The following is a 144,179-nucleotide window of genomic DNA, read 5'->3' as shown; positions in this document are numbered from 1 at the left end:
GCTATGGTGTTGTCTCCACCTGGTGACTCCACAGGACCATCCTGTGCTAGGATTTGTATGTTTCTGGGGGCTGTATCACCTTCAAAACTGAGTCACTGGCTCTCCAAAAGAGTGCTACCAAAATTATTTTCTACATTTCTTTTCTGCTTAAATTAGCCAGAGTTTGCAACTTCACTGCTTACAACTAAAAAAAAAAATTATGTACCCTTTATATGTAAAGCTACAAATTTAAAGGAAATTTAAAAATGAATGAGATCTTGTCCTCAAGAAGCTAATTTAGCACAGTGGAGAGGGAAAAAGTAAATGATCACAATATACAGTAGACTCTGAGAGAATAGAATAGTGTTGTAGGTAAGAGCAAGCCCTTTGGTGTTCATATTCTGGCCCCACCATTATTAACTTTGCTTCCTTGGACAAGTTATTTAATTTCTCTGTGCCTCAGTGTTTTTATCTGTAAAATGGGGATAATAATATGACTATCCTATAGGGTTTTATGCCACAGAGTCTTGATTTTCTCCCCACATCCATTCTCTCCTTTCTGGGTATATGGCTGACCAACAAAAGATTGTATTTCAATCACCCTTAACTAACTCAATGTAACTATATGACTAAGTGCTAACCAGAGTACTGAGAACAGAAGCAATGTGCACAATGCTGGATTTACTTGGCTAAAAGGAAATTCTTTAACCTAGACTTATATACTCTTTCATCTCTTTCCTCCCAGCTGTTTCAAAATGGTGATTATGGGTGACGAATGGTGATGGTAAAGCTGAACGTTGAGGATGGCCAAGCCATCCTGCTAGCCTGGATTCATGGATAACTCTGTGGAGCAGAACAACCCATCTAACATCATTGCATTGTTGTAGGAGAAATCAATGTCTGCATTAGTCAAGGCCCAGATTAAGCACTTGACCCATGGCAACACTCAAAGTGCCAGAATTAGGTCCGTGTGCCAAGAGTTTCAAAATACATCTTTTTATTATTAAAATTAGTTTTACATTTATATAAAAATAATTGGGCCTTACTCAATATTTTCATCCCTGATAATTTACATTTATTAGATTCCCTTGAAGGTCTGGAGGGACCTTTTCTACTCTGGGTGGCATTGTCTCTGAAGCTGGGGCCCAGGGAGGTGATCATGTAAGAACGAGTCTAAACCTCACTAAAAAGGCTGCCTGTGAGGTCCATCTGCGTAGGAAGAAAGTGAGAGCAAAAGGACCAAAGGGCTTTGAACCCAGGGACTGGCTGTCTGTCCCCCTTGGGGTATAAAGAACAGGTGAGGCACAGTGAAAACTGGCAAGATAGAAGGATGAGAAGTAGCAGTCACAACAAGGAATTGCAGACCTTGCACAAAGACTATTTTACCCTTTACCTCAATGGTATGTACATATTTACTTTTTCCTTCCATTCTGATAGCCAATGAGATCTCCATATCACCTCCTTGGGGGAGGTAAATTATTTTATGTTAACGGCTCATATCATTTCACTATATTCTGCAAAGGATTTAGTCATTTATTTAATGGTTCAGTTGCTCAGACTGACTATTTAATATCTCTACAGGTAGGTTCTGCAGGCTTGATGGCATATGGTATAAGGTGGCTTGATTGACAGCTCTGCTCTACACATTAGCAGGGGAGCTCTAGGATTGCATGGGAAGGGAAGGGGAACTAAGGTTTACTGAGCATACATTTGACATTTTAAGCATATAATTTTTTTACTTCTGCTAACTCATGACATTTTATCATCCCAGTTTTTAGAGACGAGAAACCTGAAGTTTAAAGAGGTTACATAATTTATCCAAGATTATAAATTTAGCAAGTGGAGGAATGGGTGTTCAACCTCAACCCCCTCAGATGCCAAAGTCTATGCCCTTGCCACTGCACTCTGTGCACACCCCCATGAGGATGCCCCCATTCAGACAGAACTGACTTTCTTCTACAACATGGGAGATAAAGGTCCTGACCTCATGTAACTGGATAAAATGAAGTAGTGTATACACCTAGTACAGTGCTTGGCAATAGCAGATATTGAATGTTCTTAAAAACACATACACATGTTTTGTGTGTGACCATGGAATGAACAGTGTTAGTGGCATTTCATTTTGCATTGAAGCCAGAAACCTATGGAACTGATTTGTCAGCTTGGTCAGCCTCCCTGAGCTGTGAGTGGACAATCAGGGTAATTGCTTCGTTTTGGTAGTAAGTGAAAAATTATCATATTAAGACCAAAAAAATAATATGGCAATGGACTTTTCTTGGTTGTTCCAGAAGTTAAATGAAAGCAAGTGACAGAGAGGCAGACTCCAACAATATTTAAAGAGAACAGTCCAATTGTCAGATGTCCCCTAAAGAAGTACAGATCACTGACCGTGTCCAGGCTGACTGGGGGCCCACCTACCAAGGGTGATATATGACAGCATCCTGTAGTGGGCAAGACACTGAACTACAATGTCCTGATCCAGTCTCTCGGCCAAATTTCTATGGCTTTTTTGTAGGTTGGAGAGAAGAGTTCTATTTCCTTCCTGGGTAACTTCAGGACATCCCGGTCTTGAAATGTATATGAATTATGCTTGATTGAAGACTGTTTTCTTTTGCAAAAGCCACTTTCCCATTTGTCATTCCCTGCACCTTTGGAGGGAGGAACCATGTTGAGCATCTGCTCCCGGATCTCTGTCCTGTCCTCCAGCTATGAAGAACACCCCCGTTCCTGTGGGGGTGGGAGGCTTGGCTCTCTTTTTAGAAATTCCCTTCTGTGCTGCGCTAATCACACCCTCGGTACATTTTACATCTTATTTTTAGGAGCAAAGTATAAAGAGTCCTAGCACCGACATCAGTTTCTGTGGCAACTTGCATCGCCCCCTTTCTTGTCCAGCTGTGCAGAATTAAATTCTAAGAGAGGCCATTTTACATCACATAAAGAAGATTCACAGTGAAGGTGCTTTTTAAATGATGAGTTTCTGCTCAGTTAAGTGGGAAGTAGCTGGGAATTAGGTTGGGGTTGGTGAATAAAGGAAACAGAACCTTTACTTAGAACTAGAACTATTATAAAGTCCCAGGTGTTCATAGGCATGCCCTAGTTGCCCTGATTTTTCTCCCACAGGGTGTGATTTTAGACACAAAAATAGCATTTAGACCAATGAAAACTAGGTTTTAATATTTATATCAGAGGAGTTTGTTGATAAATTTCTCTTCTACTCCTCCCCTCATAGGCTCTTCCTGCATAACCTTCCAAGCTAGACTAGATTATAAATTGACATGCTTTTTACATTCATCTTGAATAACTTTCTTAAGGCAACTGGAACTATTCTAGCTCCCCAGAGGGTTTCACCAGATTCTCTCTTCCTGACACAGTCAATAGAGGCAGAGTCTCCTTGGCCAGGCCAAAGGGTGGCCTTGCAAAGGCAGCACACTGGGAGTGTGATTTGGGGGACACTGAAAGACCACTAGTCCAGAATAACTCTTCCAAGGCCACGTGAAGTCCCAGATGATCATAACCACTGCCTTGTAAGTCACTTGCTTCCATAGGCTCCTGGAAGGAATGACATTTTATTTATTTATTTATTTATTTATTTTTTATCCTCACCCGAGGACATTTTTCCAATTTTTGTACAAATAGAGTGGGAGGAAGAGAGAGAGAGAGAAATATCGACGTGAAAGGGACACATCGAGTGGCTGCCACCCGCACTACCAACCAGGGTCGGGGACAAACTGCAACCGAAGTACGTGCCCTTAGCAGGAACCGAACCCGGGTCTCTTCGGACCGCAGGCCGACGCTCTAACCGCTGAGCCAAACCGGCCAGGGCAGGAATGACATTTTATAATCAAATTTATATTTCATATTCTGCTAACTTCTAGGAAAATATGAGGTGGCCCATAATAAAAAATACATTTCTCCTAAGACCCTTAGTATAGAGGCCACAGAAAAGAAACAATAAATATTCCCCAAACCTAAACTGTGCTTACACATTAACTGAGCTCCAAGTTTCCTGAAGCCAGTCAAATGCAATTTTTATTATGATTCATTATATGTTTATCACCTGTTTAAAGAAAAGACACCAGTTTTTCAGGTGAGAGACATTTCCCTGATACTAAATTCTTTTTTTTTTTTTTTTTAATCCTCACCCGAGGACATTTTTCCATTTTTTGTTCAGGTAGAGTGGGAGGGAGAGAGAGGAACAGAGAGAGAGAGAAACATCGACGTGAAAAGGACACATCGAGTGGCTGCCACCCGCACGACCTACCAGGGCCGGGGACAAACTGCAACCGAGGTATGCGCCCTTAGTGGGAACCAAACCCGGGTCTCTCAGGACCACAGGCCAACGGTCTAACCGCTGAGCCAAACCGGCCAGGTCCCTGATACTAAATTCTTAAAAGTGACCCTTGTATGTAGGACACAGAAAAATGAATTTTTTTCCCAACAGTAATTTAGGAAAAGGTACAAAATCATTCTCCACATAGCCATTTATTATATTAACCTTTGATAAAGTCTGAGGTTTATAGTCTCAAAATAAAACTCAGTGAAACCACCAACACAATGCTTTAAAACATTTAACAGGCACAAATGCATTAACTCAATCTATGTAAGTAGATTAGCTCCAGGAATGCCTGGAGAAGAAGGGGCTCTACGGGAATATGACATAAAGAGCTAGAGTTTGATAGGAACTTGTGGCAATGAAGGCCAACCTGTGGGGTCAGCTGAGATATAGTGGGGTTGATGTTGGCAGTCGGACATGGGAAACTGATCATATTAAAGAAGAGAGAAGGGTAATTAGAAAAAGGGAAGGAGGAAGAAAAAAGGAAGTGAGAAGGTCAAAGAAACTATACTTCCTTGGTAACTTTGCCCATAGCCACCCTTAGAATAGGCAACACATTGATGACAGCATTTGACAGTTGACAGTAGAGGGTCAACCATCCTAATTCAAATGACTTTCATTTAGTTCTATTATGCATAAACATTTTTGGTGTGGGTAAAACATGACTCTGAAAGTGGTAAATGAAAACTGTTGTCTTCAGACTACTGAGACAGGAAAATTGTCCCAAAGCTTCCCGATTAACCCTTCTTTCTTTCATTGGAAGTATGAAAGTAGAGTTTTAGAGGTTTTTGTTTGTTTGTTTCAGAGATCATTCAAAATCCAGAAACAAACTAAAACTATCCAAAACGTTTGAAAAGTGAGCTTAGGTCCCTCCCATACTGCAATGTTGCGATTTTTCATTAGTATATTACTCAAGCAATGTTTGTTGGGGGCCCAAAAATATTAGAACTGGTTTCAAAAAATAGCATAAATTAAATACTGACTTCAAGGGACATGGAATTGATTTTTTCTAACTCAGAGTAAATTTTCCCTCTGCCCCTAAGTTTTGATAATGCTAAAATGTCAGTGAAACAGGTTTAGTTTGTACAGATTTAGCATAGACCCTTATTTTCTGTCCCCTTGCTCTCAAAGACAGCTGATTCCAGGAGCAGACAAGGACCCGTGGTTTTCAGGGTCCACTCCAACCTAAGTATTGTAATAACTGTAGAACTAAATTTTATGACCAACAGTTGATACACTGTTATTTGTGCATTAAAGTAAAATGGAAGGGGGGGGGGAATGGAGGGAGCTTTATCCTTTAATGTTTGTCTCTCTATTAGATGTAAATTAATCAATATCAAGGGACACATTTAATCCACCTTGGCATCCTCATTACTTAACACAATACCTTACAGGTGACATTTAAAACATATTTATTGAATGAATTCAAAATAAGACAAGTTTTTTTCAAAGTATAACCTCTAATACCCAGTAATTATTCACCCTGATACTGGATTTAAAGTGTTACTCTATCACAACTTTGGAAGACTCATAGTTCTAAGGAGGTACAAGAGGGGAGTCAAGGTTTTATCTCTGCATCTTCATCCCCTTTGCCATGCTGCCCCAGCAGCTGCTAATCTCATGTCAGCAGCTTCTTATTTGGCTCTGCAGATGATTAGGGAGTCTGTGTAATCTTATCTGGTAGAAATGATTGAGGCTGGGGAGATGACGTCATAACAGGTGCTGGCATTAGAAGGAAGTCTAGTCAAGTGCACAGGAAAGAAGGCATGACCAAGACAAGAGTGAGTGGCAAGGATGTTGGCATGCTCCTTTAGGTAGCACAGGAACAGAATAACCCCAGAAAAGCTCAAAGAATGAAGGCTTCCTCAATTTATAGATTCGATGCACTTACTATTAAAAAACCAACAGCATACTTCACAGATCTAGAACAAATACTCCAAAAGTTTATGTGGAACCAAAAAGGACCTTGAATAGCTGCAACAATCTTGAAAAAGAAGAACAAAATTGGAGGAATCACAATACCAGATATCAAATTATACTACAAAGCCATTGTAATCCAAACAGCCGGGTATTGGCATAAGAACAGGCATATAGATCAATGGAACACAGCAGAGAATCTAGAAATTGACCCAAGCCACTACACTTGATTAATATTTGACAGAGGAGTCAGGAGCATACAATAGAGTAAAGACAGTCTCTTCAATAAATAGTATTGGGAAAACTAGACAGGTACATGCAAAAAATATTAAATTAGATCACCAACTTACACCATACACAAGAATAAACTCAAAATGGATAAAAGACTTAAGTGTAAGTCATGAAACCATAAAAATCCTAGAATAAAATGTAGGCAGCAAAATCTCAGCTACCTTATGCAGCAGAAATTTCACAGATACATTGCCTAGGGCAAGAGAAACAAAGGAAAAAAATAAACAAATGGAACATCAACATAAAAAGCTTCGCACAGCAAAAGAAACCAGTATCAAAATGAAAAGGGAACCCACTGTATGGGAGAACACATTTGCCAATGATATATTTGATAAGGGGTTAATTTCCAAAATATATATGAAGTACTGATACAACTCAACAAAAGAAAAACAAACAATCCAATTAAAAAATGGGCAGGGGCCCTGGCCAGTTTGGCTCAGCAGTTAGAGCATCGACCCACGGACCTACGAGTCACGAGTTTGTTTCTGGTCAAGGGCATGTACCTTGGTTGCAGTTCATTCCTGGCCCTGGTCAGGTCATGTGGAAGGCAGCCGGTTGATGTGTCTCTCTCATGTCACTGTTTCTCTCTCCCTCCCTCTCTCTTCCTCCCTTCCACTCTATCTGATGATAAATAGAAAAATATCCTCAGGTGAGGATTAAAAAAAACTAAACAGGCAGGGGACTTGAATAGACACTTCTCCAAAGAGGACGTATAGATGGCCAACAGATATATGAAAAATGCTCAATGTCACTAATCATTAGAGAGATGAAAATTAAAATGACTATGAGGTATCACCTCACACTTGCCATCAACAAATCAACAAACAACAAGTCCTAGCAAGGATATAGAGAAAAGGGAACCCTAGTACACTGCTGGTAGAAATGCAAACTGGTGTAGCCACCATGAAAAACAGTATGGAGTTTCCTCTAAAAATTAAAAATGAAACTGCCATTTGACTCAGTGATCCCAATTCTAGGAATATATCCTGAGAAGCCTGAAACACCAATCAGAAAGAATATATGCACCCCTATGTTCATAGCAGCACTATTTACAATAGCTAAGATCTGGAAACAGCCCAAGTGTTCATCAGTAGATGAGAGGATAAAATAGCTATGGTACATTTACACAATGAAATACTATGCAGCTATAAAAAAGAAGGCTCTCTTACTCTTTGAAACAGCATGGATGGACCTGGAGAGTATTATGCTAAGCATCATAAGCCAGTCAGAGAAATACAAGTATCACATGATCTCACTTATATATGGAATCTAACGAACAAAATAGAGCCAGAGACTTGGAAGCAGGGAACAGACTGATGAACCTAGGGGGGAGAGGGGCAGGGGGTGGGGTTGGGGTGGGGTGGGGTGGGAAGAGATTAACCAAAGAATGTATATGCACATATGCATAGCCAATGGACACAGACAATAGTGCAGTGAAGGCACGGAGGGGGTGGAGGAGGTCAATGAGGAAAAAAAGGGGGACATCTGTAATACTTCCAACAATAAAAATAAATTTAGAAAATAATAATAAAATAAAATAAAAAAGAATCAAGGCTTCCTCACAATTTCTGCCCTTGGGTAATCCCAAAGGATGCAAGTTTCTTCTTTACTTATCACTGGAATCATGGTTTCTTCTCTATATTTCTCTAGTCGTAAAAGCTCCATAAGATACTTAAGCACACAATTTTAATAAAAATTAAATACATTTCATATATATAAATAAAAATTAAAATATAAGAGAATGGTAAACAGTTTTTACTAATTAAATGATTCCAAACACTTGATCCCACTTAACTGAACTTGGCCTGTGCTTTTGGTAGAACTCACTTATACATCACTGCTACCTTTCCCATAGCCACCCTGCTCTGAGAATATTTCACCGAGGGCTCTGTGGCTCACTGCGGAAATGAGACTGCCTTCCTCTCTTCCTTTGCAGCTGAAACAATTACTGATTCTCTTAGCTTACTAATAACTACTTGGAATTTTGCACACAGAATTTTTGGGGAAATTCTACCCATACCAATGCCTTCTCCTGTGGTTCCTCTGAAATTCTCCTATTCTTTATCTGAATGCCCCAAATTTCCTAAGAACTCCAGACTTAACTCATCTTACCTGACGAATGTTAACATATTTAGTGGAGGACTTTAGCCCACTCACATCTATTTTAACCACTAGTATATTTAGTCACATTTCTGGCTTTTTATTTTAAATTCTGTTTTTCATGATTTCCTATTTGCTCTTGTTTCTCCTTCATTCTGACTTGTACTGGAGGACCAAGTTTTTTTTTCTTCCCTCCACAGCAGGGGCACATTTTCTGTTATGGGCCATTTAATAAATATTTTAGCCCCTGTAGCCATGCAGTTTCTGTTACAACTCCTTGATGCTGATAATAATAGTGTGGAAGCAGCCAGAGACAATACATAAATGAATGAACATGGCTATGTTTCAATAAAACTTTGTTTATAAAAAAAGGAGCAGACCAGATTTGACCTGTGGCCACAATTTACCAATCCTTATTGTAGAGGATTAGAAGTTTTACATCCTTCTTTTATTTTTAAAATTTTTGTATTTATTGATTTTTGAGAGAAAGAGAGAGGAAAAAAATCCATCAATTTGTTGTTCCACTTATTCATGCATTCATTGGTTGACGGGGTCAAACCCGCAACTTGGCGATACTCTAACAACTGAGCTACCTGTCCAGGGCACATCTTTCCTTGTTAACAAACATGCTTTTCATTAATAGAATGTACATTCAATTTTTATGACAGAAAATCTGAACAATATGACTTAAACAAAACAATTCATTTTTCTGATTATATATGAGTAGTCAGCGGCTGCTTTGACACCACCACAGTATCAGGACCCAGAATTCTATCTAATTGGTTCTCATCACTAAGCTGTCATCTGTACCTACCTCCTCATCCACATTTCAGCCCGTGGAGAGGGGGAAGGAGACCTGGACAGGATGGACATAGCCTGGAAGATGCAGTCATCACTTTTCCCATGTCCCTTTTATCAGAAGTTCATCAGAAGTTACACCTGGCTTATAAAGGAGCCTGGAATATGTCGACAAACTGGGAAGCCATGTACCCAACTACAAATCTATGACTAAGAAGATGGTGCAGATAGATACTGGGAAGCATCTGGCAGTCTCCGAGACAATTAAAACTTTGATTTCCTGATTTGTTTCAAAGATTCATTAAAAGCTATAACCCCTCATCCAATCAAAACAAAATCTTTAAAATATATTTATTTACGTAGCACATTTCAAACCCAGTTATGTCTTTATTGCTGTCATCTCCCTACAGTCATGTTCTTCTAACTCCCATTTGAGTTTATGGTGCTCACACCCCCTTATTTAATCGATGTGACTGTTTCACCAATGATCAGTTTCTAAGACCTGACCTCCAAACTTTCAGGACAATTATTCTACATCTTTTTCTCCTTTTTTTCATTGAGAAAGAACAAGCAGCACATGGGAAAGTCTCGATATTTTTACTTAGAAAGACCTGAGTTTTAATTACTGCCATATACACAAGAGTTTTTGTTTAGTGTGGACAACATTAAATAAGATATCTGCTCATGTGACATGACACTAAGTGAAGGAACAGCCCTCCACAGACAACATGCCAGTGAAATACTTCCCTGCTATTATAACTGTTCAGAGGACCTTAGTCATCATCCCCCCTTATGAATAATTTTCCATTGGTATGCATGGGTGTCTGACAGTTTGTTTACACTCACATTGGAAGAAAAGCCAAAGTTATTTGGCTTGCAGTAAAAAACTGCCTCTATTTTTGCTTTGCAGTGCTCTCACTCAATGCATTTTAATGAGTTTTTAACAATGCATGAATTTGAGTCAGAGGACCTAGAGGAAAAGCTGGGATGACACACACTTATTACAGGATATAAAGGGATGAGACGTCATCTATTGTTTGCCATGCCAACAACCCTTAAATTAATGCCCTTTCTCCTTTGGAACGGAATTGTTCTCGTTACAGTGGCTGGGCATAAGCAACTTGGCATAATTTGGTGTTTTCCTTTAAGTTTTAAATCTGAAGTCATGCTTGAGTTAATCTCCAAGTTCTATCTCACCCAGATTTTATCAACTTTCCTTAGGGTTCTGGCTTTGGAAGGCTTCTTCCCTACATGGCAAGTAGATGTTTGCAATTCACTGCTTGGAGGTAAATCTTGACCCAAGTAAAGGCAGACAGGAATGAAATACTGCTTTCTTTAGAGGCTAAAATCATCTCTTTTTCTGCACACTATCCTCTTGCTCTTTGGCTGATGATATTGAATCAACAATGAAACAAACTAAAATTTAAAAGCATTGAAATAATTAATTTTTTCATTAGTGAAAAAATAATCTGGACTCTCTTATGTAAGTATTGTTGAGTAGCCCCTATATCAGGGACAAATCAGTATATTTAAGTTACCTGCAGTTTCTTTCTGTTGCTGGAGGTAGAGTCTGAATTTTAAGTTGCCGAAACTGAAAAACTGCCATCTGGGAGTCCATAACTAATTTCTGCATGTTGAAATGAAAATTGGAATCTATTCTGTGGACAAGCCCTTTTCATTACTAGTAGATGTAAAGCAAAAACTCTATATTAATTTTAGGAAATCCCTGAGCCACTGAATTAACACATGTGTAGACACCTCAGACAGAGATGTTTTTATTCAGTTTAGAAATAGGAACTGGATATGTCTTTAGAAGACTGTGTCCTTGCAGAAAAAAAAAAAAAAGTCTTTTTCCTAAATATGTATTTGAACTGTACTGAATGTGTCCCAAAATGGTAGTTATTAAGGACTGAACAACCCAGACTTTGGTTAATATGTTGCCCATTAATTACTGGGATTACCTTGTAGTAGAAGGTGTGGGGTATCAGACCACATTTAGTTTTCCACCTGTGTGTCAGACTGGAATGGGAAAGAGAGAGGTGGGCTTTGGACTGAGAAAGGACAACTCTCTCTCTCTGAATGACTGAAAGAGGTGGAAAACTAGCTCCTGGGAGAAAGAACATGGTATGTGCTATTTGTGAGCGTAGGCAGGTGTCTGCATATAGTGACAGATCAGGAGGAATGACCTGTATGGGATCTCTGTGAAGGGGCATGGTCCATCGGCTATACTTAACTATTTTAGCCCAGAATTTCCCAAACTTATTCAAATATGTCATATAACACTTTATAATATGCCATAGGATACTTATCTGAAGAATACACTAGAAGAAATGGTATCGGCCAGACTTCTGCCTAGGATGTATTGGAATCACCCAGATGGCTTGTTGGAACACAAACTGCTGTCCCCATTCCCAAAGTTTCAGCTTCAGTAGGTCTGGGGTGGCTCTGGAAGATTTGCAATTCTAACAAGTTCCCGGATGCATGCTGGTCCAGGAATCACATTTACAGAATGAATCACAGACTAAAATAGTCTGTTTTATTCTTTCTCTTTCTGGAGTAACACAAATAAAATCAAGTAGTCATTGAAATAAAAGCCAAATGTGAAAAGCCCAAAGCTAACATCATACTTGGTGGTAAAAAACTGAAAGCTCTTCCTTTAAGGTCAGGAATAAGGCAAAGATTCCCATTCTTGACATTTCTTTTCAACGTAGTACTGGAAGTCCCAGCCCGAGCAATTAAGCAAGTAAAAGAAAAGACATTCAAATCAGAAGGGAAGAAGTAAAATTGTCCTTGTTTGCAGATGACCTGATCTTATTATAGATAACCCTAAAGACTCCACAGGAAAACTGTTACAACTAATTAACTAATTCAGTAAAGTTGCAGGATACAAAATACAGCTGTATTTTTATATACTAACAACAAAAATCTGAAAAGGAAATTTTTAAAAATCACATTTACAATAGTACCAAAAAGAATAAAACATCTATAAATAAATTTAACCAAGGAGGTAACAAACTTGTATACTGAAACGACAGAACATGGATGAAAGAAGTGAAAGACACAACTGAGACATCCTGTATTCGTGAATTAGAAGATTTAATATTATTAGAACGCCCAGGCTATTCAAAGAAATTTACAGATTCATTGCAATCCCTATTGAAAATCCACTGACATTTTTCACAGAAATAGGAAAAAACAATTCTATAAATTATATGGAACCACAAAAAGCCATAAATAGCCAAATAAATCTTGAGGAAGAACAAAACCAGAGCCATCTAACTTCCTGATTTCAAAATGTAAATTCAAACCTACCATATTCAAAACAAAATACTAGCACCCTGGCCAGTTGGGCTCAGTGGTTAGAGCGTCGGCCTGCGGTCCACAGAGAGACCCAGATTCAGTTCCCACGAAGGGCACGTACCTCAGTTGCAGTTTGTCCCCGGCCCTGGTTAGGTCGTGTGGGAGGCAGCCACTTGATGTGTCCCTTTCACATCGATGTTTTTCTCTCTCTCTTCCTCTCTCTCCCTCTCACTCTATCTGAACAAAAAATGGAAAAATGTCCTCAGGTGAGGATTAAAAAAAACAACAACAATATACTAGCATAAAGGCAGACATATAGACCAATGGAACAGAATAGAGAGCCTAGAAATAAATCTAAACATATATGGTCAGTTTAACTTCTACAAGAGTACCAAGAGTACACAGTGGAGAAAGAGTAGTCTCTTCAACAAATGGCTTCAGGAAAACTGGATATCCACATCCAGAAGAATGAAATTGGACCCTTATTTTAACCACACAAAAATTAACTCACATGGGATAAAGATTAAATGTAAGATCTGAAACTGTAAAACTTCTAGAAGAAAACATGGGGGAAACTTCATGACATTGGTCTATGCAATCATTTCATGGATATGACACCAAAAGCACAGGCAACAAAAACAGAAATAAACCAGTGGGATTACATCAAACTGAAACTCTTCTGCACAGCAAAGGAAACAATCAACAGAGTGAAAAAGGCAATGTATGAAATGGGAGAAAATACGTATAAACCATATATTTGATGAAGGGTTCATCTCCAAAGTATATAAGAAACTCCTATAACTCAATAGCAAAAAAATCCAAAAATAAAAATTCCAAATACCCCAATTTTAAAAATGGGCTAAAGATTTGAATAGACATTTCTCCATAGATGACATATAAATGGCCAACAAGTATATAAAAATTGTATTAAGAGGGTAGACTGCCCTGGCCAGTTTGGCTCAGCGGTTAGAGCGTCGGCCTACAGTCTGGAGAAACCCGGGTTCGGTTCCCGCTAAGGGCACGCACTTCGGTTGCAGTTTGTCCCCGGCCCTGGTTGGTTGTGTGGGTGGCAGCCACTCGATGTGTCCCTTCACATCGATGTTTCTATCTCTCTCTCCCTTCCTCTCTCTCCCTCCCACTCTATCTGTACAAAAAATGGAAAAATATCCTCGGGTGAGGATAAAAAAAAAAAAAAAGAGGGTAGACTTATGCCCTGGCTGGTTTGGCTCAGCCGTTAGAGCATCAGCCGGCAGTCCAGAGAGACCAGGGTTTGGTTCCCGCTAAGGGTACTACCTCGGTTGCAGTTTGTCCCCGGCCCTGGTTGGGTCGTGCGGGAGGCAGCCACTTGATGTGTCTCTCTCACATCAATGTTTCTCTCTGTCTCTCTCTTCCTCTCTCTCCCTCCCACTCTATCTGAACAAAATATGGAAAAATGTCCTTGGGTGAGGATAAAAAAAAAAAAAAGAGGGTAGATTTATGTTAAATGTTCTTACCTCAATAACATAAAACTAAGAGAAAATATATAGTCATTGAATTCATACCATGAGTAGGGTATGAAACTCCCAGGCACACTGACGAAGAAGCTCCTAGAGACAAAGATTTAAACTAGTCACACCTCAGTTATGGCAAGGTCATTTTAAAAATCAGCAAGCACTTATTATGTTATAGCTTCCTGGCTATTTTGACCCTTTTACAACTTAATTGTGTTTTTGTTTTAAGTATAAAATAATTGAAAGGAATTTTACTCATTAATATTAGCTATAGTAAAGTCTCTGCAGTCTTGCCACCTCAAAAGCCATTTGGGCATGCCGGTTTATGTTATCACAGCAGTTCGACATCTAGTCAATTAAATCTGAAGAAACCCACTTAGTCATTAGGCGATTTGGAATGTAGAACAATAAACAACTGGTTCTGTTGATTGCTTTGGCTGAATTGATTAAATGCCTCAGAGAAATAGAACAAACACTTCAGTATGACAGCTTTACATTTCTGCTTTCCAATAATTATAGTCTCTGTTGAGCCAATACAGTACTTCCAAAGGAAAAACTGAAATTTCTAAATTGGCGTCTCATTTGCAATATATTATTATCTTCATTATATTTACCTGAAATAGAGAATTAGCAAAAACAAAACCAAAGTGGAGCAGAATAGATGAGCTGACTCTCCCCAGCCAGAGTTCATCTAGAGAAGTTAAATATGCACACAATGGCTATTTCTATCTCTGTGATGCAATTAGAAAGTGATATGCATTATCAGCCCGTAGACTCAAATGTGCTTCACTCCAAGTTGCTTTAGGCATTGCCTCTTGGCACATCTGCCTGCTGTGATGAACTTTAAGAAAATGTCAAGGTCACTCATTCTGTGTTTCAAAGACTTAGGGAACCATTCATCTATCCACCTTCTTATAATGTGCATCTTAATGACTTTGGCAGCCATGAACTTGTGCTGCTCAGGCATGCGCTGTGATGACAATAACCAAGGTCATGGTAGCTGCCCCTCTGAATGGATCACCGCATTTACACCAACGTTAAAACTCCCACAGGTTTCTCCCAGTCAATGACTGAGCATGATTTAAGTACACATGTGACCCTATTCCTGGGCAGCATGACTCTTTCAATGGGAAACTTGGCTCGAAATGAGGACTCCCCATTGCCTTGGCTGAACCTCTCTTGGAACTGCACTGTAGTCTGAGACTATTATTACCCAATCTTCCTTCCCTCTCTGCTTTGAAGGGGTCAGACCTTTGTTTTTCTCTGAGGGCTCTTTCTGCCTACTCGTGCTCTCTCCCCCTTTATCCACCATAGCTGTTACTCTCTCTTGCACATCTAACTCCATCTTGACATCTGCTCCTTGGAGGACCGAAAACTCATAATGACCGTTATTTTGTACTATCTCATAAAGCAAAATCAAGGTAACCTGTGGTGAATGAATTTTAAAAATGGGAAAAATAATGCTGGACCTAGAGTAAAGAATTAAAATCAGGGTCACAAATGAGCTATAATCTGGTTTCTCTTGATATGCACCCTCTATTATTCAAAGACTGATGCAGAGATATTGAAAACTATCATTTATATGAAATTTAAAGCATTTGATTAACTAATATATTTTATATCATCTTACTTATTTCTGCTTAGAAGTTTTCCCTATTGAAAAATCATTATGAAAAGTATAGAATATTAAAATATAAAATAAAAAGCACCACTTAGTTCCAACACCAAAGATACTATGATAATCATAGTTACCATTTTACTATGCTTTTGTCTGTATTTTTTCTATGTAAACAGTCTGAGCCGGTGGGAGATCACATCCACAACACAAGGCCAATGTAGAGCAAAAGGGCTTTATTGCATGCGCCTGGGTGCAGGTGGGCTGAGCCAAAAAGGGTTCAGCCTCCAATCAGGGTTGGGGTGTCAGTTATATACTCCACTTTTAGCTTCCTGCAGTTCCTGCTGATGTACTCTGTCTGGCCCATTGTCCACTTTGCAGTAGGACTGATTGGTATCTCATCCAGCATCTGTTGGGTGATTCATTGCCTTTTGGATAATCCAGATAATCCTTATCCGTACTCAACAGAAAGCTGAGCAAAGGTTATACAAGCAACACATTTTTCACAGTTTCTGCCTTTTGCAAGCTTTTACCTTTACCCTTTAAAATGTTACTAGCCTTTTCACTATGTATATATTTTTATGTCTACACAGGTGAAATAATAATATATACATAAATTTAGTACCCTGCTTTTCCCCATGGTATTAATTTTTTTATAGAATACTTTTTTTATTGATTGGGTATTTGTTTTGTTTTGTTTTGTTTTGTTTTGTTTTGTTTTGTTTAAGAGAGAAAGGAAGTGAAAGGGAGAGATAGAAGCATCGATGTAAGGGAGAAACATCAATTGGCTGCCTCCTGTATGCCCCTACTGGGGATCAAGTCCACAACCCAGGCATGTGCTCTGACCAGGAATCTAACCGGGGACATCTCAGTCCATGGGATGACGCTCGATCCACTGAGCCACACCAACCAGGCTAGAATACTTTTAATGGCTGCACAATATTTCATTGTGCATTATCCTATCATTCCATTATTCTCTTATTTACTTAACTATTCCCTTATTCTTGGAATTCAAATTTCTAATTTCCTGACTATTAAAATCAGCCTATAATGAATACCCTTATTCAAAAAACGTTAGTCTGCATTTTGGGATTTTTTCCTTTATATAGATTCTTAGAAGTCCATCCTAGCTTCCTGATAAGACTGCAGCTTGAGAAGAATCAACAGGCTTACTCCCCGCATCCACACAGCATGTGAGAAGGACACGAGACTAGCTGTCAGAAGACGCACTATCCACTAACTAGCTGAGTGTCCTATACAAACAAGTCTCTTTATCTCAGAGTCCATGAGTATAAATCAGAGCTGAATTAAATTATCCTTACCATCCCACTCATGTTTAACATTCCTTAAACATTGTTTAGTGAACCTAGTTCCTATCCAGTGACATAATTTTTTTTATACCTTTAGGGCTGTGTAGACACAAAGGAACACCACTGGTAATGGATCCTAGGATATTACTGTATTATTCTCTCTACACCACAGAGAATACTCAACATTACATAGGAATATGGTTGGTCCTTTGAGTCTCTTCTCTTTAACTCATATAACTTATTGTCTATGTATTTTTAAATTACTCTTGGCTTCTAAGTATTAAAAGTATATTATAGCTACGCAAACCTGCTCACTGAGCCTTCTAATATTAACTCAAGGCAAAATATTGTTTACTTGTGAGATATTAAAATATCTCATTTAGAATTTTTTATTTGTGTTTCCTGAATTTACATCTGGCTCAGACTTCTCTGGGCATGACCTTGTGCTAGGGTCTGGATTACAAAGGCTTCATTTTTATGTTGTGGAATTTCTCACTGGAAAACCACAACACTGAGGACAAAGGAGCATCTAAACAACCAGTCTGATTCTCAGTGCCTGCCAGGGGCTGAGGGTCTCTCAATAGGGGTCAGGAAAGGACTATGAGGAATTCTGGGTTTGGAGAGGCTGGAACCTGTACAATACTGGGCTCCCCCTAGAAAAGATATGTGAAGGAAACAGGATTCCAGAAGCTTTTCAAATGAAGTGGCAAGGCTTAGGGTCTGCCAGAGAAAGAATAATTCAAGATCTGGGATGTAAATTGGGAAAGATAAAGGTAGAAACAGAACCATTTAACGTTTTACAGATTAAAAATAAGATGCAGGAATGATAATAACTTAAGAAAGGCAAGTCTTGGCAAGTGGCAGTGCAAACAAGCGATGGGAGTCAGTGCAGAGACCAGCAGCTAATCAGTTACTCACTTGGTAGGAGTCTGTGATGCGCAGGAATTGAAATTTGCAGAGAATGAAGCAAATGGCCAAGCATGCTGAGAAGGTGGTAGCCTCTGAAAGCTATCTACAAATGGTTGGAAATCCTGCCAGGAGAAATTCTTGAGGGAGAAAAAGAGGACATGAGGTCAGCCACCTACAAGAGCCTGTCATAGTTTGAAGCACAGGCTCAGAAACATAAGTATGTTTGAGTCTCAAGAGTGGGAATAACTCCAGAGGACTATGCTCGAGATTCTAGTGATTCTGCTTAGGGATGAGCCACACCCTCTGAGAACCTTGAACCTACTTCTGTCACTCTCCTTCAGCCCTTAACCTGATGGGTCTGTCCCCACCTCCAATTCTATCCTCTTCTATCCTCAATTCTATCACTTCTCTCCTCAAGCCTTGGAGTTCCTCCTCCTCCTTCTGGCATCCATCACTAGCATCTCATGACTCCTCCTATACCTCTTCATTCAACTGTACTGCCTCCTGGGCCATTTCACCTGCCCTTCATTTCAATCCAGCTGACTTTTCCCCACCAAATGCTACAGTGGGGCCTCCACCAGATATTTACATGAAGGCCTTTGGACCCTCTAACCATCATGGCAGCCAAGATTTGGGCATTCCACCCTCTATGGGAGTACAGCTGAATTTGAAGAGACCATAAAGTGAGACAGAGCAATTTCCAGCAATTCATTTCCAAAGCCATATCTGGAGCCAGTGCAGTGGATGACAGGGACTCAATTGAGATGCTGCTCCCAGCCATTCCTGTTATCCAGTAGTCTCAGGCTGTCAATGAGGAGTGTTACTGTGGCCTCATGTCCTCTTTTAAAAGCTGTCTTTATGGCACTGAAGCCAAGTCCTACGTATGGCTGCCAGCAAGAGCACTTCCAAAAAAAAAGGCATCTGTCCCAAGAGAGGTCACCCAGCTGGTGTTCTAGCCAGGAGAGCAGCAGGATGCACCGGGACCTGTTTCATCATGAAGATCAGCATGATCGTTATTTCCAAGAAAGGAACCAAGAGCATGACAGATACCAGAATAGAGAATGGGACCTGCAACTACTGAGAAAGGAGTCTGGTTGGAAGCAAATGTTTTTAATGGACTTGCATCACTCACCTTCATCAGGACTAGAGGACACAGGTTGTTCCTCCCCTTCTCCTTCCTCCAAACCCATAACTCCCTTTAGACACCCTGGGAATACCTTCTACCCCAAAGGATTGAAAATTTCCTGGCATCCCTCCCAATCTCACACATCCTATTTGCCAGTGGAAAGAACCTATCAAACAGAATGTAAGACAAAAAAAGGATGATTAGGTTAAAACTAAAAATTTTTTTTTTTTAAGTCGGTAAAACTAATATATTATAACCAGGGACATCTTATCACAATTGGGCAATAAAGCTATTTGCAAAGCAGCAATTACTATAAAAGTAACTGGGTAAGAAAGTGTTCATCATGGGAAGGCCTCTGAAATGGAAGGCAAAGCTTTATTATTTGACCTGGATACTAGTTACATTTACAAAAATTCATGTTGTACATTGTTTTGTGTAATTTTCTATATCGTTATATATATTCCAATACAATTGTTTTAAAAGAGAGAATGATACCTAGAAGATACAAGAACTAAATATAATATGTGGACCTTGCTTTGGTCCTGATTTGAGCAAACCAATTAGAGAATATTTTTGAAGTAATGAGAAAAAATTAGAATGATGATTAGATCTTTAATGATATTTAGGAATTATTAACTTTATTTTTTTTTGTTGTTGTTCTTTATTTATTTATTTTTTTATTTCATTTTATTTTTTTTAATTTTTTTTACTTTTCCACATCTTTATTGTTGGATGTAAAATGTATTACAGATGTTCCACATTTTTCCCCCATTGACCCCCTCCTCCCCACTCCCGCCCCCCTCCCACCTTTTCCCAAACTATTGTCCGTGTCCATTGGTTATGCATATAAGTTCTTTGGTTTATTTCTTCCCACCCCCCCAACCCCTTTCCCTTTGAGGTTTGTCAGTCTAGCAGTGAATTTGTGCTTCTTAATCCCTTCACCTTTTTCATCCATTCCCCCAACCCCTTTCCCAACTGGCAACCAACAAAATGTTCTCTGTATCTATGAGAATGTTCCTGTTCTTCCTGTTCATTTTGTTTGTAGATTCCATTGTTGATAGATATGTATTCATTGCCATTTTGTTTGTTCATACATTTTATCTTTTTCTTTAAAAAGACCCTTCATCATTTCATATAATAACGGTTTGGTAGTGATGAACTCCTTTAACTTTTTCTTGTCTGGGAAAGTTTTTATATGTCCATCGATTCTAAATGACAGCTTTGCAGGATAGAGTAATTTTGGTTGTAGGTTCTTGGTTTTCATCACTCTGAATATTTCTTGCCACTCCCTTCTGGCCTGCAAAGTTTCTTTTGAGAAATCAGCTGACAGCCTAATGGGAACTCCCTTGTAGGTAACTAGCTGCCTTTCTCTTGCTGCTTTTAGGATTCTCTCTTTGTCTTGAACCTTTTGCATTTTGATGATGATGTGTCTTGGTGTGGGCCTCTTGGGGTTCATCTTGTTTGGGACTCTCTGTGCTTCCTGGACTTGTATGTCTGTTTCCTTCACCAAGTTAGGAAAGTTTTCTGCCATTATTGTTTCAAACAGGTTTTCGATTTCTTGTTCTCTCTCTTCTCCTTCCGGCACCCCCAAGATGCGAATGTTGGCGCGCTTGAAGTTGTCCCAGAGGCTCCTTACACTATCCTCATTTTTTTGGATTCTTTTTTCTTTTTGCTGTTCTGGTTGGGCGTTTTTTGCTTCCTTATATTCCAAATCGATGGGTTGCTCCTTGGATTTACGTACTCTATTATTGAAGCTATGTAAATTATTCTTTATTTCAGTTAAAGCCTCCTTCGTTTCTAACTGTGCAGCGATCATTTCTGACTGGTACTTTTTTATGCTCTTGAGGCCCTCACTGAGTTCATTGAGCATCCTTATAAGCAGTATTTTGAACTCAGCATCTGTTAGGTTGCTTATCTCCATTTCGCTTAGTTCTTTTCTTGGGGTTTTGTTCTGTTCTTTCATTTGGGACCTGTTTCTTTGTATCCTCATTTTGGCTGCCTCCCTGTGTTTGTTTCTGTGTATTACTTAATGAGAGGTATGGGGCTCGCTGAGACCCGATGCTGCTCGTTTGAAAGAATTTAGGAAAAACCTGAAGCAGGATCCAAGACAGGCCAATCCTATGGTTAAGCAAGTAGCAACAGCTTGGGTGGGCTTGAAAGTTGTGTGGGGCGGGGCGGGGCGGGGCCTCAGGGAGTCAGCAGGGCGGGGCTACCAGTGTGAGCCAGGTTGCTGGAGTCCCAGATATGGCGACTGTCTGCCGCCCCAGGGAAGGGCTCACCAAAGGAACAAAGGCCTCTTACAGCACGTTTGTCCCCGAGAAAGCCCCCTCTCCAGCCCTCGCTCCAGTGCCAAACAGCTCAGTTCTTCCCTGTATTTCTCTGGTGCCCCTCGAGCTGCCTCCCCTCCGAGCTTAGAGGGAGAGAGTCCGACCAGTCCGTGCGCCGGCCCTTTAGGGAGCTGCCTGTGGCTCCAGCCAGGTCAGCTTCCCTGAGCCTCAGTTTCTGCTGGTTTTTCCAGCCAGAAGTTATGGGGACTTCTCTTCCTGGCACTGGAAACCTGAGCGGGGCACCTGGTGTGGGACGGGGACCCCTCAGTCCTCAGGAAGGACCTTCCCAGCCACGGGAGCCTCCTGATTTTTATCTGCCACACTTGGGTGTGGGACCCGCCCGTCGCGCCGCCGTGCCGCTGCCGCCACCCCTCGCGCCGCCGCCCCTCCTACCGGTCTGGATGTAGCTGCTTTTTTTTTTTTTAATTGCGTAGTTGTAGGACTTCCATTCAGCTTGATTTCAGGCAGTTTTGGATGATGGTTGTTCTGTAGTTTTGTTGTAACTTGGATGTGGTTGTGGGAGAACGCGATACTACGTTTCCCTACGCTGCCATCTTGATCGAAAGTCAGGAATTATTAACTTTAGATATGACAATGCTACTGTGTGTTTTAGAAAAAGAGTCATTATTTAAAGATACACACTGAAATAATTTTTGATATTGTTTGAGATTATTTTTTTTTTATTAATTAATTTTTGTTACAGATGTTTCTCCTTTTTCCCCCACTGATTTGAGATTATTTTAAAATAATTCATGTAGGGTAGAAATGGCAGTTAGGGGTATAAATAAAACATGTTGATAATTGGTGAAATTATTGATTATTGATCATTGGTGAGACTGGTTGCAGAATACATGGAGGTTTATTATATATTCCCTCTACTTTTGTGCATGTTTGAAAATTTTCATAGTGAAAAATTTATTTTATTAGCATGATTGAGAAGAGCGGTCCATAAGCAAAAGAAAGATGGATGCATAAGTTCTGTACACAGATTGCTCAAGCAGCTTCATTTCTCTCCAATTAACTCTCTGAAATTTCTGCCTTCATGGGACAATCGTTTAAGTAAACCAAAACTTTAGGGCCAGGTGTTCAGATAAAATGTCCCTGAATACCATGTACCCCAAGGCTTCTTTCAGATCAGACCAGGAAAATAAAACACATTTTAACTTCTCTCAGGAGTGCTGGAGACCAGGAAGCACAGGCTAACTTGCAGGGAGTATACTGTTTAGGAGCTGGAGCCGAGCTTGGCACACCTTGTAGGACAGAACCTTCCATCCGATTCCGTAGAGTTTCAGGTCCAGACCTAAAACCTGTCTCTGAAATGCCTCCCACACTTGTTGAACAGCTGCTCAACCTCAAGTTAGCACCCAAGTAAAATGTAATAATATGGGTTGTTTTTTAAGGCCTTGCTGCCTCAGTTTGTCATGCTGGCATCAGCACCATATGCCTACTGGGGTGGCAAACTGAGAAGAAAATGTTTCCATGACTGTGTTGCTGATTTAAAAAATAAGATATCTAATGAGTCAGCTGTGATTAGACAAAAAAGAAAATTAATAATCATTTCTGCAGTTTATTTTATCCTAAACAGTTCTCAAACATTATCCTTTCAAAAATGTAATACAGATATCATACAGATGGCCCATTTGATAGGATCTGTCTTAAACAAACCACCCGGGAGATCACTATTTTTACCAAATGGTAGGACAAATAATTTACCCCAGGTCAAATGGGAAGAAACTAAAATAAATTATTATTTTAATAAATGACATACATTTGATAAGATAGTGTTGCCAGTTCATGGAGATACAGTGATTTGTGCCCCCCTGGAACTTGAAAATAAGGGAAAAAATAAGGGAAATAAAGATTAACTTGAGCATTAAACCATGCAATGAATATATAGTGACCAGAGCTGAGAATGCAAATCTGCCTAGAGACCAAGCAGTTGTCAGATTAGCAAGATTGAGCTATGAAAGAATGAACATATTATGATACATAAAGAATGTATTCATCAAAGGTGTGTAGGAGAGGGTGATGTTGGCTCATCATAGAAATATAGAAAAACGAGTGTCACTAAGGCAAGTGTTGGCTGTGCATGTTTAAACATTACTCAGGTGACAGGGAACCTTACCAATAGTTTTGAGGAGTCAAGTCTCATAGCAAGACCACCCCTTCTTGAGCCAGATGCATCATCAGGCTATGGAAAGTCAAGAAGAGGTCGCAAATTGGAGTGCCGGACATCTAACCAGGCTCACAGCTTGATTTGTCTGGCTCCTATAGGTTTTCAGTTTAATATTCAAATTAACCGGAAACATTTTCTTAAAAGATTTTATGTAGGATTCTCCATTTATTAATTTCCTTGAAAAAGCCCACATTCTCACATGGCAACAATTCACTAGAACTGTATAAGAGCTGTCTCTTACAAACAGCTGCCCAGCTGTCCATGGCACCCAACAGGCATCTTACTCAGCTCTCATGCTTGCCCAGCCCCTGGAGGCATCTGCGTTGGCCACCCCCAGATTGATCCCTTCGGCTAATCAGTTGGTCTCACTTCCAGTGTTCTGAGTCCATGCTCATCAAACACCCTTCTGGTGCCAACTTGACTTCCGTTAGTCTTCTACAGAGAGGAAGTGAGCTGGTCATGTCAATGTGAGAACTCCTACCTATGTGACATCTTTATGTTTCACGGTACGATAATAATAAACTGGCATTTTGATTTTACACATCAGTCTCTAGTAAGTTAGCCCTGGAGAGACAGATTCACTCTTGCTGTAACAACAAAACTGAGGGTCCGTCTTCAAGGCTGAGGATCAAAACCCCCTTGCTGCCAAACTCAGTGCCATGCTCCCTGGTACAGTGACTTAGGACTGAACTACTCAATGTCACCATATGGAATCCTCCACAAAGAGAAGGTTTTCCAGTTTTTATTTTATATTTGGAAGGTACTTCATGTTCTAATTTTATTTTATAAATCACATTTTTTTATATACTTGCATAGTTGGGTGTGTATGGAGTGTGGGGTGTGTGTGTGTGTGTGTGTGTGTGTGTGTGTGTGTGTAAAATCCAAAAATAGGGGATTAGGTTCATGGAAGAGCATATAAAATGAAAGTTTTGGTTCAAAAATAAAATTATCTTTGCCTTTTTAGCAGTTCTTCCTGCAGATTGCTGAGTGTATGCTTTCGGTTGCTTTATTCTTACTATTAGTATCACGTTTCATGGCTCTTTATTAATTGTACAAGAATGATTGCTTTTTCTAACTCTCAAACCTTATCTTCTCTACTTTGTTAATGTCATTGCCTCCACAGTCACCCACTAGCCTCCTATATTTTATAATTTAGAAAATGTCCACCTACATATTGCACCTCACTTGTGTCATCAGCCACAAAGTAAGATGATTGGGAAAGAAAATTTTAGAAACACTTCCTACACGTTCACACACTGCAAAGGCTTTCCACCACGGGCACTTGGGAGTCCCACTGTATCTCGGAGAACTTCAGAACGATTCATACCGGAAACAACTTGGGAAAAGACGAACTCTCGAACATGCTCTTTAGCATGGGTGTTGTAATGCTGACTCATATAGAAACTCTAAAATATTTAAGATCCTCCAACTCTTTCTCTATTTCAGCAATAAACATAGACATCTCATTCACGCATTCATTCATTTAAAAAATGGTTTTGCAGGTGATCGAAGGTACATCTGAGAGCCAACAGAAAGCAGTGTTCTTAAACTTAGTATGAATGACCATAATAATGATGGTGACAAAAATAAAACAGACAAAAACATTTTTTGCCTTGCAACCACATATCTGATTTCAATTGTTTTGTTTTCTGCACTACAGGATAAAACTATTATGCAGCTTCGAAGAGTTTCCAAAATGTGTCATGTAGATCTATACTTATGATTTGTGTTTTCCTCCCATAAAGAGGAACTCCTTAGGGAATATTTCTTGGTACTGCTTCCAAATAATTTTAAAAACACATTAGACAGTCAGAAACTCATTTTCTGTCTCTGTCTCCACCTATAGCATTCCTATATCAGCATCATTTATAGTTGAAACATCTTGAAATGACAAGTGAACATGTGGCATATTGAGAAATTATAAATAGATGTCTTAATATGATGTTTTTGAAATCACATATGCATTTGATTAATAAATCAGGCACACATGAATGGATCTTAATTGAGCCCCTTCTCAGACTTTTGATTTCTACAAAATGGAATACTTCAAAAGCTGACATTTCAGTAACTAAAATACATCTTCGATGACAGAGAGGTGTTTGGGTCAACTTTCAGTCTATTTTAGATCTTGCTTTCTAAGAATCAAAGAGAAAGACAAAACAACAACAACAACAGAAAAGTGACCACATTTTCGAAGGACTAAATATTGATGTTTTAACTGCAGAATTGATGGTACAGCTCCCACAACTCAAATAAGGGGCCTGGCATCAACATAGGCATAGGTTGTATCCCATAAAGATGTTATTTTCTTGCCTTGAACGAGTGTATTTAGAATTCAGATAAAAATAAGAACATCGAGATATAATTTTAATGTAAACTTATTGTAAGTAGGATCTATTCTTTTTCCTAAAATAGATGTGCTTGACTAAACACTTGTTCCTTCTCTTGCCTGTAAACTCTGTCAGCAACAAGCCCGGGAACCTAAACCTGACAAATAGTGTTAGAGAAGCTATGTGAGATTATGTGTTGTCAAAACTGTTAACTTTTAAATAACAACTGTATTATTTTATAGTGACACAATAATGACTCTGTGAGTGCCATGTGGGAATCCTGCAATCCTCAGGTAAGCTTAGAGATCTTATAGCCAGTGAGGACATTTGATGGCCTCTCAGGGGTGGGTGTAATGTGATATTCTATAATAGAAGGGGACGTCAAGCTGAATGCCAAGTAGCATGCAATCCGTAAGTAACCACAGAATGACCTACCAGGAAGCAGCATACATATTTACCTGTCCCACTCAAAGCCATTACCAAGCTGTTCTAAACTTGAGGGACAGAAGGCAGCTGACACCCCTGCCTAGCATTTACTTTGCAAAGCAAGGACTACACTGAGTTTATTCCACTCCCAGATCCTACAGCTTCAAAACAAGGCACTAGGAATCTTAGTGACCTTGGCCCATTTCCATAACCTGACTCTAAAATTTTTATCCATAAAATTAATAAATGTCACCTATAAAATAGAATAGATATACCTATCCACAAGAATGTTAAGTCCATTGTAAGGGTCCAATGAGATGAAAGGCTTAGTAATGTGTATTGTGGATAATAAGTGTTCAATAAACGAGAGGATTTTATATCATCCTCCCCATGGCTGGAAGCAAAGAACAGAGCTGCTCCTGCTTTGCTTTGTTTTACCTCCCAGATGTGGTCGCCACAGCTGAATTGATTGATACAGCTTCTGGTTTCTTTCTAGAGCAGTGGTTCTCAACCTTCCTAATGCTGCGACTCTTTAATACAGTTCCTCATGTTGTGGTGACCCCCAACCATAAAATTATTTTTGTTGCTACTTCATAACTGTAATTGTGCTACTGTTATGAATCGCCACTGAAAATATGTGTTTTCTGAAGGTCTTAGGCGACCCCTGTGAAAGGGTCGTTCACGACCTACAGGTTCGGAACCGCTGTTCTAGAGGAAGAAAGCTATATATTAGCAACCTAATGTGTATAAGTCTCCCTTACTGACGTTGTGAGATGCCAAGAAAAAAAGAGGGTTTTCTGAAGAGGGATGACTTAGGGGGAATATATGTATCCTCTTCTGTGTGGCAGTGTATGCCTGCTGCACCAGTATAATTTAGAACGCCACTCAGCCACATAGGAAACACAGGCGGAAACCATTTTTCTCATGAATGGGATTGAACTCCCTCCCCTGCCCCATGGATATTTTCCAACTCAAGTCATTACTTAAATATCTTAAATATCACCTTTTCAATGAGGTGTCCTCGGACCACCATGTTGAAGTTACAACACACCTCCCTGCACTGAATCTACTTCCTTAATACTTTTTTCTTCCTTTGTTCCACTAACCTAATGGCAAATACTGTTTTCAAATGTATTACATCTATTGCTTATCATCTGTCTCTTCCAGCTAAAATATAATCTTCTGGGGGACAGGAGTCTTTGTTTTGTGCCTGGAACACTTGATAACTTGTTGAATGAATGAAGACACATATTTATTCATATTTGCTCTTATATGCACAGTGAAACTCTGGAAAGCTTGCTGAGAAAATAACAGTTGACACTTGGACAGGGAAAGTGAGAGAAAAAGGTGATCTCTATGAATTGAGGACAGAGCTGAGAGGGAGATGTCATTGTTTTATTTTTGTTTAAAAATGTGAGTGATTTTATACATATCCAGCATCACTGTTTCTAAACTTACTTGACATCTCCGACTTCCTTCTCTTTACTTTCCCTAAAGCGACCTCTCTCCTTTCCCTTTTACCTACACTCCCCTAATTTCTCTGTCAAGCTTCAAAATAGCAAATTTTCTTTCTGCTACATATATGTATGCGTCTACACATATCTTTTCTGTGTAAATGGATGTTGTAAGAAAAGTGTTCAATTGAACATCAATTTCAAAACTGAGATATTTTACTCAAATATAGAATGTAATCAAAAGTCTTAAACAGTAAAGGCTTCCTGAACAAAAGCAGCAACAAAAGGTTGAATCCAAGAGAAAGGCCAACCAGGAAGAGCAGTGGTGCCTTTAGAGGGTTTAATAAACCGATGGGACCGGATGGAACTGCTCTGCTGGGCATTAGCCCGCACTCCAGGGGTCACGTGATGGAAGGTCCATCGTGTAGCAGGAGAAGTGGCTCTGGGCTGAGAATGGGTGTTCTGGGATTCTCCCTGCTAAGCATTTCCCTGAGGCTAGGATATCTGCTTCTGGGCTGCACCCTCCACCATTGTGATCAGAGGACTCATTGGTGTTAAGATATCGGAGGTGAATGCCTCAGAGAGACTGAGAGCACACAGATAAGCAGATTGCAATGTGATGTGAAGAAAACAGAAGGGACTCGTGAGTTAGGATGTGTGAAGCATTATAAATTTATTTACAGTCACCAGCCGAAGCAACATGAGCTGAAGTCAAGACGAAACCAAGAACTTCTAAAAAGTGTGATCTAGCCCTGGCCGGTTTGGCTCAGCGGTTAGAGCGTCGGCCTGCGGTCCTGAGAGACCCGGGTTCGGTTCCCGCTAAGGGCATGTACCTCGGTTGCAGTTTGTCCAGGGCCCTGGTTGGGTCGTGCAGGTGGCAGCCACTCGATGTGTTCCTTTCACATCGATGTTTCTCTCTCTCTCTCTCTGTTCCTCTCTCTCCCTCCCACTCTACCTGAACAAAGAATGGAAAAATGTCCTCAGGTGAGGATAAAAAAAAAAAAAAAGTGTGATCTAGACTGACCCTCTCCTGCAACTCCAGCCCATCCAATGCAGACTGAGGTTCTACTGCACCGCCCATCGGTGCTTGCCTTCCAATCTCCTGTGTGTGGGAACATAAGTCAAATTTCAAAACACAGATGCTTTATTCTTCCCTTTCGGCTTCTTTTTCACCTCCCTCCCATGTTTGCCAGCCAGTTTTAGGCAAGTGAATTATTATTCTAGACACATTCCTCTAGAAAGGAAAGAATAACCTCTATCTTCATTTCTCTCCTCTTACAAAGTAGGTAAGACAGTGATAATATCAGTCTTTTAACTCACTGGATTTTGCTTGCAAGGATTTAATGAATATTCATTAATACACTTTGATAAGCAATGCAAAAATATGGAGCACAGCAAAGTGATAAAAGCCATAAATTACAAATTCCTAAACCTTTATTAGGCAGAAAACCAATTTATTGTTACTACATTATGAGCTGACCATCTTTAGACCTAGAGCCTTTTATGTACTTCTATGAAAGGAGTTATTTTAAGTATAAGGATCTTCCCAATTTCCCACAAAATAACTTCTCTTCATTAAAACAACAACAACAAAAGAAAACAGTAGTGCAGTATCAAAAATTGTCAGTCACATACCACTATGACCTGTAAATGTCTTATAGTAAAACAAAGTCTAAAAATAATTTTTAAATCATCTTGTTAGATTTTGTATTGTATTTCAAACACTAACTTAAAATTTCATGTTAATGTAATTGAAAGTTGAAGGCAACATTTTCTAAATTGTTGCTAGATATTTCTTAGTATTGACTGTTGCTTCTATCCTGAAGCATTATAATGACATCACCTCTGAGACCCTGCCCCAAAACAAGACTGTCATATGATGCCAGGGCAGCAGGTACTTGCACACCCTTCAATTCTTTGCTTCCCCCCTACTTACTCATCACCATGACTGTAGTTATTTTTTCACTGTAGGAATCACAGTGAAAAAGAAGCAGATCCCATCACGCCTCCAGGTTACATAAGCATCCAACCCAAAGGGAGCAACCCAGATCCTCTGAGAAGCACCCACAGGTAAAGGCTTCAGACCCCAAATAGCAACTTTGTTCTGAGCAGCAAAACAAAGACACAATTCCACTTACGATATTCAGAGACTGCCACACAGTCTATGAAACTGGGCTTTTCCTGGAGCACTAAACTGAAGTCACGCTTCAGCAGTCAAGTGCTGGAGGAAGAGCTGAGACAGAACCAAAAGCTCTAGCTGTTGCCATGGCAGCAGCAACAGGACTAGGAAAGGTTTCCAGAAGCAGGTCTGTGTCTAGAGTTTATAATACAATCACATGCTGTCTGTGTTTAACACATGCAGAAGGAAGACAGATACAGTCTGTTTCCCGACTCCCTCTGTCAGTTTGCACTAGGATTATTTGGTGAAATTCTGGAGAGGCAAGTGTGATGTGTTCTCTGATCCGGGTCTTCAGATTAATCTGCAACAATGAAGGCTCTGGCCTTCCTTCCCAGCCTGAGCAGGAAACACAGCACAAGCCAATCACTGATGCAGGTTTAGCCCGGTGGACTGAAATTTCTGGTTATACTGTAACATTTACCAGTCTCTAACTGCAGAGTGATTGATCTAATACCAAAACCGATTCAACCACTCCAGAATCAATTGGAAATATTAATAACTAATATATGGAACAGGGAAATGTTCCTTGAATCTGAATTAATTTCAGAAAAAGCAACAAAGAGATATTTTTTTCTCTATTTCTCTCTAAGTAATTTGCAGAGGAGAACCAGGCTCTGATTGTAGATTTCAACTCTTTCCTGGGACAAGAGACCAGACCCTTAGATGTGGGTTCATTCTCTAGATCAATTTTATCCTCTTCCTACCCAAGGGGACCAAGTTACTATTTTTCATTGTGGCAAAATACACATAACTAAAAATTTACCATTTTAACAATTGTTAAGGGTACAATCCAATGGCATTAGGTACATTCTCAATGTTGTGTAGCCATCATGACTATTTCCAGAATTTTTTCATCATCCCAAAGAGAAACTCTGTAACCATTAAATTATAAATCGCCCCATTACTCCTTCCCCTCACCCCTGGCGGCTGTTATTCTACTTTCTGTCCCAATAAATGTGCCTGTTCTTGGTAACTCATGTAAGTAAAATCATATATGTCCTTTTGTGTCTAGCTTCTTTCACTTAGTATAATGTTTTCAAGGTTCAGCCATGTTTTTTGCATGTATCACAATTTCCTTACATTTTAAGGCTGAGTAATACAGTATTGTTATTATTATTGTATAATTATAATAATATACAACATAAACACACTGTATACATTTTTGTTTATCCATTCCTTTGTTAATAGACATTTGGGTTGTTTCTACCTTTTGGCTATTGTGAACAGTGCTGTTATGAACCTGAACCCTGGTGTCAAGTATCCATGTAAGTCGCTATGTTCAATTCTTTCGGGTATATACCCAGAAGTGGAATTACTGTATCATAGTCATAAACATACTCTATGTTTAACTTTTTGAAGAACCACCACAATGCTCCCCACAGCAGCTGCACCATTTTACATTCCCATAAAGTTCCCCTTATAATATCCTGGAAGAGATACAACCTCTGTGTCACTTTCCCAAATTGCAAGGTGCTGAGGGAAGATTGTCAGTAGAGCCAAGCCTGTGAGTCAATGCTGATACATTTCCTGATGTCACACTGAAATCCTGATAACTTAGACAGCAAACATGTGTTGAATGCCTACTATGTGCTAGAGATAGGCAACAGAGATACAAGGCCTCATAACTTAGGAAGATAGACATTTAAATGCAAAAATGTAGTGTGATGAATCCACTAATAGAAGGATGTGCAGGGCAATAAAAGGGCAGAAAAAGCTTTGCAGAAGGGATGATTGAATAATGAATAATGAATTCCTTTTGAATAATGAATTAGTTTGCAAGGTGGGGAGGAAGGAGAATAGCCTAAGTAGGAAATAAGTTCAAAGAAGTTTCAAGAGAAGAATAAGGCAACATTTACTTGCTTCTCTAAAACCAGCAGGAAAGCAAGCATTAGCAAGCAGTCTTACCTAATGTAATGTAACATAATCATGGGCGTGACATCTCATCACCTTTGCCATATTCTGTTGATCATGGGTCTCACTCATACTCTAAGGGCGAAAATTATACAGGGCATGAACACCAGAAAACAGAGATCATTGCTGATCACTTTAGGGGCTGTCCACCAGCTGGGCACAGACATGCTGTAATGCCCTATCCCAGAAATATCTATCAAGAGGTTAATCAATGAATATCAAAGCAGAGTACTGACTTCCCATGTCACCTTCGGCATGCTAGTGGTGACATGGTTTTTTCCCCCAGGTATTGCCTATCAATGTCGAAGAGTACAAGATTTATTAGTCTTTTGTGGTTTTTTTTTAATCCTCACCCAAGGATATTTTTCCATTTACTTTCAGACAGAGTGGGAGGGAGAGAGGGAAGGGGAGAGAGAGAAAAACATCAATGTGAGAGAAACACATCAATTGGTTGTCTCCTGCAAGAACCCAACCAGGGCCAGGGACCAAACCACAATCGAGGTATGTGCCCTTGACTAGAATTGAACCTGCAACTCTTTGCTCTGAGGGCTGACACTCTAACCACTGAGCCAAAATGGCTAGGACAAGATTTATTGGTTTTTAATTTGTGTATTTTATGAAACTTCTACATCGTTATGGAAACATTCCAAACAGTACAGATAAGTGTAAGTACAAAGGACAGAGTCTCTATTTCCTTTCCCATTCACAAACCCTTAGTACTGCTGCTCAAAAGTAATTTTTGGAAATAGTTTGTGGATAGTACAAGTTATCAAGACTAACATCATTTTAGGAAAACAAAAGCACCATCTGTCAAAGAGAAAACAGGAGTTGTCCTGGGCAAAGTCAGCTATTTAATGTTGTGAGGTGAAGATCAAAGGGTAAGAGACTCATTAAGGAGGCAAATAGGGGCAGCTGCAGAGGCAGCCTTCATTCTGCCCTGTGGGGCAGGGCTGTGGCTCAGAGAGTAAAAAAGTTCAGTGGTAGGTTAAGAAGAAGTTGAAATCAAAAGATTAATGATAAAAATAAGAGAATTAAAAAGAGTGAAATAAGAAATAGGAGGGAAAAAACAAGACTATTGGGAGTAAAGAAGAAAAATATTAACATGAACAGAGTGTAAAATATTAAAGTAAATAAAGGTCAAAAGTTAAAGGAAACAACATTGAAAATTAAACTGAAAGTCAAAACAAAGAATTATAAAAGTTAGGCTTATTTATTTTTATTATATCTTTAATTTTATCATGTGGGAAATGCATTAGAGTCAAGAAACACCTGGTGAAGACAAATATGAAGGGAAACAATCAAATTAAAGTGTCTCAATAAACAACACCAAAATATTAAAGAAAATGTATTGTGGTTAAATAAACAGGGAGCTACAGACATAGAGAAAAAGAAAACTCACACAGAGGCTTCTAACTTCAAGAAAGAAATTTAAAAGTCAATTGCATTATTAAATATTCTCAGAAGAGAAAGACTGCCCTGTTTTTTGGGACAATAATCATCACAGACTCATTTAAACAATATTAATACCTAGCATTGAATGGATTTTGTGCTCTCTCCAATTTAAGTGGCCTTTTTTTCTTATTTATACAGTACATTATTCCTACTGAACTCCACTAATATAGAAATTATTCCAACAGAACTTCACTAAATACAAATGTAAGAAATCCTTAGGTTTATTATTTATTTTATTTTTTATCCTCACCCGAGGACATTTTTCCATTTTTTGTACAGATAGAGTGGGAGGGAGAGAGAGAAAGAGAGAGAGAGGGAAACATCGATGTGAAAGGGACACATCAAGTGGCCGCCACCCGCACGACCAACCAGGGCCAGGGACAAACTGCAACCGAGGTACATGCCCTATAATGGGAACCAAACCCGGGTCTCTCCGAGGTGGACGCTCTAACCGCTGAGCCAAACCGGCCAGGGCCTTAGGTTTATTTTTAAAATATATATATGTATAGGTGAAGAGATGAATTGACAGTTTACAAGACACACAGATAGTCTGTATATGTGAAAATATTACAGCTTAATCTCCCCTTTTACCAAATTAAAAATAATAATAAAAGTCACGAGATACTATTTCTCACATATTAGTTAGAAAAAATTTAAAAGTTTGATAACATGAGGAGTCTCATACTCTGCTGGGTTAGAATGTAAATTTCTAGGGCCGGTTTAGGTTGCAATTTGACAATATCTATAATAATTTAGAAAGCAACTTGAATTAGCAATTCCATTTCTAATAATGTGTCTTATATTTGCTTGGTTTATATGTATAAATAAACCATTTACCTTTACAAACAAGATAGATAGATAGATAGATAGATAGATAGATAGATAGATAGATACAGAGATAGACCATCACTGATTAAGATAGAGAAATGATAGAGCAACCTATATGTCTATCATTTGGAAGCTGGAACGTAAATGATTATATATAACTCCACTAAATATGGCTATTCCCACAATATAGCTTTCTCCCACCTGAAATGAGCTTTCTTTCATTCTCCTCTTACATTAAACCTTCACAGGTTATTCCATATCGCAGTGGTGATTTCTTTAGTAGATGCTAAGGTATTACCCACCACCTCAATTTTCACTCACTTTAACTTCATGGTAACTAACATCCCAATCAGTGACTTTCTTGGTTCCATTGCATTAATGGTTCCAATCAATGTCCTCTCTATATGCATGCTCTCTGCCTTGTAACTTTGTAGTTCTGGCCAAATTTGAATCTGGACTTGGCCACATGACCTATTCAGACCAATAGGAAAATAGCAAACTTGACATAGACGCACTCAGAGGCTTGAAAAAAAGTTTCTGCAGGACCCCTCTTGTTGCCCAAAACAAAACATGACTAGGCAAGCCTGCTGAGGATGAGATTTGTGGAGGTAAGTCCAGTCACCCCAGCTGAAGCCATCATAGGTCAGCAAACTGCCAGCTAATTGTCAAGCCAGTGATTAAGCCCCAGCTAAAATCAAAGCATCAGTCAAACAAGTGAAGATAGGCAGAACCAGCCAATCCACATGTAGATTCGTGAGAAATAAGTGGTTGTTGTTTTTAAACTACTGTATTTTGGAGTTGTTATACAAGAATAGCTTACTGATATATCTGCCAATTTGCCTTTTCCAATAATATGTATATATTCCCAAGCTATTTATGCTTATTAATTAGCATTCACTATCTTTAAAAATATAATCTATCATTAAGTTCAGGGTATTCTATTATCATTGTGGTGGTTTAAATATCATATCTTCTATGAACATAGATTTTTTTTTTTAGAATTTAGTTGTTTCTTTTATTCTTCTTAAATCAACCTCCATTAAATTTTTTTAAAACTGAACTACATTATCTTCAACAATGTAGCAATTAAAAGGATGGTGATTATGAGCAAAGGAAAGAGAAAAGTCTTTGGAGAGGATTTCCTAAAGTCACCAGTTTGGAGGTTTTTTTTTTTTTTTCTCCTATCCTATCTCAGTTTCATCAGTGAGTCAAGACCTCAGTTAACACAGGACTGATTTTAAATACAGGAGAAAGATGTGTATGCACAATCAATTACTCATGGTAAGAGAAGTTTAAAAGAAAAAAAAACAGGAGGCTTTTAGATAGAGATGAATATATCTTTATTTTGATCTTGGAAAAACATCAAGCATTTATTTCAGTGATATATAATACAAATCGATTGAACACGCTATCCTTTTATACTTTTAAAAGCCTATGAAAGATATTACAAAAGGAGAAGGTGCAAATATTAACATTTTAGATCTCTAACTTTTAAATCCATCAGCTTTTCTTTCTGCTCAGTACTTTTTCTAGAATCTCTGTCTTTTCCTTGCATTCTATTTTTTTTTTTTTCTTTAAAAGTCTTCAAATTCCTGAAACAAAAGAGGATTGATTAGGACTGTCATTACTGACTCAGGTGCCCATTCTCAGAAGATGAATTGCTTCTTCAAAAATTCTTTCCAAACAAGCTCTCAAGTCAATTACTCTCCTTTTTTGGTAATGTAAAATAAATTGTACCATTAGTCATTTAACACAACAAAACATCTTTCTTTGTGAAAACCACCAAGCCATTTGGTTTAAAAAACTAAAGGATAAATCACATTTATCCTAATGGGTGGAACTTGATCATTTCTCCATATGTTTTTCCTAAAATTGATATGGCAGAAGTTGCCAAGAGGAAGTGATAAACAGTACCTCTAAAGAAAGAAAAATCGTTCTTAAATCCTCATTAAACATATCCTTGTTTTAAAGTGTTATTCTGTTTCCAAGAAATGGACATTTTTCACTTAGATGTTTGTCTACAATTAAACAGCTTTAAGAGAGCTGTTTTCAAAATAACTATCCCCAAAGCCAACTTATGGAGAAAGCAACATTCCCAAGTTACATTTTATGATTTTTAGGTTACCAATGAGTGGTTGTATGCCCTTTTTATACCCAACAAAGCAACAAAAAGATGCCTACATCTGTAGCAGTTGTTTTCTAAAATAGTCAACCTTGGCACTGAGCATCATCAGTTAGACAGCTAACTGGCACCCTCCAGAGCAAAATGACCTAAGTTCAAACTGCTTTCTCCAAGTGCAGTCTGAATCTCCTAAGGTCATTGCCCATATTCAAAACGTATCCTGACTTCTCCTGGCAATTATGCTGTATAACAATGGAAAGTCCTCTAAGAAGCTGAAAATTCTATTAATTTTATTCAATTTCTTTTTCTATTTGGCAATGGCTTCCCCCCAAAAAATTAATTTAAAAGGCTATAATGGCAGCCCAAAATAACTCTTATTCAATGGCAGGATGCCATAAACACATACATACTTACACACACATACACACATATACATACATACATACATACACACATACATACATAAATATTGCCTCACTAGTCTCTTTTGTTTTAATTTTTAAAGCAGTTTATTCTTACCTGTCTGGACAGGTCAGGGCAAAGACTATTGTTTCTTTTATAATAAATCATATTCATGTTGTTGTTTTTTTTTTTGGAAAAATGTCCCCTCCTATGTCCACTCAAGAGAGGTGTGATTCAAAGACAGGGAAATAGGATTTAAAAGTAACCATGAGCCAAGTGCTTTCCATATGTATCTTATTTAGTCCTCATAACCACACTATACGTATTTTACCTCTGTTTTGTAGTTGAGGAGATTAAGGCTCTTTAATAGATGAGATGACTTGCCCCAAGATCATATATGGAGTCAGAATTTGATCCCACATGGGTCTGACTCCAAAGCCAGAGATGTACCCATTTCTTCCTACTATCCAGTCAGATTTTAATAAAACCCACTTGAATGAGATTTATAAGAAGCCACCAGGATTCATCTAATTTAATTTCTGGATCTAGGATTATTTCCTCCTTTTTTTTTTTTTTTTTAATTAACTCTATGACTTGCTTATATTGACCCTTCTTAGTTGTCCAAAATGTGAGCAATATAATTAAATTATAGTACTCTATTACAAAAACTTAAATATCCACGACTTACAGGCAAGAGAGGAAAGCTCTTTGCAAGCATCATGGTTTGAATTCCTAGCTCTGTCATCAAACAAGTCGATGTTCAAATCCTCAGGGGGTCATCTGAGGACTAAACAAGGTCATATATGTAAGCAACTGATAGGTGTACAATAAATATAATTTGCCAAATACTTAGAGTGGCAAACAAAGATGAACCCATTACTGCTCCCATTAGACAGGACTTGGAAGAGGAGAAAGGTAATAACAAGTGAAGGCAGGGAGGACAGAAATGGGCAAGGGCCTTAGGACAATGGGACCAAATGAGGCTAAGCACACACAGAGACCAAACCTTCCACTTGAAAACGAACATCAAGGGCTGTGGTTTTTAATTAAACATGGGACTTAGTAAAGCTTTCTTCTCTTGTTAAAGAAACTTCAATTCCCACTTGAGAGGGAAAAAAATGAAGCCTGGCAGATAACAAGCGACTCTGTGATGACAACAATGCTCACACATCAAGTCTGTTGACAGAACAAGCTGACAAGTTCATACCCTCTATGTGGGATGGAGAATTCTCAAATGTGTGCGGATAGATGTACGTGGGGGGAGAAAGGGACTTTATTGTAAACTGGATTTTTTATATGTTGCTCAGCAGCCCCTGCAGTTTGACAGGTGCAAGAGAGGCGGTGCAGACAGGTTTGCAAAGCTAGCCACAATGCCTCCCCCAACTATATGAGGTGGATGACCAGCAGGATGTGCCATTTCAGTTCCTGCTGGCATCTGTGCCATCAGGATATAAGTGACAAGTGCTTCTTGGAAGAAGTCTTCCTAGTTAAACTCACCCCACCTCCATCTTTCATCCTGTTGGGAGCTTACTGTGTGCTAAGCACTGTTCCAAATGCTGTCATCTATAATAAATCATTTTATCTTAACATTAGCCTCTGAGGTGGGCACTATATTATCCCCATCTACAAGTGAGGAAACAGACACAGAGCAGTTAAGTAACTTGGCCACGATCATACTTGTAAGTGGCTGGCCCATGATATAAACCTAAGGAGGAGGACACTGGAGTCCACACTACATGAAGAGTATTTGTATTTGTGAGGCTAGCGATGCCAGGATTCAATCCTGGCTCACCATCACCTCATAACATAGGCTACATTCATGGAATGCATATAGTGGTCCCAGCCCTGGGCTAAGCATCGTCAACACATTTCTCACTTAATACAACACTTGTAGGAAGTAAATACTGTTGTTATCCTTACAAATGAGTTAATTCTGGCTTAGAGTGGGTAGGAACTTTCCCACCTTTACAGAACTAAAAAGATTAGAGCCAAAATTGAGAACATAATCTGTCTGACCCTGGAGCCAATGGTCTCAACTACTATAGTGTCCTGTATCTGACCCTTACTAGTTGTCTTGAGTATCTGACCTCTCTAAGCCTCAGTCTCATCTGTGAAATGGGGATAATATTAGTAACCATCAAAAGACTTACGGGAGGGGGAAACAAAGAAAGATATGTGAAGATTATCCACAAACTATAATGTACTAGAAAATCTTATCATTTTTTTTCTGAATTGTTCTAGATTTTCTCCTTAGCTCTTTTTTTTAATTTTATTTAATTAATTAATTTATTTTTGTTACAGATGTTTCTCCTTTTCCCCCCACTGATACCCCCCTCCCTGACCCTCCCTGCCCTGTCCCCAGCTTTGTTGTCCATGTCCATTGTTCATGCATACATGCATATCAGTTCTGTGTTTTATCTCTCCCCCCAACCCCCTCTTCTGGGGGTTGTCAGTCTGTACCCCACTTCCACGTCTGTCCCATTCTTCAGACTGTTATGTTCATTATATTCCACAAATAAGTGATATTTATCTTTCTCTGCTTGGCTTGTTTCGCTTAGGATAATACTCTCCAGGTCCCTCAATGTCGTCTCAAAGGATAAGCGATCTTTCTTTCTTACAGCTGCATAGTACTCCATTGTGTATATGTACCACAGCTTCTTTATCCATTTATCTACTGATGGGCATTTGGGCTGTTTCCAGATCTTAGCTATTATAAATAGTGCTGCTATGAACATGGGGGTACATATATTCTTTCTGATTGGTGTTTCAGGCTTCTTAGGGCATATTCCTAGAAGTGGGATCACTGGGTCAAATGGCAGTTCAATTTTTAATTTTTGAGGTAATACCATATTGTTTCCATGTTCCTTAGCTCTTTTAAATACTTATAAAATCATTTCCCAACTAAGAGCAAGTTTCTCAAGGGCATAATGACTTGTCTGCTTTTAATTGCATCTCTTACAGAATTTGGGTATATAGTTAGGTACACAGTTAGGGCCTCATAAATGCTTCTTAAATAAGCATAGGCATGTGTGACAGCAATACCAGAGGTCTTATCTGAGGAGGAAGTTTGGTTAAGCCACTTTGCAAAGGCTAATTCAGGCTTTCAGCCAATAGTACTATATATAATGACCATGTAATACATATATATTCTTTACTTTAAAGCAGTATATAAACTAACATGAATCAACCTCAAATCAACACCAGGAAAGACTCAAAGAAAGAAAAATCCTGTCATATCCCTAAATCCCTAAACCTCAGGTGTCCATCCCTTTACAGCACTTTCAAAAGATCACGTGCCTAGAACAAATGGAAAATATGTGATTAGTGTAGCAGGACTAATGAAAATGATTCCCACTTCTCTTGAATTTTCCAACATATTCTCTACTTTACAAAGATAAACTCTTTAAATTGTGTTAATAATACAGGTATTCTCTCTACTATTAATTTGATCAGTGTACAACCATTATGTTATCCATATACACTTTCTACAAGGCATAATGTAATTTATATTCTTCTCTAAGCAAATTAATTCAATCCTTCCAAAGCTGGAGGTTTTGATGTGTGCCATCCCCTTACTGATTTATCAACATAACACATTGAGAGAATAGAGGGAAGAAAAGAGAAGAGAGAGGGCAAATCACTTGCCTCTTTTCCCTCACCAAATGGTTTTGTGCTGGGGAACTCCAGAAAACCCCTGTAGCATGGCCATGTCTTTAGTCTTGAACAAGGTAATGGTGAATGAGCCTTTCCCTTTTCTATATTACAAGTTCCCCATAGAGCAGGATCCTTGCATCTACTGCTCCTTCTGTGTAGGGCGCTTGTCCCCAGATTTCCCGGTAGCTACCTCTTTTCCATCTTTCAGGTTCTGTTTCAAGAAACCTTATCCCTGGCTATTAACCACCCCCAATTCAGTCCCACCTGGTAACCCTATGTAAGCATCTCCACAACATTTATCTGGGCCTGAAGTTATCTTACGTGTTTATTGTCTGTCTCCCTTAACTTGAGGTCCTCAAGTTAAGGGCTGGGAACTCTGCTATATCCTCAAATGCTTGGCACAGAGTAGGAGCTCATTAAATATGTATGGACTTAACTTAGGAAGACAATCTTCCTCCCCCAAACCTCACTTCTACCTCCACCTACATCTCCAAGCCAGAAAGGTTGTATCAAGGGCAGATCTAAGGAAGTGGTGCTCCCTGGTCCTTGATGGTACCCTACAGTCTCATAATGAGTAGAGTATCTCAGCTCTGCCTGTGGTGGTCTCAGCTCAAATCTTAATCCACACACGTGGTATATTGTTGCAAGGAGTCTACATCATGACTGTCAGGGTTCAAATTCCTGCCTGGCTCTTATAAGCTGGATGACCTTGGGCTAGTTATTTAATTTCACTATGCCTATTTATTTAGTCTTACACTGGGGATATATAGCACGTATCCTACAGAGTTGTGAATTCAATGACATACTGAATGTACTGGGCTAAGCCCAGTGCCTGGCACAAGGTAAGATCTCAATAAATTGTAGCTCTGAATTTATTAATGATGCAAGAACATTTACACATGCGCCACTAGTCCCTCTCCCATGGTAGACCTCACTAACTGATTATACCCTTCTTTCTTTAAAAAAAAAAAGGGGGCTCTCAACTTTCATAACACCACCCTCACCTAGATAGTCACTACTAATAAATCATTTGGAATTGTTGTGCAAACTGAAATCTATTAGCTCTTCCTAATTCAGGAAGCTCTCAACAGACTGTCAAGCAGGATTATTAACATTGAGCTTGGTGTCCAAGAGTAAATTGGTAGTTCATTTTGCCTCTGGACAAGTGGCAAATTCAGCAGCAGACATCCATTGACAAACTCAAAGCATAGGAGAAGAGAAAGTAATGGGAGAACCTGCTCTTGATGGATGAGAGTAAAGGTGAAGGCCCAGCCTCCTCCCCTAAGATTTGTCTCCCAAGAGGTTATAAAATTCAGGACTATTGGAAGGCAGGTTGTGAGCAGTGCTCTGATTTACTCTCTGGTGTGTTCCTTTAGATGGAACAGGTCTGATGGAAACTGGGAGTTCACTAGGAAAAATCATCCCTCATGATTCCTTTGAATTCTTATTAAACATTTCAAATACCTCCTAACAATTTCTGGATTCCAGTCAATATTACCAGAGGTCTATAATTTTTAATAACATTTTTAAAAAGATTTTGAAAATTGATTTTCAGAGAGAGAGGAAAGGAGAGGGAAAGAGAAAGACAAACATTGATGTGAGAGTATAACATTGATCGGCTGCCTCCTGCCTGCCTCCTACCAGGAATCAGTCCTGCATGTACACAGGACGATGCCCAACCAACTCAGCTACACTGGCCATGACTTCATGATATTTTTAAATGATAGAGAATCTAGCGGGGTTATTAATATTTGGGGGGACTATTTTAGATGTGACAATGGGATTAATTAAGGAGATTTTCCAAGGGATTAGGAGTTTGCCAGATTGAATGGATAACAATGACACTTTCAGAACAAAAATATAATTAAAGTTAAATGAAGTCATTGAGGTAGGCCTTAACTAAAATGATTGGTATACTTATAAGAACAGGAGATTGGGCCCCGGCCGGTTTTGCTCAGTGGTTAGAGCATCAGCCTGCAGACCGGAGAGTCCTGGATCGGTTCCCACTAAGGGCACGTACCTTGGTTGCAGTTTCTCCCCAGCCCTGGTTGGGGTCGTGTGGGTGGCAACCAGTTGATGTGTCTCTCTCATATCAATGTTTCTCTCTCTCTTACTCTCTCTCTCCCTCCTGCTCTGTCTGAAGATAAATGCAAAAATGTCCTCTGGTGAGGATAAAAAAAAAAAAGAAGAGGAGGAGACTGGGGGAGAGATAGGCACAGAAAGAATACCATGTGAACGCAAAGGGAGAAGATGGTCATCTACAAACCAAGCAGAGCCCTCAGAAGGAACCAGTCCTACTGACAATGATTTTGGACTTCCTGCCTCCAAAACTATAAGGAAATACATCTTCTGTTAAGCCGCCCAGTCTGTGGTATTTTGTTACGGCAGCCTGAGCAGACTAGTACAAGTAGCTTTAGAATCGGTCAAATTTGCGTTAGAATCTTAACTCTTCCATTTAGTAACTGAATCCTCAGGCAGTTAACTCTCTGAGCTTCAGTTTTTTTTCTCAACTGGAAAGAGAGATGGAATAATGCTCTCAATTATCATACATTTTCATCAAAAGCTATAGGTGTGGTCTTGGTCTCCAAAATGTAGACAGGACTTATAGAATATAAGCAAAGTCCATCTTGTAATAAAAGAGGCAGAGAAGAGTCTGTACCAACAAATGTAAGTTTTAAATTTACAGAGCTATGAGTGATTATGGTTAAACAGTTTATTATACCATTAATATTAATGAGGAAGCAGCTTGTTTCTAGTTAATTTTCTGAGAAAGCCTCTTAAATGTACGTTCTTAAGTAAATGTCTTCACTTGGGGAACAGTTATCTAATAATTATGGTTTCTGGTCAGCCATATTAAAATTTAAGTTAACATTCTGAATTTTGACATTTAAATTGTTTTCAGTATAATTGGTTTCTCTAACAATAAAAATTCCAACATGGGGAGGGAAGATATCACTAAAACTTATACCATTTCTCCTACCCCACAGCTTTACACAAGGGTATGAAATATCACAAATCTGTTTACCCACAGGCATTCTACACAGTCAATATATAAACATGTTATGTTGCCTTGCATTCCAACAGGAAGCCGGAACAGAGCTACTTTGGACCTCTGAGTTCTGGGATTTTAGAAGTGAGCGCATTAGCATTCAATGCATATTTTAAGGATGCTCCCATGTGTTTATCAATAAATGGAAGCAAAGCTGAAGTTGAACCAGTCAGGCACATAGCACCGAAATATAAAACCGGATATAGCCTTCTTTCTGAGCCTTGTCCCCAGTGTGCAGACAGTCTACCCCTGGTCATTCCTTCCCGGTAGCAGAGAGCTGTCTCCTCTTTGTCTCTCCATCCCAATCTGGCACAAAATGTCTCCATTCATTAATCTTGAGTCTGTAATGTTACCCATACTGTAGCTGTATGTTCTAGTCTTTCCTCCATGTTCCCCTTGCCAGGTCCTCTCCTCCAAAGCCCACTATACTGCCCTGTCTCAATTATTTGTCTCTTTTCTATTTCCCTGTGAAATACAACTGATCCCATTGTGCAACAGACTCAAGAAATTCTAAGCAGGGAGGCTGAGAAGAGAAGAGAACTGGGTCCCATTTTCATGTCAGGTCTCTGGGAGTTCCTGGAGCATGGCTGTTGAAAATGTATCATTAGCCTGATAATTCAATACCTCCCCAAATCCAGAATTGACCCACAATGAATAAACATTAAAGTCTTTGCAGAAGGACCCTAACAAAAGAAAAACAGACAGGTTTGATTTTCTACACTGCTTTTATAGTTGATTTCCTCTTAAAGAAGAATGTAAGTAAGGTAACTTGCTTTGAATTGCAGTAAGATTCTTTATTGTGAATAGTTATTTACACGAACCTTGCAGAAAACTACTTCCCAACAGCTCATCAGAACAGAAATTACCACAAAGGTATGTTCACTGACCTCCTGTTAGCCTGACACCTCTTCCAGCAGAGAGAAGAAAAGACTGACTTGTGGTTATTATAAATGGTATAAAAGGTATACATTTCCGGCTTGCCCCATGTCTTGGCTGAGCATGCTCCCTCAGATGGAAAAATCCCTCAAAAACTCACAGCTTTTTGCACTAAGTGGCCTTCAGCATGAAGAGGTTCATGCTGAGGAAAAATGGACAAAGCACCAAAAGCATCTGTCGCAATGGAGATCTGAATTTGTAAGTGATTGAAATGTGAATAAATAATTTGATTTTGGTCTTTTGGTTGCAAGGTAAGAAGGCCCACTTAAGCTAGCCAAGAGAAGTTAAATTTATTGGAAAGATACCAATGAGCTCCTGGGCTTACAGGTAGAAAAACCCAAGTAATACCAGATCTAATGGGAACTGTAACAAGCGATTAAGAAGTGATGCTTGTCTCTGTCTCTTTCCAGGGCCATACTTACGACCAGTCTCTTCCATTTATCTCTCTTTCCTACTGTATTAGTGAGGTCATGCTATGCTAGGGCACTGTAACACAAAACCCTCACTTCTCTGGCTTAACAGAACAAAAGTTAATTTCTCTGTGGTTGTTCTCCAGGCAGTGAATCAACAATTCTGAAAGCTGTTTTCCATGTGGAGATTCATGGACCTAGGCAGCTTTGATCTTATGGTTTAACAAAAATCTCAACACATTTTCCATTACATTGTGCAGGTTTTTACTAACTCAGTCTGGAAGTAACATATATCACTTCTGCACACATATCTTTGGCCAGACCTGGTCATAAGGTCTTGCTTAACAAGAGGTTGGGATGCATAGTCTCCCATATGCCCAGGAAAGAAAAGAGACCTGGATACTGGTAAGCATTAGTACCATCTACCACACCAGACATGTTCCTCGAAACTTTAGCTTCTGCATAACTATATTAGCTAATTGGCTTCTAGTACGCTTCATAGCCTTTCTGCTTAGCCCCCAACTAACATACTCAGTCTTTCAGTTTTCCAGTTTCAATCCCTATCCTCAGTGTCTTCTAATTTACCAAGAGTAGTAACCACTAAATTTAAAAGAAATTATGTTGTGCGTGACTTCTGACTTTGAGTCTTAAACATTAGAGAAGAGCCTGGGGCAATGTCTACTGAACACCTAAAGAAAAAGGATTCTACCAGCAACTCTATTTTCCTAGCAAACTAGTTTCTTCTTAAAGACAGGGGATAAAAATATTTGCAAACTTACAGAATGTAGAGAAATTCACCAGGAAGACAGCTCCAGAGAACATCATAAGGAACAATGACATTGGAAATACATTGGGAAGCTTAAGGAGAAAGTAGCAATGATTTCTAATAAGGACAGAGTAAGGGACATAAAGTCATATTAACACTGTATAGCATATATAAAGTAGAATTTCAAAATATAAGATCAGAAACATAGTATTCTGACACCCTTTCTCCTTGTTCATATATATATAAATTCAAGTGACTATATTTATACCTAGGGGTGTGTGAACTGGTTGGTTGCTTTTTAACAAAAGAGAATCATAAACTATGCATTAGCCTGCAACTTTCTGTTTTTCATTTGACAGGATATTAGGCTAACCATATATGTCAGTGTTTGTACATCTAGGTATTTTTCGTTAAAAATATGTGTGTGTGTGTGTGTGTGTGTGTGTGTGTGTGTGTGTGTGCAAAACACATAAGACACTCATAAACTTGGTTTATACAACTGGGATATCCTGTATGCTGGGAAAGTAGAATTGGTGCCTCTAATTCCGTCTGGAAGTAATACATATCCCTCCATCTCCACCTATAATCTATCCCTTGACCTCCCCAGATAACCATGGTTTACAAGTTGGTGTACATGCTTTAATAATCATCTGCATATTTATGTAGAGGTACTTTGAACAGGGGTCATTTTTTTTTAATCCCGAAGATAGTTTTGTATTTGTCTTCAGATAGAGTGGGAGGGAGAGAGAAAGAGAAACATCAACATGAGAGGGACACATCGATTTGTTGCCTCCCACACGACCCCAACCAGGGCCGGAGACAAACCACAACAGAGGTATGTGCCCTTGACTGAAATTGAACACATGACTCATTGGTCCATGGACCGATGTTCTAACCACTGAGCAAAACCAGCCAGGGTAAAAAGGGCTCATTTTTAACCTACCAAAAACAAAATCATCTTGTATACAATCCTGTGTATCTTCTTTTTCTGAATCAGTAATACTTGATGGAAATCCTCTTATTCAAAAGCTAACTAATTCATTCTTTTTTAATGGCTTAATTATATTCCATGGTATAGATGCAATATAATTTATTCAACCATTATACTATCAATGAATGTTTTCGATTTTTTCTCCTTTGGAGACAATGTGAATCTCTTTCTACAAGTATTCTTACATATTAATGCTTTTTAACATATAGTTTCCTAGTAGTGGAATTGATAAGCTGAAGTTTTTAATTTTATTAAATATTTATTGTTAACTTTAATAGATGTTTCCATACAGTTTACTTAGAATCTTTACTTACAATTAATTGATCATAAATATGTAAGTCTATTTCTAGATTCTATTCTGTTTTAGTGATATACATATACATATACATATACATATACATATACATATATCCTTAAGCCATTAACACCACACGTTAATTGCTATGGCTTTATAGTAAGTATTAAAATCAGTATATATTTTTCAAGTAGGATCTTTTTCAAAATACTTTTGGCTGTTATAGCTTCTTTGCATTTTCAAGTACATTTTAAAATCAGCTTGTCAATTTTAACATTACCCCCACTCCCACCACACGTGCGCGCGTGCACACACACACACACACACACACATCAAAAAAAGCCTTCTGAAATTTTTGACTGGAATTATTTTGACTCTATAGATCAATTGGGGGAAATTGCCATCTTAACAATTGAGACCACCAATCTATGTATATGGCATATCTCACCACTTATTAAACCTGCCTTAAATTTCTCTCTGCGATGTTTTGTAGTTGTCAGTGTTTAGATCTTGTGCGTATTTTGTTAATTCAGTTTTATGTTTATTGATGCTGTTATGAATGTACAGTTTTTAATATCAATTGCTAATTGTACATTGCTTGTATAGAGATAAAATAGATTTTTATATATTCCATAAACTTTCTTCATTCTGGTCCCATGTGTATAGGACTATAATTCCTGAGAGAAGGCCAACAAAGAAGTGAGTCCTACCTTCAGCCAAGCTTTCCACCCAATGGCAATTTCCAGACTGTGGTATGGGAAGGAGGAACCCAAACAAAGTCCACAATCTTCCTGACTTGAGGAGACAGACATTGGATTTTGGGAAGATCAAGGAAGCTAGAATTTGCTGATAGGAAACAACTAGACAGAGAAAGAGTTTCAGGTATTGTGGGGATTTGCTTGGGTCTTTGAGGGAACACAATGTGTGCATGTGTAGGGTGAACCTCTACCAGGTGGGCATTAACATTTGAGGAAAGAGCAATTATTGGAGTTATAATATAAACAATTCTCCTTACCCATCTTGAAAATGTTCTTGCTTTCCTTCTAGTTCAAGAATTGTTATCTGTAGATGCCTGGGTCTTTTTTCATCAAGGTCATCTGTAATTCTAAGATCCTTTCAAAGGAAATTCTAATTTCCTTTCTGGAAACAGACTTACATATCTGTGGTCAATTAATTGTAAGTAAAGATTCTAAGTAAGCTGTATGGAAACATCTATTAAATATTTAATAAAATTTAAAACTTTCAATTTTATATCTTTCTTGGACTCAGGAAAATAACTTTTTTAGTTGTGATTTTTCTTTCATCTGTGTCGTTTCCTCCTTCTGGGATTCCTATTATTCACAAATTGAGGCTCCTTAAAAAATAATAATTACCACCTGGCCAGTGTGGCTCAGTGGTTGAGCGTCAACCAATGCACCAGGAAGGAGGTCACAAGTTCGATTTCTGGTCAGGGGACATGCCCAGGTTGTGGGCCCGATCCTCAGTGGGGGGCATGCAGGAGATGGCCAATCAAAGTTCTCTCTCATCCCTGTTTCTCTCTCTCTCTTTCCTTCTCCCTTCTTCTCTCTCTAAAATCAATAAAGGAAAAAATAATAAAAAAAAAATAATAATAATTACCTATTTGTTATTAGCAATGGTCTTGGGACCCCAAAATTAGATGATCCTACAGATATAGATGTTCCAAACCCACATGAAGAAATTCTATGAAAACAGAATACATACGCTTTTGGATTCTCTGGACCCAAATAGTTAAAAGCCAGGTTAAAAATAACTCCTATAGCATTTGTAGTTAGCGTAACTTTAAATAACAATGAGAACATTTCCCCCCAAACAGTGATCAAGTGCTATTTTCATTGAAGAAAGTGTTGGAAAGATAACCTAGTTTATTGGTCTATTTCTCCAAGTGCAAGGTTATAAAAAGTCCATTTTTCTTCTGGGCAGTTGTGGTTTTAAATTATAATTGTAGCTGCCTATAATAAAATTATCTCCTTTTTGGAAGCTAGAAAACTGGAAGATTTCTTAGAACTTAAGAGTTTTTGTCATTTGTTTCATGAATCATGCAGCAAAAGGCAGCCATGTACTATTTCAAATAAGTTACTACCTCAAAATGTCACTATGTCACTGGACACTTGACTCAAATATTTTTTTTCCATCTTTGTTGTTGTTGTTGTTGTCCTCTATTATCAACTCAACCGTTCTGCAGGCAAGAGGGGCAGGACCAGATATTGTTTGGGGAGAGGAAGAAGGGTGCTTAATCTATGAGGACTAACACTACAACTCCCTTCGTCCCCTTCCCTCCATCACTATCACTTAAGGAAACAGAAAGAACCCACCCTTCGGAAGCTGTGGCAATGCACAGGCCACGTGACACTGAATAATGCTATTGGGAGTCAAATATTAAGACCCCGCAGCGACACTGATTGATCTAGAGCTCAGAAATGGGCAACCCGTTCCTGCCTCAACTGAACCCAAGGCCCTGGACCGCTGGCCTTGTGAAAGACCAGACAGGTGCTGGGCGCGAGGTGAGAACAGCTTTGGGCGGCAGGTAGGGTGAAGGGCCAGCGGCACGTTCACACCACACCTTAAGAAACCTCTGTGCCCAGCCAGAATTTCAAGCGGGAAATGAAGGGGCCTACATCTGAACTCATGTAATAAGCCTTTACATTGGCCACCTAGTTTAAATCTCTAGGAAGTCGATATTATTAGGCACCAGGGACTGAGGGTGAAAGACTGGACGAGACTCTTGGCCAGGCCTCCCGCCCGGCGCCGTCAGGCTCCGGGATGGAGAGCGCCCGGGGCAGGCTTCAGCGGGTTCAGGAGGGGGACAAAAGGCTGGCTGCCTTACAGGAACCCAGGCCTGACGGAGGGCCTGCGACGGCTGCCAGCAGCGGAAGAAGGGGGGTCTGCTGGGGTCGGCGCGGGGACCAGAGCTGGACGCCAAAGGCGGACTGTTGGCGAGAAGCAGCAGCCCCCTCCGCCAGCCCACTCTCAGGGGAGGGTTTCTCACGCCCCCAGCTCCTGGGTGACTGCACCGGAGGTCGGAAGAAAGCCGGGTGAGGGATGAGTCATACCGCCTAATTCCTCCTTCCGAGTCCCCTCGCCAACGCACGCCAGCCCCCTCCCGAGATCATGCAGCGGAGAGCGAAGACTTCCCCAGTCCTCAGAATCCTCCGCCAAACCCGCTGTGGCCTGCGGAGGAGAGGGGAGGACGAAGCGATTGGCCAATCAGAGCTTCGCTTTCTCGCCTGCCGTCCAATAGGACGCTGTTTATAGGCAGGGGCGGGACTAGGCGGGCAGAAGGGGGCGGTCCCGGACTGGCGCGCGGCGCCGCTGTGCCGTAGCTCACGGAGAGAGCGCCTCACAGGGAGTCCGCGTCTAAGCGACGCGGGAAGGCGCTGGCGCTGCCGCCGCCGCCGCCGCCGCCGCTGGCCAAGGTGCTGGACTCGGCAGACCGGTCGGCCACCTCGCCAGCTCAGCCACCCGTTGCAGTCGCAGCTGCCTCGCTCCCAGCCGGATCCCCATGGAAGAAATGGAAGAAGAGTTAAAATGCCCCGTGTGCGGGTCCTTCTATCGGGAGCCCATCATCCTGCCCTGCTCTCACAATTTATGTCAGGCGTGCGCCCGCAACATCCTGGTGCAAACCCCGGAGTCTGAGTCCCCCCAGAGCCGTCGGGCCTCGGGCTCCGCGGTCTCCGACTATGACTACCTGGACCTGGACAAGATGAGCCTGTACAGCGAAGCGGACAGCGGCTACGGCTCTTATGGGGGTTTTGCCAGCGCCCCCACTACCCCGTGCCAGAAGTCCCCAAACGGCGTCCGCGTGTTCCCTCCGGCTATGCCGCCACCGGCCACCCACCTGTCACCGGCCTTGGCTCCGGTGCCCCGCAACTCCTGTATCACCTGTCCTCAGTGCCACCGCAGCCTCATCTTGGATGACCGGGGTCTCCGTGGCTTTCCCAAGAACCGCGTCCTAGAAGGGGTAATTGACCGCTACCAGCAGAGCAAAGCCGCGGCCCTCAAGTGCCAGCTCTGTGAGAAGGCGCCCAAGGAGGCTACCGTCATGTGCGAACAGTGCGATGTCTTCTACTGCGATCCGTGCCGCCTTCGCTGCCACCCGCCCCGGGGTCCCCTAGCCAAGCACCGCCTGGTACCCCCGGCGCAGGGCCGCGTGAGCAGACGGCTGAGCCCGCGCAAGGTCTCCACCTGCACAGACCACGAGCTGGAGAACCACAGCATGTACTGCGTGCAGTGCAAGATGCCCGTGTGCTACCAGTGCTTGGAGGAGGGCAAGCACTCCAGCCACGAAGTCAAGGCTCTGGGGGCCATGTGGAAACTGCACAAGGTAAGTCCTAATAAAACCCACCCCTAACTCCCAGTGCCTCCAATCCTCCGGTTTTGCAGCAGACAGTCCCCTTCCTTTGCGCACAGTGCATCCCAGCGGGGGCGCAATGCAGGTGCCTACAATATCTGCTTCCCCCGTCTGGTGCATTGCAGGAAGCGCAAGGGATCTTAAACCGCGCACAGGAGAGTTGACTATCTCCAGAGAGTTGTTGCGGGGATGCCTTAGAGCGGGTCTCCCCGGGCTCTCTGCCTGTGAGTCAGGCGCCGGGCTCCCCCTCTCTGCTGCGGATATGCAGCTTGCGGTTGAGGCCAGCATGCAGGAAAGTGCTGCGTAAATGAGCAGAGTAGCACCAGTGCTCAGGGCCGCCAGGGCCTCTCCAGGACAAAGCTGGGTGCTGGGCTCTGGCCGTGGTCCCCGGGGAGGAGGTGGGGGCGATTGGGTGGCATGAACTGCCGCGGGCTAGAGCTGTTGGGTAGGAAGGCGCGGTGAATCACGGTAGGGGCGGGGAGAAACGCCGCGGGCAGAATACTGATGAGTCCGCGCTGGCACAGACCCTGAGAACCTGCTGGAGGGGCTGCGGACTCGGGTGTTTTGGGCTCAGGAGGAAGAGGAGTGAGGAGTAGGGTGGGGAAAATCCTTTGGTCGCCTTGGCAACTCGGCTGCTGGCGTATATAACGACCCTCCCCAGGAGACCTGTGGTTGAGCAGGACTGGGAGGTTTTGGTGCAATCAAGGCCTGATGGCTAGGCAAGCGTGTCTCCCAGGGTAACCCTGTCCTCCTAACCACCCACACACCCATTTGTCCAGTAGTCAATCCTTTTCCTCTGTGCAAACTTTGAGACACCTGTTACCAGATTTATCTTTCTGGTCTCTTGATGGCACCTCCATCAAAGCTAGCTTCAAGAAGAGTGCCTTTAACTTGTTCGGTCATGTTGCTCTTCTGCTCAAAGTCCTCCAGTTATCCCCACGTTTCTCATGCAGACCTGGGAATGGGCCACCAAGACCTACATGACCTATTCCCCTTTGGCTTCACCCACGTTATTTCCTCCCACTCATTCCCTCTGCTCCAGCCACAATGTCCCTCTTACTGTTCCTCAACCAACACCAGGCACCTTCTGGCCCCAGTGTCTTTGCATTTGACCGTTCCCTCAGCCTAGGATGCTCTTCTCCAAAATGCTATATCCATATCTAAGTGGTTCACACTCTTGCCTCTTTCAGATCTTTGTAGAGAGAGCTTCCCAACCACAATTGCTGCCACTTTTCTCAGACACCACTTTTCTTTCCTACTTTATTTTTCTCAATAGAAGTTATCACTGTCCAGCATACTATATATTTCAATTATGTTCTTTTTGTATATCTTTTTCTTCCCCCCTCAACACCCCCCCTCCATACACACACACTAGAAAATAAGCTTCAAGAGGAAAGAGATCTTTATAATGTTATGTCCACAGGGCTTGGAAGGAGGGGAACCACTCTTGAGGAGATGTACATAAATTTGACTTATACTTTTTAAGAAATCCATTTAGTTGGGGCTGCGAAGGGTAGGGCATGGGTTCCAGATTGATATAGGAAGGGTTTTTTCACATCATTTAATTGCAAGCCCAAGGGTAAGACAGGGCCTAAAGATGGTGTTCAGTCCTCAACACCATCAGGATGCTTGCTCCCTATCAGGGTTTCTCAACATTTTTTGGGACTGGCCTTTGAGAGAGGCCATTTATATTTTATTCACAGAAAGGGGGGGAAAAATCACCTCTTTCAGCAATCAGGGAGGGTTTCTTAACTCTATTAATTGGATGTAATCCACATTTACAGTCATTTGTGTTCTCACAGATAACCTATTAAATCGTATTAGTCCTGATGGAGATCTAATTCAGCACAAATTTGAGCCCCACTAGGCACACCCAACTATTTTGAAAATGCTTCAATTTAAATGTTTTAAAATGACAAGTTTGAGTGTTTTCAAAATTATAGTTCACGGCCAGATTTTATTTCATTTTGTGATTTCATTCTTAAACTGCTATGTTGAATTGCCCTAGAAAATTATCCTTGGGACTAAGAAATTAATCACCCTGTCTGGATAAAAGAACTTAGAGCTACACACTAATTAGGATGGTCAAACCATAGCATTAATTTGTCTGTGAACAAGAGCCTATATGTATTTTACCCATTAAGACTAAAAGCAACCTTTAAATCTGTCTAGCCCTGTGTAGATTTGAAATGTTAAACCATTTGTTTCATCAGTAATGGAAGCCATGAGTAGACACTATGGTGTGGACTGGGTTGAAATTTAGATGTCTGCTAAAAAAAAATAACGTTGAAGTCCTTGAGATTTGATATACGTAGGCTAAGAAGGGAATGTTGGTTAATTTTCTTTTTAGATAATTTCTTCTCTAATCTTATGCAGATTTTTTTCCAAAATAGTAAGTAGGTATAATTTTGGTCAGTCAATATTAGGATTATTAAACTGCCAAGAAAAAATAAGACAGAAGAATGACACTTTTTTTTTTTTTTTTTTTGGTATGTGCCCCTAGCTGGAACTGAACCTGGGACTCTCTGGTCCACAGGCCGACGCTCCAATCACTGAGCCAAACCGGCCAGGGCAGGATGACACATTTTAACATTCATTTACCATCTGTTGATGAACAACAAATATTACTCTTTAATAGGGTAGTTAATGTGTTAACACTAAATTTTTCTCATATAGTGTATCGATGTTCTAGTTAATGATAGCTGTATCCTCACAAAAAGCTCATGGACTGGAATTTCTATGCCCTTTAAAACATAAGTGAACAAAGAATTACACTAAATAATTCTCCCAAAGTTGGGCAATTAGTTATCTACACAGGTGATTACTAGATCTAAAAGTTTTCATTAATAGCCTATCATATTAATTAGCTATTTCTAGTGATAAAGAAAATCTTATGAATAAATATTTTTCTTGGGCACTAAGTCATTATTTTACACACTCAAGAAAAAATGACTGACGTTTATTTTTAAGTGGTTTTAAAACAACTAGTTAAAATTAATTAGTTATCAATTGACCAATTTAAAATACTTTTCAGATATATATGACCTTCAAAATCCATGAAAAATGTAATGTAAAAAGTGGCTTTATGAGATAAATATCTGGTAACAGTTTTTATTTGGTATCAGCACTTGCTATGTTCCTTTATCCAACTTAGGTTGGTATAAAGAATTGCTACACACACAAAAAAAAATCATTTTGTGAACACTTTCAAATACATAATTGGAATCATTATTATTATTTTGTAATTTTAGCAATTCACATTCCTAAATCTAACATTATTCTTGAATTCCTGGTATGTTTTATCAATCGCTGAATCAGTAATGTATTTGTGACCATTGTTTTGTGTTTGTACTGTTGAGCAAGGATTTTCTTTTCCTTTGCATCCTAAACACTGACCATTAATTCTGAATCTTGTCTCAAAAGTTATTTCTAACTTCTTTTTTTGTTGTTGATGAAGATTTGCCATTTATAATACTTTAAAATAAACTGTCCATTGTTATGCTTTAATTTTCATCATATTCTGGAAAAAAATATCAGCTTTGTAGTATGCTATCTGGTGATATCTCGTCAAATATTTCTGTAGCAAAATGTGTTATTTAATGTAACTAAAATGATATTCAGTTAATTACATATCATCAGTAAACACAATAGAATCTAAGCCGTTCCTGTGGTAAATTTAACAGGTAGCATATGTTCATGTTTTTTAATTGTAAAAAAGTTTACTTCTAGTACAATCAGAACATTCTATGTGCAATGCAAACATTCTTAGAGGCATAAAGGAGAAGGTTAGAGAGAAATAAATTTTTCCTCTTTGTACTGAGACAAAATGGAAAGAACTAGATCATAGGAGATCTGGGTTCCAGACCTGATGCTGCCACTTACTTGCTGGTAACGTTAAGCAAGTCTTATAACCTCTCTATGCTTCCTACTCACAAGAATGTAAAAGAGCTAAAACTATACTGTGGAGGTATTTTCAAAAAATAATTTAAATATTTATAACTTACTAATTTCAGTTTGACCCAGGAGAAAGTTTTTGCATAAAACAGAAGTTATTGTCTCACTACTATATAAAAATCTCATCCCCCAGCTTGGGGTACTTTGCTTGCTCCTTTCAGAGCACAAAGTACAGTACAAAGGCTACTCTGGATGGTGGCCTAAAAGAGTGAGCCACATCATTATAGGTCCAGAGAGAAAACTCCGTTGAATTAAGCTCAGGGAATAAGAATGCTACACAAAGGTTTATTTATATACTAAACAAAGGTATCTTGTTTTTCAGTAACACAGCTAAAATGATAACTGATGTGACTCAGGTTTTTTTTTTAGATTCTCCAGTGAAGATATTGCTATTACTTTGAAGTATTAGAAATGTTCTTCCTGTATATGCCAAGAAAAGATGCTATTCATTGGAATTCGGGGTCAAATCACAGTTTGCATAAAGTAAGAGAAAACTATCACAGCCATCTGTTATTAATAAGATAATGCGCAAACAAAAATTACCTTTACCATCAGTACAATAAATTGCACTTATCTCACCCAAACACTTCTCAAAGTGTGGGTATGCATGTAACTGAACCTTGGCACAGAGGATAGAATTCATTACAAGATAAATGTTTAAGAACAAAATAGTTTTTAAAAATATCATTTTTATCAGTTTTATCAGGGATTGTTGGTTGTAAAGCCACTTAGGTGATCTCAGAGGAATTCATAGGAAATGAAACAAAATCAACTCACAGGGAGAATGGAACTGGAAAACTAGAAACTAAGTTCACTCTCTGTATTCATCAGTTTGGACTGTTATGCTGCAGTAAGTTTCCAAATCTCAATAAATTACAACAACAGCATCTTGTTTCTTACTCGTGTCAGTGCCCACTGAGAGCCAGCCTCCACATCCTCCTTATTCTTCATTTTAGACTGAAAGAGCATATTTGAGATATGCCTAACTTATGGCAGAAGAAAGAGAGCAAAGCAGATGGCACTTAAAGATTCTACTCAGATGTGACTTGTCCCTTCTGCTTACATTCCATTGGCTAAAACAAGTCATGTGGCCAAACCTGATGTTCGTGTTGCAGGAAATATACTTTTCCAGCACAGAGAGCACCAGAAAAGAGTTCTGCAGAGGTGGGCAGAGAACATTCTGAACAAATAATATAATCTGCCACATGCTTAACTCTCTCATCTCTACTTCTCTCTCTCGGGGTGGGTCTCCTTGGCCTACACAAGGCCCTACATGACTCCTCCAGCCTTGACTCAGCATGACATTTTAGTTCAAGTGCGCACTATCATCTAACTAGTGTCTCTGTGTCTCCTAGTTCATATTTTCATGTTTAGAGAAAGAATCTGATTGGCTCAATGACCCCAACCCCTTTGGTTAGGTGGGTGCAGAAGACTAGGGAAAGCATGTGAGGCATTCATCTCAGGTACAAGACTAAAGAGGGCACCAAAACTATAGGTTTGTTCTTTTTTTTAGACAGGAATGACAAAAAAAATAATAATAATAAGTAGAATTTTTTGGCATTTTAAATATCTTTATCTCTGCAGATCTAAAACGTAAGTCTATCTTGGAAAACATAAAAATATGTTTAAACCTTTAGGTAGATGTCTGCTTTGTGTTTACTTTCAGGGTGTTTGTTTTGTTTCGTTTTGTTTTTTGTACCTTTTGCCAAGGTGTTTGAAAGAAAATACATGTATTCCTGTTCAAGAATATATGCCTGACCCACCTTTTACCATTATATGAAAAGGAATATATGAACTGGAAAAGCCTGTTGTTTAAGAATGGATTTAAGCACTGCCAAAATTGTTTCTCTTAAGTCTTTCATGTTTTGTACTACTTACTAGTTCTGGTCAAAGAAGAAACTGTTTCTTAAAGAATTCGCATTGGAAGTAGAATGCTAAGCATTGTTTTGTGGCGTGGGAATAGCCATCTCTGTTATTAGCCAGTACACATAGATAGTTAATTCTCATCTACTTCTGATCTATTCATGTGAAGCTGATTTTCCAGCCTGATAGCATCAATTCAGCTTTATTGAGATTTTTGTTTATCCTCTTTTTACTCTTTCTTTGCTTGGAGCTTGCATTTTAAGAAGCAATTGTTGACACCAAATACTTATCACTCTCTCCCATGTCCCAGGACAAGCCTGGGAGAGGGTCATACTGCTCCGACCTGTGGTGTAGATGAGTCTAAACCATTACCTAATTCATGAACAAGCCAGGTTGCAGAGAGAAATAAATACAAATATCAGAGGCTAAACAGTTTCTACCTAATAGGGCTTTTTTATTTTGTAGGGAGCAAATGCTTGGCAGGTTAAATATACACGGGTTCAACTGTAATTACAACTCACCAAAAGCCAGAGGGAGATGACTCTATAACATAATCTACCATTTTTGATAATCTGTACTTTAGTTTCTTTTCATCAGTACAAATAACTAACAGCTGATTTTATTGTAGATGTGTGTAGTCCATTACTTAGTGCTGCTGATGATATTCATGCCATCACCCAGACACACCAATTTATGAAATTGATAAAATGGTATCATGTATGCTATGCCCTCCGCATGTATAATATGTCATCCTAAGAGCATTAGTAACATAAAATCAAGTGAAAAATTGGACTTCCATCTAATCTAATAAATCTTACATGACACAGAGAAGTCTGTAGTGCTTTTAACGAGCAGTTGTACTGATTTTATTGACCATCAATCATCTGGCCAAGACCGAGCCAAAAATTATGATAAACACCTTTCCGCACACAATCAATACAGTATGAAGAAGCTTGATGCTTACATTCAACTTGTGTTATCTGGCTATCTTCCGCCATTATGGAAGTGAATTTGACATTAGTAGAATTTAAAACATTATTCAGTATTCAATAAAAATTTCTCTACTTTCCACTTTGAGGATCAAGAAATATAGTATAGAGACATATATAAGCACTGACTTCCAAGCTGGCTTCAACCAGCACAATAAGGATACAAGATGTAACTACTATTTCCTTATAGTTCAAAAATGGCACTTCTACACCTGGACTAGGACATAGACTTATGATTCCTCTGGTCACTGCATATAGTAATTTTGTGGAAGAGTTTGAATTGAGAGTAAGGCCCTGCTATGTAGCTATAAAACATACTACTGAAACTATTGGTATTAACTGGAAAAACAAATATTTTACATGAATTTTTAAAACCATAAAGCCAAAGAGAACTTTAATGCTTCTAGTATTGAGAACATCTTTGATTCTTTTCCAAAAGGCTGCACACTCTTACATTCCTACCAGCAATGTTTGAGGGTTCCAATTTCTCCATATTCCTCCCCGATACTTGTTATTGTATGTCTTTTTGACTAGAGCCATCCCAGTGGATGTGAAGTCGTGTCTCACTGTGGTTTTGATTTGCAATAACTAGTGATATCATGTGCTTATTGGCTATTTTTATATCTTTTTCAGAAAAATGCCTATTCAAATCCTTTGCCCATTTTTAAATTGGGTTAATTCTCTTTTACTGTTGAGTTGTAAGAGTTCTTTTTATATTCTGGGCACTTGCTTTTAAAATTGAAGAAACAGATATGTGAGCCACTTCTCTCTCAGAGATACTTACAGGAAATAAAAAACAGACATAGAGCAGAGCAGGAGGAAAACTTATCAAGACTGGCCCGCCAGCACCTACAACTAATTCCTTGCCCAAATCCCTTTATTAGCCAGTTCTGAGGCAGAATTTGAATAAGCTCTACCAGGATTCGCTCCTAAAAAATAGAAACCATGGGAAAGTCCATGGTCCCTGGATATGGTGGCCGTGCTTCCTCCTTACCTGTAGTTCCACTTCTCCTGACTTTGGTAATGGAGTACAATATTATCAAGTTACTATAATTTCTGTTACTTACAGGCTAATGTGGTATTCAAAAAAGTCACTGTAGAGTGTCAAGTTAGTGGCTTCTCTGCAAGATCTAAGAGTTATGAATTGATAGAAGGGACATTGGATCTTTGAGATCATTTACCCAATCCCCTCCAAACTCAAAAACATAAATCCTAGAACACTTCAGTAAATTACCAAAGAATTTTTTTGATTTCTTAGAACTTTTTTTTTTTTATTTCTTAGAATTTACATTAGGAATCATGACTATCCAAGGACCCATTTTTAGTTGTGTGTGTGTGTGTGTGTGTTCAGTGAAGCTCAATTGAAACACTAATTCTCTCTTTTGGAGGCTCCCCTATGCCCCCAGACAACTATAATCACAGGCTTTTTTCTATAGCCCTGATTACAATGATCAAAGTTTGCCTTACCCTTGTTGTTCTCTCTAAGGGGATGTTATATATGTCTATACAATTGAATTAATGTTCCTTCATTATAAGTAAGGTTTTATTTATTTTTTAACATTGGCCTTCAATAAATAGTACCTATACTAAAAGGATCCGTCTAATGGTAGGAGTTTCAGCATGTGGACAGAAAAGGAGAACTCTGTAGAGATGAGGTTTTGCTTTGTCCCTCACCTGGAGGAACTGCTGCATTGCAGCATGGCTGTCCCCTTGCATTGGCTGTCTGACTGGCTCTTGCTCTAGCCCGAAGCACAAAGGAAGTTGATGGGATGAAGCAAAGGAGCATCTCCTATTGCTCCTCTCCCCTTCTGATGCACCACTTGCCAGCTTTGTTGGCTCCTTACTGACCACCAGTACTCACTATTTCTCCTCTCTGCCTGTGGTCTCCTGTGAATCTTCCATCTGTGAGCCCAGATTTGGTTCCAATGTATGAGCCTTCTTTCCTGATCATCTCCATGTCTTGTTCTGACCAGTGTGTATCTGGTCTTCTCACCCAGCTCCAGAACCTTGACCAACAACTTCTGGGAAGTCCATCTGGCTTGTGCACCTTCTGCCTCCAACGTAACCGGCTTTCCCAGCCCTGACTTCCCTCACAGTGATGGGTCCAGCACTAATAGCTCCTCACATCATACTTTGCGGGCAACAACTTCAGGGCTGGCACTGATCCCAACAATAGATTACTGTAATGTACTTGGCCAATCACCTGTAATGTTAAAATAAGATTATAACATATACATCTGGCTTGTATAAAAAGGCACTCACATAACTCTTTTCTTTTGAAACATGCCATAAAGTGATTTAACTAAATACAAACACGGAAGCCATTGACAGATAGCCACCACTGAAATGAAATATGATGGATATTTAGTAGAACTTGGAAGCTCTGCTTACCTTGAGAGCAGGGACTATAGAATAATGTAAACATTTCATCTGCAAAACAAGGAGGAAATGATTTAGTAAACAGAAAATTATTACCCAATTTGGAGGTTAGCCAAAGACTAGTCAATTACTCTCTTCTGAGTGGAGCCAAATAGATCAATTATATTATAGTCTTGGTCCCTCAAGTCTTCTATTTACTTTTATGAGAACAAAATCATCAATTTACCATTTATATTAGTAATTTGTATGTTGTTACAACTTTTAGGTTATGGTCAACTATTAAGTTTTTAAAAATTCTATGTACAGGAGGTTATTATTATGACATAAAGCCATCAAAAATAACCCAATGTTTTTAGAGACATTTTAAAATTAGTATGTCTAAAGAGATTGGTATAAAATTTGCATAAATATTAGACTTGAAAATTAATTTTGTTTAGTATTTGTTTACATCTCCTGATTTTCTTCAGGGATTAAATCATATTTATCAGTGGTATAGTAAACCCGCTACATTTTTTTTCCTGTGATACTGTTCTTTAGTCTTCCCAGGCATGTTAAGGAATTTGTGTGATCTGTGTTCAAACTCCATCCTCACTGTAACTACCTCAAGGCCCAGTATGGGCCAGGTGGGGCCCTCACTGTTGTTGACTCAGACTCAGGGTACTGATGTTGTAGCAAGAGACCACTGGCTGTGTAGCTGGTACCAAGCTCTGGTTTTATTCAACTGCTCAACTGGGGAAATTCACACAGTAAGGAAGATTTCAGTTTTATTTCATAAACAAAGCACTTTTTTATGCCCAGAAAGAGGACTAAATAATGGTTACACAGATAATGGTGTGTGACTATTTTAATTCCCAAGCGCCTCTGAGAAGAACTGGTTCTTGTAACATATTAAAAACAAAGTCATGGAACAACTGTTGCTAGGACAGGATTTGCTGTGTAAACTATGCTGTGAGATGTGATTTCATAGTAGTGTCTTGTCCACCATGAACTATTTCTTTGATTTCACAGTGAGGAGCATTAGAATTGAATTAGGAGGACATTGTGTCTGTTGAAGCTGAGACTGAGGGACAGAACTTAAGTCTGACAGCTCATGAGTACCTTACCTCAAACTTAAAAATACCCTATCAAGGCAACCATGACACCAATAGGACACATGAGACTCCTTCCTCCCTGCTCCTGAAAGCAGTTGATCATGTATGCCATTATGAAGCTGCCACATCAGTGCCTTGTCGGTTCAGAGCAAATGATTATCGAATTTTAACACATAAATAAACTAGGAGAATCTGAGATGCACAGCAGGAATTCAGGGAACAGACAATAAGACAGGAGAAATAGGAAATAGAACGAAATGACAGAAATGCAAAAACTAGTCTCTGGTTAAGCTCTTTTATAGAAAGCACTAAAATGAGAGTGAGGGTCAAAGAACTAGAGCCCAGCTGAAGAGGCTTTTCTTGATAAAGCTGTAGTGGAGATTGCCTGCATGGTATTGTGCAGTTTACTGGAATAGGGTGAGAAAAGCTGGGTTCTCTTCCTGAGTCCACTATAATTATTCAGGCAACACAGTGGAGGGGTTCAGAACATGGGCCTTGAAGCAGACTGCCTGGATCCGATCCTTGGCTTTTTCACCACTTAGCTATGTGAACCTGGGTAAATTCCTTGGCCTCACTGTGCCTTGGTGTTCTCATCTGTAAAATGGAGATGATAATCAGACCAAACTTCAAGGATTGTTGTGAGGATGAAAGGAATGGTAGACACAAAGCCCTTAGAACAGAGCCTGGCTAGAATAAATGCATAGTTCATGAGTGCCAGTGTTATCTGTTAAATGGGGCTGGTAATTTCTGCCTAGACCTGGAGTGGTGATAAGGACGGAATGAGAATGAATGTTTGAGGAAGTCTTTTGTAATAAATCCAAGGTTTTTTTTAATTTTTATTTTTATTATGACTCTGCATCTATATAGATGGAAGGCTACATAAAGCAAGAAGACAGCTGAAATTCTTCAACTGGTTCCCTTACACATTGTACCCCACGCCACCCCTCATCTCCCCAAAAAGAGGGAAAGTCAAACAGCCAAAGAAAGACATAGTACCTTTCAGAGGATAAAGGATAGTACCTTTCAGAGTCAGAGGATAAAGAAACTGACAAGAAAGAAAGGTCTATGAGACAGAAACTTTTAGCTGGAGATTATGTAGTCCCTTAGAGTCACTCCTGACTTTGAGAATATATCATTCCATAAGAAAAGGGGGGAGGGGGAGCACATTCTGAGAAAGAGCCCAGGCTTTTGAGCCAGGAAAACTCACTTTCTTCACTTATTTGAGCTTATCTTTGGTAAATTATTTATCCTATCTGCAACTCAGTTTTGTCATCTGTTAATACACCACCCACCTCCCTGAGTTATAGGGCAAGCTCAATGAGATTGTCTTTGAAAGGTGCCTAGAATTAGCATGTCTTCAATAATTAATAGCTTTTATTATTCAAAGGTCATTAAATTATTTGTTTTGGTCTTAAGTCACTCTTGTAAGTGCTGGGAATATAGCAATGGGGGGGGGGGCATTTTAAAATCCCTGCTTGCTAAATTAAAGTTTATATAATGAAGCATTTCTTGAATTCCTGTTGTGATTCTCTTACAGGTTGTATGTTCTCTAACAAGAGAGCACATAAAAGATTTTTTACATTCAGTGTATCTTGTACCAAATGCATAGAAATTGGGTGTATTAGCCATGGAGTCTTCAGAGAAATAGAACCAATAGGAAAGATATAGACAGGGTGTGGCAAAGTGGGTTTACAGTTGTATGTGAAACAGAATTTATTCTTTACTATTATTTATTAATTATTGTATCATTTTCCAAATGAGTAACTGTAAACCCACTTTTGCCCCACGCTGTATGTATGTGTGTATGTATGTATATATACATATATATGTGCATATATATATATATATACACACACACACACATATATATATATGATTTATTATAAGGAATGGGCACATGCATTTAGGGTCTGAGAAGCCCCATGATCTGCCATCTACAAGCTGGAAACCCAAGCAAGCACCAGGGGAGCTAATGGTGTCATACCTAGTCTGAGGACAGGAGAAGACCAATGTCCCAGCTCACGCAGTCAGGCGTAGAGAACAAATTCTATCTTCCTCCACTTTTTTGTTCTGTTTAGGCCCTCAGTGGATTGGATGATGCCTGTCCACACTGGGGAAGGCAATCTGCTTTACTCAGTCTACCCATTCAAATGCTAATCTCATCCAGAAACACCCTCACAGGCGCACCCAGAAATGACATTTAGTTAAAATACTTGGGCACCCAGTCAGATTGACACATAAAATTAACCACCACATTGGGTTAGTTAGAAGATGGCCAAGAGCAACAAGAAATTCAGCTAGATCAGACCCCTCCCCCCAAAGTCTTGCGAATTAGGACAGCTCAGCCATCTGCATTGCCATCTGTTGCTCCTCAAAGCCTGCTCCAAGGCCTTCTGACTCTCACTCGCCTCTGGGTGTTTGCAAGGAATGCAGACCATGACTTAAAGAAGGGCAACAAAGATGAAAAAAGGGAAAAATTGACAGGCAACAAGCTGCTGAGGAATGTTTCCAGAGCTCAAAGCTGTTTCTAGAGATATTTTCAATTAAAAAACAAACAAAAAAAAAAAACTGCTGTGTATTTTTAAATGTAAATATCTGTTGTCAATCCACATTCCCTGGAGTCCAGGATGCCAACAAGTTAATGTTTTAATTTTTTTTTTTTCTAGAATGAAAACAAGGAAAAGAATATTTTAAAAATATTATAAGGTACATCCCAATTTCAGAAATATTAACATGGAGTGAGAACAGGCAAAGGGGGCCCATAAAGGAATTTAGAATAACAGTGGCCAAGTATAATAGAAAAAGCAGGAGATGCAGAGTTTGAGGCCCCTGTTCCGATCGTATCTATATCTTGGGCAACCTACTGGACTCCTTGGGACCTCCACCTTCTCATATGTAGAATAAGGATGAAGGATTAGATGAGAGCTAAGGTCCCAGTCAGTGGCAGATTTAATTGGGATCTAGATTTATTGATGTTTCTCTGGATCAGTTCCTGACAAGAGTTTCTTGGATAAAACTGTCTGCTACCTGCTGCTTGTGCCTTTGTAAGAGACACTTTCATTTTCCTCCTGTTTCAAGCTTCTCAGTTGGGGCTTCAACATTGGGGGATCAAAGGAAGATAGACCAGGTAGCTGCAGCATCTTTCATTCCTCTCATTTGACCCAGGCCTTGGAAGTACCCCAGGGGCTCCAGAGCCATGTAAGAGGGAGGCTGACAGCGCTGGAGGCAGCTAAGTGGGGCGAGAAGAGCACATGCTGTCCAGCTTTGAGCTCTGCTTCCAAATCCCCAGTGGAACAACCCACTGGTGGATCTGTAACGACCCTGTATATAGATGACACTCATTGCCTTTCACTTGCAGAGAGAGAAAAGGACAGGGCAGAGTGGGGTGGTCAAGAAGAAATAAAATAAGCTGTTCTGATATTTACTTCCTAACCTGAGAACTGACATTTGATTGAGAGAGTTAAAAGGTGAAAACAAAGGGTAAGTATGCTCATGCCTTCTCACTCCCACATCCTGGGGATTTTGAAGCTTGAGGTGAGGTGTGAACCTGGCCTAGAGTCCCTTATCTCAGGGCAAGAGCCAGGTTTGGTGCCAAACTTCTAAGAGGGGTAATGTATTGTTCATTTTGATGCCACATCCCTTCTGTTTCAAGTGATTATTATTAATGAAGAAGAAATAGATTGTGGGGTTTTTGTTGTTGTTACTGCTAGTATTCAGTGGTAAGCTGGTAAATATGTAAAGCCCTGACTTAGCATTTGCCATGGTCAATTTCAAGCTCCCCGACATGACGGCACTGACCTTAGAGTTGGGAAGAGAGTGAATACAAGTCAGCTGCAGCACAGCTTCTTTTAGCTCTGTTGCTTTCTGTCAGACAGGAGGAATGGTCAGATTGTAAATTTTCTAAAATAATTCCTAAAATTATTTAAGCCTGCAGCTGCAAAAAAAAAAAAAAAAAAAAGATAACATTACAGAAATTTTAGGGTAGAAATTATGAATGTACAACTCAGTGAATTTTCACAGACTGATCACATCTGTGTAATTATACCAAATCAAGAAACACAATATTATCAGCCCCCAGAAGCCCTCCTCATGCTTCCTTCCAGCACATTAATCTTGCCTGGTTTTGTCCTTCACATAAATGTAATACAGCATGTACTCTTATGCATGGCTTGTTTTGCTCACTTTTATGTTTGTTGGATTCATTCATGTTACTGTATATAGTTTCAGATCATTCTCATTGTTCAATAGTATTCCATTTTAGGAATATTTCACAATCTATCTATTCTACCATGGGTGGACATTTGGGGCAGTTTCCAGGTTTTGGCTATTGTGGGCAATGCAACTATAAACATAGTACTTGTCCTCTGGGGCACAAATGTAGGCAGTTTGTTGAGGGTATCCCCAGGGCAGGATTCCTAGATGACTAGGTATGCATAAGCTCAACCTTAGTACATGCTCCAAACAGTGTCACTGAGTCGTGGTGCCATACATAGTACATTCCCACCTGCAGTGCTCCTCGTTCTCACCAATACTTGCTAGTATATGCGTTTGTTTTTCATTTCACTTATTCTGGTGGGTATGCAGTGGTATCACAGTGCTGTGATAGCTGATGGTATTAAGTATGTTTTCATAAACTGGTCATTTTGTGTGGAGTCTGCTAAGTCATTTGCCCACTTTTCCATTAAGTTGTCTGGCTTTTTCTTACTTACTTGTCTTTTTTTTTTTTTTTACCCACAAATACTTTAAAAATAATTATGAAATAAGCTGCTTTTCCCTTGTGGGCCAGAGGTATTCATTTGAACACATTTATCACCTCTACTTTCTCTTGTAATGTTTCTTTCATTGCAGAGCTTCTGCAATGCCATGCATTGCTCTCTAACAAGTCTTTATCAGGTTTTGTGTATATTCCATAGCTTCTTAGAAATATTATAAAGCAATTTAGAGAGAAGGATTTTATAAGAGCAAAGAGTGCAAAAGCAAATACATTTTCAAAAGAACAATTCTTCCTTAAATGAAAGTAAGAGCTATTCAGATAGCCTGTAAGAAAAAAATGAATTGAAATTTCAATAACCTCAAAAAAGTAATTCCGATTTTATGTGAAATATGAATTTCAAAAAGTTTCCAGAGGTAAGGCTTCTTTTTCCTTTCCATTATCTCAGTAGAAAGACCTTCTTCCTACCTACAAGTCTTTTGTTTAAACTTCGTCCACCAAAAATCGAATGTCTCCTATGTATTGTGTGACATGAGCTATTTTATTTTCTAAATCCTTATTTAGATATGAGTGTGCAATCTGTTCATCCACAACTGATTCTATGGCAAGAAAATACAAAGATTTAAAGAACAGTTTGTTATTTCAGAGATTAAGGAACTTTCAGTTGGAATGATGGATGTGGGTCAAAGATACCAAACAGGCTTTTCATAGAAGCCTAATTTTTTTACCCTTCTTCGGTATTCTTTCTCATGTAATAAGATAATGTATGAAGACTAGTATTCCAGGAGTAAGAGTTAAATCTCCCCAAGATAGCCCTGGCCAGTTTGGCTCAGCAGTTAGAGCGTTGGCCTGCGGTACAGAGAGACCTGGGTTCGGTTCCCGCTAAGGGCACGTACCTCGGTTGCAGTTTGTCCCCGGCCCTGGTTGGTCGTGCGGGTGGCAGCCACTCGATGTGTCCCTTTCACATCGATGTTTTTCTCTCTCTCTCTCTTCCTCTCTCTCCCTCCCGCTCTGAACAAAAAAATGCAAAAATGTCCTCGGGTGAGGATAAAAAACAAACAAAAAAAAATCTCCCCAAGACTAAAGAAATTTCCTGAAATGTTCCAGAAGAATGGGGGATATTCCCAGAACCTCCTGAAGGTCCAGGCATGTTTCCCCCGAAGCCCATGTTGGCCTGATCCTGCCCCATGTGCCTTTTCAACGCACACAGCATGGACAGCCCGGAGCAAAACTGAGAAGATGGGGAAGTTCCCCTTCCAAGCATTCAGCTTCCCTTGTCGCTGTGCTGTCCCTTCGTGGTCCCCCTCACGTTACTGAGGCCAGGATTGGCAGATAGAGAACACTTTGCCACTCCTCATTCTGGCCCCATGGCAGCCATCACCGTCAGTCATGTCAGTTTTTTCTCCAGTGAGTCCAAGTGTAATCCAAGTGCAGCTCAGAATTCTTAACATGTCACACAGAGAACCAATGCCAATCTCTCAGATTTTGCATTTAAGATGGTGTTTAACTGACATCTCTTTCTTTCTTTCTTTCTTTCTTTCTTTCTTTCTTTCTTTCTTTCTTTCTTTCTTTCTTTCTTTCTTTCTTTCTTTCTTTCTTTCTTTTTTGGTATGTGCTCCTAGCGGTAACCGAACCCAGGACTCTCTGGTCCGCAGGCTGACGCTCCAACCGCTGAGCCAAACCGGCCAGTGCACCATCACTTTCTTAAGTGATATGATTCTTATTCCATCTTTCCCATTAGCCCCAAAGTGTAAAGTATTACTCTTCCCAAGATTATTAACATTATCTTTTATGGCAGTCCCTGTTTGAATCTTTATTGTTCTCTATTATGGTTCTGGCCACTTTCCAGTTATACACACACACACACACACACACACACACACACATATACATGCCTAGGACTGAGTCTAATGCCTATATACCAGATGATACGAGCATGGTAGCAAGGTTTGCACATTTAATATTTAGTCTATAGAATAGGAATAATAGCAATAGTTTTCACCTTTAGAGAGAAATACACTGTCCAGTTTTTAGATAACATGCAGCTCTCGGTATTTCTTTGGTTTGTCCAGTTTTGAAAAAGGCTTATAGCCCTGACTGGTTTAGCTCAGTGGGTGGAGCATTAGCCTACGGACCAAAGAGTTATGAGTTCAATTTCAGTCAAGGACACGTACCTCATTTGCACTTCGGTACCCAGCCCAGGTTGGAGTCGTGCAGGAGGCAACCATCAATGTTTCTCTCTCTCTTTCTCTTTCCTTCTCTCTCCCTTCCTCCCACTCTATCTGAAGATCAATGGAAAAATATCCTCAGGTGACGATGAGGGGGGGGGGGAGAGAGAGAGAGAGAGAGAGAGAGAGAGAGAGAGAGAGAGAGAAAGGGAAAGGAAGGAAGGAAGGAAGGAAGGAAGGAAGGAAGGAAGGAAGGAAGGAAGGAAGGAAGGAAGGAAGGAAGGAAGGAAGGAAGGAAGGAAGGAAGGGAGAGAAAGAAAGAAGGAAAGGCATATGGACAATTTTCATTATTCAAGGTAATGTTTTATAAACTATGGACACTAAATTAACACATACTGAACCATTGCTCCTAGGGGAAATACAGAGTTAGGTTCCTGCAGTCCTCTAGTCACATTTGTATCAACCAATTAATAGATAACCTTGTTTTATGTGTGTTTCTGTTTATAGATACCTTATTTTATATATGTTGTTAATTCATTATCACTGAACTCACCACCAACAGCACTATAACTCATACCCGAATGAAGTTTATCTAACACATGATGAATTCATTCTCATAAAGCTATTCATAATATTTATTTATTATCCTTTTAATGTTTGTAGGATTTGTAATGGAAGAAGTATCCTCTCTTCCATTGCAGTTATCAATAATTTGTATGTCTTTTATCTTTGTTTCTTGATCATTATTTTTCAAAGTAACAACTACTAACTTTAAAATTGTTCTCTAGTGTTTATTCTCAATTTTGTTGAGTTCTAGTCTTTATTATTCCCTTTCTTTTTCCATTGCTTTTTTAAAAAAATTTTGTATCTTTAAAATACAAATATTTAGCCCAGCTGGTGTGGCTTAGTGGTTGAGCATCAACCAATGCACTAAGAAGAAGTCGCTGGTTCGATTCCTGGTCAGGTCACATGCCAGGTTGTGGGCCCAATCCCCAGTGGGGAGCATGCAGGAGGCGGCCAGTCGATGTTCTCTCTCATCAGTGTTTCTATCTCTCTCTCCCTCTCCCTTCCTCTCTCTCTCAAATCAATAAAGGAAAAATAAATATAAATACTTAAACTGTATCTCTTGTAGACAGCTTACAGCTGAGACATAAATATTCAGTCTGTCAATATCTGCCTTTTAATTGGGGGTATTGGACTTGAATTTAATATAATTATTGATAAGGTTCGATTTAGGTCTACCATTTTCTTCTTTGTCCCATCGCTTAGTGTTTGTTTGTTGGTTAGTTTCTCTGTTTTTCTTTACTGATTTTGCTTGGGGTTATGAGTATTTTTTAGTACTTAAGTATAATTTTTATTGGGTTTTTAGCTAAAATTCTTAGTGTTATTTTTAGTGGCTGTTCTAGGGAATCTAATATATATTCTTAATTGATCACAGTACTTAGAACTAATATTCACATAAAATATCACAATCTTATAACAGTATCTTTAATTTCCCCACCTCTTACTTTTTGCTATTGTCATATATATTATATCTACATGTTATAAATTTAAAAGACCACAATTTTAATTTTATAACAAAAATAAGAACATGATTTTATACCTTCTGAAAATTGCTCTTGTACAATGCTGTTCTGCCCATGTATGTCATATTTTTATTGGGTCACAAATGAACATCTGACAGGCTGATTTTAAAGATGAAAAAAAAATCTAAGAAAAAAAATTTCAAATATGACAAAGCAGTATTTTAAATTCAGTGTATTTGCATGGCCAGTTTTGCTCATTAGTTAGAGCATCAGCCCATCGACCAAAAAGTTGCAGGTTTGATTCTGGTCAAGGGCACGTGCAGGAAGCAGCCAATCAATATGTCTCTCTCACATCAGTGTCTCTCTCTCTTTCTCTTTCTCTCTTCTCCTCCTCCTCCTTGTCCTCCCACTTTATCTGAAGATAAATGGAAAAACATCCTTGGGTGAGGATTTTTAAAATAAATAAATAAATTTAATGTATTTTATTTTAGCAGGTAGAATATGACTATAAAAATAGGTAACTCAAGTTTTAATCATATTAATTATGATGACTTCCAGAAAACAAATCCCTTGATCTATAAAAGAAAATAATGACTTCCATTATAATTTTCTTAAATACAACTAAAGGAATATCTGTAATTTAGAAGACGGAAACATTTGAATTCTGTCAAAAGAGCAGCACTCCTAATAATCAAGCTAATAGCATTAGCTCCATATTTGCTATCAAGGCCATTCAAGTAATTTGCTTCCCTTAAAAAACAGTGAACAGCAATTCCTATTAAAGGGTGGTGGGGTTTTAGGGCGATGAATGAGAATCAGAAGACTTAGAGCATGAAGATATAATGTCTGAGGCCCTATCCTGGCTACTCAAAGAGACTTGTCAGTGAATGCTTCAAAATGTAAAAGGCTCCAGAATGATTCTGTTAATAAATGGGAAATGGGTTTGTTTATTCATTCTTTTATCTGATGGGCAGAAGCTAAACCAAGTCAGATGAATATTAACAGATATAAGATATTGCCTTAAATATCTATTTTACCTGAATAAATATTTGCTTCTTGATCCCGGAAACTGAAAACACTGACCTTTGATATGAAGTAGATAAGGGAAAGGCTTGGGCAAATTGCATTATGTATGACAAGGCAGTAATGATAGAGGAAACAAAGAAATAAAAACCGTTTGCCAGAAAAATCAAGATCTTGGACCAGCTACATTAGGATCTTGAAATTAACACTAGAAGGAAGGATAATGGCATAAGAAGAACAGAAAAATAAATTTCTTTGATGGGTTACTGAGCTGTTGATACTGCCTGGGTCACCTATTTTGTATTCAGAGTACTGTGCCCTCTGATGGTTAGTTTGCAGTGCACACGTGAGGTGTCATTTTCAACCTGCTTCAAAAATGTTGGACTCATTTGTTTAATGCCAAGGTTTTATATGTGAGATCAGGAGATCTGGGATCTAGAGTGTAGCATATTTGGCATTAGGGATATCTCACAATGAGTTCATCTATTTTGTTTTGTTGCTAGAAATTCAGCTTTGGATTTAGGTAATACAGTTGCAAACTATGCATTTATATAGTATTAATGTATGTGCTAGATTCAGGGCTAACACAAAGAATTTGATATTTTACTTTTTTAAAATAAATATTAATGTTTTTTATTTCATTGTATGGTAAAGATTCACTGACTATAAACTAATTTCTGGTCTACTTAGAGATTTTAATATTTCCAAAATAGTCTAATTTTTTAGCTGGATCAAGAATGATGATTACATGGGCATAATTTTTCTCCCATTGTAAAGGTTTGCTTTTCCACGTCTGTAATGAATAGGAGTGGACAAAATATTGGAAACATGAGTAGAGTGATGAGTAGTGAGATAAATTTTTGGACATACTTTTCTGAATTTATATATCCTAATGAAGGTTGTTTCCTATGACAGAAGAGTTTATACTTAATCTTTTCAGGATTGCTGAAATTGTTTTTTTTTTTAATGAATAATTTGCATTAATTTTTATATCTAGTAAAATATAAATATTACAATATAAATATAAATATCTAGTAAAATATAAATTTTAAATTTGTACAACTTATATTGCATTCATAGATTCTAAGATATATATATTACATTAGCTTTGTATCTCTGCCATAACAATTTCTACAAACAGTGGCTTGAACCAATGCAATTTATTATCTTTTACAGTTCTATAGGTTAGAAGTCTGACGTGGGTCTCTTTTGGCTAATATCAAGGTGTCAGCAAGCAGCATTCCTGTCTGGAGGCTCTAGATGAGAATTCATTGTCTTTTCTAGCTTCTGGAAGCCGCCTGCATTTCTTGATTTATATAGCCTCTTTCTCCATCTTTAAAGCCAGCAACCTTGCTATTCTCTAACCTTCATTATATCTCCCTCTGATTTCTGCCTTTGTCTTCCACTTTAAGGACCATTGTGATTACATTGTGATTATAATCCAGGATAATCTCCCCATCTGCTGACTAACAACCTTAATTCCATCTGCAACCTTAATTCTCTTTTGTCATATAACCTAACAGATTTATAGATTCCAGGGATCAGGATATGGTCATGTTTGGGAACCATTATTCTGCTTACCACACACATTTTTTCACATTTTATGATCTTTTCCATCAGCATATGTCTTACAATCAATGTGATAAGAAAACATTGTTTCATACTTTAATTGGCAATGCTTTTCTCTTTTTAGAACATAATATAATGGTGCTTCTTACAATTGATAGCATTTAGACTTAATGGAATAACATAACTTCAAAGTAATAAGCCAAATGAGTATAAGATCCAGTCCTTTCTCTTCTATATGAGACATAAATCATACTTTTAAAATGATGTCAAAATGATTTCTAGAGAAAGATTAGTTAATTCTTTGGTAGTCTCTGGACCTCAATAACTAATTTTAAGATGATGAATATTTAAAATTTAGGTTGACCATTCATCTGTCTTTAGAGATGATAGCTGATTAAATTGACAACTTTCTTTATTAAAGATTTTAAGACAGCAAACCCTTGTAGATTCGTCCTCGCCCATAAATTTTCTTTTATAGTCTTAACTTTGGGTGATAGTTTGTAACCTTCCCATCTATAAGAATGCTTGTTCTGATCAATTTTACAGTTGAGCCCGTGCCTGAGACACTCCCAAAGAATGTGAACAGTGTATAAACTGAGTGCTGAATGAACTTTTCTGAATTTGAATCGAGGCTTCTCCTATTGTCAGTATGCACCATGAATCATTTCCCCATCAGAGACACCCTCTCCATAAAGACTCAGCTTTTTAAAAGAAAGTACTTGGAGAAGCACAGGATTTCCCTCAGGATCTTGGGAGGAAATGGACAATTGAAACTTGACTGCCCTTGGGGCCCTCTGATAAATACTATGAGAGTACCTAAAATAAAGCTCATCTTATTATCATTAATAAAACATTTCATAGATATGAAATGAAAGTGCTTTGCACAGCCATTTTTTTTTCAAGATTCTTTTTGATTCTGAGTTTTTGTTTTGACTCTAAAGATAGTAAAATAGCAACTTCTCTCCATCAATGTCGGGAATGAGGTATGGGGCTTATATGTACAGTGCATCAATAAAGTGATGTGACCTGCTGAACCCTAACTTTCAATAATTAGAGATTTGTAGGTAATGATGTCTATACCTGGTGTCTAGAATGAGGGCTGAAGAAGAATCTGCTTAAGTAAAAAAATCTGTATACCTATTGGCAGCAGCCAGACTGAATGCTACAGAATCTCGGCAGCCTCTGTGCCTACATCAAACTCCTACTCTGGGCTCATACCACTGAAGAGTGATGGATGATATATCAGATTGACCGTGCTGCTTCAGGCAATCAGAATCATTGTCTCCTTTCCATTCAAAATTAAGTCCACAGGGATTAAATACAAATTAAATGTTCCTAATAACAATGATAGATAGCCAGAAATAAAAAGTACTAAGGGATGACGCTGTTGATATCAAATTTAATTCCCGGAAGTCTTTCATCTTTCAACCTCAATGTGCAGCAGAGGGCTCCCAGGTAAGGCCTATCTGCCTCCACCCCACCCACTCCAAATTTCTCTTCAACCCTTTCTCCACAGTGGTGGTTTGGCTAAAAGAATCACAGCTCCTGCCCTGGCCAGTTTGGCTCAGGGTTAGAGTGTCAGCCCGTGGACCAATGAGTCATGGGTTCAATTCCGTTCAAGGGCACATACCTCAGTTACGGTTCCTCCCTCGGTTGTAGTTCGGGTCGTGTGAGAGGCAACCAGTTGATGTGTCTCTATCACATTGATGTTTCGCTCTGTCTCTCTCTCTCTCCCTCCCTCCCACTCTATCTAATGATAAATAGAAAAATAACGTCAGGTGAGGAGTTAAAAACATGAAGAAGAAAAAAAAGAACCACAACTCCTCTGAATGGCCTTGGGCAGGCCAAGGAGGGAAGAAATGAGAATAATTGAGAGGAAAGAAGGAAGCAACAGGAGTGGGGGGAGAGAAAGAGAGCTAGAGACAGATAGTAAAGAGAGAGCAAGGGTGGAAGAGATGAGATAGATAGATGATAGATAGATAGATAGATAGATAGATAGATAGATAGACAGACAGACAGACAGATAGATAGAAGGAAAAAAGATAAAATTGTCAGGGACAAAGAGGGTTTCCTGTGGTTATCTGGTTATGATAATATTTTTTTGTAACTGGTAAATCAGAGTATATCAGTTCTCTAATACATCTGATATTTCCCTTTCAAATAACAAAACTCATATTTTTAGTTAAAAACAAACATAAATATGTGAGTAGACAAAACAAGGCACCTATTGTAAGATCCCATTGATAGGGAACATCCAGAACAGGAAAAAGGAGCAGAGACAGAAAGTAGATCAGGGGATGCCAGGGGCAGGGGGAGCAGAGAGTGAGTTCTTTGGGTGCAGGGTTTGCTTTTGGGTGATGAAACATTCTGCAACTACATCGTGGTGATGCTTGTACAACATCATGAATGTACTTCATGCTCAGGAATGACACAATTTAAAATACAAACAATAACTTTCATTTATTACTTTATATGAATTACACAATGGAAAAACTAAGGCTAAAAACAGAAAAAAGAAAATTATAAAAGCAAAAGAAAAAAAACCTACCTCTTGAAGAGAAATATAAAAAAAATTAAAAAACTGAATCATGCCATGGAGGTGGGGGAGGGGAGGATCATGAGAAAGAAAAGAAAATGGTCAATGAGTGAGGGTAAAGCAAGTTCTTCTGCTGGGTCAGGGTGAGCACCTTCAACAGGTAGCTCTAGAGCTGCCCCTGATGTATTCTCCAGAGGCAGGAGCCAGGGCAGATTCAGAAGAGCATCCTTCAAGCAGAGGCGGTGGGCCTCAGTTATGTCAGGAGATGTTGCACAGCCCAGTCCCGGCTCCAGAGCTGCAGCTGGAGCGACTGCTGGAGGTGGCACAACCTCTGGAGGTGGACACCCCTCCAGGTCTGCGCCTGCATTGGGCTCCTCCGGGTAGATGACAAGGGTTAAGCCTCCTGGACTAGTGCTGGAGTTGCCAGAGGAGAACAGATCACCCATGTGCCTCCATGTGCCCCCCGAAGTCAGAACACAGGACCCACCACAGGACATCCTCCCCGCCCCGAGGGCAGTCCAGCAGATGGGTGGTCTGAAGCCAGTCTTTGCTCCTGGCCAGCCTCTGGGGGTGCTCCCTGTGTGTCTGCCACCAATCACCCCCTATAAGTTCGCATACACCTCCCCCACCCATTCCACCTCCCCCACCTTCTCACCCTTGGGCTCTGCCTCCTTGGGCTCCAGGTCACCCTGCCTGGTTTGCAGGGTGTTCCAGGTTGGAGTCATTTGCGAGCTGCCTGTGGAAACTGTGCGGCTTCTAGGTTGGAAGCTTGAGGAGCCTGGGCGATTTTGGGGGAGGAATCCTTTTCTGACCATCCACAGGCCCTGGCTCCCCAAACCTCCAGGTGGCCAAGGTCACTTCAGGCCTGCTCTGGCCCTCAGTGTGTGGCTCACTGGCTGCTTACTGGTAGACATGGGGCAAGGGTCTTCATTGACCAGCTGCTGCTCCTCCATGACCTGGGTTGAATTCCACAATGACAGTGACTGGCAGCCAGTCGGGAGGACTCAAGCTGTGCCAGGCCCTAGTCACTGCTGCTTCTGCCCACTGGACCTTCTGCTTCCCAATCAGGCCCAGCCCTGTGTCTGTGTACACTTCCACCAGGGAAAGTGAGATTCAACTCCAGAACTCAGCATAAACCTCAGGCAGAGGGCACCGCCCACACTCCCCTTCCACCCAGCCAATCTTGACCTGGGGTGTGAACATGACTGGTCCACCAGGCTTCTGACCCCTCACCCCCAACCTGTTTCCTCTTTCTTCTCTGGGCAGGCCCTCTTTACGTGAATCCCTCTTCTAAACACACACACACGCACACACACACACGGGGAGGGGACATGGGGCTGATGAGGTGGGATCCAAGTGGTGGTTAAGTCCAAACAAAAACTGCCCTGGGCCTCCCTGTGTTACCTCTGGGTCTCATTTTGAAAAGGACCACAGTTGTCTGGGCTGAGTCTGGACCCAGTGGTAGCCACGGTGGAACATAATCTCATCACTGCTACTTTTTTAAAAATCTTCACCCAAGGACATTTTTCCATTTTTTGTTCAGGTAGAGTGGGAGGGAGAGAGAGGAACAGAGAGAGAGAGAGAAACATTGAAGTGAAAGGGACACATCGAGTGGCTGCCACCTGCACGACCAACCAGGGCCGGGGACAAACTGCAATCCAGGTACGCGCCCTTAGCGGGAACCGAACCTGGGTCTCTCAGGACCGCAGGCTGACACACTAACAGCTGAGCCAAACCTGCCAGGGTTCATCACTGCTACTTTTGAGGCCATGGCCTTGGGACACTGGCAGACAACACGAAAACATGGTGTCCTCTCCAATGTATCTACCCAAATGAACTGGATAGAGGCTGTTATAGAATGTGGCTGCCTGGTTACCAGGGTTCCAAGTTCTGTTGGAACTCCATCGTCAGGAAGTGAGGTCACTGCTTGGTGTAGAACTGGGTGCTTCTGTGAACTCCATGGTACCCTGTGCACACAGCTCTCACGGCATGATAACACTTCTTGTGTTTGCTGAACAGTTTGCATATGTGTCTTCTCCTGAATCACCAGCTTCTCCAGGGCAGAGTCTGGGTCATGTTGGTCTATGTAGCCCTACTAACAAGCCAGTAATTTTTACATAGGACACACTCAACAGAAGATTTGATGGATGGGCAAGCAGACAAATGCGTGAACTTTCATAACAGTGCTCAACTATCAAGGGCTCTTGAAAGTATAAAGGAAGATGCTGAGTAATCGGCATCCTGATGATCCTCACCAGGGAATATGTTGGTGGTTCTCTTCCTAGATGGTCACATGGCATATGGCTCCTGTCTGTAAGTTCTGTGAAATGAGAATTCTCAAAACTGCCTTTCAAAGACAGAGCTGCCTGATCTTCATTCTGGTCAGCCTGGCACGGACAGTTAAACATTCACAAGGCGGAGATGGCCCCTGCAAGGGTTCTTCCCTAAGCAGCTACACAGCCATTTGAACCCTGAAAACCTCTGCACTGCAAAACAACCAGGCAATTTAATTTGGTTTTAGTCAGATAATCATCATTCTAACATTAACAACAGAGTTTTAGGTGAGTAAAATGTAGTAAATGGCACTTCAGAGCAAGCTATAATCAGGAAGAAGGATGTTACTATTCAGTGTCTAAATGAGGGCATGTACTGTGTAATTATAAGACTTGCTAAGGGGATTTTTAAATAATAAATTATATAAGAATATATATAAAGCCCAGGCCAGTTTGGCTCAGCGGTTAGAGCATCGGCCTGCGGTCCAGAGAGACCAAGGTTTGGTTCCCACTAAGGGCGCGTACCTTGGTTGCAGTTTGTCCCCGGCCTTGGGTGGTCATGCAGGTGGCAGCCACTCAATGTGTCCCTTTCACGTCGATGTTTCTCTCTCTCTCTCTTCCTCTCTCTCCCTCCCACTCTACCTGAACAAAAAATGGAAAAATGTCCTCAGGTGAGGTTAAAAAAAAAAAAAAAGAATATATATACATAAAATAGATGGTTTTTAAAGTTAGAGTTCAATATAAGTTTTGCTAAAAGTTATATTTTCTTTTATTTTTTCCCTTATTGATTTTAGAGAGAGTGGAAGGGGGAGGGAGAGAGAGATAGAAGCATCAATGAGAGAGAACATTGATTGACTGCCTCCTGCATGCCCCCCACTGGGGATTGGGCCCATAACCTGGGCATGTGCCCTGACCAGGAATCAAACCAATGACCTCTTGGTGCATGGGTCAGCTTTCAACCACTGAGCCATACCGGCCAGACAAGCTATATTTTTCACTGAAAATATTTTTATATTAAATATTATTAAAATATATATATTTCAATTGAACATTTTATTATTATTCTCTAAGATGTGTTTTAGTATTCTGACTTGGGAAAATAATTATCTCTCAGATTCACCCATAGATTTGGTTGGTACCCTTCTTTGGTCATTTTTCTTGCTAGACCTAGATCATATATGTGTGAGTCTTTCCTATGCTTCCTCAGTCCTGTTTGTCTTTGTACAGCAGGGCCTGCACCAGTGCTTTTCACATGTTAGTTACATCATGAATATTTTAATTAATTACCAATCAAAAAACTTGATGCAGAAGGTTAATTGTCTTCTCTTACTTCCTAACTTGGCAACACCTCTGGTAATAAATCAGTCTCATGATCCATCATGAATGGTTCTCTGAGCATTATCTTCACTCCTCAGTAGTCGACAGTTGCACAATGCACCTGTCCTTGCCATCAAAGAGCTCCAGTAGGAAGAACGCGTGCTGCAGAAGTATATGAAGATGCTGTCTGGGTGGCGACAGACCGTCCTACCTGGGGTGGGGCAGTCAAGGACAGCATCTTGGAAGAGGTGATGTTTGAATTACAGGACTTGAGAAATAACACACAATGCAGACAAGTGATGCTCCCTCCCTGCCCCTCCCCAGGGACATTGCCTTTCCCATTATCAAAGGTAATTCTGTTCTGACTGTATTGATCACTTCCACACATGTCTTTTTAGTCTTACTCTACACATATGGATCCCTTATTCTAGTATCACTGATTTTCAAACTTTCTATCAGTGGTATCATCGTATTTGTATAGTAAGAACCAACAATTTACTGGGCACTTAGGATGTGCCACTGTTGTGAATATTCTGCATATATTGAGCTAGTTAGTTCTCACAACAACTCGATGATGTGGGTACTACTGTATCCCATTTTACTAAGAAAGAAATTAAGTCTTGAGTTTTTAATTTGTCCAAGGTTTCACAGATAAGTGGGAGAGCCAGGACTCCATCCCAGGCAGTCTGGTTCCAAAGTCTAAATTTTTTCCCTTGGCTTTCAAAGTAATTGTATGAATGACAATCACTTTGTTTTTTTTCTGTGAGAGTGAAAAAAAATTTTTACATTTCTATCATAGGACAGAAGACCAAGAATATATTCCAGGCATTTCACATTTGAAGTAGTTTTCTTCCTCCTTTTTTAGTTGAGATGACTATAGATGCATATGTAGTTATAAGAAATAATATAGAGAAATCCCTTCTACCCTCTTCCCAATTTCCCCAGTGGTAACATTTTGCACAAACTGTAGTTCAAAATCACATGACATTGGTACAACCCACTAATTTTATTCATATTTCCTGATTTTTTTTTTACTTTTCTCAACATTACCTAATTTTACTTTTACTTTTCTCAACACTGATTTTGTTCAGATTTTCTAATTTTACTTTTACTTTTCTAAAGACAAAATCTTTCATTTGACAACTAGAAATAAAAGATTTAAAAGAGAAATCTTTGGTTTAGATAAAAATTTAATGTGAATGAATTTCAGTGAGAGGATAATGGATGGTGGATTTGGCAGATCATTCTTAAGTGACTGGTATCAGGTCATTCCTAAGCTTTGAGAGAAGGAAGGAGAGTTGGCATCGGCAGACAGGCTGAGGGGACAAGGAAGATGCACAACAGGGTGATAAACACTTTACCATATTCGCCATAATTATCTTCTGCTGGGTGGGGCAATGACAGGCATCATACTGAGAGATTGCTGTTGAATACTTGAAGTGGCTTTTAAAAAACAGTTCACTTAGCATAATGCATCACAAGCTGTGTAGGAGGGAACTGATTTAGCTATCAAGTTTGCACTTTGCAGAGGGTCCTCATCACCTCTTGAATATTTGCATCCTTATTCAAAGCTGCACAGTCATTCCCTCCTCAGATCTCTGCTGAGGACAGAACCCTCTCCGACAGCATTTCCTGCTTCAGCAGTGGTCCCACTTCTCAGAAGGAAATGTGGCTTAATGGATTCAGGACTGGAGTTAATGGAATTTACTTTAAGTATCTACCACTAGATTGATAGCATTTTTTTTCTTACAAATGATCTGTATACATGTTATTGAGAAAATATATTTGTAAAGCATTATTTGAAACAACATCATGTTAAGTTATTAAATGAAAATGAAAAACCTGAAATGTGTCTACGGCCATACCACCCTGAACGCACCTGATTTGTCTGATCTCAGAAGCTAAGCAGGGTCGGGCCTGGTTAGCACTTGGATGGGAAAATCTGAAATGTTTCTACACAATTTTAAATTAATAACAGGATAGATTACTAAGAAGGGGAAATGATGGTAAAGAGGTACAATAGCAGCACCTAGTTTTAACAGAGAAATAGATAATAAGCAATTAAATGCATTCCATTCTGGATGCCTTGACAACAGCTCTGGGAATCTCATCTTTTCAAGGAACTAATAGTTTCTGGAAATAAGAGAAAAGACCTTTGGAGGTGAACACTTGTCATTCGCTATGAGGTGCTCTAAAATCTATTCCCTCCACCTTGGATTAAAACATCATTGAAATTCACAGGAGGTCCAGGCTGTGTAGCCCGCACTTGGCGGGTGCAGAACAGAACAAGCGCAGCAGCTCAAAACAGGCATTTCCTGCACATCGCTGGCTGTGTGATGTTAGCAGCAGATTCACTGGTCACCTCACATAACCTACCTTTGCTCCTGCAAGCTTATAACAAGCTTTTCTTTGGAAATGATTGCACAGTTATTAAGCTGTTTACAAAATCAACCCACTCCCGTGGTAAGATTTATTTCTATGGGAGTCAAATCTTATATTCTAACTAGCCGAGCAAAAATCTGTTGTCATGGAAACCATTCCCCTTTCACTAGGCTGGAGCTGCAGTTCACTTGCATGGAGATGGATTGACAAAGATGCTGAGGGAAAGGGTGAAAAAAAATCAGAAGAGGCTTAAATCCATTTTCCTGAATAATATTGATGATCACTGTTAATTTTACTTTGGATGGAAATTAACCTATAAATATTAGATCCTAATAAAACCTTTCCATACTGGGGTGGGGGGATTCCTAAATATGTTTTCGAAGCTACTTAAGATATCCCAAAGGGTTTCTATTTTGCCAATAAAGAGGATCATTTATTAGAATAAGAAGATAGTGTTTTAGTTTGTTCTCAGAGTAATTAAAGCCATGATAGTGAGAGGGTGTTATGTTAAGGTTAATTTAATTTCTTTGTATTCATGCTTTATAAATTAAATGTCAGGACTGTCAGAGGAGACCTTTGTGGATTTATTACCCGTAAAGGATCATGTGCTTCTCAAGTTCATAGTCAAAGTAAAGGAACCCCCAAAGCAAGTTCTTCCTACAAATGTATGACATCATGAGTTGACCAGGAAGGGCACATTCATATTACAAGCCTTGTGGTATTTGTGCCTTCCTAAAGGATGGGGCATTTTGGGGGGTGGGCAGAGGTACTAGTGAGATGGGTGTGTGTTATCCCATTTCTTACTGTATGGCCCCAGTCACTCCTGCTCCGTCTGAGGAATCGCCACTTTTCAAATTAGGTATCATTTCCTCTTGAAGTGCCATCAGCCAGATATATCTTTAAATTTAAAATTACATTGTTATGAGAGAGCACACAGAGCAAAGTTTGCAATTGCCATGAGGCTCGATTTCAGGTGCTGCTGGGTATGTGCAACAGAAGAGAAATGACAACATGACCAGGGGAATAACATGAGAGAACAGCCTCTGCATCTTATCCCAATATCAGGCATAAGATGCTTGAGCATTTTGTGGATATTTACTTAAATTCAACTGAAAAAAAACAAAACCATCTGAAAACAATACTTTTCTTCTACACAGCATGAGATTCTTAGTAAACAGAGATTAAATTATATAAGGAGTATTTATCCTTGGGGGGAAAAGTCCACTCTTTAAAAGCATAAATTATCTACAGTAAAATATACAAGCCTTACATTTACAGTTCAATAAACTTTTACATATATGTGTGTGTGTGTGTGTGTGTGTGTGTGTGTGTGTGTAGATATGCAATTACCACCCAGATCAAGATAAAGAACCTATCTCTACCACAGAGAATATCATCACAACTCTTTCCAGTCAAGCTCCACCTTCAAAAGTCACCATTTTTCTTACTTCTATCCTCATAGGTTACTTCTGCCTATTCTTGAAATTTACATAAATATATTATGCACTTCTTTGTATGTGGCCTCTTTTGCTTAACATAATATTTCAAAAATCATTTATGTTGTTCATATATCATTAGCTTGTACTTTCTTATTATTAAGCAATATTCCATTGTATGCATATGAACAATTTGTTCATCCATGTTATTATTGATAGATATTTGGACTGTTTCCAGCTTGGGGCTATTATAAATAAAGCTGCTATGAATATTTTATCAAGTCTTTTGTGGACATATGCTGTCATGCAGGGTAGGAGTATATTTAACTTCATTAGAAAGCTCCAGTTTTCCCAAGTAGTTGTACCATTTTAACTCCCAATAGCAGTGCATGATTTTCCCACCCTCACCAGCACGTGGTGTTGTCAGTCTAGCAGGTATGTACTGTAGTCTTTCCTTGTGGGCCCTTTGTTTTGAAAGAAGCTATGTTAATGTCTGCATCAATGTTGTAGTAGGGTCCAGAAGTCAGAATTAAAATTCAGATATTGTGATTACCATTTGCCAGCCTCTTAATGACCCCATGCCCTTGAAAAATGTATGTTTTCTAAGATAAATACAAATTCAAGTAAGCTGAAATTTTGGGGTAGCCGTAAGCTGATGACCAGAACAGATTTAAGTTGGAATATTTTGGTATTCAAAACACACATCAGTTCAAACTTCTTCAATTAACAATAGTCACTTGCTGGAAGAGACTGAAAATCTATTTGTGTTCCTATTTTTAAGAAGTCATTGAAATTCAGTAGCTGACTCCAGCCTGATGGGGAAGCTTCACTCGTGGTGATTAGCTACAGGACTGTTGAGCCAGTTCAATCTCACAGAATTTCTAGTTTATCGGGAGGTCAGGTGCCTCAAATACTGTACATGTGTATGAAAAGAGCTGACTAGCCAATTATTGGTCCTTCACTCAACCTTGAAATGTGTCCACAGATTGTGATGGGTCAGATTCTTTTTATTCTTTGTGGTCATATTGCTTTCCATCTAAAGCTTCTGAACTTCAAAGGGAAAGCAGAAGATGCACATTCTAAACAGATTCATAAAATGTTAAGGCGAAGCGATCTGGCCATTGCCAACAGGAGGAATCATCCAGCTCTTAACTGACTGCCTTCCTCAAATGTATTAGGGTTCTCTTACTGAAAATTGTGTGGCTTAAAACAATGCAGATGCTTTTATCTTGTAGTTCTGTAGGTCAGGAGTCCAACACACAGAGCTGAGTCCCTTCTGGATGTTCTGGGGGAGAGTTCATGTCCTTGGCTTTTCCATCTGAGGCTGCCTCTGTTCATTGGCTTGTGGCAACTTCAGAGCCAGCAATGTGACTTCTCTGATCCTTCCTCTGTAGTCACATCTCTCTCTCTCGCTCTCATTGACATAGCCCAGAAGCTCCTCTACTTTTAAGGACCGATGTTATTAGAATGATCTCATCCAAATAATCCAGGATAATCTTCAAGATTCATAACCTTAATCACATCTGCATAGTTCCTTTTGCTAGGTAAGATAACATATTCACAGGTTCCAAGGATTAGGGTGTGGACATCTTTGGTGGCCCTTATTTTACCTACCATATCAAGAAACAGAATCATACCTAGGGATCAAATCCACTCACCCCAATTCTGGTGGCTGAGCCCCGCTCCAGTGACACAGGTGCTCCCTTGAAGTGAACATTCATTAATGCTGCTTAATGATGCAGGGCCCAAAGTGTGGCTTTTCTCCTCCCAAGGTATCTCAAAGGCTGAGGAATGGATGGTAATGCCACCAGTTGTAATTGTCTTCCAGTAAAGTGTAAAAGAAACTTGTGACATCAATCTCAGATACAGATTGCTTAGCTATGATCTATTCTTTGATGTTATGAAAAATATTTTGTAAAGAGAGAGAAGCCATTGTATCTTGCCATGAAACTCATAACTTAATACTGGAAAAAAAGATACTCTGAAATTGTTGAATTTTCAGAACATAAGAACAGTCTACAAGAGACATCCTAGATGTAAGCACTTAAGTGCAAAAAAACCACCTCTTTCTTTTATGATCTGGTCACCATTGTGATTTAGCTTTGAAAGTATAGAGAGGTGGGAAGGATTCTAGTCTGGGTCTCAGAGGGGCAGGATAGGGAGAAGGGAAAAAAATGTTTCTAGTTTTTCAAGTTTCATCTAAGAACAGTATTTCTAGTGGGAACAATGTTATAAAGAGCATTTGGGTTTCCTAGCTAGCCTAAGTATCATACTTTAAAAAGCAACATCATTTCATAAACTATTTCTTCTCGTTAATATCTAGATGATTTGTAAATTCAGTTTTAATTTCTAGTTTGCTCCAGAGGTTATTTATAATGTCATATCTTAATTTATAAAAGATACTGAACATTAAGTGAAGCATTTTGAGGAAAGTAGTTGAGTATGAGGATCAAAGTTATTAGTTTTGACTTAGTAATGAACAAATGTATGTTTACATGTGATGAAAGATGAGAAGATAACAGCTTGCAAAATGAAAAAGCGTAGCAGAACATCCAAATTAATTGTTGAGTGTGATTAAGATATTAAAAGAAATGTAATAAAGCCACAGAAATTTAAAAATAGGAAAATGGATTATAACAAATAGATATACAGGGTGGGATAAAAGTAGGTTTACAATTGTATGCAAAACAGTTTATTTTTGTATTGTTATTTATTAATTATGGTATTATTTTCCATTAGGAACAACTGTAAACCTATTTTGCCCCACCCTATATAAATAATAATAATGGAATAAAGCCAACTATATCCATTAATACAATAAATGAATAGCCCAAATGTCCCTATGATAAAGGAAAAATCATCAGATAGAGCTTAAAACAAATGTAGTTTTAAAATAAAAGGTAAGCAAAGTTATACTAGAAAGATAGAAAGAACAAGGAGGATATATATAACAGTACCAAGTGAAATGGAGTTCAAGACCAAAAGAACTAAGTGAAACATAGAAGGAGATGATCTAATGTTAAAGGTATAATGAATGCACAAGGAAGATACAACAAACAATAAAGCCACAGATTACATAAGGCAAAACCTCCTAGATACAAAGGAGAACATGACCAAAGCACAATCCTTATGACAAATTTGATCACCTTTTTATTTTAGGATACTATAGGTCAAGTAGACAAATTATAAACCAGAATACAAGGTTTCTGATAAACCCAATTAACGAGTTCAATTATGTTTACAAATGTATTAAAAAGGTCTATACTATGAATTATATCATCTATCTCCTCTCCTATAAGAAGAGAATGTATTCTCTTACACTCATTGAATATTTACCAGCAGCTATCATATACATGCATCTGTCCACAAAATAATACTGTAAATTCAAAAGAGTAATCCATGACTTTTCACTTCCTCTTCAACTGCCCATCTAAAAATTTCAGATCATTTTCCAGTTTGGGGTCCCTAAGGCGTTCTTGGTAAATAAACACAAGTGATGAGGCCAGCCTTGTCCACAGATAGTCATCAGCAGTGGGAAGAAACTAATTTAACAAACACTATGTCCTGGTACCTCTTCAGAGTGCCTTACAAATAGTACCAGTGAGAATGTACACCTTAACTACAAAGAAAAGATCAATAAGAAGCTTTAAAAAACATCACCCTGGCTTAGCCAGTGTAGCTCAGTTGATTGAGGGTTGTCCCAAGCACCAGGAGGTCACGGGTTCAATTCCCCATTAGGGCACATGCCAGGGTTTTGGGCTCAATCCCCAGTAGGGGGTATACAGAAGGCAGCTGATTGATGTTTCTCTCTCATCGATGTTTCAATCTCTCTCTCCCTCTCCCTTTCTCTCTCTCTAAAATCAATAAAAATATATTTTTTAAAAAACCACCACCCTGGTCATTTTAAAATGCAAATTTAATAAATGAGATTCCATTCTTTACCTATTAGATTACAAAACAAGTATAAATCATATTTGGAGTAAGATATACAGGCAAGTATTATTCTCATCACTCATCTCAGCAGAAGTGTAAATTGAACAACCACTCAGAGGGACATTTTGATAACATGATTTTTAAAACCCTTTAAATCTTGAAAGTTTGTTGATCAAGCAATTTCATTTCTGGAAATGGGAATAATGAAGAATGTGTTCAAATATTTACTACATGAATTTCATTTTGGCTCTTTGCAACAAGATGGAAACTAACTAAATGTCCTAAAATAGGAGATTAGTTAAATTATGATGCACCTTCACAGTGGCTAGCTGCCCTACAGTTTAGCAGTTAATAGAATACATTCTGATCACAGACTTTCTGGATTTGAATCCCTGCTCAGCATTTCAGCTTTTTAACAGCTTATAACTTTGGACCACTTAAGCTCCCTTGCCTCAATCCTATCTATCACTATAAAAAAATTTGAATGAGCCTGGCCAATGTGGCTCAGTGGTTGAGCATCGACTCATGCACCAAGAGGTCACTGGTTAGATTCCCAGTCAGGGCACATGCCCAGGTTGTGGGCCCAATCCCCAGTGGGGGGCATGCAGGAGACGGCCAATTGATGTTCTCTTTCATCAATGTTTCTATCTCTTTCTCCCTCTCCTTTCCTCTCGCTCTAAAATAAATAAAGAAAAAAAATTTGAATGATAATACCCAACTTTGTTGAATTGTTATGTGGGAAAAGATGAGTTAATATGTGTAAAATATTGCAAGCGGTGCCTACCACTTAGCAAATATTATCTGTGTTATATAGCTATTAAAAAGGGAGTAGCCAGATGCAAAAATATATATAGTATATTAAGTGAAAAGAGTGGATTTGAAGAGAGCAATGGGCATTTGACATGATCTCAGTTTTATTGATTTACATTATATAAAGACATACACATCTGCCTATAAATGTATATGAGATTTCAAAGGATAAACATAAATAGTTCATTATCAAGGCTGTTAATAGCGTGTCTCTGGAGATACTGAGTTTTGTTTTGTTTTTTTCTCTTAGGTCTTTTTATTTCTGATTTTTCTGAAATTAGCATGTTCTGTTTTTGAAACAGAGGTAAAAAGTTACTTCTTAAAACAAATAGAAAGTCTCGCTCCCACCAGTTATTTAGTTCTCCTCACGGGAAAGTTGAGGGGAATGAATATGAAGTCATTGTTGCTTTTGCGTCTAACACCTGAGTCTCCAAAAAAGCACAGCAGAAGTATTTCTATATGAAAAATAGCTCAGTGCTTTTTCACTTTATCACATATATTCCTAGGAGCCTGTTTTTACTTATTTAGTGAAAAGTCCTTAATTGTAGGACAGAGCATTTCTATCTGGGACACTGAATTACTATAGAGAACAAAAATGTTATAGATCGCAAATCTGTTTTTCTTCTTCGAACTGTTCCCTGGTAGTAGCAGACAAAGCCGAATGCTAGAGCACACAGAAGAACATGGCAGGCCATGAGGTGTGCACGTGGGGGCAGCCAGACAGGGTCATAAAGGAAACAGCTTTCCAGAAAGGGACGCAGAGCCTGCTGGGTGGGGCCCCAGAGTTCTCCAGAGGACAGGCAGCATTTGCACAAAGGAGATCTATCCTGTCGTCCATCTCCAGGATGTGAAATCCAATATTTACACAAAGGCTTGGCCCAAGGAAGGCATATTTTTTAATCCTTGGCGGTAAATACTTAGTAACTGCCTAACAACACACATACCACGCTTTAGAGTATCTGTAGAAAGGCGCGCTCTGTGACAGCCATGGGCAGAGTGGTGTTGACCTCCCAGCCTGTCTGCCTCCCGCTTTATTAAAGTTTCATGTCTTCAATCACAGTTGCTGCATGAATTCCTTTACAGCCTCCAGCACTCTGAGCAAAAGCCATAGTGACACAGCAAATCAATTTTCTCTTGAGAAACTGGAACACTGGATGAGGCAACAGTTTTATTTGCTGTGCTGTGAAGGGAAAAGGGGCTCCCGCATCTCACTGCTGAAAAAACCTACCCTGGTGATTTACATTTCCAGTTTAAGACTTTCTCGTCGAAGGCGGAGAAACGTCTTCAGTCTGATGGACTTTAAAAGTTGTTCAGAGCACCTCTGGAATTCAGACTGTGACCCAAACTGTCTTACGAGGAAAGCAGATACTTGGCATTTCCCCCTGAGAGATAGAGAAACTGCATTTCTGTTGTTAGTTGTTAGAATATTCTACTCTTCTTCTATTTCATTAGAGAGCATAGGGAGATTAAATGGACATTACTAAGGTCAAAATAGTGGTCATTTCAGGACAGTGATGGTTTCTTGTGGGAAGGGATTGTGTTTACTTTCTTTCTTATTATTTTCCTAGCCTGAATCACTGTGCCTGGCCCATGGTGAAATTTCATGAATAAGAATTAATAAATCATGAAGGGAAAAATTATCATTGTTATCTGTATTAGTCGATTTTATGGCATAAAACCCTTAAAATTTTAGTGGCTTATAAAACAAAGGCTTATTTCTTGTTCATATGAGTCTGAAGTTCTGTTCTTTGTGTCTTCTCTCTGAGGCCCACAGCCACTGTGTGGGACGTGCCCTGTGCCACGCTGACCTGGCTCACGCCAGCTCACAGCTCAAAAGAGTTGATGGCACACGTCTCTTCCCAACTCTATGTTCAGTGATATCGTTTGGGTAGCCTAAAATCAACTTTGTATTTACACCATGGAAATTGGCAAACGGTTTAAATCAGAATTTGTTTTTGTTTTTTTGAGAGCCAGTTTATCAACACACTACTGGGTTTATGGGACAAAGAAGAGGAACAAAGGAGCTGGCAGAAAATCACAGTGCTTCTTTAGGCCAAAGCAAATCACATGGCTCAGAATGACAGTGGGGCAGAGACACATGGTCCATTTAGAAGAGGCCCTGCAAGTCATGTGGCAGAAATGGGGAGGGAACAAAAGGCTGTGAACAACACTGCCATCTACCCCACTATCTGAGTAATTATAATTGACCAAACCCCAAATTGGGACATGCAGAATGACAGAGTGTTTTAATGATACATATGTATATTTTAACATAATTTTTATTATGAAAATAATACTACATATTAAGCGAATACTTACAATATGCCCAGTGTTGTATAGAAGAGCATCCTATCCGTGATTTCCTATAATCCTCACCATGGTCTTATGGTGTAGGTACTGTTATTATTTCCATGTTGCAGATGAGGAAACTAAGCCTAGAAAGTTTAGTATTGTAGGTGGGCTTCCCTGGACACAGACTCCCTTGCATAGGAATGCTTAGTTGCTGAGTGCTCCAGTAGACCCACCTGTGAGGAAGTAAGAAGTGAGAAGGCAGAGGGAGAACAAGTGGCCTGCAGTGGCCTCAGCCAGTCCTGCAGGGAGCTCTGGAACTAGATGACCCTGTAGGCTTATTCTCAACTCGAGGCCAGGGGGTCCCAGCAGTCACTCATGGGATACCCCAGAAGGGCATAACCTTGAGTAATGCAGTTTTCTGTTGGCAAAAGCAATTTCTATAGTAATCTATCAACTGTGATATACCCAGCATCTGGAAAAGGGATGTATCGGCCTTTAAAAGGGGATCTGGGCAGAGCACCACAGTATCCACTACAGGTAGGTAATATGTCCGTGATCACACAGTTAGTAAAAGGCTAGAATGTAAAACTAAGTCTATCTGACCTTAAAGTCTGTCCTCTTAATCCCAGGGCTATGTTGGTCCCATTGCCTATCTGTGTCATTCAGTTCCTACAGTCAAATGAAATAATGTCATGTCTGATATATGTTATGGTTTAAAGAGTGACTGAAGCAGAATGCTTGGATTTAAATTGTTATTAAAAGGGCAGTAAATGGCATTCTGCATAAGCTTTGGGTGTGAACATTTGTGTGTGCGCACATGCAGGTCCAGCACTGAGGAGTGGGAAAGGGGATTGTATATAACTGTTAGATTAAAAGTGCATAGTGCCTTCCTTCTTTCTGTTCTCCACACAACCGATATTGTCAAGTTTACAACAGACTGGGTGAACATCTGGACCTCTTTGGGTCAGCTCTTTACCCAGGGATTGCCCTAGCTCTCCCTCGGTGAGAGCCAGGGTTTGCCACTGTCAAAGATAAACAAAGCCAGACACTAGGTAAAGTGGGAAGGACGGATTTTAATTAGTAATATACTTTTGCAATAGGGAAGAGAATCCAGCACTAACTAATCTCAACTTCCATTTGTGCAGAGGTGACTCGGGCATTTTAAAGGGAGAATGAAGGAAGAGGGAGGGGGGTGGCAGGAACTCAGTAGAGCAGATACATGAAAAATTACAAAAAGTGGGAAGGAGGGGTTGGCCTAGGTGACACCCATCTGGGTTTGCCAACTGGAGCTTTTGGAGGTCAGGCCCCTACCCTCCCACAGAGACTGGGAGAGGGGCCCTGTCTTCAGGTGATGCCTGGAACAAGCAGCACATTCTTTCGGCAGCCTTGAGTTTCCTCAGACAGACTTCAAGGGGCCTCGTGTCATCCCAGGGATGTGGCCTTGAGCTGTTAGAAACTGTGCTAGCATTTTGTTCAAGTCTTTTTAGGCCAAAGTTGAGGCCTAGTTGACAAACACAGCTCCAAGGAGCCTGGCTAGAGTTTGGGCACAGAGAGCATCTTTGTCACAGCCAAGGAGAAATAAGCAGCCATTTCATGGGACAATTCCCTACCCAGCAGACCCCTCTGATACTAGTGTAATCCACAGCCAGGGCCCTGCTCTACTGATGAGCAATCTCATACACACACATTCACACACTCTTACACCCTGACATACTCTATGCTCACATCATTCATACACATATTCCCATAAAGTCACATACAGTTTCACACACAGAGCCTCTCACACACGCAGATGTTCACACACACACACACACACACCCCTGGACTGTGTGTTTCAGTTCCCAGGTTCAGCTACCCAGTTTGCAGATCACAACCTGTTCACTGTCCTAACCCTGCTGCTAGACTTAAAAGACAGGGGGACACCTCCAGGCAGGCCAGCCTCTGAGGCTCCCTTCCCATGTAACTACAGTGAGCTGGGCCTAGGGTAGATCCAGGAACTGCCACCAAAAGAGAAACCGAAGGAGAGAGCCCGGCGCTGGGGCAGGCAGGGTGCAGGCAGGAAGGAGTTTTCGCCAGAAGGAGAATCAGGCCCTTGGCAGTTCAGCTTGAGATTTCCTCGGCTTGAAGCTTCACTTAGTGAATTCTCATTTGTTTGCCTCATTCCACATTCAGCCCCGTTTCTGCCGAGGGCTCGGGTCAGTAGGTGATAAAGCCAGCATTGGACCCCAGTCCAAAGTTTCTTGCCCTCTCCCCTGAGAACCCTCTCTTTGACAAGGATTCTTTTCAAATTCACCAACAAACTTTATGCAGGGGGAAAAAAAGATTGGCATTTCCATACATTAACTAGGCATGCTATGGTTTACACATTGTCTGATTGTTATGCATAATCGAATCCCCTTATCAACTCATCTTCTTTGTCTTTACATGCTCTTGCCATGGGTTGTCTTTGTTCCTAATTGCATGGGTGGAGAAAGATTTTTCTTCTTTGGGAGGGTGAAGCAAAGAGCATCACGTGGGAATCAGACGAGGGCTTGTGTTCTGGCTCTTCGGTAGGTGAGTGGTCAAACCTGAACTCGGGTGTATCCTCCCTGAGCCTCTGCCAAATGGCAGGGTGGTGACTGGGATTCAACTGGGTACATATTTAAAGCATGCGTCAGAGTTCCTGGTTTAGAATAAATGGCCAATATATTGTAGCTATTAGAATTTTTCGCTTTTGCTTTTTAATGATGTAATGTCAGTATGTAGTGAGACTCAAAAATCAACATTTCTTCAAGAAAAATTGTTATTCTCCTTGGGAGGGGGACTTCCTTCGGAATCACATTGCATGGATGGTCACTTTGGTCCTGCATTTTGTGTTGGCCTTGGTACCTGGAAGGAGGTGACATGGTCTGCAGCCCTGAGCAGCGTGTGTGGTGACAGAGCTTCTCCGGGGAGGCAGCAAGGTGTGCTTGTAACTTCAGATCCCAGACAGCCAGGAAGCTTCCTTTCATTTGCCCCAATTTGTCTCCATCCAATAGTCGTAGTAAATGGGGGAGTGGGGGAGGAGTGACACATGAATAATGTTCAAGGATAGTAAAGAAGCCCCTGTCTTCTGTCTGGGCATGCTCAGCAGCAGGGCTGGGCAGATGCACAGGCAAGTAAAGAGTTGGTCAGGATGCAGAGAATTGTGTTACCTATTAGCTGAACCCAAATAATAATAGGTTTTGAAATACTCTCCCTGTGCATTCCCAGGTTGAGCTCCAGATCGTAACACTGTCCTTTGAGAGCAAGGGGAGCAAGTGTGCGTGGAAATTGGAGGGGGAAATCAGGAGACGAGGGAATGAGGAGGAGGCAGAGTTTTTTGTTTCTCTTCTCAAGCTCCATACAACTTGCCATCTTTCTGGGAGATCTTGGTTATTCAGAGCATGCTCTGAGCTCTTGACTGGAAATTTGTCAGTACTTCTTCGGCTACACCATTTTCCCACTCTCATTCACTTTCTGATCATGACACTGTTTCAGTAAATTAGAAAACAAATATCCAAGAAATCAGAATATCATTGCCAAGGCACTGTAAACAGCTTCTAATGGCATGTACTGCCAAAGATGCCATAACGAAAACACACACTAAATATTTACATCTTTGGTGTGTTGGTATAAATGTACAGGGCTGCTCTGTGGTCCTGAATACAGAACATTTCTGTTCGCACAGAAAACGAATTTAAATACTTCTGGGAGACAAAATCAATCAATAATAAAGTTCTTCTATATCATATGTTGTTTATAAATATGATCCAAAGACTATCCCGTAAAAACAACACACATATATACCCTTTCCACGAAAAGAGTGTTTTCTAGTGATAAACAGTTGTCAGTATTTTCATTGTCTCCTGCTCAATTTCTGCAAGTTAGCAAAGCTTCAGAGAGAGGTTTCTAGATCTTTATCTTAGAATGCAGTTGTTTATCAAATACCAGAACAGTCATTTGCCAGGTAGAAGGCATCCTCAGGACTGAACATAGATACAAAGAGGGGAAATATGCAAATAAATGGATTTTGCAGTTCACTTATTGCTTTGCCATAGAAATCCTGAGAGTGAATGAGGCCAGCATTGTCAACTACAGAATAATATTATAGCAGCAGCTGGTCAACGGTTCTTTCGAGGGGTGAGGTTTGCCTTACATTATACAGACAATTCATTGCAAAGCTGGGGTACAAGAAACCAGGTAGTTCCCATTCTGTGTAGCTGAATGAATTTGGCTTCTGTGCTCCAACCTCCAAATGTGACTAAGGTGTAGGCTATAATAAAAAGGGGAAGAAAACCGGCAGCCCTGCCAGCTTTTGCTCATTCAGAAAAAGAAGGGCTATGAGTTCCAAAGTAACGGAAAAAATTTTCCCCTTTAGAATATGTTTCTCCTTTCATTGTTTGCTCTTCCAAATGACACCCTCTTTTCTCCCTTCATCCCTTGGGCTCCTAGAAAAAAAGTTCTTGAGGAGAAAACGTTTACCCCAAATGATAGTACAGCTGGGATCTAGTAATAAAGAACAAGTAGCCCTTTCAGCAAATGTAGACTCATTTTATGCTTTTCCTTACTGACACATTATTGTTGGTCTACCCTCCCAGAGTCTGAGTACGTAAACCAAAGCACAAGGGATAGAGGATATTCTACAGGAATTTCTCCTTCAAATGCCCCCAGTCAGTCAGCAGGTGTTTGTTACAGGAAGGAAAAGGTAAATAAGAGTTAATAACAGCCCAGGTTTGTTAAGTGTGCAGCACACGCCAGCATGATTCTGAGCTTTTAGGTGTTGTATATCACGCAATGCCCACAACACCAAGAGTAGCAGTATTCTTCTCATTTTATGGATAAGGTAAAACTATGGGTAAAAGTTTGAACAGCCTGTAACTGGCAGCATTTATTAATTCAGAATAGTTCCCCACCATCCATAACTAGCAGGAACTTTCATATTAGTGAGTGCACTACACCCTCACAATAACCCAACTACAAAGTAGTAGTATTATTCCCATTTTGTCCATTGGAATAATTCAGCCAGAAGTTAACTTTCTCAAGATCACGCTTAGTGAGGGACAGAGTCAGAATTTAAACCCTTCCAAAGACTTTCTTTGTTCTTTCTACTCTCCCACATTTCTTCCACCAAGCACTTGGCATGCCTATTCTCAGAGAGATTTAGTGCCCAACTTTGTATTTAATAAAACAAGTATAAGAAGAAAACATGCATAGGACCAAGAGATATAATTGTAGGATTCTGTCTTTTTACTGAAAGGAAAAAATGGATGAGGCATTGTAGTGGCAAAGAGGAGAATGGGCTTTAGTTTTCAAAAAAGACATGTGGTTAAAGGGTGTTTGTCTCTGTAGTTCACAGGAGGTATGGAAGGATATGCCCAGACTGCCAGGTGATTGGAATTTTGTATCAAATACATGGTAATGGCTGCAAGTAATGGGAAGCTCCAGTACCAGACTTAACTAGGAGTTTGCTTAAAGAAGAAACCTAGTGTTAGGGGATTTCAAGTGTTGGTTCAACTGCTCAAAGATGCCATTGGAAGTTAGGCTCTTTCTCTTTCCACCCTGCTTCCTTATCACGTTGGCCTTCTCTTGAGATTCACAAGACATTTGCCTAAAGTCAGGAACAAAAGGGAAGAAGAACGCACCTGTGACACCGGTACCATGTTAGCAGAAAAGCAGAGGCTTTCTCAGACTCCACCAGCCCCCAGCTGACTTCCACTTAGGTCTCATTCATCAGCAGTGTGTTCTGTGGCCATCCCAGCAGACAGGAGGCAGCGAAAGCAAGTGCGGCCCCAGACACGTGCCCCGGAGCAGAACTGCATTCCTATGTGGATGGGGCTGTGGGACATCACAAAGACAGTACACCCTGGTTTAGGAGGCTAGCGTGGAGAAGAGTTAGGGCCACGGGCTATACTTGGGAGAAGAAAGATGATGCTAACAAGGAAGAAAGTTGTGGTGCCCTTTATATCTACCTTCACATTTAAATGGCCCCAGAGCTTCCTTCCTTCCCTCATCCTGGTTTTGACTCTCTTCACTCTTTCTGCCTCAACCCCAGACCAGTAGCCCTTTGGGCTAAATAATATTGATAATTATCAGATCATCTGACTCCTTTTTTTAAATTCTTGCAAATAATAGGCATTGAATACATTATTGCTGAATTAATTACTTAGTGAGATGAGGAAATTCGAGGCAATTATCAGTAGGTGAGGGCCTTTGACTGACGTGGCCAGAAGTTCTCACTGCTTCAGAGGAGACACTACTCAGAGCCTGGGAAGGCACCTGGAGGCCATTGTTACCAGAATCCATGTTTGCAATGTCGGCTCAGTGGCCCGACTCAGAGGAGAGGAATCTGAGGAGGCGGAGGACTCTTGGGTCTCTGGTCAACACAATTCTCTGTGATCTTGTTGCTATTTCATGAGATTACAGCGTCATGATTTTCTTCTTCCTCTGCAGAGCCAGCTCTCCCAGGCACTGAACGGGCTGTCGGACAGGGCCAAAGAGGCCAAGGAGTTTCTGGTGCAGCTCCGCAACATGGTCCAGCAGATCCAGGTACCCGCAGCACTGAGACAGACAGCCAACCCCGTGGGTTAAGATGTAACCATGTGGTGGGGAGTTGGTTTTTTTCTCTTCTAGTTTTATGTGTTGTGGGGAAAAGTCTATTTCTCTTCTTCTACCATGTCTCTTTTAATATATACAAACACACATACCAACCAACTTTGAACATACACCACTTCTTGAGGTGGTTATGCTTGCCAACAAGCCAGAAAGAACCTGAGTTTTCCAAGTGGTTCCTATCTTCCACATGAAAGTCCTAATTCTCCACTGCTATGTGTTTTGAAAGAGGTCTATTTCTTTCTCTTTTTTTAAATTCTCACCTGAGGATATTTTTTCATTGATTTTTAGTTAGAATGGAAAGGGGGGAGGAATGGAAGGAGGGAGGGAGGGGGGGGAGAGAGAGAGAGAGAGAGAGAAACATCAATGTGAGAGAGACAGCACTATCCTGACTGGGGCTGAATACATGCCCTTGATGGGAATCAAACCTGGGACCCTTCAGTCCTCAGGCCTTCACTCCAACCACTGAGCCAAACCAGCCGGGGTGAAAGAAGTCTATTTCTTTGTGAATTTAAAGTAATTATTGTTGAGTTTTTAAAACTCTGTAGGTTCCCAAAGCATCTTGTAATGATTATATCTTATCTGATGGTAACAAGTCACATTTATTCTTCCTTCTATCCTTCACTCCTTCCTTCCTTCCCACCTTCCTTCTCTTCCTCTTTCCTTTTTTTCTGCCCCATAGTAATGTTTCTCCTCTACTTAGATACTTAAATATTTTTCAACCATGATCTATGATCTTCTGGTGACTATAATTTCAGATTGCTTTATCTGGACACAATGACCAACAGATCAGCCAGCATTTGGAATCTGGTGAATTACTTCCTATAGCTAAAAGGGAGAAGCCATAAATTACATGAGATGCTAAAATAATGACTTTTTGCCCTGTTTACCCTTCTTAAGTTTTGAGATTTGCCTCACAGAAGTAACCTTAGCTCTGGCCTCCAGTAAATTGTCTTTCTGAGCTAATATTTCACCCATGTCAAGGCAGAAATGGCTTTTTAAATGTAAGCCAGCCTTCCAAAGCATCGGCATATACACCCATGTTAGAACTCCTGATTCCCTAACAGCCTAACAGTTGTACACTTCCCTCTGTTTTCCAGAGCAGTGGAGTCACTCCTCTGCCTTTGCTGGCATAAAATGTGCAGCCCCAGACTCGCCTCTGAACCTCACCTCTTCATCAGACCAAGCTCTCTTTCTGGTCTAAATCAGAGCCTCTGAGGAGAAGGCTCCCCGCCCCTCCCAATATTGCCCTGCATGGGATGTAGAGAGCGCTTAAATGGTGTTTCCCAGGGGACTTCTCTGAGACCTCAAAGCAATTGCCATGAAAGCCGAAACTTAACATTTTAGAAGTCATTGCTCAAGCAGTTATTAATCCATACCTTACACGAAGAAGACCTTGCATTTCAAAACAGCCACCAAATGCCTATCAGTAGATCCTTATTTAAGAGAAAGATACAGTCTTTATTACTTTAGTATATATAAAAATTTGATAAGCTAAGCTCTTCCTTCTTTGCCAGTCCCCAAAAGTTTACAGTGTTATTAGTGTATACATGAGTATTTAGTTTTCACTTGCTATAAATTAGTCATTTTTCAGATTATGGTTTGAGAGTCAAAATTATATATGTAATGTATTGAAAAGATTACCTTTAATGAATGCTTATAATTTAGTGAGAGAATTGTCTAAACTTAATGTCTATGGCATGTATAGATTTAAATGAATTTATACATTTAGATCCAGCCCTGGCCAGTTTGGCTCAGCAGTTAGAGTGTCGGCCTATGGACCAAAGAGTTTCAGGTTCAATCCCCAGTCAAGGGCATGTACCTCCATTGCAGGTTCATCCCCAGCCCTGGTCGGGATCATGCGGGAGGCACCCATTCGATGTGTCTCTCTCACATCAATGTTTCACTCTCTCCCTCCCTCCCTCCCTCCCTCCCATTCTGTCTAAAAATATCAATGGAAAAATATACTCGGGTGAGGATTAAAAATATACATAATTTAGATCCAGCATTCAATTTAAACATCATGGGGAAGCTATTGTTCATTTAGAACATGGTTACCCTCCCCCCACAAGCTGTTGGTTCATGTTCAACTTTAACAACTTACCCGTTCATGTTCACTTTGCTTTCCTTAATGAAAGGAGTAAGTACTTTTTTGCCCATGTTTATTCTTATAGACTTCCAGTGTCATTAGATTATTGTTTAATATCGAAGACCATCGCCATCCTCTTTCTTCTCTCTTTCCTCGAATCTAGTGATTCTTTTATCTCTCGTGCCTTAACAATACCCCACTGCCTCAGGCAACCAGCCTTTCTGAATGTCACCTTCCACCAGACACAGCTGAGCACATGCCAGATTTCAAAGGGATTCACATGCAGCTCTACAAACAAAACTTTGTTTCATTTAATGTAATTCAAACGTTGGAGACGATTCCCTTTTGCTAAAAATAAGTTTATCAAGTGATAGTTTTCCTTTTCCATCTAAATTTAGAGCAAAACACACCACTATAGAATGAAATGTATCCAGTTATTTCTAGGATGGCTAATGTGCATTGTGGACAGAGTTCCTCTCCATTCCCTTCAGCGGGGATCTCTACCCCACAAATGAATGGGCAAGCTCTGTTTTCTCTGGCAGCCCGAGACACTAGGCACCGAGGCTGAGAGGTGTGCTTTCTTACACAGGAGAACAGTGTGGAGTTTGAGGCCTGCCTGGTGGCCCAATGCGATGCCCTCATCGACGCCCTCAACAGGAGGAAAGCTCAGCTGCTTGCACGCGTCAACAAGGAGCATGAGCACAAGCTGAAGGTGAGTCTGCGCCACGGGGGGAGCAGAATGCCAAGGACCCGGGCCCCTGGGCTGTGACAAACAGGCCAGGTGGGAAGGGGGAGGCAGGGTGCACACAGCCTTGGGTGGCCAGTGGCCTGGCTGGCAAGGAGTGGCATAGCCCTTCATTCAGTACTCACTTATTCATTTAACTCAGCAATATTTGTTGAGTGACTCCTCTGGGTCAGAAACTGCTTTGGGTATAGCCATCATAAATAAGAATCCCTGCCCTCATGGTGCTTATATTCTACCAGGAAGATAAACAGTAGGCAAGAGAAGTAAGTGAAATATCCAGTGTATTAGTAAAAAGTGCTAAGACAAAAAATAAGGAAATGTAGATAAGGGGAGTACTAGGGATGGGAGCTGAAATTTTATACAGTGTGGTCAGAGTGACCATACAGAGACGAAATGTGTTTTGGGGATCAGGAAATGGAATCTGTACTTCCCAGAAGGCAAACAAGATTAGTCTTAACTTTGAAGTGACCTGTGCATTTGGACAGCTGTACAGACTTGTCATCACACAGTGGAATCAATGGATTACAAGTGTGGGTCCCTACTGGCAGAAGGACTGGTCCTCCTGGAGACAGCTGATACCCCATCGGTTGCCCCGTTGGAGCAGGGCAACACATCTGAGAGCAGGCTGGATAGATGGAAGAGTCAGCAGAGGGGAGCTCAAATAGGAAGTCAGCAGAGTCTACATATGTGGCCAGTAAACCTCAGGTGTCTCCCTGTGGATGATGGGGGCAGGAGCAGGGGTAGTGTGCAGTGCTGGCCTGGGATTGGCTGGGGGAAGAAATGAGGCCTGACCGCAGGTTCTCTGTGGGGTTGGGCAGTCGGCATCAGGGAGCTTCAACAGGGGGCAGCAGTGAGTGGACACAGCCCTGGGGGAGCTGGTGAACAGTCCCGGTACTGTCATGTATCCCCCGCGGGTTTGGAACAGGCTCTAGCCCCTGGAACAGGCTAGCCACTTCCAAAAGACTAGGAGCCAGTAGGAGATCCAAGGAAGAGTTTGAAAATGAAGAAATAAGAGAGCACAGCTGACAAGATGATAGACTAAAGTTCAGAAGTTCAGTGGCAGGGAAGCTTTGAGCCAGGCAGGTACCCAGTTCGTGGTTACCAGAAACAAGGTGCTAACAGGGGTATGAGGCCTGGGCAAGGCCTGCAGCAAGACTGGCAATAGTGAGCCCTGAACTGCAGAGTCGCCAGTCCTTCCTAGTGCCCCACCTACACACCGGGACCCGGGACCCCGGTGGACAGGGAGCCAGGCAGCATGATAACGGGAACCATTCCCCTGGGGACTCTTCCCACTTCTCCCCAGAGGTGAAGAAAACCCCCACTCCAGCTACCTCCTCTAAGGCGCCCTCCTCCAGTTCCCACCTGCTGCTCCTCAAAACGCATTTAGAGCCATTCAGCTGCTACTTCCTTTCCCAACGCCAGGGCAGTACTGTGGCTGGACTGTAACCCTTTCTCCCTCGCCTTTGTGACGTGCCCAATGTCACTCTGAAGGGGCCTGTAGAATGGAGGCAGATGGAAGGCTGAGCTGTGACAAAGGGGTCCTTGCCAGAAAGAGGTGGTAAGAGGTGTGCCCCACGATGAAGTTGGCCAGTGAGACCTCCTCTGGCGCTATGTCAGAACCATGTCTCTTTGGGTGTTCCCGAGGAGACAGCTAAAGCACAATTTGAGCAAGGAGGGGCATGGCAGAGTCCTTGATAAAGAAAACTGCACATCTGGAAGTTGAACCTGAACTAGGAGTTCGGAAAGAAAAGTGCCCAGAGAGAGCCTCAACCTGTTGGTTTAGATGGTGAACCAAGGCTGGGGATTGTAACACTTCTTCCAGAGAGACCAGTCCTGCTTCCCAGTGGTGAAACTAACTGGAAGGCCCTCTCAGTTTCATCTGGAACCAGCTCAGGCCCCTGAGCGGCACCACACTGACTTGCCTGGTGGAGCCTTGGTGTTGGAACTGAAGGTCGTCAGGAGGGCACTGGGCTGTCAAAGGGGGCACCTCAGTGGCCTGTGTCATGCATAATTCACAAAGCACTGAATAATGGCTAATTTTACCTATATGGCTTTCTCTAGCTCATCATTTTTCAGACTCCTTGAAAGTTTTACTATAAACATTTTTGTCCACGATAGGTTAGGTCTGAATGAAAGATTCTTCTAGAATCACCAGTTTTTAAAAATCTGAATTAAAATGTAGACATGCTCTGAGATGTGATTCTCTAGTTTCCCAGCAAGCAACCAGAATGAACATCCTCGGCCAGCAAGCCCTGGCTTTCCTAATAGCAACGCTAGCACCGGGGACACTTCAGCACTATACAAAGTGTGTCATGGGGATCGACTCCTCTATTCCACACAATCCTTCTACAAGGTCATTATTACTATTGTCCTCGTTCTAGAGGTGAGGAAACCATGGCAGCATGATATGAAGAACTGGTCTAAGGACCCAGAGTTCCAGTGCTGGTAACCTAGCTTCAAAGCCCAGAGTCTGGACCCCGGCACTAGACTGCCTCTGGCTGGGAGAAGTACAGTGCACGGAGGAGGCTAGTCCCCACCCTCGCCCTTCCATGGGTCAGCCAGCTCCTAAAGCACCTGCTAGGGCTGAGTGCTGGGCGGGGAGCAGGGGAGGGGAGAGGGGGTCAGGATGTGCCCCGCCCTTTCTTTCCGAGCTTACATTTCAGTAGATGAGATAAGTCACATCCACAGGGGACTTCAACACCGGTATAGGGGAGAGTGAGCTTCCAGAAGAGAGGTAGCCAGTGTTACAGAAGTTGGGAGGAGGGTAAAATTACTTCCAGCTGAAAGGGTTCCAGAGGGTGCGTGGAAGAGCTGGCACTGGAGTAGCCCAAACTTTGGGAGGTGTGGGCTGGTGGCTGCTTACATCCTAGCCTGCCGGATTCGGCAAAGCTGGGAGGGAGAAGCCGGTGCTTAGCACAGTGCGCTCTGCTCTTGCTCCATCCAGTTAGTCATAAGGACTGATGGATGAGTTCTGTTTCTGTCACTGCCTTGACATTACTATTATTTTTTTATTGATTTTAGAGAGAGCGGAAGGGAGAGGAAGAGATACAAAGAAACATAATTGAGAGAGAACATTGATTGGCCACTGCCTGCATGCCCCCTGACTAGGGATTGGGCCCATAACCTGGGTATATGCCCTGACCAGGAATCAAACCCGTGACCTCTTGGTGCATGGGACGATACTCAACCACTGAGCCACACCGGCCAGGCTGCTCTGACATTATTAAAAGAGTGTCACTGTAGCCCTGGCCAGTTTGGCTCGGTGGTTAGAGCAACAGCCCGAGGACCAATGAGTCGCGGGTTCTATTCCGGTCAAGGACACACGTACCTGGTTGCTCTTTGTCCCTGGCCCTGGACGGGTTGTGCGGGAGGCAACCAGTCAATGTGGCTCTATCACATCGATGTTTCTCTCTGTCTCTCCCTCCCTCCCACTTTTTCTAATGATGAATAGAAAAAATATCCTCAGGTGAGGAATAAAAAAGAAAAAAGCATCACTGTAGCCCTTCATTTTAGCATGCTTCAGAAATGCAGAACTTTTATTGTTATAGCAGAACTCAAAATGCTTTTTGCATCACATAGAGCCATCTAAAATAGAGGCACAGTTCTCTTTAGGACATGAGCTGGACAGCTGGGGTTTTCCCTCTGAATAGAAGGCCAACCGTTTTAGTATGTAGCCATAAAATTTTAACTTTTTCTCAATGGGAATGTCTTTTTAAAAATATTGTAGACACTTTTCTGGCATTTTTAAGCAAAACACAATCTGGATGGAAAAAGAAATCAAAGATTAAGAAAGCATCATTTATTTATATCAAAAGGTAGCAGAAGGGCATGTAGGCTACCCAATCCCCCTCCCCAATGTCGCCTCTGCAGGATGGGACTGTGTGAAAATCCGTTTGGGGCTGTGCCATGGATGCAGATGGAGGCCACACAGAAGTAGCTTTAACACCACTGGGACTTCATGTCCCGTGATGGTGCATCAGTGCCAGTGCCTGCCCCACAGGGCACACTGATGCTCTTGGGGGCTGCGGAGCAGAGATGGTCCCTGACCTCATTTCACCCTGCCCAGGGTGGAGTTCCCTGCCCCAGATCCCAAAGGGCTATAGAAACCAGAGACAGGTGGCTGGATGTCCCCCATGGCAGCAAAGCTGTTCTGTCTTCTGTCTCCAGTGATTTGTTTCTCTGCTGTTTCAGCTGATTGTATCTGTCACAGCTTCTAAAAACAGCCAGCAATGCCGACGCTGTGACTACTGATGCCAGCCTCCCTGTCTGCTTCTCTCTGCTTTTCTCCTCCTGCCTGTTCCCTTTCTTGTCACTTCTGTTGCTACTCAGATTTGTGAGAAAAGATTGGCCTTTTATAGACATCACTTGCCAAGCACAGTTCTTCTTTGTATGTGCTGGCTAACCCATCACTCACAGTCCGGCAGGGATAATCTTATGGTCTTCCGCTTCCTTTGGCCGAGTTCTCTGGAGGCCTGCTTTTTGCTGACAAAAAGGAGAGCTGTGTGTGTGTGTTTTTCTGGCAACTTTCTCTTCTTGAATGATCCAAAAGACTAGGGATGCTGGAAAGCGAGGGACTATAAAGACAGTCTTGACAGTCTCCTCATGCCCCTTGCTGAGGGCGCTGAGGGCTCGAGCACATTGAACAGTTCTGGTTCTGAGGCAAGACAGAGCTGAGTGGTGAGGAGCCCAGACTCTGTGTCATAGAGAATGGGGTTTGAGGACACACCTGATCATTTACTGGGTCTCTAACTGTGGGCAAGTGTATGTCTCCGTTTCTTTTACCTATGTGTAATTATCTATAGAATGGTTGATTTTGAATCCTACTGTACTGTTGGATTTTGTTAGAATCATTATTATGATTGCTATCATTATCTTTGTAATTATTTACTATGCATTGCCTGTTATGTTCCCATTATGTTTGTTAAAAAATTAATTATATGGCCATATCATTGTGTACAATTTTACACTAGGGATATCATTGGCTTGTCGAACAGCTTACTTCAGCTATTTTACCATTGATTCATAATAGGCAAATAATCCTGAGACAGAGAGACAGAGAGTGTGAGTTTGGGGGATGGCGGAGGGAGGGAGAGAGGGAGGGAGGGAGGGAGGAAGGCAGGAAGGGAGGGAGGGAGGGAGGGAGGGAGGGAGGGAGGGAGGGAATGAGGAAGAAGGAATACCTGCTCAAGCTCACAAAGAATTTAAAAATAATTATATAGTATTTGGCTGGCTATAGCCATTATTAGAAAGAAAAAGCAACAAATTTAAGCCAATAATCAACTCAATCCCAATAAAATGACTACTGGCAAGATCAGTCAGTCTATGACAATGAAGACATTTGGAAAAATTAGGCACACTCTAACAACTTAAAACCTTCAGCTGTCCTCATCAGAATTCTTTAGGGGCCAACTCTAATAATTGAGCCACAACTATTATCGATTACATGCCTATTATTAATGGGCAATTCCTTTCAGTTTCATTTGGCAAATTCCGTGGTCCTCTGCTTCCCACTGTGTAGGAGCAAAAGTCACAGGAGGTCTGTAGGAAACAGAGCACCTAGAGTGCCCGTGGAATCACCAGGATGCCGTCACTTACAGCTGCAGCTCACCAAGGTTCGGGGACATGCCTCTGAAGACTCCCTGCACATCTTGGCAGTGCTAATGAAGGACAGTCACCAGACTTCTTTAACCTCCTTGCCTAAACCCAGACATGAGTGACACTGCTTACCTCGAGAAGGCATAACGCACACTCTGAAGATGTTGGAGTGATCCCCCCACCCCACTGTGCCTCACATTCTACAAAACATGCTTGTATCACTTTTACTGGGGCCCACTGTGCAGAGTAAATGTTCTCTTGTGTGGGTGGGGCTACACTAACATGCTTCTCTCTCCAAAGGGCTTGTATCTCTGCCTTCCTTCTCTTTCCTGTACCAGGGTGCAGCATTCTGTGCATGAGGAACAGGCTCTGTATAGTCCACTCAGGGGGGTTGATGAGGCTGTTGGTGGCACTTATGTTTCTAGAATAGACAATTCAGAGCTTTTCTTTTAAAATCTCAAGACTTCCTCATAGCAGGTACAGTGTTTTATTTGTTTAATAGGCCTAAATGATCCTTTTCTGCACTAAAAACTCAGAGCTTTGGACTTGTCTTTGAAACGATTAGTTGCCAATGTGGGTGAATAGATAACACCAGTACAGAGGGTGATACCAAGATAATAGCAAATATTTGCCTAAAACCATGTGGAGTGTGATGGCACGTGATAAAATAAAGATGTTCGTTCTTCATTGAAATGCCTCTAAGTTTCAGTGAATGTAATGTTACAGGAGGTAACATTCAACTCTAGAAAAATAACAGAAGATTTCTTTGTTATACTAGATGAATCTGGCAGCCAAGTCACCTCATTTGTAACTCACAGAGGAGTTCGTTCTAAACATTAATTGGTAATCTTGCTTCAAGACATGATGGAACACATAGAAACTCCCCCCACTGACCAAAATGACACGTGAAGAATAAATTTAAGCTTGCATCTTTAAAGTACTTGTACCTCAAAAAAAAAAAGGTTACCTTATACTTAGGTATACTTAGGGGAAATTGTTTTCAATTGTGATGGGATAGTATAGATTATATTTTAAAAGGACTTCTTGAAATAGGAGAAATAGAATGCTAGTATTTACTTAGATGAGAGAGAATACTATGAGAAAAAGTATGTATTAAAAAGTAAAAATAAAGAGAAATTTAAGAGCCACCTAGAAGGTGAAGAGGTGAATGGAAGTAGAAGGGTGTCAAGATAAAAAAAATAAGATAAAACAATGAGATACCCTTTCCTGCACCCTTGCTGCTGGATATATCACAGGACATGAGTGGAGGGAGGAGACTGGCCTGTTCAAGATGGGATGGGAAAACAGAGCTGTGGGTGGGCAGAGCAAAGTTTTGTGTGTGTATTATAGAAACTAGCATGGGTTGCTCTATGCTACTAAAAACATCTGAGCATTCGAAAGGACACAACCGTCCATTCTCAGATTCTCCTTTTCTGAAGAGGTATTAGTGTCATGTCCTAACTCAAGAAATGACCGTTATAAATGTGCCACTTAACAAAATAAAACTGTCACTTGCCAGCCAGAACAGGCGGTGACTGCTGACAAAATGGTGTCCCGTTCCCTTTTTGTGTCATTCCTGCAACTGGCATGTTTTCTAAGAAAAGGAACTCTTGGTCCCAACCAGCCGCAGACATGGTGCCAGGCGTTTCTCTGAAATATCAGAGCCATGGCACAGAAATGTGTAACTCATAAAAAAGAGACATGGCCTGGCTTCCTGCAAATTGTTTTTCATAAAAAAAAAAACAAACACAATGTACAAATAAATAATACTATCAAAAAGGGGTAGAAGTAGCAGAGTGAAGAAGGTAGCAAGTAAGAGAGCTGATAACGACACTCAGAGAAAAAATATTTATACTCTTAAAAGTTCTAATTATCTGACTGACTTGCTGAAGATGGGAAATCTTTCTAAATTAATTCAGAAACTGGAGGTCAATTACAACATATCCAAAAATGCTACTTCTGGGACCCCTATAGTTTAATTTTTAGCAGTGAATTTATCACAGGCTATGGGGATTATTGTGAAATGGTTGATTAAAAATGTAAAAAGAGACCAAAATCCATTGTTGCAACAATGGGAATTGAGAGCCAGGAATTCAGGGATATTGAGTCCACCCAAGAAGCTTGAACCATGGAATACAGGAGTCACAGCAAGGCCCCCACTGAAACTCACCGCATCTTTGGCCATGCAACAATAAAGCTTCTTCACTCACACAGTTTCTTTGGCACCAAATAAACCTTGCTTGAGAAGGAAATTTATAGAAGCAGACGTAGAATTTTATGAGGCCTGAGTATTGTTTTTATTTCAGCACACTTACGTTACAAAATTATCACTGAGCTGAATATTCTGGAAAGTAAGCACAATTTAGTCTATTGTGCCTCAAAAGCAGACTCATTTTGGGTTGCTGTGCCCAGATCAGGTTTGCACTTGTTATTCAGACTTTTAGTACCAGTCAGTTAGGCATGTTCCTGGCAGATGCCATTTGGATAGTGAATAGTAACTGCTGGGGTTTCTGCTACCTAGCAGTGTTGATGCACTGGCTACCAAAATATAGAAGCATCTTCTGGGAACAATTTAGATAAGCCTCCCATAGCAGGGAAGAGTAGCATATTAGCTATAGGTCACTTGTCTAGCATTTTTAAAGGTTTTACTTATGAGTGGTATTCTTCCTCCTAAGAATCAGAAACAGAACCTTCCTGTTTCTTTTCTGATTAAAAAGTAATAATTTGTATTCCTTGATCCCAGACCGATGGGAGGTGGTGGTGGTGGTTTGACAGAAACATACCAGATGCCAGAAGAAAAAAAGTCCATCTTAAATTTGATCTCTTTGACCCTCCCCACCAAAATCACAAAACAAATAATCTTCACATCAATGTTGGTTTCTTTCATAAATTCCAAGAAAGAAATGTAAAATTCTACACTGTATTTTTTTTTCCCTCACCCGAGGATATTTTTCCATTTTTTTGTGCAGATAGAGTGGGAGGGAGAGAGAAGAAGAGAGAGAGAGAGAAACATCGACGTGAAAGGGACACATCGAGTGGCTGCCACCCGCACGACCAACCAGGGCCGGGGACAAACTGCAACCAAGGTACATGCCCTTAGCGGGAACCGAACCCGGGTCTCTCTGGACCGCAGGCCGATGCTCTAACCGCTGAGCCAAACTGGCAAGGGCACTACATTTTATTTTTTATTTTATTTAGATTGACAATCTAAAAGCAATAGCAAATCGTCTGTCCAAAAAATAGGAGACTCCAGCCCTGGCCAGTTTGGCTCAGCAGTTGGAGCGTCGGCCTGTGGTCCAGAGAGACCCGGGTTCGGTTCCCGCTAAGGGCACATACCTCAGTTGCAGTTTGTCCCCGGCCCTGGTTGGTTGTGCGGGTGGCAGCCACTCGATGTGTCCCTTCACATTGTTGTTTCTCTCTCTCTCTCTTCCTCTCTCTCCCTCCCACTCTATCTGTACAAAAAAAAAAATAGGAGACTCCAAATAGTTGAAACAATCTTGAAAAAGGACAAAATTGGAGTTCTTATACTTCCTGATTATAAAACTTACTACAAAGCTACAATAATCAAAATAGTATAGTACTGGCATAAAGCCAGACATATAGACCAATGGAATTGAACAGAGAGCCCCACTGATAATAAACTCTCACAGATATGGTCACATTACTTTGACAAAGGTTTCAAGACCATTCAATGGGGAAAGGGCAGTTTTCCAACAAACGACACTTGGAAAACTGGCTATCCGCATGCAAAAGAGTGAAATTGGACCTAACATCATATACTAAAATTAACACAACATGGATCAAACACAAATGTAAGGACTGAAACTCTAAAACTGTTAGATGAAAACAAAGGGCAAACACTCCACAACACTGGATTTGAAAATAACTTCTTGGATATGACACCAAAGTCACAGGCAACAAGAAAAAGTAGACAAATTAGACTTCATGAAACTCTATCAAAAGACAACAGGGAAACAAACAACCCAATTCAAAAATGGGTGAAGGACTTGAATAGCCATTTTTTTCCAAAGGAAATATACAAATGGCCAATAGGACATGAAAAGATGCCCAACATCACTTGTCCTTAGGTAAATGCAAATTAACCCCACAGCAAGATACTACTCCACACCCACTAGGATGGCTATTATTTTTAAAAAGAAACAGAAAATAATAAGTGTTGGTAAGGATGTGGAGAAATTGGAACCCTTGTGCATTGCCAGTGGGAATGTAAAATGATGCAGCGGCTAGAAAACAGTGTGATGATTTCTCAAAAAGTTAAAATAGAATTATCATATGATCCAACAATTCTAATTCAGGGAATATACCCAAAAGAAGTGCAACAGGGACTTGCACAGATATTTGTATACCCATGTTCATAACAGCTTTATTCTCAATAGCCAAAAGGTGGAAGCAATCCAAGTGTACATCAATGGGTGAGAGGATAAACAAAATGTGGTATATATTTTCAATGGGATATTATTCAGTCTTGAAAAGAAGGAAATTTTGACACAAGCTACAACATGGATAAACCTTGAAGACAGTTGCAAAGTGAAATAAGCCAGTCAAATAGAATGGTGTTTGCCTGGGACTGGGAGGAGGGGGAAAATAGAGAGTTGTTTAATAGATACAAAGTTTCCATTTGAGAAGATAAAAAGTTCTGGAGATGGATGGTGGTGATGGCTGCACAACAGTATGAATGTAATGGTCCAAGTAAAAGTAGCTAAAGTGGTAAATGTTATGTTATGTATATTTTATTATAATAAAAATTACAAAGACCAGTAATAATGAATGAATGAATGAATGAACTGTCAAAAAAATTAGGAAAAACTTAAATGTCGAAAAATAGGGGAGCAGAAATGTTTAAATAAATTATTATAATCCACTCAATGGGATATTTATGTAGTCAATAACCTTTATTGATGGCAGCAACATGAAAAATGCCTATGATAGAGTGTTAAGTGTGAAGGGGGTAAAATTGTCACATACTGTGATTGCAACTATAAATAAGTCTAGCTCAAGGAAATAAACTAAAAGGAAATATCAAATGCTTTAAAAATTTGCCTCAGAGAGGTGAGATGATTTGCTTTTTCCCCATCTATTTTCCACTTGTTTTGGAAAGTATATGTAATAATTTTTAAAGGAAAATACATTTATATTAAAAATTGGAGAGAAAGAACAAGGAAAAGTTATTAAATAATTATTATTAAAACTCCTTTTAGTTATCTATAGAACCTGAAATGCTGGATGTTTTTGAGGCTTTTGCAAAGTAGCATAAATATCCGAATGTGAGTGACTGAGATTCCTGGAAAACTCTTGTTCAACTCTGCTTCAGAAACCATTTCAGGATTTGGGTCACCGAGCAGAGGACACAAAGGATGAACATCTCTGAAGAAAGAAAATTTCAGGGATTGTCATGTGTTTGACTCTGGGCAAAGACAACTTCCCAAAGACAGAAACTGCCTTTCTAGGTTAAAGCTGACTCACAGCATGGCAACTGGAACAGCCTTTAAAACTGCTTTCCAAAAGGAGTTGATTCTAAGTGGGTTATTCTTAAAACTTAATTCTGCAGCCATCTCTCTCTGGCTTAGTTGTCATTAGGTCCTTGTCTTTCAGCAAGTCCCCCCTCCAGCCCCTCCCCACCACCTGGCTGAAGAAAGAGAATCAATTGAGACAGGAACTGGGTTCAGGTGGTGATGTCTGCCGTTTAGAAGGGACGGGCAGTGGTGGGTGGGAGAAGGTGGGCTACTGTGTCCCAGAGCAGAAGCTTCAGCTGAACCTCAGGTTGCTCAGCTCCTTTACAGACTCTCCATGACCTCCCCCTTAGAGCAGCTCAGGGTTGTCAGCTTCCCAGAAGATGGGAGCAAGGGGGACCTGTGGAAGATGTCCCTTGTGGTGCCAAGGTAACCAGATCCTCATGATTTCAGTCTGCAAGACTTTCTGATGGCTCCTGTTGTTGGAAGTTCCTGTAAGAGCCATTATCCTACCTGTCCCCCATGCCATTGTCCACAGCAGACACTGCTACAGAATAGTCTTATAATTTGAGTTTTGTTCCATGATGTTCTTGGATTCTGGTTTGCAGAACTTTCCAAAGTCCCAGTTAGCTTCATGTCTCCTCTCTGCCATTTTTGGACCATTCTGCCTGTCATCACTTCTAGGTGGTTCGAGATCAGATCTCTCACTGCACAGTGAAATTGCGCCAGACCACGGGTCTCATGGAGTACTGCCTGGAGGTGATTAAGGAAAATGATCCTAGTGGCTTTTTGCAGGTAAGTATCAATTAGTTTCTGCCCCAGATTCTCAATGTCCCATGAGATTGAGTCTGCCAAGGCCAGACTTCCAATGGCCCTGGCTGGTCATGAGTTCCTCCATAACAGAAGCTACCTTCACACTGCTGGGTGTATGTGGGTGCCTGCTAACTTTCACTGACTTCCTGGAAGTCTCTGCCACCTCATGCTACAAGATTGAGAAGTGCACGGGCTTTTTAGTTTTTTTGTTTTGTTCTTGTGTTTAATCATGAAAACATAATTCCCTGTAAGTTTCTCCAAAGCAGAGTTATTGCCCTGCCTGAGAATTGTGTCCTTTTCCACTATTATTTCCTGGGACGTTTTGTCAGCTAGAAACGTCTTAAGTATGAAAGGTTTCTATCTACTTGACACCTCCTACAGCCAGTAAGTCAGTGATTTCCCAAATAAAGTGAAGTTTTTCATTCCTTGGATGTCTCATGATTTCTTCAGTGTTAATTGTTTTAGTGAGATGCTATGAGGTCAGCTGAATTTTACTTAAGTTTCAATCCCAGTGATTAAGGGACCTTGTATTAAGGAAAATGTAGGTCACTTGCCACTCACTTTCTACCAAACTGGCCAAGAATGACAGAGACTAAATATAAGAAATGAAAGTGCTCTCTGCCAAAGAATAGAGTGATACATGAAGATGATGATGGCTTAAAGTGTAAGAAATTTGCCCTTGCTGGTTTGACTCAGCGGTTAGAGTGTTGGCCTGTGGTCCAGAGAGTCCCGGGTTCAGTTCCCGCTAAGGGCACACACCTCAGTTGCAGTTTGTCCCCGGCCCTGGTTGGGTCGTGTGGAAGGCAACCACTCGATGTGTCCCTTTCACATCGATGTTTCTCTCTCTCTCTCTCTCCCTCCCACTCTATCTGAACAAAAAATGGAAAAATGTCTTCAGGTGAGGATAGAAAAAATATATATTAAAGTGTAAGAAATTCCATTTTACAGATTATCATAGGCAGCCTCTCTGAACTCTTTGTAAAACCCATCTCCAGGTCTTTACGGGATACCGACACTTCATATTAGAATCAGGGTTGTTGGTTCTTGTAAAATGAATTAGTCACCAACATATTATTTATGTTGTTGGCTTTTAGCTGATCAGTAATAAATAACTTGACCATATATCCAGATTTGTCTATAAGAGCAATTAACAGCTTCTGATTTTTTATATCACCCCCTCTAACTCACAAAAGTGTCCATATTTGCATGATAAATCATGGGTCACCCTCACCCTAACAGGCTCCTCACCACCTGCACACAGACAGGAAGGTGTAAGTCCCAAGGAAGGTTGTGGTAACACTCCAGGAGAGTGGAGGAGCAGTGTTCTGTGTCCACTGTGGTGGTGTATTTCTTAGGCTGTGGTCTTTGATGTGATTAGATTTCTGACGCCCTCATACGGAGAGTGCACCTGACTGAGGACCAGTGGGGGAAAGGCACGCTCACTCCCAGGATGACCACTGACTTCGACTTGAGTCTGGACAACAGCCCTCTGCTGCAGTCCATTCACCAGCTCGACTTCGTGCAGATGAAAGGTGGGTGCCTGGGTCCCCCTAGTCATAGCACCAACTGATTGGAAGTCAGTGCTTGAAGCAGAATAAAGGCAAATAAAAGGCAGCTACCAGGTTTATAAATCACCCAAGAGGTGGGAAGGTAACACACACACACCTATGGTTAATGTTACAAAACCCTGGAATGGCTCCTACCTTATCATGTAATGGAAACCTGCCTTGGGGCTGTGTAATCGACCTCTCAGGAAGTCAGATAAAGTCAGACAAACTCAATGCTTGTCACTTTGAGAATCTTAGAGATTTCAGAGGCTCAGCCTCCGAGAACAGCTGACAAAAGACGAGATAGGAAGAGAGTGAGCATCACATAAATATTATCTTGTTACAGAAAGTTACCCAGAAATATTGGTAACAATCAAGGGGGTTCAGAATGGAAATGCCTGCTTCCATGTGGACAGAGACAGTGAGCAAACGGTTGAACCTGAATTAGTGGGAATTTGGGAGGGTCAGCGGCTCGCCAATACTGCTCAGGAAAATTCAAGCCTGCATACAGAAAGAAAATGCAAATTGGAAATAAACTTTAACTTTTTGATGTAGGTGATTAAAGGATATGGCAAACTCTGAGATTTTGGGGTGGCTGAGGGAAAATAAAAATACATAAAATCATCTTAAGGAAAATAACTTTTTCAAATCAAAATAAAAACTTGAGCCAATCATGCAATAATATTTTTAATGGCAGTGTAAATAATATCCATTTGAAAAATATTTCTGATTTTTTTTTATTATTGTTCATATGGAAATAATTAAACATTTGCAGGAAGTGGCAACAATTGTAAGGAGAGGTCCTGTGTCTATGGTTACGTCTTGCATAGCTATCATATAATATCAAAACCAGGAAATGGACATTGGCATGTGTGTCTAGTTCTGTGTTATTTTGTGAGGTGTGTAATACACTGCAGTCAAGATACAGAACCCTTGCATCACCACAAAGCTCTCCCTCAGGCTACCCCCTATAGTCACACCTGCCCCCTCCCTCTGTCATCCCCAATCCCTGGCAACCAAGGGTCTGTTCTCCCAATAATTTAGTCATTTTCTGATGTTTCTTAAGAAATTGATTTGTTCTTTGCTTCTCCCAATGTAAGCATCCACACAATAAATGATTTAGAAGTCAGTGCTTTAAAATTTTTATTTCTTAAGAAAAATCTACATGCCTCCTTTATCAGACAAACAGAATCATATAACCCAGCAAAAGTTAGGGCTGTGTACTGAGGCTCACGTCACATGGTTAAACTCACCCTGTACCGAGTACATGTGCTTCTCTCATCTTTTTAATGGATCATTGCCCTCTTTTACTTTCAGTGTTTTCATTTTTTGTTTAATATGTATTGCTTTGGGACGATGCCTTAATTCATATTTGAAGTAAGCAGTGTACAGATTGCAAACAAAAACGCTTTGCTGCAGTAACAGACACAATAGTGACCGCTTACCAAATCAGACACTCTCCTTGGTGTTCTACATGGATTAACTCGTGTTGTTCTCATGGCCCTGCCAGGCAGCTGAGGAAACTGAGACACAGGAAGACTGAGTTACTTGCCTGAGCTCACACAGCCAGTGCGTGCCAGGCCCAGAGTCAAACCCGGGCGCGTGGCTCCGGAGCCCAGACCTGCACCTTCCACTTGGTGCCCTAAGGCTGGCACTTTCCGAAGCAGCTTCTTCGAGGGATGGCTGGATCTCTCTCTTCAACTTAAGACATTTAATTTTTTGTGGCAGCAATTCTTTCTTGCTGTTTTATTTTTTTCTTTAAGACCTACACAGTAGCCTGTGAAATACAGCCATCTGAGTAGTGGTTTGAGCCCCAGGTAAATTCCCCTCCATCAGCATCTCTGCACCCAATTCTTTCAATGAGATAAGCTCTTTGAAAGGTTATGTCACGAGCAGCGCAAAAGAGAAAATATGTCACGGAAGGGCAATGTAAGGGCTTTTGGTGGCAGAGGAAAAAGGATGCGCCAACCCAATTAGCCTTGGGGGTGGGGCGGGGGGGCAGGAGAGGGGGAAGCCTCAGGACTTGGAGGTGCTTCCATCAGCCAGCAGAGCTACTCCTCCCCCATTCGCTGTCACTCTGAGTCATGTCCATCTGCCCACCGTGGAGTCAGGCCTCTTGCTGGGATGGTAACCCTCGTGTGGGAGCCACAGGCGCTTCATCTCGTGTGGGAACTTCAGGTTCATGTGCTCTGCCTCACAGACCACATTCCTAAAGCATGTCATTCAGCTGTTCAGGCTGCACACAGAAAGAAGTGTGCACACTCAGTGTGCACAGGTTAATGCGCTGTGCACACAGCAAAAAATGCCAAGCACTCTGAAGGCCAAAATGCAGAACACAGAGCAGAAATTCACCCAGAACACAACATTCTCCACAAGAGTCATGTATGAAGGTGATATAATAGGCCACTGAGTAGGAGGCTGGATTATTCCATTTTTCTTTTCTTTTTAACACTTCATCTTAATTTAATTTACTTCTGATTAGTATCCCTCTGCAAAGTTGATTTATATGCTTTGTTTTATGCTCATTAAGTTTAATTAATTCAGTGAGAACCCAGTTCTCATTAGAATCTGATTTTATTTTTTTGGTTAATTCTCACCAGAGACTATTTTTTCATTGACTTTTTTAGATAGAGTACAAAGGGGGGGGGGGGGGAGGGAAAAGAGAAAAGAAACAAAAATATCAGTGTGAGAGAGACACATTGATTGGTTACCTCCTGCGTGACCCTGACTGGGGCTGGGATTGAACCTGCAACCCAGGTATATGCCCCTGATTGGAAATCAAACCTGAGACCTTTTAGTCCTCAGGCTGAGGCTCTAACCACTTACCACACTGGCCAGGGCTAGAATATGAATAATTTTTATTCTTCAGATGCTGCGGTGAAAGGAAAAAGCCAAAGCTCATGAGGCCCTGGAACTTTATTGGCTGTCGTGAAGACTTCTACTGGCCTCTCTGATGTCTGCTAATATCTATACAACTATATTGGTGTTGTTTTAGACTTTTTACTTTTTTAGGATATTCATAATTATTTGAATAAACTACACTATCACAGCTTACCAGTAAAAAATATCTCAAGAAACACACCCTAAAATTCATGTATAAATGACAAAAATTTAAGCAGCATTTTAAGGAATCTGGCCATTGTGAAACTTACAACTGTGTAACTCAAAATGTTTTCTAACTGTTCCAATTATCTTCTAATTGTGGATTTTGGTAAAAAGTTCAAATATTTTCAAAATTACTTCAAATATGCCTTCAAAGTTATGACTCAAACCGACAACTAAAATTTCTGCTTTTTTAATCAAAATTTTAGTATCTCCCTGATTTTGAAATTTCATTTCAGATGCCTTTTTTTCTTGATATTAGAAAGAAGATAGTTCTGCTGGTTTTTACATATTTCCATTTAGGCCACTATTATTCAGCAAGAATGCAATACCTAACATTATTCTATTAACTAAGGATTTAACTAATCTGCTCTTTCTAGTTCACATCACCCCCAAGCCCCTGAGATCTAAGTGGAGGATGCTGGTACCGTCTTTGTCCAAACATCCCTGAATTTTAATGACATGTTTTCGGGTTGCATTTTGATTAGAAGATCATCTTACCCTCTTTCTAGACTCTTGGAAGTGGTGTTAGATCTTTCAGACTTTTCTTTTATAGAAAACAATAGATTAAGCTTTGCTTTCTGCTTTTTTTGTTGTTGTTGTTTAGTTTTTTTCTCAATTCTAAGTTGGTATCGTCAACTTTTTCCCAGGTCATAGGAAGGAAAATTTAAGTTTCTTTTCCTCGTCCATCAAGGGCTCTGCTGCTTGGCTCAGAATAGATTTCAGATACTTATCCTCCTCCCAGAAAAATATTACCCCAGAATTGACTAAGTACACAAAGTATTCCAAGACTTACTAGTCCTGGTGCTGAAGTGAAATACCAGTGTGTTCATTCCAAACCAGGATGAACTTAACACTCCACCAAGCCTTTTTAACACACAGACCCCAAGCTGCTAATCCCCTTACGTGCTTCTATTCACCTAACACACACTTATCTTTATTAACTCATATTGAATGTAAGAGCTCTGAGTATGCACCAAGGTCAAGGGCAAGGAGAGTGTGATCTGAACAGACTCTCCTTTCAATCCTGGAGAACGTGCGCCCAGAGGTTTGGCAGTGATGGAGATGAAGCACACACAATGCCTTATATGTAATCTGTTCGTGTATGTAACCTGTTCACAGTTTGGGGGTATAAAAGTCATGTCCTCAAAACCTGTGTTCATGGTTACCCTTAACAGTGTAGTAGTGACGGATTGCCAGAAACAGTCTAAATTTTCCTCAGATGCCCTTTGTCCTGTTCAGCCACCATAAAAAGAAATGACCGTTCACAAAGGAACCTTCAGAGAAGGTGACTCAGTAAAATTTCATTCCCAACCACGATAGGTCGTAGGGTGAGATATTTCATTAATCCATACCATTAATCCTTGGGGGACTTTATCATTCCCATATAGAAACCAAAAAGAAACTTCCCCCTCAGAATGGGGTGTGGGGACTTCCCCTTAGGGCACCATGATTCAACAGCCAACCAGAGAGGCAGTAGAACGCAATGCGAGCTTGGCTTCAAATCTCAACTCTGCCTCTCTGTGTTTCAGTTTCCTCATCTACAAAGTTGAGATAATAACAGTACCAATTATTGTGGCACTGTTGTGAAAATTAAATGGGTGAATACATGAAAACCCGTCTCCACACTGTCCTGCATTCAGTAAGTGCTCAAAGGCATCACCTGTCGTCATTTGTCCACATCAACAGTGGGAGGCCAACTTCTGTTCCTCACGCATGCTCATACTCCTGTCACCTTTCACAGAGGAATTCTGGGTGGCTGCGACTGTTCACTACCTGAAGAATTAGGGGAAAATAGTAAATGCGTATGAAAACTCTGACATATAATTTGAACCCGAATGACCTTAAAAAGTTAAAACATTTGAAAACTTTGGTATAAGAAGAAATTTAATTTAATTTATTAAATTTAATTTTGAGCCATAGCTCCATCCAGCCCCTTCAAGGACGTAAGGACAGCTGGCCCTTTCCATCTAAGGGTGGGGGAGGGGAGACTTTTAGCCTGAAGCTTGATTTTATGGGCTAAAAGAATGCTTAGTACTAGAATTCTGACCAGACAGGAGAAATTAGTTCTTTAGGAAAAAAACAGTAATGTCTAGGAATGATCACAAAAGTGTTAAGACCAAGATAGCTATGGTAGCTTCAGTGAGAGGCATTTCAATAAAATAAAACATTTTTTTCTTGTAGTTCAGCCCAGGAACTGTGATGCTATCCATTTTCAAACCACAAAAGGTAAATTAATTTGGAAGTACTTTGGATTCCTGTAGACCACTTATTTTACACCTAATAAAGTAAAGTGGGGTAACGTTACACCCACTATAATGAATTTTTCTAACATGTCAGTCTTAATGTTGTCACATTTGCCTTTTATAGGCAACATCACTTTGGGGTAAATAATGAAACAGAAAAAATAATTCTGAGTACACTGAGAAATAGATTTAGATATGCAAATGTCTCTGGGTTCCTTCATTTAGTTCTTCTCCCACCCCTATTCTCCCCACCCTGCCTCTCTCTCTGCCTTTTTTGTTTAAACCTGGGACAATATTAAGATCTGAAGATTCATGAGTAGTTAGACATTTTTCTATCCTCAGTGTATCCACTGAGGACTTATAAATGAAGTCCACATGTTTTAATTATATGTGACATCATGTATTTCAATTAATATTCTAATTATACCTATGTCCATATACATAGGGAAATCTGAGTTTCTTATCAAAGTCATTGCAAGCATTTGCATGATTCAACTTGAAACCATCTTATTGGTTTCTTATTGTGCTCTTATTCTTTGATTTTAAAATTGGTGACATGAAGACTTTCCTGAAACATGAACAAAGGGAAAATGAAGACTAAGAGGAGAGCTAATAGTCCTAGGGATTGTTGATTTATGGTAGCTCTAACTAATAGGGCCTGTTGAGAGCAAATATCCCCAGGGAGAATCATTCCATGTCTTTAGAAACCCTTTGAAAAATACTTTGCTTGAACTTGCCATTTTATTCCACAGTTAATATGCTAAAAAATATTTTTCATAAGGAAAAAATGTTTAAATGACAAAATAAGTTCCTAGTGTATATAATAACCTAAAGTTAACCCTTTAATTACAACTCCTAGGTGATACCTGTTTAGGTGTAGATGGTCATTAGAATCATTAGAGGGAGTTATGTCTTCTCTCTCTCCCTCCTCCACTCAGTCCTGTAGTTCTTTCATGAGACAAGGCAACCAATGTATCTCCTTTCGTCCACATCCAGATGTCCTGGGATTTCTGGGACTACAGATCCCATTGTTCTCTGATGAGATTCCACCTGAACTCTATGCCACTGACGCTTGAAATATGGTGTCCCTTCCTAAATTGATCCCTTCCAATTAACTAGTCATAACTTTAATTTAATTATGTTTGCTCTAGTAACTCTTCATGGTTTTCTGGTAAGATAGCAGTCTTTTCTTAAGTATGAGATAATCGACCTGCTTCATCGTCACATCTTTCATGGTATAGTCACTGCTTAGTCACTGCTTTTGTTTTCTAGGTTACCCACCATAGAACCTGTTTCCTAAAATGTTCGTTCTTGGTCGGGGTGACTGGCAAGGAGCAGATTTAATTCAATGCATGACATTCAGAGTCCAGTTTGGGCACAGCATACATACCAGGTGTTCCACAATTAGCATTTGTTCGTCTAAATGTCCCTGGATGTGATCCAAACTGTTGTCTCCTATTATTAAAGTGTTACAAAAATCAATTCATGTTTTGGTGCTGAAAAAAATGTTTAAGCAGTTGGTAGAAACACTGTTCCCAGATACATATATTAAGTTTATATGTTAGGAACTTGGATTATTCATTACCTAACATTTCTGTGTCTGTACATCTGAAGGCTCAACTAATCTGCAGGGATTTTGTTTGTTTGTTTGTTTTTTAACTTTTATTATTGGAAGTATTATGGATGTGCCCCCCCCCCCCTTTTAAATCTGCAGTTTTAAGTAAGAGAGAAGACTTGGCACCAAATGGAGACAGGGTTGTGTTGTGACTAGGAACATTGTGACAGATTCTCGCAAGGTCATGAAGACACCTTGACTCTCTCCCCTGCCAGGCCCCGTCGGCTCCCACCCTGCTCTCTGGGCTCCCAGCTGACTGTTCCATCCCTGAAGAAAGAAAGGATTTGAGCTAGTGCTGTTCTTTCAAGGTTCATCATCCTTGAAAGAATGATGTCAAGTTCTCAGAAGTTTCAAAACTGAACAACCACTGTTGTCATTGATACCAAATTTTCAAAAATACAGAGTTTTAGCTACTTCTATGTACAAGGCATATAGAATCACTGGTTTTAAAAAAAAAGGGGCCTTAGAACTATAGTGGTGTCAGAGATATTTCTCAGAATAGACAATTCCGAATTTATAAACTTGGGTTGTAGAGTTCAGAATAAATTTTATGATAGATTTATCAACCATGGTATGGGTTAAATAGGCTTTAACCCATAGGTGGACTGGAAATCCAACCGCATGTAAACCATTTCCCTTAGGGATGACGTCTTTGATGCTCAAGGGAGTGAGAGCAGAGCACTTGTCTCCCCTTGAATTAAGGTAGGAGGTACCACCACGGACTTGGCAAAGGCAGCACAGTGGCTCAGGAACCAGTTCCACTCCTGGAGACCGGCAGGGATCCTGCTCAGGTCTCCCAGGCACCCGGGCCTAGCTACTTAGTCTACTCACATGTTTATCAGAGAAGTGTCTATCATTCCAAGACACTGAAATGTTTGCAACTCAACAGAAGCCAGGGTTACACTAATTTCTGTTTAGCTTCCTCTCCAGTCCCAGCAACCCCCATCCTACAGCTGGAGGAGTGTTGCACCCACAACAACAGCGCTACACTGTCCTGGAAACAGCCACCTCTGTCCACAGTGCCCGCGGAAGGATACATTCTGGAGCTGGATGACGGCAGTGGTGGTCAGTTCCGGGTAAGCAGAGAACCTTCTCCTTGACCAAAACCAGTGACTACTCAGACGACCCACCGTGGAGTCTCAGGCCCAACTATACTGCCTCTCCTGGGGACGGGCCGTCCCCGCAGGGCCTGCCTGCCCTCAACTGAGGCCCACTTTCTCCTTGTGCCATATCAAAGATGGACGAAGGGGTCTCTGAATAGGAATGGTCCCACCCTTCTTACGAGAAAGTACCTGCAGTGCTGCGCACTCTGTGGTCAGAATGCCTGCCCTCAAATCCAAACTCCACCACTTAGCCATGTGACTGTCATTTCTCACCTCTTGAGCCGTCACATCCTCGATTGTAAAATGGGACTGATAATAATAACATGTACCTCATGCATTAAGTTATTTAGGCCCTAGCCAGTGTGCTCAGGGGTTAGAGCATTGCCCGAGTACCAGAGGGTCAAAGGATTGATTCCCAAACAAGGGCTGTACCTGGGTTTCAGGTTTGACCCCTGGCCCTGGTCTGGGTACCTATCAGAGGCAACCAGTTGTGTCTCTCTCACATCAATGTCTGTGTGTGTGTGTGTGTGTGTGTGTTCCCTCCCTCCCCTTCCACTCTCTCTAAAATTCAATGGAAAAAATATCCTCTGATGAGGATTTTAAAAAAAGAGTCATTTAGCTAATCCATATAAAATTCTTAGCATGCCGCCATCCCAGACTCCAATCTTTTTAGTGCCCTACTGGAGAGCTATTGTTTTAAGGCTGTGCTTTGAACGCAAATTATTTTTACTCATTACATCAGCATAATGTTGCAAAGTGTACAACTAAAGAGGGAGGCAGATGCCTAACCTATGCTAAAAATTCATTATGCTAGGATTTATTTTAAGCCTTTGAAATGTCATTCTTCCTCCCTTCCCTGTTTCCTCCCCTTCCTTCTGTACCATGATGAAAACCTGTACTCCTATGCCTTTGAGTGTGTTGCCTTTGTAACAGTTCCTGAAGTCATTAGCAAAGTTAGACACAGCATAGAGACCACCTTCATGCTTCCAAACCTGGTTTTTATAAATCACACTGATAGATAAAGAGCTCATAGGTATAATATACTGTATAAATGCTATGTTAATAATAATAAGTACAGCCCAGCCAGTGTGGCTCAGTGTTTGAGTGTTGACCCATGCACCAGGAGGTTGTCCGTTCAATTCTTGGTCAGGGCATATGCCCAAATTGGGCCCAATCCCCAGTGAGGGGCATGCAGGAGGCAGCCAGTCGATGTTCTCTCTCATCAATATTTCTCTTTCTCTCCCTTTCCCTTCTTCTCTCTCTAAAAATCAATAAAGAGAAGGAAAGAAAAAATAATAAGTACAATGCTAACTTATAGACCAAATTTTAATTATTTATTAGCCCTAGCTGCTAATAACTCCCAATCATTAAGCTGCCAGGCCCATGTTAAATACAAGGCACAATGCTAGTCAGTTTGCCCATATGACCTTGTATAATCCTCACACCAACCTCATAAGCTGGGTATTACTATATCCTTTTTACAGATGAGGAAACAGGCTAACAGAGGTCAATTAAATGGACCAATATCTCACAGGATTCAAATCCAGATCAGGCTGATGCCAAAGCAATTGTTGGGGGCAACACTACCCCCTGACTCCTCACAAGGGTTCCCATTAAATGGTGCCTGTTATTTGTTGACCCTCAGGAAGTGTATGTTGGCAAAGAGACAATGTGCACCGTGGATGGTCTTCACTTCAACAGCACGTACAACGCTCGCGTCAAGGCCTTCAACAAAACAGGAGTCAGCCTGTACAGCAAGACCCTGGTCCTCCAAACGTCCGAGGGTAAGACCCTTCAGCAGTATCCCTCAGAGCGAGAGCTGCGAGGCGTCTAACGTGGCTGGCAAGCTGGAGGTAGCCCCACCACTGCGCACATTCTGCAGTGTTTCCATGACTTGCTCTGCGCTCTGGCACTGGGCGCTGGTCCTCTCCCGCGCTAGAGAGCCCATGTGTGTGGATGTGTCAAACCAAAGAGTCCACAGCGGCAGTTCAAACGGCTTGGGCCGTCGGCTTCCTTTGATAACACCCTAAATAAGCTGCAGTTGAAGAAGCTGAAAAAGACGGCCTGAATGTCCCCCGGTGTGTGAGACCAATGTACCTGGGCTCTAGGGCAGGCTCCCATTCTCCACGATACACATCACTGGTCAGCGTGGCCCAGATGGTTCTAAATTGCCTTGTAGTGCTTACTTGTTCTTGAGGGCGGGGCCGAGGTTCTTTCCAGCTGCGGATGTGTCTGACTGACCCTGTTTCTGATGGTGTGGGTGCTAGAGGTGTTCAGAAAGGGCCTGGCCACTCCTGGCTTAACCAGCATGGACTGCTTCCATTTCACACCCAAAGCCCAGGCCCGCAGCACCAGGACTGGGGCTTCCTGTGGGCACCAGACAGGACGAGACCAGCAACTCCGCCTTACTTCGCCATTGTCATCTTTGCCAGTCCCTCTAGGTTTGGTTGGGCTGCCCAGGGCCACCAGAACAGGTCGATCTCTAGAGAACTTTTGCTTCTTGGCTATACTGTAAATATTTCAGTCACCAATGGCAAGCCATCCATCTCAGAAGAGGGGCTTGAATTTGATGGCCGGGTATAACCTCTGAGGTTTTTAACATTTTTGTTTTAAAATCATTTGCAACACATGAAATGATACCTATGAAGAGGTATTTGTGGTCAGTGCCAAAGCATTTTCTGGGTACGATTTTAATCATAGAAGTCACCCCACACCACCAGCATTCTCCATAACTTCCCTCTGCAGAACTAATTATGTTGATGGGTTAAATTCAAGACATTAACTAAAAGAAGTAGGGTGGTGTGTTTGTTTGTTTTTCCCACTTCTCACAAACTTCATCCTGTGCCAGTCACCCCTAAAATGGTTCACATGGTTAAAAACAAGCACAACTTCAAATCCCACAGTAAGGTTGATATGCCCCTGGCCATGAAATCCATGCGTGGGGAGCAGTCGTTAAGTCTGTGAGGGATGCTATTCAAAGAGGATTTCTTGAAGGGAAAATGCCCACATGGTCTATTTCCATTTGGGTTACAGGGATATGGTAGCTAGAGCCTCCCTGGAATGATCATTTTAACAACTTCTCTCTGGGATGACCTATCAGCTTGAGAGTAGTTGCCTCTTTTCCCAAAGTACCACGCTAATTGCTAAAGCCCTCCAAGAGTTCCTCTTAGATGCAGTGCAGAAGGCCCTTGATGGTGATGGCCACGTGTGTACAGGATGTCTGACTGAAGAGTGAGGTGCATGACATCAGAGCAGGAGACCATTTGCAGCAATGTCACTAATATGTGTCATCAGACTTATGGGAAAACTATTTCTAGTCATAATACATTATGGAAATCATACCATTCTGCTGAAGTCAGTTATTAGCCTAGCAGCCTGAGCACTTACGTCTCTCTTTTCATCCTGCAGGAGGATGTAGTTTGTAGCTTTCACTTAATGTTCCTAAGATTATGGTGTCTAATAAATTACAAAGTTGGAACTGCGATCCTTGGTACCACAGTCACAGAACTGGGGGTCGTTTTCTAAAAGAAACTAATGGAACAAGTCCTCTTCCAACAAAGAAACTGTGCTGTAGAAAATAATTTCCTCCATGCATTTTATATATTGTGTACAAATATAAGGTATGTATCTAATACAAAGAAAACCTTATCATCGTGTAGATATCAGTATTCTCTGTTACTGCACAGAAGTGATTTTCTCATGATGAAATAAAGTTCACACACATACTTTCTCCATAACTTTGGTTTGTTCTATTTGTTTCTCCCTCATTCTAATTCACTCAAACAGTGAGACAAGATTTAGAAAGCAAGAAAAAATATAATGAATAGCTTATTTAAAAAAGAAAATATTTCATCTGTAACAATACAGAAAGCCTATAGAGTTAAAGAATTATATCTTTTTCTGTTTTTTAGAAATCATTGAGACAAATGCCATTAATGGAGTATTGATATATTAACTGAGATTATGCTTTATTAATATTATTTTCTATAGTTCCTGGAAAGGTTTGCTTTGGAGATTTTTTTTTCTTTGCTGCTCTTGGGGGTGATGGGGTGGTTGCTTTTGGTTTTCTACTATAACAAAATTTTTTGCATCCTTCTTAGCAAGAGTTAACCCCTTTTCAATGTTCAAAACAAAATGTCTATATCACAGAATACAATTCATAGGTGATTGCAAGTTGAACTTGTATTTACATGCATTTAGTCTGAGGTTTAAATTACTTATCACTTATATTCTTTGAACTATCACAAAACCTTCTGCTGACCTAAAGATAACTTTAGCAGGGAAGATCAAAGATCCACTTTGTTATGAATTCTCATCATTTTTTTCAAAAGCAAATGTGTTATTTGCTTTTTGTGTATTATCTATCTAATTGTTGGACATTGTTCGATAAGTACCCACTGTGTACTAGGCTGTGGGTACAGAGTGTGAAGCCAACCTCACCCCTGCTACCTAGGAAGAGAGACGGGCCTTAAAGAAATAGACACACAAATAGTTGCATATTTGCAAGTTATGATAAACAGTGTGCAAGAGGGAAAATGGACCAGCAGGAAGACATAATTTGTATGGGGGGGTTGGTCAGGAAAGCAATGGAAAATAATTCAATGGCAATTATAAAAAAAAATTGTTATTAAAAGGGAAGAAGAAAGGAAAATACATGTTTGGTTAGTTCCCTGAAAGCAAAATTCTTGAGGATGTACCTAAAACAGCCATGCAAATAAAGTCAGTTGTAGTCTAAACCAAATTACCCTGACTTAGAAGAAATAGAACTGGGAGCAATTTGGAATGTTAACAAAATTTTCAAATAAGGCCCACAACCCTGGTTGTATATATCTTTATAAAATAATTCATTAAATAGCCAGCATGTCTGTTACAGGCTTTGAAACCATTTGTCAAAGAGTATCCATTAAAAACGTTATGCAATAACTTCTTAATACAGAGAGTTCTGGACTCATTCTGTGTCTGGGAGACTAGTCCTAAAATGAAAGAAAAAAAGACAAAACTGAGATGAGGATAGGAAATTTTTGTGTTTATTTTTCCCTCTGCCTATCTAAACAGATTATGCTTTTTTTTTCTTTACTCTGAAGAGAAAATGAAATAGACCAAAGGTAATATTCCTAGGGTCACATCACTTATGGAGAAAAGAGGTCTCTGACCCACCTCAGATCACAGAGCCAGGGAATTGCTTCCCTCAGCTTTGTCAGCAGGGGGCGCTGCAGCTCACCAAGCCTTCAGGGGATTTGAACACAAAAAGTTGCACCCTCTACCCAATGAATACTCTTGACACAAATCTTTGTGTGAAAATATTATTTTCCTTGGACGAATTCTTAGAAGTGGCATTACTAGACCAAGGAGTATGCACATTTTTAAGGCTCTTGTTCTGTGTTTCCAACTGCCTTTCAAATAGATTTTACACCAGAAATGAATGAACCATTCCATTTTTATCACTTTAATTCTACTAATTAAAATTTAACTAGTAGTTAAAAGTAAAAATGTTTATAAAAGAAGGGTTTCTGGGGAAGGTTTTACAAGTAGGTTTCATTTTGTTACTTTGTATTTGGTTAACTTTTTTTATTTGAAGTTTTAATTTTATTTTTTTCTTATTTTTCAATTACAGTTTACATTCAGTATAATTTTGTATAAATTTCACGTGTACGGCATAGTGGTTAGACAATCATATCCTTTGCAAAGTGAGTCCTCCGATATTTCCAGTACCCACCTGGCACCATACATAGTTATTACAATATTCTCTACGCTGTACTTTACATCCCCATGAATACTTTGTAACTAACAATTTGTACCTCTCAATCCCTTCACATTTTCACCCAGTTCCCCCAACCCTCCTTCCTTCTAACAACCTGTTCTCTGTATCTATGAGTCTGTTTCTATTTGGGTGTTTTTCTTTTGTAGTTGTTTATTTTGTTTCTTAAATTCAACATATAACTGAAATCATATGGTATTGGCCTTTCTCTGTCTGACTTACTTCACTTAGCATTAAAAGAGGGCTTTTTAATGCATATTTTTAATGGGAATAATATTCTGGCCGTTTTATACCTAAGAGCTACATAAAATACATTACAAAATATTGCAGGGAAAATTAATGTGATCTAAAAGGGAGGGAAGACTTGCCAGAGAAGAGAGAGGGAGAGAGAAATCCAAAGGGAATATCTGTGTGCAAGGCAAAAACATCAAGATCTGCATTAAAGTGACTATGAAAAGGACATCATTCATTAAAAAACATTAATTGAGCACCTTGATGTCAGGCACTGGACTGGGCCCCAGGACCACTGAGAAGCAGAGGGCATGGTCCCTGCTCTAGGGTTTTATTCCTGCTTCCTGAACTTCATGGCACCTGACCCAAAGCACCTAGCCTCTCTAAAACTAAGCTATCTACCCTATAATAAACAGTCATCTTACAATCAAGAAGTAAGCCACACTGACCTCTGGGAAAAAAGAAAGACAAAGTTCAGACATTGACGCTCTTGTGTTATCCTCACAGCAGAGCCTTGGCCTCACTCAGTTTTCACTTACTCTTAGCTCATTGACCCATTTACGAAGAGCACTAGAAGCACCACATGAGAAGAGAGATGACGGATTTGGTATAGGAGTTGAGGCTGTTGGTAGCATTGAGCAGAAGAGGTAACTGGAAAAACTGAACAGACCAAAAAAGAACATTCTATGGCATATGTTCTGATTAAGAAGTTATATAATGCATTTTAGAAAGATTTCCAGCTAACACATTTAGAAGTCAGTATTTTATCTGGAATCTATGGTAATGAGGTGTTAGATATATCTCAGAAGGCTTTGTGTAATCACAATATAAAATAAGCCCTTCAGCCCTGGCTGGTTTGGCTCAGCGGTTAGAGCGTCAGCCTGAGGTCCAGAGAGACCCGGGTTCGGTTCCCGCTAAGGGCATGTACCTCGGTTGCAGTTTGTCTCCTGCCCTGGTTGGGTCGGGCGGGTGGCAGCCACTCGATGTGTCCCTTTCACGTCGATGTTTCTCTCTCTCTCTCTCCCTCCCACTCTATCTGAACAAAATATCGAAAAATGTCCTTGGGTGAGGATAAATAAAATAAAATGAAAAAATAAAATAAAGCCCTTCATTCCCCCGCCCCAAAAACAAACTATGATGATAAACCTAATTCATTATGTGTCATGCTTCTAAGAACCTGCTTCGTTATCCATTAAAATATCCCGTGAAAAACAACAGCTATATCGACTTCTTCTATACCTCTGTTCCCACCTCATGTCTAAACACCCTCCCCGTTCTTTTGCTACAACATTCCACATTTACCCTAGGTATTGTTTTCCCATTACTGCTTTCACGAGTTGCACAAGCTTGGCAGTTTAAAATAGCGTGTATTTATCACCTTTCAGTCCTAGAGGCCAGAATCCTAAATGGGTCTCACTGGGCTTAAAGTGAGTATCAGCAGGGCTGCATTCCTTCAGGAGGTGCTAGGGGAGAATCCAGTCTCTTTCCTTGTCTGGCCTCCAGAAGTCACCTGTATGTCTTGGCTTATGGTTCCTTCCTCCATCTTCAAAGCCAGCAGCCAAGCATCTTCCAATCTCTGACTCTGACCGTCTTGTTTTCGTTCTATAAGGACCTTTGTGATTACCTTGGGCCCACCTGGATAGTTCAGGATAATCTCCCCAAATCAAGATCCTTAACTTAATCACATCTGCAAAGTCCCTTTTGCCGTACAAGGTGACATGGTCTCAGATTCCCAGGGTGATGATGTGGACATTTTTGGGTACGCCATTATTCTACCGACCACACACTCTATGAGGAAAATATTATTATTATTATTAATGCACCACTCCTGACATGGAAAAATGGAGCTCTGAAGATTATGTAACATGTCAAACCTGGGCCTCTCCATCTCCGATGCACAACGCAGGGTCCTTTGGTGCCGACACCAGAACAGTGCTATTTGCACGCAGCTAATGGGAAGGAAAGAGGAGAACAGCCCTCAGTCTGTCTGCTAGGTGTGTGAAACATCTTGTCAAAATGAAGCTGCACAGCGTCACTGCTTCGTGTGTTTATCTCCAGAAACCCCCACCAGAAATAGGGCTTGAACACTTTCAAAGAGTCACGTGAGAGTTTTGTGGAAAAGAATAACATTCCTGCTTTTAAAAAGAGATGTGGGAGTAACTGACAATTGCAGCATAATATCTGAGCTCCTCCTCAGGTCCTGTCCTTTCTTCAGGTCTGCGCTTCCTCTGATCCCACCCCACCCCAGCTGAGCTCTCACCTAGACTGGCCCTTCTCCCCATTTGTTACCAGTGGCTGCTCTTGGTTGGCAGAGACGGGTAGCTGCCTGGGAAGGAAAAGGAAGGTTGGAGCCAGGTCTTTGAGTCTATAGATAAGGCTGTAACGTTCAGCACTCGGCAAGTAGGTGCTCAGAGCACTGCAAAGTGTTCTCAAGCATCTTCCCAGTTGAATGTCCACAGGAGCCATCACTCCAGCGCCTTCCAGAATTGTTTTAGCAACTGACAATAAAAGGGTTGGAATTTCTCAAATTATATAGGAATCGCTTTCTAAAAGAGAACATCGGAGGCATTAGCCATAAAGAATACAATGCCTTTTGCCCCGTTAGACTGAGCATCACCCTGCCCCTTCTAATGTGATAGCTCTTCCCACACAGCAAAGGAAATAACCCAGAGAATATTCAGTGGTGCAGACATATAGCCCCAGAATGGCCTCCAATGTATCTGTCCTAAATCTCTTAGCAAACATTTTATAGTGACTTGGGGCCAGCATAAGTATTGCACTCTTAAACCCTGATGTCCCAAGACGACCCCCACAGAAGAAGTTGGAACCTGGTGAGGTGGGGGAGGTGGACAACCTCATCCGTTCTCAGAGACAACAGGGAATGCCTCAGCACGCCCACCCGCTATGGCCAAAGTCCCAATGGGAAGGGTGATGTTTTCCTTTCAGTCCGTAACCACCACAGTTCACAGACTTACTCTATTTAGAGGAGAAAGATTCATCCTCAATCTAGTGCAGAGTTTGGAGAATGATATGTCATCACATAAACCTTGGTCACCTCTGAGACCACTAGTGTGTGCCCCATGGTCTGTAGTATAAAATGTACTTTTCTATACATTTCCAAGGCTCAAAAGAGCAACAATAACATTGTCACCCCCAAGGTTTTATCCGCCAGGAATGGGCCCTGCCTGGGTCCCTCTCCTGTCCCACCACAGCTGGCAGTGCGGCTCGGGTGTGTCCCTTCACCTCTCAGGATTTCAGTTTGTTCTTGTTGTGGGGTTTTTTTGTTTGTTTGGTTTTTGGTTTTTGACTTAGAGCAGATGAACTCTAAGTTCATTATCATTAGTACCCTCTGGCTTTCTTCTGTGGCTCCTCTCTTCAATATTAATACTGAAAGCTATTAACTACTTCATCCTCCAAGGGTGTTCCTGGGTCTTGGAGGTCTGCCTGTGAGGCTGAAATTCCAACACTGATAGGAAACAGCAGATAAAGAATCACGTGAGGAAGAGTGTGGCTCACAGGAGATACGTGCCCAAGCCTCCGCTTTGCTTTTCCTGACTCAGAGCATGAAAGCCTCCCCCAAAATAATTTAGTTAGAATAACCTGTGTTTTCAGGACAAAATCCTTATGGGAGGTAAATCACACCTGGATAAATTTGGTTAGATTTATAAAATCTAAGGTGAGAGGCATGATGATGGATCTCAGAACCCAGAAAAGAGATATACCTTGTTCCTCTTCATTTTGACAACATGAATGATATCCCAGGAAATTTCCTGAGGTTTTCCATAGGGCTGAACTGGATCCAGGCCCTATTTTTGTTTCTGGGGAATGTGCTGTGCAGTTGACGCTCTGGGGAGCAGGTTAGTCCTTTAGAATCTATTTATATCTGTTTAAAAGGTAGGAAGTTTTGGTTCTTCTGATGACAGTTCCTTATAAATAATTCCATGGTGTTCTAAATTGGATTAGAGGACTGTGGACAAAGTATTCAGCTGTCCCAGTGGCCGTAAGAGGCTGTTTCATTTCTTCTTTTAAAAGGTTTCAAAACAGATGTGTTTCTCACTTCTCAAGTGCAATTAATGTCACACTTAAGGAAGCTTACAATACCACCTTCCACTGCAAATTATAGACCAGTTGGATATAATTGTGACTTTGGATGCTTATTAGACCAGTGAAGGAAACATGACCTCCTTCATTCATTGGTCACTCTTAAAATCTTCCCATCAAAAGAAAATTATTTTCCAGCTGGTTTATAATTGAAATAAAACTCACCTTCACTGCTGCTCACATAGTTTTTAGTGACATTGGCTTTACTGGGCCCTGAAATGCGGCATCTTGCTGGACCAGTGCCTAAGGCCGCTGAGGTGATGAAGCTGTTCACACTAGACAGGGAGATAGCGGAGACGTCCGCCAGGGCACAGCAGGGGCTGGATCAGCAGCCGCTGTCATAGGAGCCCCTGTCAGTCTGCCTGTCCTCTTTGAATTCCCAAAATAACATCGCAAACACTGTACTTTACATTTCCACAGTATTCCATGACTTCCATAAAAATCTTTAGTACTTTGCAGATACTGGAATCAGTCAAGAAGTGCTACCTTCAGAAGAGTAAAAATCAATCAATACTATATAACACAGATGTTCTCTACATTATTATGTTTCTATGGTCAGCTCTCCCATCAGTTCATGTTTCCTGGCTGCTCGGTTCTCACGCAGTGTCTGGCACGTGGTACATGTTCCATAGATGTTAGCTAATGAAGAAAAGAAATTTACAGTCATCCAAACAGAAGTGCCACTTAGATATTCTTTTTTTACCTCAAAACCAAAAGTCAATAAATGATAAGTGTGGTCCCCCCAGCCGAACTTTACTTGGATCGTTCTGACTGCTTCCTCCAAGCAGAGGCCCCGAATTCAGAATCCAGCAATCCAGACAAGGGCAGGAGGCAAAGGATGGTCCTTGACAGAGAAGAGGGAGAGTGTGTCTTGGCCCGTTCCCCATCCCAGTGTCAGAGACATGCCCAGCGTGGCCACACCAGTATTCAGCGGCCATGCTATTTTCCATTGCTCTTTCCTGCTAAATTGTGTGTTTGTTGTTTTTTTTAAAGTAACTTTTCATACTTTTTTTTTCTTTATTGATTTTTAGAGAGAGAGGAAAGGAGAGGGAAAGAAAGATAGAAACATCAATGAGAGAGAACATCAATTGGCCGCCTCCTGCATGCCCCGCACTGGGGATTGGGCTCACAACCTGGGCATGTGCCCTGACCAGGAATCGAACCAGCAACCTCTTGTTGCATGGGTCGATGCTCAACCACTGAGCCACACTGGCCAGGCTAAACTGTTTTTACTTAGCAAAGCTCTTCAGCAGACAGGATTACTGTAAGGGATGAAACATGACAAGAACTTAAATCTTTCAAGGAGCTACTTGTCTTTTTCTAGTGATCTAAACATTAAAAATGAATGATAATCATCCTGGATATTAGCTATCACTGAAACATAGCTTTGTATAATGTATTCTGGGGGAAAGAAAAGATAATTTTATTTCTATTTGTCTTGACTGATAGAATATTAATGGCTCAGAAGCCTTCTCCAGGTCTCAATATTTGTGATTTGAAGGGGAGGGGGGACATGGGATGTACGTACTTCTGCATTCCCTGGTACAACACAAAAGACACCATGCATAGTTGTGTGTATGCACAATGTGAGCCATGTGATTTAGCTAAACCAGGGAGCGGCAGTATGTACTGTTCCCAATACTGTCTTAGAACATGTCCAGAAGTGCATGACAAGATTAAAGATTCGAAATCCTTACCATAGAAGGAAGATTGGAAATAGATTCTATTTATCCCAGAGAAGAAAAGATTTAAAGGGAATTGGTGCCGTGGCCCGTGTAGCTCACTTGGTTAGGCCAGGAGGTTACTGGTTCGATTCTCAGTCAAGGGCACATTCCCCAGGTTGTGGGCTCCACCACCAGTAGGGGGCGTGCAGGAGGCAGCCATCAATGTTGCGCTCTCACATCGATCTTTCTTTCTCCCTCTCTCTAAAAATCAATAAACTATTCTTTTTTTTTTTAATGAGACTAGACAGTCTTTTAAAAATTAAAGGGGATTGGTGACCGCTCTCAAATACTTGAAGACCTAGTGATCTGTTCTGTGTGGTCCCAGATAGTAATGCTACAGTGGATGAATGGAGCTCCCATAGAGGCGCATCCAGACCAATATAAGCAATTACTACACACTGACCGGCTGCCCTGAGGTCATGAATTTCTCAACCCAGAGGCTTTCAACGGGAAGTTTGAAGCTTGCCCCTCGAAGACTCCTGCCATCTAAGATAGCATCGAGTGGCACAGATGACCCGTAGGCAGCTGACCAAACATTTGTACTATGTGCTCACTAATGGGCTAAAAGGCACTGCTTTCTTCAGTCTGCTGGGATCAGGTGGAATGTGTTCTCTCTCTCGTAATTCATTTGGGAAGTTTTCATGACAAGGTAGAAAAAAAAATTTGTAGGAGCTGCTTAGAGAAAATGGGGTCAGAATCCAGCTGGTAAGTGGGGGAGGCCAGAGGTGAGAAGAACGCAGACGGAAATGGATGGGTGGATAGTCTGGATAGTAAATAATCTTGCCTGAAGAGAGGCATACTTCATCTGAGAGGAGTCAAGGAAAACGGGGTCGTCAGTAAACAATGGATCCACATAAAAGGGTAGAAAAACTACTATTTTAGTGTCAAGTTATCGGTCCCATGAATAACCATAGCTACTCTTGGTCCCCACCCAACAGAGTGGTGTCACCAATTCTAAGTTTTTCTTCCTGGTGCTGAGAGTAGAAAAGGTAAGTACAATCTCTGATGGGCTCTCCAAGGTCTGGATGCAGCACATATTTCTTCACTGGTTTTCAGATGATTACTTGGGGTTTCAATATACTCTGTAATATACACATTTGCAAACAAAATTTTGTTAATAAAAATTTTGTACTGACCTAGATAACGCTGTAAATGCCGTCTCCCTGAAACAAGCCCATGCCAGTCTATGGTGCTGTTGTTATTTTTCAAATTTTCCCATTAAACTAAAACACTAATTTTCCCTTGAGGCAATTATGACAGGAATTATTTCTGGTTTACTGTTTCTGAACAAAGAAATGATCACATATGTCAAGTTTAGGTAGAAGAAAATTTAAATATATTATCATTGCCTTAGCTAAGACCACAATGCCTTAGCTCCATAGAGCAATTTCTCTGAGATCTTTTATATTTCTTTCTTTTTTTTTTTTTTAATTTCCCTCAAGAATAAGTCTAAAGACTAAAAAGCTAACTTTAATATTCTAAGCTCAGAAATAAAAATGAGGCTGACTCTTGGCAATATTAAAATTAAAACCCACCAATGCCCTTGTTCTGAACCCTTCAAGAAGGATCATGCTCCACACACCTGCGCTCCAGTTACCTTGGCTTGACCATACCCATAACAGCATTTTCATAGGATAAAGGGTGTGTTCAACATGGTTCGCCTAGAAAACTCAAACCGGAAAAAATATTCTTCAGAACACCCTCTAGCCACCGAAGTAAAATTATTTTTCCAGTGAGAAGAAAGCTCCTTGTTGGTTGTGGACATTGACTATCACCATCATGGCACGTGTAGTTCCTAACTCATGACTATCAAACTATGTTCTAAGAAGTCCCCAGTTGGTAAAACATCTATCTGACCATACCACCCAACTTGCAAAGAACCAGTTATTGACTGACAAAAGAGAAAGGTGTGATTTTAGTCATGTAGAGACTACCTCACAAGCCCTTCTAAAACCAGATTGAGTAAGGGATAAGTCCTTTCTCTGGTATAATAGTGATCTTCATTCCAGACCTCACTATCTGAAAATAAAGACTTTTTTTTTTTGCCACCAACGCACCTCACCACTGCCCACAGTCTGTTTATTATTAGAGAACCAGTGATGTTCAAGTGGCATCCCTAGGGTATGACCATAACTCAGAAACAAAGGGAAGACTTCTTCCCCAGTGTTCACCCCTATTTTCCTCTCCTACCCAAAGAGCGAGTCTCAAGTGTACTGGTATTTCTATCAATATCATCCATTTTTAAATGGAAAAAAAAAATATATATATATATATATACACACACACACACACACACACACACACACACACACATATATATGGAGAGAAAAGGGAAAATATGGAACAGTGAAGAGTTGGCAAAAACCATCACCTCCTAAGTAGAAACCCTGTAAGAGGCCATTGTTGGACAGGTAGCAACTTCAGAAGTAGCAGGGGGCAGAAGTGTGAAGTATTAATCTCCTCTTGGTCACCACTGGGTAAAATTTATCTCTAAAGTTTCTAAATTCAACTCTAAACATATTTAATTGAAAGGAAACTTTCTTTACCACAAAAACATTTTGGGGGTTGGGGGGGGTGTCAAAACAACTGTCTGTGATGTTTGAGGTGTCCTCTGTCTGGTCTTGGGTTATGACCTGCCAAGCATCCCTCCCAGCCCAAGCCGTTGTGGATGAGTCAATGCCTGTGGCAGCTGCGGGCTGGATGAGGCTTTGCACAGATGCATTGCTAAGGCAGGTTTTGGGGAACTATGCACGGGCAGGTGGCAGATTTCTGATCTCTAGTTTGCATTGATCTTACGTTTAGACACAGATTCAGAAGAACAGACACTCCCTTTTCCAGTGCCTTCGGAAAGATTGCCGCTCCGTAGAATGAGTCCTTTCTCCTCCACCCTTAATCTACAGCCCAGCTTCCCCGGGAGATCCTACTTTGATTTCCGATCCTCACCCCACCAGCTGAGCTTGCATTCCTCCTTACAGTCTCTCAATGCACCGGGTGAGCTGAGCTCCTGTGACCTTTACTCTCCATCTCTGTGCCTTGAAGGCATCTCTGAAATACCTGTTTTGTTCTTGCCATTCATGTGTGTGGAGAGGGCCATGAGCTCTCTGTTTGTGGCCTGCTTCCATGTGAGGGGCATTTGGATGGTGGAGCTTTGTGGCAGTCTTGCTTGTGTGTGTGAGGACTGCCCCCTTCCCTCCCCCTATGAATTGTGGTCAATGTACAATGGCATTGGAAGGTGATGAGTGAAGTTGTTCTTTTTGCATACGCGGTACCTCGGTGGATAGCCTGCTCCGCCATCACGTGCAGCGACACAGCACGGCGCAGGCGCGGGCTGAAGGGAGGCCTGCTGTATCCAGGAAACCAGCTGTGTCTGGGGGACTGGATCAGTGCATCCAGCCTGGAGTGGTCTGATTAAACATAGACTCAAGAGATCTTGACTGAAAAAAATAAAAGTCAAAACCTGCCAACAGCAGAATGCATCAGATAAAGCAGGCAAACCAGAGGGCAGAAAGTAAAAATTTTTTTTCTGCAAAAGCCTGTGCTCACTGGTAGGACAGTTGGGCTCAAGGCTGGGTTTTTTTGTTTTTGTTTTGTTTTTCCCAAGCAAAGGGAAGGGACCACCACTAGCTGAATTAAAACCCCTTAGCTAGCCTAAGGCCCAAGGGTCTGAGTCATTGAAAAACCTGTACTCCACGGAGTTTCCCACAGCCGAGCCGGTTGTGACAGGGCTCTAGGCCGCTTTCGGGGAAGCTAGACTTGTGTTACCACGCAGTGAACTGTCTAGCACCTAGAATCTTTAGCTATCTACGATGCAGACCTGCGTGATCTCTTCAGGACTATATTGTAATCATGGATACACGTGGTGCACATTTCCCATTTCCCAAGGTTTCTTTGGTTTTTTGTTTTCTCCTTTTTGCTCATCCCACATCCTGGAATGGAGAAGACCACAGCATGACAGTGCAAAAAGGATGCAGGGACTTCAAGCTCTCTTTAAAATGACATTTTTCTTTGTGCTTTTATGTTTCTTATTGTTTTTCTGTGCACTACTGGCTTTCAGACATGCTTTGTTATGGAATTCTTTTCACTTGTGTCTAATGTACTGGAATATTGTAATAGTCTTTGTAATGTATACTGTCTCAGAATAAAATGAAATGTGGGCTTGGGGATATTTGATGGCTGTGTTTGACAGCACTGTTCTAGTTGTATCGTTGAATCGTGAATGCATGACGATGTGTTTAAAGTAGTGTAAAAAAGATTTCAGAAAACTTGTTTTGAAAAAGACTTGCACAGGCATGATTCATATAAACATTTCTAAAGCCCTATTGAGATTCTGCAAATTTATTTCCAAAGCTGGATATGAGATTCAGTTTTAAAACTCCCTGTGTTCTCAGGAGAAAATGATTCTTTTGTCTATGAATTAATCCCAGAGTAAAATAAAGTAACCAAAAGTAAGGTCAAACTCTTTAAATTTTGCTTTTAACTCAATCATTAGTCCTTTCTAAGTTGCTTTCTTAATTCTGCAGAAATTCTTTTGGTTCAGTGTCTCGGCCTTCATTTGTTTTGGAAATTACCATATTAGGGTTTTACTGAGTTGAAAAAAATTAAATTATTCTTTCTAGGAGATACCCTAGTGCTCGTCAGAAACATTTCCTAAGTAGTCCCTGGCACCACAGGAAATCGTAATTCTCACATCTCTGAACATTTTAAGACAAAACTGCTTCCTCTGCCCCAATGCAACGTCTTGTGGGACAGGTCCGGAATCCAAACCTTAAGGAAAGGGGGTGGTTGGAAAAGTTCCACAGGTGATTCTAAAATATGCCTGAGACCACTCGAACCCCCACCACCCACCAACCCCCCCTCCTCTCCCTTAGATGAGAAAGATGGATACAGTAAAAACAATCTAAGAAGAAGATGAGGTCATTTTTACTACATTTAACTCATCATTATTAATAATCATCAGATGTATTTAGCATATAGATTACATTTCACAGTTAGTTATAATGTATCATTGAACTTGGGCCCAGTCACAGAAAAGGTCTAACCCCAGTGAGAAGAGTGGAATAGTGATGTAGAATGGAGTTTTATCAAGATCCAGTGTTTCCTCCAATTTCAATGGGATGCATTTTTCTCATTTTTAAACAGTAAGCCTTCTTAATGTTAAAACTTTAGTGGAAAAGATTGAATTTGGAAATGATGAAAATTTAAGCTGTACAGTTTAGAGTCAATTAGAGGACGATTTATTTAATGGAAAAAAGGAGGCATTTCTTATTTCATAAAAGCAGAGATGTAATTTTTACTCAGCAAAGTCAACTAACCTAAAAGGGCTTTGGTTTTCTATGAATCAGGCCTCTCGTGATTGTGTTCAGCGGGTGCGTTTTACATGTATACAAATAATTTTTATCAACATAGTTGTTGTTTCATAGCTTTGATGTGTAGTATCTCTTTATAGGATGCAATTTTGAGCCACAATCTGCACCTTACTCTCAATTAGGCAAGTATCCCTATTGTAATTGTTATCTTTTACTTATGTGATTGGTATGCTCGATTTCCTTTGCAAAATAAATGGCAGTAGCTTATTTTATGTCAATGAAATTGTCTAATTTTCATTCAAATCCCATTATAACAGCTTCTCAAATACTTAGAACAATGGGAACAATACCCGTATTTTAATTTTATACCTCAAAGAAGATTACTTTTCCTGCCAGTTTTCTTATACATCAATGCAAAGCACTCTATGAGTGCTAAATGTGGGTGAAGGTACAGTCAGACCAACTGTTGTAGTATTTGTAGTGCTGTAAATTGAGCCCTTTTTTGGAATGAGTCTATCAAAAGAGCCATGTTTTTCTTATCAATGTCAATTTTGCTTCCTATTTCTCCCTCCCATGCCTTTCACTCGGGATGGCAACAGTTGACATTAAAAAGCTGTTGGCAGGTATGAAATAACCTTATTCTGTTACAAATAGCAAAGAGCACAGTGCCTGTGAGGTGACTCACGGGCTCCTAAGTCAGCAGTGACTTCTCTCCAGGGTGTGCTAACTGGAGGCGGCATTTAGAACTCGGAGCATAACAACGTGTACAAAGACATCATTCTTCCTGCACCTAATGCCCAAAATACCTACTGCTCCAGCAGAATATTTTATGTGTTAGTGTTAGGAGTAACAAGCAAACTGTACGTTTAAGTTATGAAGGTATGCAAGCTATCTTGTGTCAAAGTCACAGGCACTCATGAAAATTTGTTCTGATTGCTGATAGTTTGCAAGCTTTTTTCGAGCTTTCACTAGCACGGAGGACATTTCCAAAACGGCTAGGTCTTAGCACTTCTGCTGAAGGAGTACTTCCTGGTTTCACAGTGTGTTTTATCCCTCCTCCATCTAGGACTCTAGATCCTAGCCTCCCCGCCTCAGGGTTACACAGGCATCTTAGTGCGTCCCTCTCACTTTGTTTCTGGTGTACTGTCTGCCAGTCACCAGGCGAAGGGACTTGCAGCTTTCAAAATCGATGCCACCTCACTCCCGGATCACCTGGTTGGGAGTGCAGTCTGAGCCAGGTAACCCCTGCTGATGGGTTGTGTGTCCTCCATCTGCTTCTGGGCGCAGAGTATCAACTCCCAGGACGTGGCCCCTGTCTGGTCACTGAGGGCCCTTCTGGCCCTGGACACCTCCCTCCTGCATGGCAGCATGAAAATGGGATACAATACCCCTCAGCCACCCAGGAATCTGTTATGGTGTTGGGTTCATCGGGTCCGTCTTATTAACTCCAATCCCTTCTGTTGTTCCCAGTGGCCTGGTTTGCTTTTGATCCTGGCTCAGCGCACTCTGACATCATCTTCTCCAACGACAACCTGACTGTGACCTGCAGTAGCTACGACGACCGGGTGGTGCTGGGGAAGACCGGCTTCTCCAAGGGTGTCCACTACTGGGAGTTAACCGTGGATCGCTATGACAACCACCCTGACCCTGCCTTTGGCGTGGCTCGCATCGACGTGATGAAGGATGTGATGTTAGGAAAGGACGACAAAGCTTGGGCAATGTATGTGGACAATAACCGGAGCTGGTTCATGCACAACAACTCGCACACCAACAGGTACCCTGCAGCCCCCAAACCAAGCCTCCTTCACGTTGGCTTCTGGTCAAGAGTGAGAGCCCACGTTCAAAGGCCTATTAAATAGACAACATTAAGGAGGTCGGGCAGGCACTCTCATTAAGTAGCACAGGAGTTCTACTAGTCTTAACTGAGTCCATCCTGGTGGGTATTTGTGTGCTCATTTGTTTTTTGCATAATGGCAGAGACATGAGCTCTTTCCTCGGCCCTTCACTGTAACATTCCTCCCAGGGCTGGAGACTAAGATTCCCATGCATATACATTACAGAAAAACATTTCAGGAGTCTAAAATCCAGTCCTACCACTTAACAGAAAAGCAGTTTTGGACAAGCTATTTAGTTTTTCTAAACCTCAAATTTTAAATCCACCAAATTGGGATATTAATATTTTTCTATGTAGGAGTGTTCCCAACATTAAATGGAATATGCAAAAATGCCTCACATCAGAGGCACCTGAAAATAGAAGACATTGTTTTTCCTATTATGATTATTATCAATACCACTGCTCAGAATAGAAGCCATTTAATAAACTGAATCTTGTGGGTGCCGATTTGGATAGCTTTGTCCTTGAAGAACTCTCTTATAATTGTGCGGATTCAGAGCACCCTGTGCTGGGAAAGAGAACAGAGTAATCACCTTAGGTTTTCCTCTACCACCAAAATGTAAGCAATTATCATGTAATGCAGACTGCAACAGTTTCCCTAGACTTCCTTTTTCATTTTGGTTTGTATTTTCTTCCTCAAATGTATTTTTCACAAATTTCCTAGATCAGTGTCTATCATGGACCCTGGTCCTCCTTATTTTCAGTGATTTCCTCAGGATGCATTCTCACTGCTGTCTCTGGGGAAAAAATCAATTAGATCAAAAGGAAAGTGAGTCAGGCAGTGGAGTGGGCGCCACTGTTTTGGCCTTTTCTCTATGCTCATCGCTGCCCCTTCTCTAGCCAGTAGGTCTCCTGGGGCCTTCGCTCCCTGCTGCCTTGGGTGTTTTCTTACACCTCCGTGCTGGTGTGTATTATTCACTTCCTAAGTGAGCACACATACCATTTCAGCCCGATATCAAACTAGTTGATGTAGCTAAGCGGTTGTCTTCAGTGATCGACACTTTGAAGGAACTCTTTGTAACTGAATGTCTGAGTCCACCACCCATGTACCATGCTTACTTTCCCCTTTTAGCATCTTTATTTTGGAGTGAAGGAGCAAATAATGACACAGCTGTCACATTACGCAGAGAAAACACATTCTTAAGGTGGAACACACCTGCTTGTATATAAGTCACATGTCCCTTGTGCCGTCCTTGTTGAAGGTGTGAAATAACAAGACACAATGTATAAACCTGTCCTTTAACAGCTGTGCATAGTCTGCACTGTGCATGCCAGAGGAAAGAACAGCAGTCTGAAATGTCTGTGTTCTGCTGACATGAGGGTGAAATTCAGTACTGCTAGACCTCAGAGAGGGGAAAGGGCAACGCCAGTCATCCACGCTGCGTGGCTTTTGCGAAACCATCAATTAAAGCATAAGACACAAGTCATTGTAAAATGACATTTGAATGCAGATTCTTTAAAATCACTCTGTGTCTACAGTGTGATTACTTTACAGGGGAGAATCATTTTATACAAAGCCTCCAACTTCTCAATTCAAACTCAACGTGTCAAAAATGACCATCTTTCTGGAGTTTTTCTGTTTAGTGGGTAGCCCAGGTCCAAATCCAATTCTTCATGCATATGAAGAATTTAAGTTTGGATTAAATTCTTCTTCATTTTGATTTTTAAATTAAATCACTTCAGATTGAATGATGTTTGATTCACACCCTTTGTGCAAAGTGCAGGGCGGAGCCATGGGCAGGGCTCCGACAGCCCAAAGACTGCTTTCCTTCCAGTCTTTGAGGCTTTGTTTTCTGAGCCAGGTCTCAGGGTGGTGACCCTGTATGAATGAGTTCACACCCAGCAACAGCACAGCAGCGTGGGTGAACCTGTCCATTCTCAACATGGGGCGACACCTCCCCCAAGGGAGTGCAAATTGGTTTGGGGGAAGCAAAAAAACCTTACTCTTTTAATATGTAAAGCACAGACATGCCTACCGCACATACACAGATACACAGTCTATCTGTCGTATTAAAAGTCTACGAAAGCAGGAGCAAGTGAGGAGGGGCCTGTTTGAAAGGCTCCTGGGACTGAGGAGAGGCTGCTGCTCAGTAAGTTGAGAAACACTGGCTTAGCCGCACAGACGGGGAGCTCCCAGAACGAGGGCAGGCAAGTGAAACCCAACTCTTTTTTTGTTTTGTTTTTTGTTTTCCACAGAACTGAGGGAGGGATCACAAAAGGGGCCACCATCGGGGTCCTCCTCGACTTAAACAGAAAAACCTTGACATTTTTTATCAACGACGAACAGCAAGGACCCATAGCGTTCGAGAATGTGGAGGGCCTGTTCTTCCCGGCAGTGAGCCTGAACCGGAACGTGCAGGTGAGCACCGGCCCGGGCGCAGTGGTTCTGCTGGCCCTGCTGGGAGGCTGCCGTGGACGAGCCGATCCATCCCTGAGACAGGAAGCTGACCGTGTATGGTCCAGACCGAGACAGGCAGGAAAGGAGGGGGAGAGGGATCAACGTTGACAACTGACATGTCTCCGAACCAGCTTAAGCCCCTTCATTATACTTGGACACAGTCTAGTTAACAGCAAGTGGGAAGCTGGAATTCTACTCCTGGTTTACTAGTGAGTGTCCCTCTGAGCCCTGGTTTCGTCTCAAGTGGAAATGAAACTCTCGAACCAGCTGGCGTGAAAACAAGCCTCGCACAGTTCCACGCGTGCCTGAGAAGGAAATGTGTGAGGCGAGTGTTAGCACCGTTATCAGAAAGTGTGAGCATCCTCTCTGCACTCTCATTTGATTCGTTGAGGATAGAAAACAGTCCCTGCCCCGAATAGAAAAACAACAGGTTCTTCTCACTCGTTCAGCAAATACCTGTGGAGCGCCTTTAATATGTGAGGCGCTATTAACAATAGTGTTTATCAGTGAAACAAAACATAAAAATCGTGCCTCATAGAGATCACATTCTAGTTGTAGGAGACAGACAATAAAGCAGCACAGGTGCCACATTAATTATCTAGTGTGTTAAAGGCAGTAAGTGAGAAGGAGGCAAGACCGAGGGCAGGGTAAGGGGATCAGAGTGCTGGGGGTGGGAGGGCATTGCGGTCTCTAACAGGGTGGTCAGTGTGGAGAGGCCTCATTGCCGTCACGGGTGGGCTGAGCCTGGAAGGGGGTGAGGGAGCGAGCTGTGTGGAGCTTTCTGGGAAGAGGGAACAGCTAAAGCTTCTAAGACATGAGGGGCCTCACCCAGACGAGGAAGGACAGAGAGGCCCTGGGCGGGAGCAGACGGGTGGGGGAAGGGGAGAGATCAGAGCCCGGCAGGGAGAGGGGCCCTGGCCAGTCACTGCTCTCACTGTCGGCCGTGAATCTCACTCAGCAAACGGTTGCCTTATGACAGTTTGGGCTTGAGAATCAAAACACGGAAGGCGACTTTTGCTTTATTCAGAACCAGTCTTGGGAGCCAGTAAAAAATCCACTGTTGTTTGTCAGGATGTATAGTAAAAGGGACAGCACCCAGTGACCTCCGTCCTCCTCTCTTCCTGCAACTAGTTGGGGTTTTCTGGGAGGCTGAAATCTCATCTGTCAAGTTCAGCTTCCACATGGGAAGAAAGAAAACCATAGAGTACCCTAGAAGTGAGCCTGGAAAACCTCATTCAAAGTTTTCCACAGTTTTAGATGCTCTGAGTATCTTTAGAATCAGACCCTCGGGCTGGGGAGACGGGGGCAAGAACGGAGAGATGACAGTACTGTGTGGTGTGTTCTAGCCTTGTCCACGGAGGAGGGAGGGGACAAAAAGCAGTGAAATAGCATAAGTGCCCATGTTTCTTCACACCTGGCCATTGTCTCGGCAATCCCCAAAGGAAAGGTTTATCCTAATTGAAATACTAGTGGACAAGTAATAAAGGAACAGCTGTCTGCTCACCTGTTCTCTAACCATGGCTTTGGCGGTGATCATTACGAAATGTTCAACAGGCTTCACTACCCGCAGATCAGGGCCTGGGTCTTCAGTCATAAGGAACACAGTCTCCCCAGATTCGTAAAATGAGAATGATATTATTAAGTGTCTCCAGGATTTGGGAGCCTGCCATAAAGGCCAGGTCCTTAGCACAGGCAGAATTCTACCAGAATTCTCTTTCACGTGTTCTACAATAGACGTTAATGTGAATAGATCCCTTTTGAATTAGGAACACACCGCGGTGCCCAGAGGAGGAGGATGGTGGGGGTGGGGGCCTGCAGTGCCTTCAGGACTCAGTCTCTTCCCCCAGGTCACGCTGCACACCGGGCTCCCAGTCCCCGACTTCTACTCCAGCAGAGCGTCCATCGCCTAAGGATGTCCTGTGGAGGCGCCAGCTGCCTGTTCCTACCTCCGTCTGAGAAGTAACAGCGAGAAGCGCAGCGAGAGCCTGGTGGGATGCCAGAGAGCTAGAAGGTGAGGGACAAGGAGGAGAGAAAAGCTGGTCCTCTGTGGTCTGTACACCCCACAGCTCCCCGCTTCCCCTCCCAACCTCTCCACGCTGTAACGCCTGCGTTTGCTTCCATGTTCAGAAGTTCTAAACAACAAAGGACTTAGCCCACCCTGTCACTTCGTTTCCACTCTCAGATTTTGCTTTTATTTAACCTAATTTTTATGTAGCGAGTTATGTTTTGTTTCCTTTCTGATCGTGTCATTGGTGACATACGGAACTGCCACTGCCAAGAGAAAATTCTCCCAACCGTTTTTTCTTAGCTTTCCATCAGAGGCTGTAGAGAGAGC

The 144,179-nt window shown here is 40.9% G+C and overlaps 1 protein-coding gene and 1 pseudogene across 4 annotated transcripts; both read left to right on the top strand.

Moving 5' to 3' along the window:
* The first annotated feature begins 15,152 nt into the window (after positions 1-15,152).
* Positions 15,153-19,368, top strand: LOC118623359 (annotated as a pseudogene).
* A 30,631-nt stretch (positions 19,369-49,999) lies between these two features.
* On the top strand, positions 50,000-143,877 carry TRIM9 (tripartite motif containing 9). Of its 4 annotated transcripts, XM_036270932.1 has the most exons (13): positions 50,000-51,218; positions 95,948-96,043; positions 98,785-98,907; positions 110,691-110,801; positions 112,198-112,351; positions 120,260-120,405; positions 122,078-122,216; positions 135,049-135,237; positions 137,693-137,734; positions 138,152-138,175; positions 139,023-139,326; positions 141,643-141,805; positions 143,692-143,877. In XM_036270932.1, the coding sequence occupies exons 1-13, from the start codon at positions 50,397-50,399 to the stop codon at positions 143,752-143,754; spliced, it is 2,376 nt and encodes a 791-aa protein (XP_036126825.1). In that variant the 5' UTR covers positions 50,000-50,396; the 3' UTR covers positions 143,755-143,877. The 4 variants fall into 4 exon arrangements, with proteins under 4 accessions (XP_036126825.1, XP_036126849.1, XP_036126833.1 ...); XM_036270956.1 differs by lacking the exons at positions 135,049-135,237; positions 137,693-137,734 and adding an exon at positions 117,653-117,697 and having other exon boundaries at positions 50,342-51,218; positions 120,248-120,405; positions 139,023-139,272; XM_036270940.1 differs by lacking the exons at positions 135,049-135,237; positions 137,693-137,734 and adding an exon at positions 117,653-117,697 and having other exon boundaries at positions 50,342-51,218; positions 120,248-120,405.
* Positions 143,878-144,179: the final 302 nt, after the last annotated feature.

The sequence above is a fragment of the Molossus molossus genome, unplaced genomic scaffold (genome assembly GCF_014108415.1).
Source record: "Molossus molossus isolate mMolMol1 unplaced genomic scaffold, mMolMol1.p scaffold_m16_p_1, whole genome shotgun sequence".
NCBI lineage: Eukaryota > Metazoa > Chordata > Mammalia > Chiroptera > Molossidae > Molossus > Molossus molossus.
Note: the sequence above shows the minus strand (reverse complement) of the source record. Positions and strands in the feature narration are given on the sequence as shown.

Bases quoted from the DNA above. Each gene is read 5' to 3' on its own strand.
- TRIM9 (XM_036270932.1), top strand. From the start codon at position 50,397: ATGGAAGAAATGGAAGAAGAGTTAAAATGCCCCGTGTGCGGGTCCTTC. The intron at 112,352-120,259 runs GTGGGTGCCTGG...CTTCCTCTCCAG, and splicing joins CGACTTCGTGCAGATGAAAG to TCCCAGCAACCCCCATCCTA. The intron at 137,735-138,151 runs GCAAGTATCCCT...GGATGGCAACAG, and splicing joins TGCACCTTACTCTCAATTAG to TTGACATTAAAAAGCTGTTG.